Consider the following 144179-nt stretch of genomic DNA (forward strand, 5'->3'; position numbering starts at 1 on the left):
CAAGAACTCACTTGGATCCATGACTGCATTCAAAGTGAATCTTAAGATAAAGGCAGACAGCATGCCTAAGTGTTTGAAAGCACATACCGTACCCTATGCTATTCGGTCAAAAATGGAAAAATAACCAAAGAGGCTACTGAAGGCAGGGAACATTAAGGCTGTTACCACCAGTGATTCGGCAACCACAATCATCCCAGTCCCAAAGAAAGATGGTTGAATAAGAATAATGCGGGGATTTCAAAACGACTATCAACCCTGTATTATGTGCTGATCAGTACCATCAACCACTTATCGAAGATCTTTTGCAGGCCTATCAGGTGGCCAAAAGGTTAGCAAAGTTGTTTGACTCCAAGCCTATCTGCAAATGAACTTGTCTATCGAGTCTAGCCCATTATGACCATAGTAATGCAGAAGGGTCTGTTTCAGTATAGGAAGCTTCTGTTTGGGATAACATCAGCACTAGCTTTCTTCCAACGATCTATGGATCAGATCTAAATGAGGAAAGGATCCAGTTGGGCAATGATACCTGGATAACATTTTGATTACAGGTTGGAACGTTGTAGAGCATGTGAAGAACCTAGAAGTTACTCTTGCAAGGCTGTGACTACATAATCTCAGGGTCAAGAAAGAAGTGCGATTTTTAAAAAAATCTTCTATTCACTATCTTGGAAACATCGTCGACGGTCTTCACAAAATACCTAAGAAGATGGTGGATACGCTCCATGACCACAGAGCGTGGCTCAGTTCAGATAATTTCTAAGATTGTTAAATTACTATAGAATGTTCGTACCACACTGAGCAACAAGGCTGAAGCCTTTACGCACAGTACTTTGTAACAAGCTTGGCTCTTGATAAATGATTATGAAAATGCTCACCAAAATGTCAAACTTAATTACAGGAATTGGAGATATTGGTCCATTATAATCCAAAACTGAAGCTGCAGCTTGTTTGCGATGCATCGTCATGTGGGATTGGAGCAGTTGTCACGCGTATAATGCCTTCAGGCGAAGAGTGAACAATAGCAGTTGCTTCCAGGACTTTGATTAGTGCGCAACTATGCTCAACTTGAGAAAGAAGCTCTCAGCATTATTTTTGTTATTTGAAGGTTCCATCATTATTTATTTGGCCATCAATTTATTCCATTGACCGACCATCGTCCCTGAACAACAATTTTTGGGCCGCATAAGGGGATCTCTTCGCTCTCTGCTAGTCAGTTGCAACATTGAGCATTAATCTTGTCACCACGTGATTATGTCATTGAATATCATAAGACTAAACAGCAGTGAACATGGACTCTTTGTCTAGACTACCGCTGCAAGATCAACAAGACTAAAAAGATAAGCGCCAATCTGATGAATACTTCAACGACAGATTCTATCTGCTTCATGTGGAAAATGTTCCGGTAACGTCTTCTTGGGTGCGGAAATTTACCCGAACAGATCCAGTGATGGGGAAGGTGTTGGACACAATTTTAAAAAGCACTCTAACACAAGTGCACAGAAAGAATCCAGACCTTAAGCCATATTTTATCAGGCATCTTGAATCAACAGTACAAAATGGAGTATTCTTGTGGGCATTAGAGTAATCATACTGCCGGGTCCACAAAGTAGAATTTTGGAACAGCTGCATGGGGGTGGGAACCAGAGCATTAGCTTAGAAAGTGTCATAAATGAAGGGGAAATAGAGAACAAAAATAATAGAACATCACCCTTAGGCAGAGCAAAAAAGGTGACAAGTGGGAGAAGGAGGTGGTCAATGCAGGATTGAGGGTGTTGTACCTTAATGCGCGCAGTACACGGAACAAGGTAAATTAGCTTGTTGCGCACATTGAAATTGGCCAGTACGATGTTGTGGGCATCACAGGGACGTGGCTGCAAGGGGATCAGGGCTGGGATCCAAATATACAAGTATGTGTCCTATCGAAAGGCAGATGGGCAAAGGGGTCGGGATTGCATTCTTAGTAAGGAATGAAGTTAAATCGATAGCAAGGAGCGATGTAGAATCAGAAGGCATAGAATCTCTGTGGGTAGAGTTGAGGAATCGCAAAGATACAAAGACCCTGATGGGAGCTATGTACAGGCCCCCTAGCAGTAGTCAGGATGTGGGGCAGAAAATATTCAGGAGATAGAGAAAGCATGTAGAAAAGGCAATATTACAATCATGGGCGACTTCAATATGCACGTGGACTGGGAATCAGGTTGGTAGTGGATCCCAAGAAAAGGAATTTGTGAAATGTTTAAGAGATGTTTCTTTGGAGCAGCTTGTGGTAGGGCCCACTAGGGAACAGGCAATTCTGGATTTGGTGATGTGTAATGAGGCAGACTTGATTAGGAAGGAACTTAACTTAATAAGATGAAGGAACCCTTAGGGAGCAGTGGCCACAATATGATCGAATTTACCCTGCAGTTTGAGAGGGAGAAGCTGCAATTAGATGTAACGGTATTACAATTAAATAAGGGTAACTACAAAGACATGAAGGAGGAGCTGGCCAGAGTTGATTGGAAAAGGAGCCTAGCAGCGAAGACAGTGGAACAGCAATGGCAGGGTTTTTTAGGGATGATTCGGGAGGCACAGCAGAAATTCATCCCAAGGAGGGGGTAACATGTTAAAGGCAGGACAAGGCATCCATGGTTTACAAGGGAAGTCAAGGACAGCATAAAAGCAAAAGAAAAAGCATACCAAGTGGCAAGGATTAGTGGGAAGCCAGAGGATTGGGAATCATCTAAAAGCGAGCAGAAGACAACTAAAAAAGCAATAAGGGGAGAGAAGATGAAATATGAGTGCAAGTTAGCTAGTAATATAAAAGAAGATAGGAAGATTTCCTTGCAATATATAAAAGGTAAGAGAGAGGCAAAAATAGACATTGGACCAACTGGGAAACGTGGCTGGAGAAGTAATAATAGGAAACAAAGAAATGGCAGACAAACTGAAATAGTTACTTTGCATCAGCCTTCACGATGGAAGACACAAGTGGGATGCCAGAACTACAGGAGAAACAGGGGGCAGAAGTGAGTGCAGTGGCCATCACTAAGGAGAAGGTTCTGGGAAATTGAAAGGTCTGAAGATGGATAAGTTACCTGGACTACAACCCAGCGTCCTAAAAGGGATAGCTGAGGAAATTGTGGAGGCATTGGTGATGATCTTTCAGGAATCACTGGAGGCAGGAAGGGTCCCAGAGGACTGGAAAGTTGCTAATGTAACACCATTGTTTAAGAAGGGAGGGAGGCAGAACATGGGAAAGTATAGGCCGGTTAGCCTGACTTCGGTCATTGGTAAGATTTTATAGTCTGTTATTAAAGATGAGATCACAAAGTACTTAGAAGTGCATGGTAAAAAAGGACTGATAAAATAGGACTGAGTCAGCACTGTTTTGTCAAAGGGAGGTCATGTCTGACAAATCTGTTAGAGTTCTTTGAGGAGGTAACAAGGAGGTTAGACAAAGGAGAACCAGTGGACGTGACTCATAGACTCATAGAATTTACAGTGCAGAAGGAGGCCATTCGGCCCATCGAGTCTGCACCGGCTCTTGGAAAGAGAACCCTACCCAAGGACAACGCCTCCACCCTATCCCCATAACACAGTAACCCCACCCAACACTATGGGCAATTTGGGACACTAAGGGCAATTTATCATGGCCAATCCACCTAACCTGCACATCTTTGGATTGTGGGAGGAAACCGGAGCACCCGGAGGAAACCCACGCACACACGGGGAGGATGTGCAGACTCCGCACATACAGTGACCCAAGCCAGAATCGAACCTGGGACCCTGGAGCTGTGAAGCAATTGTGCTATCCACAATGCTACCGTGCTGCCCCAATTTATTTAGATTTCCAGAAGGCCTTTGACAAAGTGCCGCATAGGAGACTGTTAAATAAGTTAAGAGCCCATGGTGTTAAGGGTAAGATCCTGGCATAGATAGAGGATTGGCTGACTGGCAGAAGGCAGAGAGTGAGGATAAAGGGGTCTTTTTCAGGATGGCAGCCGGTGACAAGTGGTGTGCCTCAGGGGTCTGTGCTGGGACCACAGTTTTTCACAATATACATTAATGATCTGGAAGAAGGAACTGAAGGCACTGTTGCTAAGTTTGCAGATGATACAAAGATCTGTCGAGGGACAGGTAATATTGAGGAAGCAAGGGAGCTGCAGAAGGATTTGGACAAGCTACGAGAGTGGGCAGTGAAGTGGCAAACGAAATACAAAGTGGAAAAGTGTGAGGTTAAGCACTTTGGAAGGAGGAATTTAGGCATAGACTATTTTCTAAATGGGGAAATGCTGAGGAAAACAGAATCAGAAAGGGACTTTGGAGCCCTTGTTCACGATTCTCTTAAGATTAACATGCAGGTTCAGTCAGCAGTTAAGAAGACAAATGTAATGTTAGCATTCATGTCAAGAGGGCTAGAATATAAGACCAGGGAGGTACTTCTGAGGCTGTATAAGGCTCTGGTCAGACCCCATTTGGAGTATTGTGAGCAGTTTTGGGCCCCATACCTAAGGAAGAATGTGCTGGCCTTGGAAAGGGTCCAGAGGATGTTCACAAGAATGATCCCTGGAATGAGAAACGTTTGAGGACTCTGGGTCTGTGCTCGTTGGAGTTTAGAAGGATGAGAGGGGAGCTTATTGAAACTTACAAGATAGTGCGAGGCCTGGATAGAGTGGACGTGGAGAGGATGTTTCCACTTGTAGGAAAAACTAGAACCAGAGGACACCATCTCAGACTAAAGGGATGATCCGTTAAAACAGGAGGAGGAATTTCTTCAGCCAGAGGGTGGTGAATCTGTGGAACTCTTTGCCGCAGAAAGCTGTGGATGCCAATTCACTGAGTGTCTTTAAGACAGAGATAGATAGGTTCTTGATTAATATGGGGATCAGGGGTTATGGGGAGAAGGCAGGAGAATGGGGATGAGAAAATATCAGCCATGATTGAATGGCGGAGCAGACTCGATGGGCCAAGTGGCCTAATTCTGCTCCTATATCTTATGGTCTTATGGTCTTATAAAGAGGACCATGGCGGAAATCCCCAACATCAACAATCGGTGAACTTATCATGGCGGGGTCTTTATCTGTGTACAGGACCCACGGGCGGACAGATTGAATCCCAACACTGGGAAGACCTCCAACATGGTGAAAGGACACGGCAGATTCGTGGAGCAGATGGGGGCTGTGGACCAATGGTGGTTCACCCACCCAGGGGATAAAATGTTCTCCTTCTCCCAGGTACACAACGTGTAAACACACATTGACTTCTTTGTGGGGAAATCGGTGCATCCAGGGCTCGTAAGAGCAGAATATTCTGTGATCATAATCTCTGACGACGTTCCACACTATATGGATGTGAGGTTGTAGACAAGCCATGTCCAACGCCCCCCCATGGGGCCTAATTCTGCTCCCATGTCTTATAGAACATAGAACATTGCAGTGCAGTACAGACCCTTCGGCCCTCGATGTTGCGCCGACCTGTGAAACCACTCTAAAGCCCATCTACACTATTCCCTTATTGTCCATATGTCTATCCAATGACCATTTGAATGTCCTTAGTGTTGGCGAGTCCACTACTGTTGCAGGCAGGGCATTCCACGCCCTTACTACTCTCTGAGTAAAGAACCTGTCTCTGACATCTGTCTTATATCTATCTCCCCTCAATTTAAAGGTATGTCCCCTCATGCTAGACATCACCATCCGAAGGAAAAAGCTCTCACTGTTCACCCTATCCAATCCTCTGATCATCTTGTATGCCTCAATTAAGTCACCTCTTATCCTTCTTGTCTCTAACGAAAATAGCCTCAAGTCCCTCAGCCTTTCCTCATAAGATCTTCCCTCCATACCAGGCAACATTCTGGTAAATCTCCTCTGCACCCTTTCCAATGCTTCCACATCCTTCCTATAATGCGGCGACCAGAACTGCACGCAATACTCCAAATGCGGCCGCACCAGAGTTTTGTATAGCTGCAACATGACCTCATGGCTCCGAAACTCAATCCCTCTACCAATAAAAGCTAACACACCGTACGCCTTCTTAACAACCCTCTCAACCTGGGTGGCAACTTTCAGGGATCTATGTACATGGACACCGAGATCTCTCTGCTCATCCACACTGCCAAGAATCTTACCATTAGCCCAGTACTCAGTCTTCCTGTTATTCCTTCCAAAATGAATCACCTCACACTTTTCTGCATTAAACTCCATTTGCCACCTCTCAGCTCAGCGCTGCAGCTTATCTATGTCCCTCTGTAACTTGTAACATCCTTCCGCACTGTCCACAACTCCACCGACTTTAATGTAATCTGCAAATTTACTCACCCATCCTTCTACCCCCTCCTCCAGGTCATTTATAAAAATGACAAACAGCAGTGGCCCCAAAACAGATCCTTGTGGTACACCACTAGTAACTGGACTCCAGTCTGAACATTTCCCATCAACCACCACCCTTTGTCTTCTTCCAGCTAGCCAATTTCTGATCCAAACTGCTAAATCACCCTGAATCCCATGCCTCCATATTTTCTGCAGTAGCCTACCACGGGGAACCTTATCAAATGCTTTACTGAAATCCATATACACCACATTGACTGCTTTACCCTCATCCACCTGTTTGGTCACCTTCTCAAAGAACTCTATAAGGTTTGTGAGGCACGATCTACCCTTCACAAAACGGTGTTGACTATCTCTAATCAAATTATTCCTTTCCAGATGATTATACATCCTATCTCTTATAAACCTTTCCAAGTTTTTGCCCACAACAGAAGTAAGGCTCACTGGTCTATAGTTACCGGGGTTATCTCTACTCCCCTTCTTGAACAAGGGGACAACATTTGCTATCCTCCAGTCTTCTGGCACTATTCCTATAGACAAAGATGACTTAAAGATCAAGGCCAAAGGCTCAGGAATCTCCTCCCTAGCTTCCCAGAGAATCCTAGGATAAATCCCATCTGGCCCAGGTGACTTATCTATTTTCACACTTTCCAGAATTGCTAACACCTCCTCCTTATGAACCTCAAGCCCTTCTCGTCTAGTAGCCTGAATCTCAGTATTCTCCTCGACAACATTGTCTTTTTCCTGTGTGAATACTGACGAAAAATATTCATTTAGCTCCTCTCCTATCTCCTCGGACTCCAAGCACAACTTCCCACTACTGTCCTTGACTGGCCCTATTCTTACCCTAGTCATTCTTTTATTCCTGACATATCTGTAGAAAGCTTTAGGGTTATCCTTGATCCTACCTGCCAAAGACTTCTCATGTCCCCACCTGGCTCTTCTTAGCTCTCTCTTTAGGTCCTTCCTAGCGAACTTGTGACTCTCGAGCGCCCTAACTGAACCTTCATGTCTCATCTTTACATAAGTCTCCTTCTTCCTCTTGACAAGTGTTTCGACTGCTTTAGTAAACCACGGTTCCCTCACTCGACCACTTCCTCCCTGCCTGACAGGTACATACTTATCAAGGACACACAGTAGCTGTTCCTTGAACAAGCTCCACATTTCCATTGTGCCCATCCCCTGCAGTTTTCCTCTCCATCCGATGTATCCTAAGTCTTGTCTCATCGCATCATAATTGCCTTTCCCCCAGATATGACTCTTGCCCTGCGGTATATACCTATCCCTTTCCATCACTAAAGTAAACATAATCGAATTGTGGTCACTATCACCAAAGTGCTCACCTACCTCCAAATCTAACACCTGTCCTGGTTCATTACCCAGTACCAAATCCAATATGGCCTCGCCTCTCGTTGGCCTATCTACATACTGTGTCAGGAAACCCTCCTGCACACATTGGACAAAAACGGACCCATCTAATGTACTCAAACTATAGCGTTTCCAGTCAATATTTGGAAAGTTATAGTCCCCCATAACAACTACCCTGTTTCTTTCGCTCCTATCCAGAATCATCTTTGCAAACCTCTCCTCTACATCTCTGGAACTTTTCGGAGGCCTATAGAAAACCCCTAACAGGGTGACCCTCTCCTTTCCTGTTTCTAACCTCAGCCCATACTACCTCAGTAGACGGGTCCTCATCAAACGTCCTTTCTGCCACCGTAATACTGTCCTTGACTAACAATGCCACCCCTCCCCCTCTTTTACCACCTTCCCTGAGCTTACTGAAATATCTAAATCCTGGCACCTGCAACAACCATTCCTGCCCCTGCTCTATCCATGTCTCCGAAATGGCCACAATATCAAAGTCCCAGGTACCAACCCATGCCGCAAGTTCACCCACCTTATTCCGGATGCTCCTGGCATTGAAGAAGACACACTTTAAACTACCTTCCTGCCTGCCGGTACACTCCTGCAACTTTGAAACCCTACTCATGACCTCACTACTCTCAACCTCCTGTATACTGGAGCTACAATTCAGGTTCCCAAGCCCCTGCTGAACTAGTTTAAACCCTCTCGAAGAGCATTAGCAAATTTCCCCCCCAGAATATTGGTACCCCTCTGGTCCAGGTGCAGACCATTCCGTTTGTAGAGGTCCCACCGACCCCAGAATGAGCCCCAATTATCCAGAAATCTGAAACCCTCCCTCCTGCACCATCCCTGTAGCCACGTGTTCAACTCCTCTCTCTCCCTATTCCTCGTCTCGCTATCACGTGGCACAGGTAACAACCCAGAGATAATAACTCTGTTTGTCCTAGATCTAAGTTTCCACCCTAGCTCCCTGAATTCCTGCCTTACATCCCCATCCCTTTTCCTACCTATGTCATTGGTACCTATGTGGACCACGACTTGGGGCTGCTCCCCCTCCCCCTTAAGGATCCCGAAAACACGATCCGAGACATCACGCACCTTGGCACCTGGGAGGCAACACACCAACTGTGAGTCTCTCTCGTTCCCACAGAATCTCCTATCTATCCCCCTAGCTATGGAGTCTCCAATGACTAATGCTCTACTCCTCTCCCCCCTTCCCTTCTGAGCAACAGGGACAGACTCTGTGCCAGAGACCTGTACCCCATGGCTTAACCCTGGTAAGTCGTCCCCCCCAACAGTATCCAAAGCGGTATATTTGTTCCTAAGGGGAACGACCACAGGGGATCCCTTTACTGACTGCTTCCTCCCAGCCCCTCTCACCGTCACCCATCTATCTTTATTCTTCGGAGCAACTACATCCCTGAAGCTTCTTTCTATGACCACCTCTGCCTCCCGAATGCTCCGAAGTTCATCCAACTCCAGCTCCAGTTCCCTAACACGGTTTCTGAGGAGCTGGAGATGGGTGCACCTCCCACAGATGAAATCAGCAGGGACACTTATGGTCTTATGGTTCATCCCAGCGTAGTTAGAATGAAGGAGTTGGCGAGAAGCTACTTCTGGTGACCCGAGTTAAATGCCCTAACGCAGGAGAAGGTGGGCTTATGCCACTCCTGTACTGCGTTGAGCAACGTACCTCTACTATACGACTTGCATCCATGGGAATGTCCTACCAGGCCAGGGCAAAGAATCTATGTCAAATAGGCGGGAGCAGTCAAACGACAGGTTCTTAGTCATGGCTGACGCGCATTCGAAATGGCTGGATGTTGCCATCCTGAAATTGACAACTACCGAACAGAGCATAGAAAGGCTTGACAAGGTATTAATCAAGATTCACCCGACCTGAACAACACGTGAGCAATAACAGTACTCAGTTCATATCAGCCAAATTCGAGGATTGCCTCAGGGGGTGGCATCTGCCATATCAAATCTGTCCCACTAACATCCAGCTAGAAATGGCTTGGCTGAATGTTTCATCCAATCGCTCAAGCATGCAGTGAAGTTTTTGAGAGATAAAGGCTCTCTACTTAAACGTATCAATAGCTTTCTAATGACATACAGAAACACTGCACATTCAGTAACACAAAGCTCACCGGCTACACTGATGTTCAAAAGAAAACGAGGCATACATGTCAACCTTCTGACTCCCCCCTTCAACCACCGAGATAGTCAGGCAACAACATCAGATGTAAGTGGTCAGAAGGGAACAACATTCCGAAAGCAGAATCTTAGATCGTGGAGAACATTGTCTTGCGAGAAAGCACATCACAGGCGAAAAAATATAGTCCTGCAATTGGATTTGCCAAAACGGGTCCAATTTCACAGGCTGTACAATCTGACGATGACTGAATTTGGTGTTGGCACGCTGACCAATTATTGGCTGCACATTGTGGGAGTTCCAAATCTGTACCAGATGTTTTCACCACAGAGACAATGACATGCACGACTTGAGGACTACAACTGCCATAACTACAGCATCTGTTACAACAGAATTATCCACACAATCAGGGATAGTTCCTGAGTTGGTTCCGTCAGATGTAACACTGACCAGTGTACAGGAAGACACTCCTAGTACCCCTGAGAGCCAAGTGCCTGAACATCGTGTTCTGCCAAAATGAGGCAGACATCCAGCCAAGAGACTGTCTTACTAATGTACATATGGATCCGTAACATAACAATGTTAGTTATGGCATAAGCTGTTGGATCTGTGTTCAGGTGTTTAATTAAGTACAAATATCAAGGACACTAAAGGAGTAAAGAGGGAGGGGTGTTGTGTGTCAGAGTAACACCATTGGCTGGTGTAATGTCATGTGTTACGCAATTACATCATTGGAGCGTATCACAGGTTTTTGTGGAGTTCACCGTTGTACCCTATTTGAGCAGCGCCTTGTAAATAAACCCCTTGCACTATGTTATACAAGCTTGACATGTTCACATCTGATTCTTTCTCTTTGCGGCTACAACAAAGAATGTAACATTAGGCAAGAGAATCAAAGGTTATCGGGGGTAGATGGGGATGTGGAACTCAACACAAACAGATCAGCCATGATTTTATCAAGTAGTGGAGCTGGCTCGAGGGGCTGAATGGCCTGCTTGTCCTATTTTGAATGCTCGCATATCTGCTGAGAGAAGAGGAACATGGGCAGAATTTACCAGCTGTTCATGCCAGCAGGATATTCCGGTCCCACCGACAGCGGCGGATTTCCTGGCGACAAGGGGGTGCAGATAACGGAAAATCTGGTTGACAATGGCGGGACCAGAAAATCCCGCTGGAGGGCCGCCTCCGCCACCAAAGAATGAGCGGCGGATTGGTTGGTAAATCTTGCCCGTAACTTCACAAAGGTTATTGACATATGCAGAAGCTTTGAAATGCTTCATGAAAGTGTATTGATAGGAGAACTGCTGAGGCTTTGCACTCTGCTCAGAGGCAGTTCAGGCCTTCCAAGCACGAGAAAGTGGATAAAGGAACAACTATTTACAGAACAGCCAGCAGAAAGATTGCGGCCATAATACGGGATGTAAATATTGCAGAGGGCTTGGTACAAAAGATAAGGAAGCATGTCCAGTGCAGGGAAAGCTGTGCTCTAATTGCAAGAAGCTGAATCACTTTGTTTTTCTGAAAGAAAAAAAACAAGTCTATGAAGATGGTTGCTAAGGAGATGTCTGACAAATATTCTGACAAATCATTCCACACCTTAGAACAGGTTGCTGCCATCAAGTCTCAAGGCAAAAAATAGTTTGTGGTTATTGGAATGATGACTACATAAGGAGACCATCGGGTTAATCAGAATTTAAGGAGCTGTGTAGAAAATGATCAAAGTGGACCTCCAATGTAATAATCTCTGAAGTACTCCCAGTGCCACGTGCAAGCGTCTACAGAAATAGGGGGATAAGGCAGATAAATGGGTTGCTGGAAAGATGGCGCAGGAGGAAGGGTTTTAGATTCCTGGGACGGGCTCGGGGGGACATGGCACCTTTACAGACCGGGTGGGTTGCACCTGAACAGAGCTGGTACTGAGTTCCTTCTGAGGCATTTTGCTAGAGCTGTTGGCAGGTCTTTAAATTGGCACAGCAGGAGGGTGAAACGAAGAGGAAATATTAGGGAGGAATACCAGGATGCAAAACGTGAGAGGGGCAGATAGCACTAGTACAGAGAATAGTCGGTTAATAGGTCAAATTGGAGTAAGTGAGAAAGTAACAATGGCTAAATCAATGTTACTGTGCACATATGTGAATTCACTGGGTATACTAAATAAGACGGGAGAGGTACATGCACAGATTGCTTTGTGAAAATATAATGTTGTGGTGATAACAGAACCCTGGCTCAAGGAAGGGCAGGACTGGGTGTGAAACATTCCTGGGTATAAAGTGTTGCAAAAAGGAAGGAATAGAGGAGGGGTGGCAGTATTGGTTAAGTGGAGCATTCCAGTGCTGGAGGAAGAGGATGTCTCAGGTGGTTCAAGGACAGAATCAATTTGGCTGGAGCTAAGGAACAAAAAAGGCACAATTACATTGCTCGGTGTAGTCTATAGACCATCAACTAGTGAGAAGAGTGCAGAAGAACAAATGTGCAGGGAAATTATAGAGTGATGCAAACATTATAGTGTGGTTATAATGGAGAACCTTAATCACCTGAATGTAGACTGGGACAGTGGTAGTGTAAAGGGCGTAGAGGGGCAAAATTTCCTAGATTATGTTCAGGATATGCACAGCAGTATCTGTCCAGTCCAACAAGAAAGGATGCACTATTGGAGCTGGTCCTTGGAAATGAGATGGGACAAGTAGATCAAGTGTCAGTGGGGGAAAAATTAGGGGACAGTGATCATTGTATTGTAAGCTTTAAGATGATGATACAAGGCAGCACGGTGGTGCAGTATTTAGCAATGCTGTCTCACGGAGCCGAGGTCCCAGGTTCGATCCCGGCTCTGGGTCACTGTCCGTGTGGATTTTGCACATTCTCCCCGTGTTTGCGTGGGTTTCACCCCCACAACCCAAAGATGTGCAGGGTAGGTGGATTGGCCACGCTAAATTGTCACTCTAAATTTATTTTTAAAAAGATGATGATACAAAAAGAAAATAGTCAATCCAGAGTAAAAATAACCAACTGAGAGAAAGCCAATTTTGATGGGGCAAGAACAGAGCTGGGCTGGTTGGACTGGAATGAATGGCTAGCGGGATAAACCACTCCAGAGCTTCCTGGATGAAAAAGGAGATATAAATTGAAATAAGGAAGAAAAAATGTGTTTTTGGCAGGTGTCATACAGTTGAGAAGGATTGCACGGCGGTCCAATGGTTAGCACTGCTGCCTACAGTGCTGAGGACCCGGGTTCGATCCCAGCCCCGGGTCACTGTCTCGTCTATGTGGAGTTTGCACATTCTCCCCATGTCTGCATGGATTTCACCCCCACAACCCAAAGATGTGCAGGTTAGGTGCATTGGCCACGCTAAATCGCCCCTTAATTGGAAACAAATATTTGGGTACTCTAAATTTTTAAATAAAGAAAATAGAGTTGAGAACCAAGTGGAATACCGAAGAATAAGAGAGGGGGTGCAAAAGCATAATTAGAGAAGCAAAGAGGGATTATGAGAAAAGACTGGGGGGCTACATAAAAGGGAATCCTAAAGTCTGTAGGCATATAAATAGTATAAGTGTGGTAAAAGGAGTAGGGCTGATTAGGGACGTGAAGGGGGATTGACACAAGGAGGCAGGGCACATGGTTGAGGTACTCAATGAATACTTTACATTGGTCTTTACCAAGGAGGTAGATGCTACATAGGCCATGGCGACAGGCGAGGAAACTCTGTCCCTCAAAGTGTTCAAAATTGATGAGAAGGAAATGTTGAATAGACTGTGGGTATTTTAAGTTGACAAGGCACTGGAACCGGATGAGATGCCTCCAAGAATAGACTTAGGAGAGATGCCAAGGAGTTGGAGCATTGCAAATGCTATGCCCTTGTTCAGAAAAAGGTTGTAAGGATTGCCCCAGCAGTGCGTTGTGTAACTCAGTGTCACACAACAGACTTGTGTGCAAAGCATTGGCTCATGGAATAAAAGTTACAGTAGCAATATAGATACAAAATTAGCTGAATAATAGGAGAGTAATGCTCGATGGATAATAATAAGTATTAGGACCCTTGCTTTTCCTGATATGTATTAATGATCAAGATCTTGGTGTACAATTTCTAAGTTTGCGGATGATACAAAACTTGGCAGTACTGTAAACTTTCAAGAGGACAGTGTAGAACTTCAAAAGGTCACAGACAGGTTGGTGGAATGGGCAGATAGGTGGCAGATGATGTTCAATGTGGAGAAGTGTGAAGTGATACATTTTGGGAGGAAGAATGTGGAGAGAATATAAAATAAAGGATAAAATTCTTCAGGGGGTTCAGGAGCAGGAGGACCTAGATATATATGTGCATCAATCATTGAAGATGTTAGAGCAGGTGGGGGGAGCTGTTAAAAAAACATATAGTATTCTGGGGTTTATTAATAGGGGCACAGAGTACAAGAACAAGGAGGTTGTGCTGAACTTGTACAAGACACTAGTTGGACCCCAGCTGGAATATTGTGTACAATTCTGGGCACCATACTATAGGAAGGATGAGAACATATTGGAGCGAGTGCAGAAGAAGTTTACAAGAATAGTTCCAGAGATGAGAAACTTCAGTAATAAGGATAGCTTGAGGAGGGTGGGACTGTTCTCCTTGAAGAGAAGGCGGCTAAGAGAAGAATTGATAGAGGTGTTCAAAATCTCGAGGGAGCTGGACAGAGTAGATAGGGAGAAATTGTTCCCATTCATAAAAGGATCAAGAACGAGAGGGCACAGATTGAAAGTCATTTGCAAAAGAAGCAAGTGTGATGTGAGAAAAAAACTTTTTCACACAGTGAGTGGCCTGGGTCTGGAATGCACTGCCTAGAAGTGTGGTCAGGGCAGGTTTAATCGAGTCATTCATGAGGGCAGTAGAGATTATTTGAATAAAAATAATGCACAGGGGTATGGGGGAAAGGCGGGAGAATGGCACTCAGTCATAATGCACATTTGGAGAGCCGGTACAGACACAATGGGCCGAATGGCCTGCTTCTGTACCATAGAAATACTGTTATATTAATGTGAAGTGTCACATCGACACTGGTGCTCTGTTCAACATCACACACTTTGCAGGCCTGCGTGAAATGGCTCAAAGTGGTGACCAGAAGGTGAATCCATTGAAGGTAAAGTTCAGGCTCTGTGATGGAACAATAGCTCACCCCAAGAGACAAACACCAAGGGCAGCACAGTAGCATTGTGGATAGCCCAGGTTCGATTTCGGCTTGGGTCACTGGCTGTGCGGAGTCTGCACATCCTCCCCGCGTGTGCGTGGATTTTCTCCGGGTGCTCCGGTTTCCTCCCACAGTCCAAAGATGTGCAGGTTAGGTGGATTGGCCATGATAAATTGCCCTTAGCGTCCAAAATTGCCCTTAGTATTGGGTGGGGTTACTGGGTTATGGGGTTTGGGTGGAGGTGTGGACTTGGGTAGGGTGCTCTTTCCAAGAGCCGGTGCAGACTCGATGGGCTGAATGGCCTCCTTCTGCACTGTAAATTCTATGATAAGCTAAGAGCCCAATGCAATGGGAAAAAAGCTCCAAACTAATCAGAATCCCCTCATCTTAGCTGAAACTAGTCATAAGCTTGGATTGGTAGCCCTCCATGTACCAGAAGAGATTTTCAGTGTTTCAGATGACACCAAACCATTCACTGCCGAGCAGATCCTGACAAGTTACAAAGGTGTTTTCGCAGGTCTTGAATGTATTCCTGGGAGTGTGAGATCAACTCAGCATCTTCTGAGGAGAGTTTCCAACTGGTCTAAAATCCAGTCTGAGAGACGAGATTGAGAAACTTGAAACCGGTGGGTGTATTTAAGAAAAAGTGAAAACTGCTACACACTAGATTAGCATCATGGTGGCAGTGAAAAAAGCTGAAAGTGCAAACATTCAATGCATCGAGCCCGTGGCGAATAGCAAGCCGTGTAAAGGACTTGTCACCTCGATCATACACAGTGAAAGTGAACGACCAAGTATTGTTGCAACAAGAGACAAGTCCGTGCAAGTGGAGAAGTTGCTCCTTTACAGCCCACAGCCGATATGCAAGAGTTTATTTTGTCAATTGAACAAAGAACGAAACAACCACCAGTAAGAGAGGTGAACTGCACCCCAACAAATGCAGCGGATCACCAGCAACACTCGCTACAGAAATAATATTCCCCGGAGCCACCCCAGGAATCAGCAGTCACTCGATGAATAACCAATCACAACCCACACACACTAGAAGACCTGAATACTTTCAAGATTGTAGAGATAGATGGAGATGAGACAGACTATAATTGACAGTTTTTTGTTTGCACGATAACTTTCTTTGTAGGCTGTGGGCGCAATTCTCTAGAAATATTTCTAAGTGTGGTAGCGAGCGGAAATTGCCGCAAGCTTCCCAGCCCTCGGCCCAGCGAAGCCGGCAACGCTGTTCAATGTTAATTGGTCCACTTAACGAGGCCTCACGGGCTTCTCGCCGGAAATGAAGGCTCAGCAGCTGATTCACCGAGACCACGCTCGCCAGCCCCCGCTAACAAGGTGGGGCAACACTTAAGCTGCACTTGGTCACCCAATCCCAGCCAGAACGCAACGATGGCGCTGGGGAGACCAGCCCCAAGATTCGGGGATGTTCACCTGGGGAAGCTCCTAGAGGCTGTGGAGGCCAGGAGGGATGTCCTATTCCTTCGAGGGTGCTGCAGGATGAGCCACAGGGCAGCCAGTGCTGCCTGGGATGAGGTGGGGCAGCTGGGAGCTTGGGGAGGGTGACCGGGAGGACTGGCCTTCAGTGCCGAAAAAAGGTCAATGACCTACACTGGGCAGCACATGTGAGTAGACACCAATGCACCCCCCCCCCTCCGCCCCCCACGGGAGCATTGATCCCACAACTCTACAATCGACCCTCTACCCCCTTCCTACGATTGTGAACCAAGCGTGTGGCTAATGGTGCCCCCTCTATGTCCGCTCAGGAAAAACTCTCCCATAATCGACAGGAGATGGCCAAGACTGGTGGAGGGGTTATGGACCTAAGAATCCTCACCTTCTTCGAGGGGTGTGCCCTGGAGGTGACTGGGGTGGCGGAGGACACTTCGGTCACCCATCAGGAGGCTGGCGGATGTCACAAAGGTGGGGAACCACCAGGCCCCACCTGGAGAACCTGTCAAACATGAGTTGTTATTGCCTTCCTGACTGATCCATCCCTCCCACTGACCACATGTCCATTTCCCCACAGGTCCTTCATCCAACAGTGCCGGCCCATTGCGGGTGGCTCCTTCTCCTGCTTCCCAGGAGACCACCTCGGAGGAGAGCTCTGAGGATGGCACCGAAATAGTCACGTCACAGCTGTCATCCGCACCCTCCCTCAGGATGATGGACACACCTCGGTGGGACATGTTAGGGACAGGCTTCGGGGGCACAATCTGGTGAGCACTACACTGCTGCTGACGTAAATAAGGTGGAGGCAGGAACCCCCAGGCAAGACAGCAGTCAGAGGGCTGCTGGATCCCAAGACCCAGCTGTGTCCCAGCCTGATGCTGAGCCCGTGGAACAGAGATGATAGGGAGCAGCCGGAACATTCCGGGGGAATGTCAGTGTTGCAGGGAAAAAGTCAGCCTGAGTCAGAAGTTTGAATCGCAAGACAGGGTTTATTGTCTGAAGCTCCAGGGAGAACAGTGGGCTGGGGTTAAAAGGCAGCACAGTGCACACTGAACTCAAAATACATACAGAAAGGCTTTATCTTATATAGTACAGATTTCTTACAAGTTTTGGCGGGTTTTCTGGATCTTACGTCAATACCATGCATTTTAATAGGATTTATTTAGGTTCACAATAGAGCTCCCTTTAACTAGATTAAATTATTTAGGTTCACAATAGAGCTCCCTTTAACTAGATTAAATGGCGATGCCTTTGGGGTGGCGGTTGAGATATGGGGCGAAATTCTCCGTAAGCGGCGCGATATCCGCCGACCGGCGCAAATCAGTCCGGCATCGCGCCGCCCCAAAGGTGCGGAATCCTCCGCATTTTGAGCGGCCGAGCCCTAACCCTGAGGGTCTAGGCCTGCGCCGGACTGCTTTCCGCCCCGCCAGCTGGCGGGAAAGGCCTTTGGTGCCCCACCAGCTGGCGCGGAAATGACATTGCCGGGCGGCGCATGCGCGGGAGCGTTAGTGGCCGCTCACGGCATCCCCGCGCATGCGCAGTGGAGGGGGTCTCTTCCACCTCCGCCATAGTGGAGACCATGGTGAAGGCGGAAGGAAAAGAGTGCCCCCACAGCACAGGCCCGCCCGTGGTTCGGTGGCCCCGATCGCGGGCCAGGCCACCGTGGGGGCACCCCCCCGGGGCCAGATCGCCCCGCGCCCCCCCCAGGACCCCGGAGCCCGCCAGCGTCGCCTTGTCCCGCCGGTAAGAGAGGTGGTTTAATCCACGCCGGCGGGACAGGCATTCCAGCAGCGGGACTTCAGCCCATCCGGGCCGGAGAATCGCCGGGGGTGCCCGCCAACCGGCGCGCCGCGATTCCCGCCCCCGCCGAATCTCCGGTGCCAGAGAATTCGGCAACCGGCAGGGGCGGGATTCACGCCAGCCCCCGGCGATTCTCCGGCCCGGCGGGGGGTCGGAGAATCTCGCCCATGTTCCGGGTTTCATAATGAGGTGTTAAATGCAGGCTTTGTATTGATTGGGAATACTTTATCTGTGCCTGTGCTTTTTAAGTGTGGTCTTTCTGTGCTACCCATCTGATTTAACCCTTTGCCTGCCTGTTTCTGATACAGTGTCAGCCATGATTTATGGTCTTGATCCATTGTCCCGAATTTTCCCCTTGCAACTTCCCATGTATATGGGTGTGGGTTTTATAAAACAAGTTCTCCCCTATAAGTGACATTTTTACATTGGTAGGACATAGATATTGGAAAATATATATAGTTATAAGAATGGATTTGTCTAGCCCCATGTTGTGGGCCTCAATACAGTTATATACAGTACAGAAATATAACCAATATTAAATAGGGTGTTGTCTTGCTGGTCGATCTTTTGATGAATTGAGTTTGTCCTGTAGTCCAAAAAGAGAAAATTCAGTATTTAGATTTGGTTATCTGTACATGGTTTCAATTGGGTCCAGTGTTTCCAAATCCCTTCTCCTATGATATCTACACATGCACAGGTGTCTCCACTAATAATAATTTCATATGGTCCACACCACTTTGGGGCAAATCCCGGTTTTGCGGGCAGCATTTTTACAAAGACGCGGTCTCCAGCTTCTGGGACCTCAGGGAATATCTCTAGGTCCCTCTGTGCGTCGGCTTGTGTCTGATTAGTAATTGTGGATCGGCGCATCCCTTTCAGTTGGGTGCTAAGATCCTGGATGTATCGCCAAATTTTGTCTTTTATTGGACCCACATCGGTCCCACCTGTGATGATATTTTCGGGCAGTTGCATGGCTCGCCCGGTCATTAACTCGTACGGGGTTAAACCCGTGGTCCGGTTTGTGGTTGCCCTAAGTCTCATTAAAATTGACGGCAGGACCTCTGTCCACCCTCTTCCCGATGTTTGTATAGCTTTAGCTAGGGCAACGTTTAAAGTTCGATTCATTCGCTCTACCATCCCTGAGCTTTGAGGGTGGTATGGTATGTGGAATTTCTGTTTTATATCTAATAATTGGCAAATGGTTTTCATGACCTTACCTGTGAAATGTGTTCCTTGGTCCGAATCGATTTGTACTGGCATTCCCCATCGGGGAAGTATCTCCTTTGCTAAAATTCTGGCCACAGTGGTGGCAGTACAATTTGTTGTTGGGAATCCACCCACCTGGTAAATTGGTCGATAATAACTAGGCAGTATGTTTTCCCATGAGATGGTGGCAACGGTCCTATGAAGTCCATTTGTATCTGTTCCCAGGGCCCCCTTGGTCTCGGCTGGTGTCCCATTCTAACTTTTATGGGTCTCCCGGGATTGTGCTGTGCGCACACGGTGCAGTTGTGACAATATGTTGCTACATTTCTCCCCAATCCCTTCCACCACCATTCTCTCTCCAGACTGCTTATCATTGCATCTCTGCCTGTATGGGAGAGTCCGTGGTGTAGTTCCAATAAGGTGGTCTGAATACATTCTGGTGCCATTACCCTATTGTCCTTCCTCCAAATTCCATCAGCCCCCTCGGCTGCCCCTAATTCTCTCCATCCATCTCGCTCCGGTTGTGGAATGTCCTCATGTAATTTCTGGATATTGATTTCCTCCCTTTCTATCCCTAGTACTGCAACGGGTTGTTACTCTATAGCACTGTCTTCCAGTGCTCGTTGTGCTGCTCTGTCTGCGGCTTGATTTCCTTTATAATGGATCCACCCCGGGGTACCTTTCCCTGGCTCCTTTTGGTGGGCTTTTATTTTTATTACTGCGGCCTCTTTAGGCCCTTCGCTAGCTTCTAGCAGTGCTGTTATTCGCTGCTGGTGTTTAATGGGGGTACCACCAGTTGTAAGGAATCCCCTTTTGCCCCATGCGGTCATGTAATCATGGATCACACTGAACGCATATTGGCTGTCCGTGTAGATGTTTACAGTTCCTCCTTTGGCTTGCCGTAATGCTTGTGTGAGGGCTACCAATTCTGCTACCTGGGCGGAGTGACCCCCATCAATCCTTCCTGATTTTATGGTTTCTAACTCCTGATTTACCACGGCCCACCCCGTTCTGGGTGATCCGTTTATATACTTGCGGGACCCATCTACATAGAGGGTCTCTTCTGCTTTTGGAAGGGGTACGTCCCTAATTTTTCCGTCACTCTCATCTCTGTCCACGTCCCCACAGATGTGCTCCTCCCCAGTACCTAGAATTCCCTCTGTGGGGTTCTCTCCCGTGTCGCTAACTATAGTAACAGAATTACTGGGTGGCAAGAGGACTGCTCCCCACCTTGCCCTTCTGATATTGGAAACCGTTTTTAGCTTCCCAGTGTTTAGCTTGGCTGTCTTCGGTGGGAGTGGTTGTGTGAATCCTTTTCCCTTCCCTATTCTCCTGAATGGGGGCCTGTGATTGTCACCCCTGCGGACTCCGGGAATGTTGTGGCTCCGCAGTGGGCCTAGGTTGGCCCTGGGGTCTACCATACTTCTCCCAGCATGTCGCCTCCCTGTGCCCTGTCCTGTGACAGTAACTACAGCGGGGCCCGTCGTTCCTCTGCCTATCTCCTGCTTGTGGGTTCCTGCAATTTCTAGCTATGTGTCCCGGTCTGTCACACTTGTAGCAGCTGGGCCCACGCCTTCCTTCGCCTCCTTGGTAAGAGGCTCCTATCCTGTCTGGTCTTGGTTTTGCTTGGGGCATTTTCCCTTCCTGTACTCCGCTAGCCCACTCGACTAGCTCATCATAATCTTGGGAGGCTATCACTCCCATTCTCAGGATTCCCTGATGCGTTTCGGATAACCCGTCCTTAAAGGCTTGGACAAAGGCTCTGTCCCCCCCTCTCGGAGTTATCCTGCCCTGAGCATTCTTTATAGATTTTAAACAATCGTTCCCCAAATTCGGATGCTCCCTCTCCCTTCTGCTGTTTTGTGTTAGTAATCTTGCTCCAATTAGTGGGAGAGTTCCCAAATATCCGCTGTATTTCAATTTTAAATTGCGCAAAGGGAATCAGCTGCGCTTCTATTTCTGCCGTTAAGGGAACGGCATGGGTCCATCTTCCCCCATTATAATCCTGGGCAGCTGGAGCGGTGGGTCCACCCGCTACCAGTCTCCACTTATCCGCTGGGCAGGCTGGTGACTGGTGCCAAATTGTAATTCCTCGTGTCCCACTCCTGTTGCGGAGCGGTAGCCCCAAGTTGCCCCTCATATGGAGGTGAGGGGTCTGTTCTCCTTTCCCTCTGCTTTACCCTCAACATGTAATTCTCTTGTTCTAACTCCCTAATCTTCTCCTCCAGCTCACTGATTTATTTGGTTTCTTTCTCCTTTTCATCCGAGGAGGCATTTACTTCCTCAATCAGTCCCGCTAATTGAGTTACTAACATGATGCCCATCTTCTTTACTTTATCCCGTTTTATCCGATTTATCCATTCTCTTTGATGTTCTAAAGGTTGTGTTGCATCCCACCCTTCCTTTCTCATCTTGGCTACTATCGCTTCTCTGGCTGATAAATACTTAGACATGAGGGAACCTGCAGACACTCCCTTCAAAACAACACGGTCTGACATTTTCTGGACAGACTCACAACCCCCGCGTGTTTGACTATAGTAGAGTGCCCGACTGTGGGTCTCCTTGCCCCTGTACCCCCCACTATTCCTGGCACCTCATGCTTGGCTTATCGCTGTCCTAGTAGGGTATACGCCCGGGGATCACCCCGAGTCAGACACCTTCCAGCACCTCCCGCTTGGCCACCGCCTGCACCTAACAAGGCTGATCCGTTGGCCCCCTGGCCACCTGCTATTCAGACGGTGTTCCACATAGACGAACAGAGTTGTGACACAAAATTTGCGGGTCCCCGTAAGGATTGCCGCATAAAAACGTGGACTTTTGGTCAGAGGGGATCGATCTCCTATTCCTCACCACAACACTATACTTATCGGCAAAGCCCCTGTAAGTTAGTAACCCTTTTTCGACCCTGCGTTGTTCGCCACTACAGGGTCTTTTTGGTTACGCGATTTCCACCACCCGTGTCCATCACTCCAAGTGCCCTTGTGTCTCAATTCCTACTTCAAACCCTGACCTTCGCGTGGGAGATTTCTCCTCTTAACAGCCAGTCCAAGGCAAGGTTTTGAGACAGACACTGTCCTTTGCTTAGGGACACAGGTAGTGCTTTCTATACACAATACATGGGTTAGTTACAACAGTTATCAGCATGCGGTTTATCTTACTTTGAATCTACACCCTGTGATCACTTACTTCTTACCCTGTCAATTTCACTTATACTGGATTTTACTTTTAGCTCTGTTCCTTATTTTATGGAAAAAAAAATGTTTTTAAATATTTTATTGAAAATTTTTGGCCAATCATCACAGTACATTGTGTATCCTTTACACAGTAATATAACAATATAAATAACAATGGCCAGTTTTATAAACAAGAAATAAATAATATATAAACAAAAACAAAACTAAATGGCAACTGCCTTGTCCCAGATAAATATTCTCCAAAAATATGTTTTAACAGTCCAATATACAATTATCTATAACAACAACCTATACATATTATACATATATATTAACATCCCTGAGAATCCCTCTGGTTCCTCCCCCCCCCCCCCCTCCACCCCCCCCTCCCCCCCCCCCCTCCCCCCCCCCCCCTCCACCCCCCCCCCCTCCACCCCCCCCCCCCTCCACCCCCCCCCCCCCCGGGTTGCTGCTGCTGTCTTCTTCTTTTCCATTCCCTCTATCTTTCTGTGAGGTATTCGACGAACGGTTGCCACCGCCTGGTGAACCCTTGAGCCGATCCCCTTAGGACGAACTTAATCCGTTCCAGCTTTATAAACCCTGCCATGTCATTTATCCAGGTCTCCACGCCCGGGGGCTTGGCTTCCTTCCACATCAACAGTATCCTGCGCCGGGCTACTAGGGACGCAAAGGCCAAAACATCAGCCTCTCTCGCCTCCTGCACTCCCGGCTCTTCTGCAACCCCAAATATAGCCAACCCCCAGCTTGGTTCGACCTGGACCCCCACTACCTTCGAAAGCACCTTTGTCACCCCCACCCAAAACCCCTGTAGTGCCGGACATGACCAGAACATGTGGGTGTGATTCGCTGGGCTTTTCGAGCATCTCGCACACCTATCCTCTACTCCAAAAAATTTGCAAAGCCGTGTTCCAGTCATATGCGCCCTGTGTAACACCTTAAATTGTATCAGGCTTAGCCTGGCACACGAGGACGATGAGTTTACCCTACTTAGGGCATCAGCCCACAGCCCCTCCTCAATCTCCTCCCCCAGCTCTTCTTCCCATTTCCCTTTCAGCTCATCTACCATAATCTCCCCCTCGTCTCTCATCTCCCTATATATGGCTGACACCTTACCGTCCCCCACCCATGTCTTTGAGATCACTCTGTCCTGCACCTCCTGCGTCGGGAGCTGCGGGAATTCCCTCACCTGTTGCCTCGTAAAAGCCCTCAGTTGCATATACCGGAATGCATTCCCTTGGGGCAACCCATATTTTTCGGTCAACGCTCCCAGACTTGCAAACGTCCCATCTACAAACAGATCTCTCAATTGTGTTACTCCTGCTCTTTGCCATATTCCAAATCCCCCATCCATTCTCCCCGGAGCAAACCTATGATTATTTCTTATCGGGGACCACACCGAGGCTCCCGTCTTTCCCCTATGCCGTCTCCATTGCCCCCAAATTTTCAGAGTAGCCACCACCACCGGGCTTGTGGTGTATTTCTTCGGTGAGAACGGCAACGGCGCCGTCATCATGGCTTGTAGGCAAGTCCCCCTACAGGACGCCATCTCCAATCTCTTCCACGCCGCTCCCTCCTCTTCTCCCATCCACTTACATACCATTGAGATGTTGGCGGCCCAGTAGTACTCACTCAGGCTCGGTAGCGCCAGCCCCCCCCTATCTCTACTACGCTGCAAAAATCCCTTCCTCACTCTCGGGGTCTTCCCGGCCCACACAAAACTCATGATACTCTTCTCAATCCTTTTGAAAAAAGCCTTCGTGATCACCACCGGGAGGCACTGAAACACAAAGAGGAATCTTGGGAGGACTACCATTTTAACCGCTTGTACCCTCCCTGCCAGTGACAGGGATACCATGTCCCATCTCTTGAAGTCCTCCTCCATCTGTTCCACCAACCGCGTTAAGTTTAACCTATGCAATGTACCCCAATTCTTGGCTATCTGGATCCCCAAGTAGCGAAAGTCCCTTGTTACCTTCCTCAGCGGTAAGTCCTCTATTTCTCTGCTCTGCTCCCCTGGATGAACCACAAACAGCTCACTTTTCCCCATGTTCAGCTTATATCCTGAAAATTCTCCAAACTCCCCAAGTATCCGCATTATCTCTGGCATCCCCTCCGCCGGGTCCGCCACATACACCAATAAATCGTCCGCGTAAAGAGACACCCGGTGTTCCTCTCCTCCCCTGAGTACTCCCCTCCACTTCCTGGAACCCCTCAATGCTATTGCCAGGGGCTCAATCGCCAGTGCAAACAATAATGGGGACAGAGGACATCCCTGCCTCGTCCCTCAATGGAGCCGAAAATACGCAGACCCCCGTCCATTCGTGACCACGCTCGCCATCGGGGCCCTATACAGCAGCTGTACCCATCTAATATACTCATCTCCAAAGCCAAATCTCCTCAACACCTCCCACAAATAATCCCACTCCACTCTATCAAATGCTTTCTCGGCATCCATCGCCACCACTATCTCCGCTTCCCCCTCCTGTGGGGGCATCATCATTACCCCTAGCAGCCTCCGTATATTCGTATTCAGCTGTCTCCCCTTCACAAACCCAGTTTGGTCCTCATGGACTACCCCCGGGACACAATCCTCTATCCTCATTGCCATTACCTTGGCCAGAATCTTAGCGTCTACATTTAGGAGGGAAATAGGTCTATAGGACCCGCATTGCAGCGGGTCTTTTTCCTTCTTTAGGAGAAGCGATATCGTTGCCTCAGACATAGTCGGGGGCAGCTGTCCCCTTTCCTTCGCCTCATTAAAGGTTCTCATCAGTAGCGGGGCAAGCAAGTCCACATATTTCCTATAAAATTCGACTGGAAATCCATCCGGTCCCGGAGCCTTCCCCGCCTGCATACTCCTAATTCCTGTCACTACTTCCTCTATCTCGATCTGTGCTCCCAGTCCCACCCTCTCCTGCTCCTCCACCCTAGGAAATTCCAGCCGGTCCAGGAAGCACATCATTCTCTCCTTCCCATCCGGGGGCTGGGCTTCGTATAATCTTTTATAGAATGCCTTGAACACTCCATTCACTCTCTCCGCTCCCCGCTCTATCTCTCCTTCCTCATCCCTCACTCCCCCTATTTCCCTCGCTGCTCCCCTTTTCCTCAATTGATGGGCCAGCAACCTGCTCGCCTTCTCCCCATACTCATACTGTACACCCTGTGCTTTCCTCCACTGTGCTTCTGCAGTACCCGTTGTCAGCAAGTCAAATTCTACGTGTAACCTTTGCCTTTCCCTGTACAGTCCCTCCTCCGGTGCCTCCGCATATTGCCTGTCCACCCTCAGAAGTTCTTGCAGCAACCGCTCCCGTTCCCTACTCTCCTACTTTCCTTTATGTGCCCTTATTGATATCAGCTCCCCTCTAACCACTGCCTTCAGCGCTTCCCAGACCACTCCCACCTGGACCTCCCCGTTATCATTGAGTTCCAAGTATTTTTCAATGCACCCCCTCACCCTTAGACACACCCCTTCATCTGCCATTAGTCCCATGTCCATTCTCCAGGGTGGACGCCCTTCTGTTTCCTCCCCTATAGCCGTATACTCCGTCCCCCTCACCTTCGGGATCAACGCCCTTCCCAAAACAAAAAAGTCTATTCGCGAATAAACTTTGTGGACATAGGAGAAAAACGAAAACTCCTTACTCCTAGGTCTACTCAATCTCCACGGATCTACTCCTCCCATCTGCTCCATAAAATCTTTAAGCACCTTGGCTGCAGCCGGCCTCCTTCCAGTCCTGGACCTCGACCTGTCCAGCCCTGGCTCCAGCACCGTATTAAAATCTCCCCCCATTACCAGCTTTCCCACCTCTAGGTCCGGGATGCGTCCTAGCATGCGCCTCATAAAATTGGCATCATCCCAGTTCGGGGCATATATGTTTACCAAGACCACCGCCTCCCCCTGTAATTTGCCACTCACCATCACGTATCTGCCCCCGCTATCCGCCACTATGGTCTTTGCCTCAAACATAACCCGCTTCCCCACTAGTATAGCCACCCCCCTGTTTTTCGCATCTAGCCCCAAATGAAACACCTGCCCCACCCATCCTTTGCGTAGTCTAACCTGGTCTATAAGTTTCAAGTGCATCTCTTGTAACATAACCACGTCTGCCTTAAGTTTCTTAAGGTGTGCGAGAACTCGTGCCCTCTTTATCGGCCCGTTCAGCCCTCTCACATTCCACGTGATCAACCGGGTTGGGGGGCTTTTTACCCCCCCCCCCTTGTCGATTAGCCATCCCCTTTTTCCAGCTCCTCACCCGGTTCCCATGCAGCTGTGTGTCCCCCAGGTGGTGCCCCCCCGCCCACCCCACCCCATTCCGGCTCCCCCCTCTCCCCAGCAGCAGCAACCCAGTAACTCCCCCCTCCCACCCACCCCGCTAGATCCCCCACTAGCGTAGTTACACCCCCCATGTTGCTCCCAGAGGTCAGCAAACTCTGGCCGACCTCGGCTTCCCCCGTGACTTCGGCTCGCACCGTGCGACGCCCCCTCCTTCCTGCTTCCCTATTCCCGCCATGATTATCATAGCGCGGGAACAAAGCCCGCGCTTCCCTTTTGGCCCCGCCCCCCATGGCCAACGCCCCATCTCCTCCACCTCCCTTCCTCCCTCCACCACCACCTGTGGAAGAGAGAAAAGTTACCGCATTGCAGGATTAATAACATAAAACTCATCTTTCCCCCCCTCTTCGCCCCCCATACTCGCCCCACCACTTTGTTTCAAACGTTCTTTTTTAATAACCCGCTTATTCCAGTTTTTCTTCCACAATACAAGTCCACGCCTCATCCGCCGTCTCAAAGTAGCGGTGCCTCCCTTGATATGTGACCCACAGTCTTGCCGGTTGCAACATTCCAAATTTTATCTTCTTTTTGTGAAGCACCGCCTTGGCCCGATTAAAGCTCGCCCTCCTTCTCGCCACCTCCGCACTCCAGTCTTGATATACGTGGATCACCGCGTTCTCCCACCTACTGCTCCGAGTTTTCTTTGCCCATCTAAGGACCATCTCTCTGTCCTTAAAACAGAGGAATCTCACCACTATGGCTCTAGGAATTTCTCCTGCTCTCGGTCTTCGCGCCATCACTCGGTATGCTCCCTCCACCTCCAGCGGACCCGCCGGGGCCTCCGCTCCCATTAACGAGTGCAGCATCGTGCTCACATATGCCCCGACGTCTGCTCCTTCTGCACCTTCAGGAAGACCAAGAATCCTTAAATTATTCCTCCTCGCGTTATTCTCCAGCACCTCCAGTCTTTCCACACATCGTTTATGGTGTGCCTCATGCATTTCCGTCTTCACCACCAGGCCCTGTATATCGTCCTCGTTCTCGGCAGCCTTTGCCTTCACGACCCGAAGCTCCCGCTCCTGGGTCTTTTGCTCATCCTTTAGCCCTTCGATCGCCTGTAATATCGGGGCCAACAGCTCCTTCTTCATTTCCTTTTTAAGTTCTTCCACGCAACATTTCAAAAACTCTTGTTGTTCAGGGCCCCATGTTAAACTGCCACCTTCCGTCGCCATCTTGGTTCTTGCTTGCCTTCCTTGCCGCTGCTCCAAAGGATCCACTGCAATCTGGCCACTTCCCTCTCCTTTTTCCATCCGTTTCCAGGGGGGATTCCCTTCTGGTTTACCGCACAGTGCTTCTAGCCGTTAAAATTGCCGTTGGGGCTCTTATTAAGAGCCCAAAAGTCCGTTCCACCGGGAGCTGCCGAAACGTGCAACTTAGCTGGTCATCGCTGCACCCGGAAGTCTTTATGGAAAACTTTTAAACAATAATTACTTACCTGTTTTCTGAGGTTGCTCCAACCTTTACCTCTGGGTTCCTTGACCCTTCACCTTGAGTAAAACTCACTTTCTCCGGAATTAAAAGTTTCTGTAAGTTAACTTATATTTTAAACAGTTACCATACTTAGTCAGGAATCCCGTTCCCCCAAATGTAAGAACCCCAAATTTAGAATCCCGTTCCCCAAATTTAAATGTAAGAACCCCAAATTTCCCCAAAGGTACCTTTTGTTTAAACCGTGTCTTGTATCCGTTCTGACTGTTTTTCCAGATTCATTGGAAATCTGACCCCGACCTCCGTGCCGTGACCACCGGCCAGAAAGTCAGAAATCAGACCCGTGTTCGCAGCGCCATTTATTGCAGGGGAAAAGTCAGCCTGAGTCAGAAGTTTGAATCGCAAGACAGGGTTTATTGTCTGAAGCTCCAGGGAGAACAGTGGGCTGGCGTTAAAAGACAGCACGGTCCACACTGAACTCAAAATACATACAGAAAGGCTTTATCTTATATAGTACAGATTTCTTACAAGTTTTGGCCGGCTTTCTGGTTCTGACTTCAATACCATGCGTTTTAATAGGATTTATTTAGGTTCACAATAGAGCTCCCTTTAACTAGATTAAATGGTGATGGCTTTTGGGTGGCGGTTGAGATATGTTCTGGGTTTCATAACGAGGTGTTAAATGCAGGCTTTGTATTGATTGGGAATATTTTATTGTCCTGATAGGATCTGGGTCTGTGCTTTTTAAGTGTGGTCTTTCTGTGCTACCCATCTGATTTAACCCTTTGCCTGCCTGTTTCTGGTACAGTGTCAGCCATGATTTATGGTCTTGATCCATTGTCCCGAATTTTCCCCTTACATCAGCATCACTCCAGCAGATCCATAGCCACTTGGAGGAGTCCCAGAGGCTACGGGCACGGACATGTCGCTGGCGATGCGTGACGCCGAGGCCAACACTGCTAGAGTGACGACCGCAGTGGAAAGCCTGGTGCACGACGTTGGGGCCATGAGTGAAGGTGTCCAAGGCATCGCGTAGTCGGTGACCGCCATGTCTGAGAGTCTCGACAGAATGTCCAACTTGCTGGGGGATGTTACCCAGTACCTGGCTGACCTTGATGAGATTCTGCGGCACATGTCCCGCTCTCAGATGGGCATGGCCGAGGCTCTGAGGAGCTTGACCCAGTCACAGGTGGGCATTGCCGAGGCACTGCAGAGCATGTGTCAGTCACTGAGGAGCATCACCGAGGGCGTCAACACAATGGTGAGGACCATGTGGAAGTGCCAGGGCTAGCAGTCAGATGATGCAGGGGCAGCCAGGGCTCGAACCAGCTGCCCCTCTGTGCAAGGTGAACCTCAAGACCTTATGAGCACAGAGTGGGAGGAGGGGATGCTGAGTGCCAACCCAGACCTGTCCAATGGAGTGGTGACGGTGGTCACCAGCTCCCCCGAGTTCCACACCTCTGATGAGGCTGCATCGCGAAGTCAGCACACGGGACAGGGAGGCACGGCTGTGCATGTGCCACCGACAAGTGAGCCATGGCCCTCCGGCCTCAGAGTCCCCAGAGGACACCCACGTGGGGCATCGAAGGCCACGGGACAAGGTAAGCAGCTGGCTGCCTCCATCTCTAAAATGCATCCTGGGGAGACACCCATACACAGCGGTAGATCTAGGAGGGCCAAGCACCTTGAGGATTACTGGGGTGGGAGGCAGCACCATCGGGAGAGTGGGGACTTGTATGATACATTAGCCACCCTTGTGCACGAGTATGATGCCTCGATCACTTTCTTCCGCAATGCGGGCCGACCTCCAAACCCTTTGCCCATCTCTCCAGGCATCTCCCCCTCCTCATGGTACCCACCCACCCTCCGGCTGTGGTCTCTCCAGGCATCTCCCCGTCCTCATGGTACCAACGCACCCTCCGGCTGTGGACATGTCCCTTGAGCTGTGTCCCATCTCCTGGATGCTCGGATGTTGGCTGCTGCGTGTGTGATGTTGCCGCCCGCAGTGTCCAGGCATCAAGGTGTGAGTGGGAATGACTCCCAATGTCCCACCCACACACGGAAATCCACGTGGATTGTGTGCAGTGTTCACTTAACCATGATTGCCAAATCCCTATTAGCGATAGCATTCAGCCACACGGCCAGAGGCCTTAGCAGTCAGTCGGGGTTACGGGTGGTCGGTGAGCCAGACAGGTAGGGATATCATTTGCCCCAGGAACGGTTACACATGATCCAGAGGATGGCACAGTGGTGCCGCGAGCGCATGCCCCCTGTTTTCCCCCTCAGTACCTCCCCCCACCCTCCTATGGTGGCCCACCCCTGCTGAGGGTCCCTCAACCCCAGCCGAGAACAGGGACGGCAATCCCAGCACCCCCGAGCTCTTTGTCTGTGAGCGAAGGTGGCTACTCACCTCCTTGACTCCCCACAGAAGCCCATCCACCAGCTTCACGTTTTTCAAAAGGAGTACTAATCGGCGCCAGCGTGAGCACTTGCTGTTGGATATGGGTGACTCTCATTAATTGTATGGAAATAGGGCTTAAATGGTGATAATTGGTTTCTCGGCACGCTACAGCAAGGTCCCGATTTTGCTTACAGGAGGGGGCCGGTTGCATCGCAAACTGTTTGGCGCCTGGCACAGATCTCGTTTTTGCCCTCTCCAAATATTCACCGGCCTCGTTTCACTTGAGCGAGAACGTAACAAGGCCGGACAATCAAGTCCTGTGTCTGTGGGTAACTTACAACCGTAAATGATAATGCAAGCAATGTGTTTCTTTTATAAAAAGGAGATGCTTAAAGAAATGCCTCAGTGTACAGTTGCCTGTACTGTGGTTTGTCAGTCATATGGGGCGACATTCTCCGACCCCCCGCCGGGTCGGAGAATCGCCGGGGGCTGGCGTGAATCCCGCCCCCGCCGGTTGTTGAAGTCTCCGGCACCGGAGATTCGGCGGGGGCGGGAATCGCGCCGCGCCGGTTGGCGGGCCCCGCCCCCGCTCGATTCTCCGGCCTGGATGGGCCGAGGTCCCGCTGATAAATTGCTTGTCCCGCCGGCGTAAATGAGACCACCTACCTTACCGGCGGGACAATGCGGCGTGGGTGGGCTCCGGGGTCCTGGGGGGGGGGGGGGGGGGGGGGGGGGGGGGGGGGGGCGCGGGCCGATCTGGCCCCGGGGGGTGCCCCCACTGTGCCCTGGCCCGCGATCGGGGCCCACCGATCCGCGGGCGGGCCTGTGCCGTGGGGGCACTCTTTCCCTTCCGCCTCCGCCACGGTCTCCACCATGGCGGAGGCGGAAGAGACTCCCTCCACTGCGCATGCGTGGGAAACTGTCAGCGGCCGCTGACGCTCCCGCACATGCGCCGCCCGGAGATGTCATTTCCGCTCCAGCTGGCGGGGCACCAAAGGCCTTTTCCACCAGCTGGCGGGGCGGAAATTCCTCCGGCGTCAGCCTAGCCCCTCAATGTTGGGGCTCGGCCCCCAAAGATGCGCGATGCTCGTCTGATTTGCGCTGTTTTGGGCGCCAGTCCGCGGACATCGTGCCGTTTCCGGAGAATTTGGCCCCTGGTCTCTGATATTGCTTTGTGAGTAAAGGATTGGGTCAAAAGCCATTTTACCTACCAAATGGAACACAATTCACACTAGGATTGGTTTGGCAAAGTCCTCTGCCACCTACTGTGCTAGGATTGCCAACATTGGTTCAACATGACCTTCAAATGAACAACATCAAATCACATATTTGATCATGTGGGCAGCACGATAGCACAGTGGTCAGCACAGTTCTTCACAGCTCCAGGGTCCCAGGTTCAATTCCCGTCTTGGGTCACTCTATGCACAGAGTCTGCACGTTCTTCCCGTGTCTGCGTGGGTTTCCTCCGGGTGCTCCGGTTTCCTCCTACAGTCCAAAGATGTGCAGGTTAGGTGGATTGGCCATGATAAATTGCCCTTAAGAGTCAAAAAAAAAGGTTAGGTTGGGTTACTGGGTTACGGGGATAGGGTTGAGGTGTGGGCTTAAGTAGGGTGCTCTTTTCAAGGGCCGGTGTGGATGCGATGGGCCGAATGACCTCCTTCTGCACTGTAAATTCTAGTATTCTATGATGTGACATTTGTCCACTATTTGCAAATGATTTTGCACTTCCCTCAGTTGAGTGTGTCAGCACTCCATAGCATTCCAAAGAAGATTATGTCATAATGTGCCCAAAATATTTTAAACTCAATGCACAATTGGACAAAAATATTTTGGAATCATATTATATTGACATGTATGATGTTTTGCAGGATTAGACGACAGTAAATCAATTGTTACCCACCCATGCACATTTGCAGATTTGCATAGATTAGTGAGAGCTACTTTTTTGTAATTAGCTGCTGTTACTTATTGGCTGAACAAAAGAAAGTGAGTTTTAGAATATAGACGCATAAGCTAAATGGTATTTCTCCATATAAGCTCTTCTACTTTAATCCAAGTTCAGCAAATGAATCAATGCAGGCTGATTCATTTGCCCCATTTGCAATGTTCTCTCTATTCCAACCCCATGGAAGCAACCTTTCTTTGCCTTTGCAAAGGAGCATATAGATTAGCAACAAACATAATGTTTTGACTTAGATTTAACAATGTACTCACTAGTAACAGTATAATTATTTCTAATTTTTTTTCTCTAATCAGGGGTGAACTACTGAAAACATTTTGTCCATATCCAAGTATCTAAACCCTTGCCTTGTGGAACGACCGACCTGTTTCTGTGTTGTAAATACTATGTAATACAATGTAATACTGCACTATCACAGCAGTGGAAGAAGGGTATAAGGATTTGGTAGCAGTGGGATTCGGTTCCTAGAGTTTGGCAGCAACTCTAGTTCTATATTCTGCTTTCTTGTGTTCTCCATCCCATACACTTTGGACCTGAACTCTGCTCAGTCCAGCTCTGGATCCTGAACTTTCGCCACTCTTTTTTTCTCCCTAGGAAACATACTGTAGAATCCGTGCAGAGTGAATACACATGGAACGGTAGGCTGGATGCAACAATACTGGTTTATTCTCTGTACACAATGACTCTCCACTCCCCAAAGGATCTCCCTCCTCGGCCTGCACCCAGGTATGGGGTTTTTATATTATGAGGGCTGCCCTCGTTAAAGGAGAAGCCCGTTACCGGGGTAGTTCGTAATCCGTGGAGTCATGGGGAACCCGATGGTCCATACCCCATGACCTCCGTGGGGGTTGTAACACATACGTTTTGAACAAAATTTATTTTAGAACTTGATTTCAAACACCACAACTTGAGAACATGATAAAATTCCAGATAATTGTCATTCTTATGTACAGAACCAATAATGAATGATTCTAATGTCAAAATTACTGAAAACCTAGAACTTGTTCTCTACAGAAGACATGAAGTAAGTAGTGTCAATGTTGTCACTTGTCAAGCAATTTAAATTTACACTTCTTCTAATATTTGGTGATTTTGGTAACAAATCTATTGTTTGGACTATTTAAATGCCCCAGAATGACACAGCAAATTTGAAAGGTGGCACAGGGTTAGCACTGCTGCCTCAATGTGCCAGGTACCCGGGTTCAATTATGACCTTGGGTGACTGTGGACTTTGCACATGTCAGCTTGGGTTTCCTCCGGGTGCTCCAGTTTCCTCCCACAGTCCAAAGATGTGCAGGTTAGGTGAATTGGTCATGCTAATATTGCCCAAAGGTTAGGTGGGGTTAAGGGGAAGAGGGGATGGGGGTGGGGAGGGGGGAGGGAGATTGGGCCTAGGTAGGGCACTCTACCGGAGCAGGGGCCAATGCAGACTTGATGGGCTGAATGGCCACCTTCTACTCTGTAGGGATTCTATGATTTCGGTGAAATTCAGTTTTTTGAACAAATATAGATAGCTGTTTGATGGCCGGCACAGACATAATGGACCAAAGGGCCTCTTTCAGTTCTGTAAAACTCTATGACTCGATAAATTATTCTAATTCTGATTTAGGCATAATTTATAACTTTACATAAATGATCTCTCATGCACAATTTACAGATTTCTGCAGTTTTCTCTCAACTTGTTTTTAAATATCTTATCAGTTGTTAACGTACATTTCATGTGATTACACTAAGTTGGTAATTGGTTTTTGAAATAATGAATTTGTGTTCATGTGGCACTTTTTCAGGATATCCTGAAGCAGTATTAGGAAATTAAGGCACTTATGGATGGGCACGAACAGCTGGCCTTGCCAGCAACATCCACATCCCATGAAAGATTCTTTTGTAAATTGGATAATTTTACAAGTACAAGTGCTGCAGATTTTTGAAGAGGTAACAGAGAGGTAATGCTGTTCATGTGGTGTACATGGGCTTCCAAAAGACATTTGATACAATGCCACAGAGCAGTCTTGTGTCAAAGTCATAGTTCATGGAATAAAAGGGACAGTAGCAACATGGATGGAAAATTGGCTGAGTAATAGGAAACCAAGAGTAATGTCAATAGATATTTTTCAGGCTGGAGCAAGTGTTCAATAACATACTGCTCATAAAGTAGAGTAATAAAATAAGAACCCATGGTGTTGAAGGTAGTCTATAAGCATGGATAGAGGATTGGCTAACTGATAGAATAGAGAGTTGAATAGAGAGGCATTTTTAGGATAGCAATCTGTAACTAGTGGAGTGTTACAGGGATCTGTGCTGGGGCCACATTTATTTCACAATAGATATCAATGACTTGGACGAGGGAAGTGAATGTACTTTTGCCAAGGTTGCGGATGCCACAGAAATAGGTGGGGAGACAAGCGGTAAGGACGACATTGATACAGAGGGATAAGGGCAGGTCAGGTGAGTGGGCAAAACCTTGGCAGATGGAATATAATGTAGGAAAATGTGTAGTTATGCACTTTGGTAGGAAGAATAAAGGAGCTGAATGTTATTTAAATGGAGAAAGACTGCAGAAAGCTGCAACAAAGAGGGATTTGCAGATCCTGATGCATAAATCACAAAAAGCTAGCTTGCGAACTTTTTGTCTGATTATGCTCCTGAAAAGCACTTTGTGCAATTTTACTACGTTAAAGGTGGTCTATAAATGCAAATTGATGCCTTGTTTTATGTTGTCAGGATCACGCTTTAGTCCCATTCCCAACTCCTAATGAGGCAGTAATGGTTTCTTATTGTTAAGACTCCTGTATCTGCTTTTCTAGAGGAAGACGAATAGGAGGAATGAAGGTAAGAGAACTTGTTCAGAAGCCATGGGTAGCGTATGGCACCCACTTTCTGGAATTTACGCACCAGTTTAGAGAAATCAATGTGCTGTTAAATTCAGTTCACACAGGAACATCCTTGTGGAAGCTATCAGTGAGTTATACCGCATGCTGCAACCTAACCTCCAAGTCATCTCCATAGGCAGTGCATGCATAACAGCTGTGAAGGTCAACAGTTTGTACTCAACAATGCGCCTCTGGGGTAATCAGCAATATTAGTCAGGATCAGTTGTGCACTGATACATCAAACACATCACAGTTTCCTACAATGCCACAATGGCTACATTTCATTGGCTGTGAAGCCTGTAGTCATGAAAAATATTATACAAATACAAGCCTTTCTTTCACGATGATTGGACTGGCTGCTCCCACGGGGCTTCAGGATTCAGCCAACAGGATTAAATGGGGGTCAGAAGCTTTCACTGTGGGAAAACACTCAATGTGATTTTCCCCAAATGGGTCCATTAATAGTCAGTTAGCGGGATTAGCATCCAGTTAAGGAGGTTGAGCAGGTTCTGGGATTAGCGTCCAGTTAAGGAGGTTGAGTAGGTTCTCGAGGCTGGAGGGCCAATATGAGGCGACTTCCAGGTAACTGAAAGAAAGCACCCCAAAATGGAGATGCCCTCTCTCCAACATGTTTGAATGTAAAATAGAAAACAGATCAAGCAGCCTAGGCCACCATTGAGTGGGCCTGGACATCTTATCCACAGTGGAGCCTGCAACTGCAGCTAGACTCAGGCAGGCAGGGAGGGACAGTCTGGCTGCACCACTAGATCCTCCATATGCTGCTGGGAGGCTGCATCTCCAGGCAACTCATCTGTGAAGAGTTCAAGGTTGACTATAAAATCCCTGTCAGTCTAAGACACTCAGCCATAATAAGACCATAAGATATAGAAGCAGAAGTGGGACACTCAACGTGAGTCTGCTCACCATTCAATGAGACCATAGCTGATTTGATATAATTCTCAACTCCACTTTCTCCCTTATCCCTCGCTTCCCTCGCGATTCCCTCGCTGATTAAAAATCTGTCTATCTGAACCTTGAACATGTTTGATGACCCAATCTCTACTGCTCTCTGCGGTAAAGAATTCCTCAGATTAATTGCACCCTGAGCGAAGAAATTCCTCCTCATCTTTGTCTTAAATAGGTGACCTCTTAATCTGGGATTATGCCCTCTGGTCCAAAACTCTCCCTCAAGAGGAAACATCCTCTCAGCATCTACCTGAAGAATTCCGCCTCTCGTTCTTCGAAACGCCAATGAGCTCAGGCCCAACCTACTTAACCTCCCCTCATAAGAAAATCCCTCCATATCTGGGATCAATCTAGTTGAATTTTCTCTGGATTGCCTCTGATGCCAGTATATCTTTCCTTACGTAAGGGGACCAAAACTGTTCACAGTATTCCAGATGTATCCAACTAGTGCCTTGTATAGTTTTAGTAGGACTTCCCTATTTTCATACTCCATTTCCTTTGAAATAAAGGCCAACATTCCATTTGCCTTCCCAATTACCTGCTGAACTTGCATGCTAGCTTTTTGTGATTTACGCAGGAGGACCCCAAATCCCTCTGAGCTGCAATTTTCCTCCATTTAAACAATATTCATCACCTTTATTTTTCCTACGTAAGTGCATAACTTCACATTTTCCTACATTATATTCCATCTGCCAAGTTTTTCCCACTCATCTAACCTGACTATATCCCTCTGTTGACTCTGTGTCATCTTCACCACTTGCCTTCGCAACTATTTTTTGTGTCGGCCACAAACTTGGCAATAGTATGTTCACTTCCCTCGTCCAAGTCATTAATATATATTATTAGGGTAGCACGGTGGCGCAGTGGATAGCACTGCTGCCTCACGGCGCCGAGATCCCAGGTACGATCCCAGCTCTGGGTCACTGTCAGTGTGGAGTTTGCACATTCTTCCCGTGTTTGCGTGAATTTCGCCTCCACAACCCAAAGATTTGCAGGGTAGGTGGATTGGCCACGCTAAATTGTCCCTTAATTGGAAAAAATTAATTGGGTACTCCAAAATGTTATTTTTTTTAATTAACAAAAAAATTAATATATTATTAATAATCGTAGCCCCAGCATGGATACCTGTGGCCTTCCACTAGTTACATAAAGGTTGCCATCCTGAAAATGCTCCTCCTCTCCCATCCTTGATCTCATGTCCATGATGTGTCCATTAATGAAGTGAATTGGCTATCTGCTTCCTGCATGCGAATAATCCAACTGCCACCCCAAGGGAACTGGCAGCCTCAGTTCCAATCCTCAACAGGGGCTAAAGATCCAACCCATTATTTGCTGGACAAAACGAGTTCACATTACCCTGGGCTACTGGTGCTAGCACAATACAGGACACTGCAATATTACTGTGACTCGATTCCCCGAAGTACAAGTAGTTAGTTATATATTCCACCCTTGTGCTCCCAATTCATCAGTCCCATCGCCTACAGAATAGTGTCATAATATACACCAGTATATCATGGTGCAGATACACACACACTGATGGACACACAGCAAGACCAATCAACACAAACACTGCAGCCAATCACCAGTTAGAGCACACTCACTATAAAGACAGCGGGCATCAGAGTTCCCGCTCATTTGGGATACAGCCTCCTACAAGGACAGAGCTTACAGCTTACATAGAACATTGCAGCGCAGTACAGGCCCTTCGGCCCTCGATGTTGCGCCGACCTGTGAAACCACTCTAAAGCCCATCTACACTATTCCCTTATCATCCATATGTCTATCCAATGGCCATTTGAATGCCCTTAGTGTTGGCGAGTCCACTACTGTTGCAGGCAGGGCATTCCACGCCCTTACTACTCTCTGAGTAAAGAACCTACCTCTGACATCTGTCCTATATCTATCTCCCCTCAATTTAAAGCTATGTCCCCTCATGCTAGACATCACCATCCAAGGAAAAAAGCTCTCACAGTCCACCCTGTCCAATCCTCTGATCATCTTGTATGCCTCAATTAAGTCACCTCTTGACCTTCTTCTCTCTAACGAAAACAGCCTCAAGTCCCTCAGCCTTTCCTCATAAGATCTTCCCTCCATACCAGGCAACATTCTGGTAAATCTCCTCTGCACCCTTTCCAATGCTTCCACATTCTTCCTATAATGCGGCGACCAGAATTGCACGCAATACTCCAAATGCGGCCGCACCAGAGCTTTGTACAGCTGCAACATGACCTCATGGCTCCGAAACTCAATCCCTCTACCAATAAAAGCTAACACACCATACGCCTTCTTAACAACCCTCTCAACCTGGGTGGCAACTTTCAGGGATCTATGTACATGGACACCGAGATCTCTCTGCTCATCCACACTTCCTAGAATCTTACCATTAGCCCAGTACTCTGTCTTCTTGTTATTCCTTCCAAAATGAATCACCTCATACTTTTCTGCATTAAACTTCATTTGCCACCTCTCAGCCCAGCGCTGCAGCTTATCTATGTCCCTCTGTAACTTGTAACATCCTTCCGCACTGTCCGCAACTCCACCGACTTTAGTGTCATCTGCAAATTTACTCACTCATCCTTCTACGCCCTCCTCCAGGTCATTTATAAAAATGACAAACAGCAGTGGCCCAAAACAGATCCTTGTGGTACACCACTAGTAACTGGACTCCAGTCTGAACATTTCCCATCAACCACCACCCTTTGTCTTCTTCCAGCTAGCCAATTTCTGACCGAAACTGCTAAATCACCCTGAATCCCATGCCTCCATATTTTCTGCAGTAGCCTACCATGGGGAACCTTATCAAACGCTTTACTGAAATCCATATACACCACATCAACTGCTTTACCCTCATCCACCTGTTTGGTCACCGTCTCAAAGAACTCAATAAGGTTTGTGAGGCACGACCTACCCTTCACAAAACGGTGTTGACTATCTCTAATCAAATTATTCCTTTCCAGATGATTATACATCCTATCTCTTATAAACCTTTCCAAGATTTGGCCCACAACAGAAGTAAGGCTCACTGGTCTATAGTTACCGGGGTTGTCTCTACTTCCCTTCTTAAGACCATAAGACATAGGAGTGGAAGTAAGGCCATTCGGCCCATCGAGTCCACTCCACCATTCAATCATGGCTGATTTCAACTCCATTTACCCGCTCTCTCTCCATAGCCCTTAATTCCTTGAGAAATCAAGAATTTATCAACTTCTGTCTTAAAGACACTCAACGTCCCGGCCTCCACAGCCCTGTGGCAATGACTTCCACAGACCCACCATTCTCTGGCTGAAGAAATTTCTCCTCATCTCTGTTCTAAAGTGACTCCCTTTTATTCTAAGGCTGTGCCCCGGGTCCTAGTCTCTCCTGCTAACGGAAACAACTTCCCTACATCCACCCTATCTAAGCCATTCATTATCTTGTAAGTTTCTATTAGATCTCCCCTCAACCTCCTAAACTCCAATGAATATAATCCCAGGATCCTCAGACGTTCATCGTATGTTAGGCCTACCATTCCTGGGATCATCCGTGTGAATCTCCGCTGGACCCGCTCCAGTGCCAGTATGTCGTTCCTGAGGTGTGGGGCCCAAAATTGCTCACAGTATTCTAAATGGGGCCTAACTAATGCTTTATAAAGCTTCAGAAGTACATCCCTGCTTTTATATTCCAAGCCTCTTGAGATGAATGACAACATTGCATTTGCTTTCTTAATTACGGACTCAACCTGCAAGTTTACCTTTAGAGTATCCTGGACTAGGACTCCCAAGTCCCTTTGCACTTCAGCATTATGAATTTTGTCACCGTTTAGAAAATAGTCCATGCCTCTATTCTTTTTTCCAAAGTGCAAGACCTCGCACTTGCCCACGTTGAATTTCATCAGCCATTTCTTGGACCACTCTCCTAAACTGTCTAAATCTTTCTGCAGCCTCCCCACCTCCTCCATACTACCTGCCCCTCCACCTATCTTTGTATCATCGGCAAACTTAGCCAGAATGCCCCCAGTCCCGTCATCTAGATCGTTAATATATAAAGAGAACAGCTGTGGCCCCAACACTGAACCCTGCGGGACACCACTCGTCACCGGTTGCCATTCCGAAAAAGAACATTTTATCCCAACTCTCTGCCTTCTGCCTGACAGCCAATCGTCAATCCATGTTAGTACCTTGCCTCGAATACCATGGGCCCTTATTTTACTCAGCAGTCTCCCGTGAGGCACCTTATCAAAGGCCTTTTGGAAGTCAAGATAGATAACATCCATTGGCTCTCCTTGGTCTAACCTGTTTGTTATCTCTTCAAAGAACTCTAACAGGTTTGTCAAGCACAACCTCCCCTTACTAAATCCATGCTGATTTGTCCTAATCCGACCCTGCACTTCCAAGAATTTAGAAATCTCATCCTTAACAATGGATTCTAGAACCTTGACAACAACCGAGGTTAGGCTAATTGGCCTATTATTTTCCATCTTTTTCCTTGTTCCCTTCTTGAACAGGGGGGTTACAACAGCGATTTTCCAATCCTCTGGGACTTCCCTGACTCCAGTGACTTTTGAAAGATCATAACTAACGCCTCCACTATTTCTTCAGCTATCTCCTTTAGAACTCTAGGATGTAGCCCATCTGGGCCCGGGGATTTCTTGAACAAGGGGACATTTGCTATCCTCCAGTCTTCTGGCACTGTTCCTGTAGACAAAGATGACTTAAAGATCAAAGGCTCAGCAATCTCCTCCCTAGCTTCCCAGAGAATCCTAGGATAAATCCCATCCGGCCCAGGGGACTTACCTATTTTCACACTTTTCAGAATTGCTAACACCTCCTCCTTATGAACCTCAAGCCCTTCTAGTCTAGTAGCCTGAATCTCTGTATTCTCGTTGACAACACTATCTTTTTCCTGTGTGAATACTGACGAAAAATATTCATTTAGCCCCTCTCCCATCTTACAGCACAGATCCTCACCATGTGCTGAGTGCATAGGCTGGTTCGGACAGGCATAGGTCTTTAGTTTAATCTAACATCGTGTTAACCCACAGTGAAAGTATGTTCAACAGTTTCTAACTTAATAAAATAGTGTTGCACTATTTTAAGTGTTGGTGGCCTGTATGTTTTCCACGGATCCAGAGCACCCAACACAACATACAGGAGAGAACTAAAAAAATATTAAGGTTAAGACTACAGGGATACTAAATTGGGGCCTGTTAGCTAGAGGTTAGTATGTGGCTGAGATTAATGTCAATGGAATGGGGTTCAAATCATGTCCTAGTTAAGATAGAGGAACAACGCCGGCCTTATCACCCAACAGCGGTAAAATATCGTGGCACTTTACTGCGGCTTGGCAAACAATCAGGCAGAGAACTGAAGAAGAAAGACGTGGGGAATATTTTATCTGGATTTCTTATTTTCATGTCCATATAATAGTTAACAGACAAACCCTTGGCCTTCTCGCCAGCATGTACGTACAGGAAACTGGAACTGGTTAGCTCAAGGCTTTAGACCACTGAAGGCACAGACAGCCACCATTGAGGAAATGGTCAGCAATAATTTTTTTAAAGGAGTGTACAAGATTTTTAAAAATGCAATTTTAACTCTTTACTTCCGAGCAACACTGGGGTCTAGTTTTGCATGGTTAATGCCCAGTGTGAATCGTAAAGATGGAAAATGGCAAAATGGTGCATAATTTGCGGTCAAAATGAATGTCAGGACGATCAGGCCCTGGCTTGAACAGGGCGTCAAGGGGGCAGCGAATGTCCAGTGACTGCGGAAATCAGGAAGCTGCTGCCCATAATCTCAGCATTGAATCACATGCGAGGTCGCTGGGCCCACACTGCACAGGTTAGAAAAGGGAAATCATTTCCACACGTCTGCTTTATTTATTTTTTTCAAATCACGCGTTCGATGAGAAAGTGGAACAAAACAGGGGATGTATTTTCCAGGGCGAGGGGCTGGCATTGCCAATGGAACGTATTTCACAAGAGGAGTGCGCGTTTCATCAACACTCCCTCCCTCTACTTCGGGCTATTCTTCCACTCTTTCCCTCAAAAGTCCAGTCCTTCTCATATGATGCACCGCAGATTTAAGACCGACACCAAAACATCTCCATGGAAACTAATCTGAGGGCTGCTGTGGTAGACGTCAGGCGCCGCGCCCTGATTCTTATCTGAGCAGTGAGGAAGTGGTGGTGGTGGTAGACGCAAATACACAGAGGCTCTGCACCAGCACTAACCAGAGGCGGGCTCGCTGTCATACACAGCGTATAAAGTACCTGGCCTGCTAACGACGGACTGTCTAGTGAGAGTGACTGTCCAAACGCGGCAGCTTTATTCCACACACCTGAGAGCAATCTAGCCAAGGGCGAGGTCGCATTCCTCTGGCGCGTCTGCTGACTCGCCTCCGGAACGCAAAACACGGAGAGAGGGAGAGGAGAAAGAAAATCCACCTCGTAGTCGGAGATTATCCCCAGCTCAAGAAGCAACCTAAAAGAGGAGGGAAAAAAAAAGCCTCCCCGACGTCTACAAACTCGACCCGTTCCTCAGCATCAAAATGGTGCACGGCGGCATGAAGTGCGTTAAATACCTACTGTTTGGCTTCAATTTCTTGTTCTGGGTAAGCATTTTTGGCTCTCTCTCTTTCCCTCCCCTCCCTCTCGCGTCAGACCCTGACTGCTCGAAACAAAATGTTTGCCTGCCTTGGATTTTTCTCTTGAGTGTTTTCAGTGAGGTGCACAAAGCTGGCGTGAGCCACTCCACTGCTTTGCTTCCCCTCGCCCACCCACCCCAGAGCCGAGGTTTAAAATGGGGGAGTTTTTGAATTCTAAAACCAATCTTCATTTTTTCATGTAAAGAAAAAACTTAATTTTCGACCTGCCCGCCAGATGTGGAATTTTGAATAACTCGGGGTGAATTCTTGACTGATTTACGTATTCCCACTTTACCGAAGTTCCCGAAAGTTTTCCTCAGTTTGGCATGCACGGCTATCTACTTGAAATCTCTGTAGGCGAAGGAGTGTTTCAGACAAACATGGCTGTTGCAATAACAAGGAGCATGTTTTTACTAGTTACAGGGGAGAGTGTGGAAATGGTTCTGGATGGATGGGCCTGATTGGCTGAAAAAGAGGAAGTTTAGCAACATTTCTCATTGGACTTCGAAGCCCTTGACTCCATTAAGTAAACAAAATTATTTAAACGAATCATATTGTTAAAAACAGAAAATGTTGGCAATTATTATATTTCGAATTGATTTGGTGTGGTTGATTTTGGGGACTATGGTGTAGTGGTATTGTCACTGGAATGGCAATCCAGAGACCCAGGGTAATAATGATCTGGGGTGCTGGGCTTTAATCCCACCATGGAAGATGGTGAAATTTGAATTCAATCTGTATGACCATGAAACCATTGCCGATTGTTGTAAAAAAATTTTTTTTTAAAATATCTGGTTCATTAATGTCCTTCAAGGAAGGAAATGTGCTGTCTTAAGCTGGTCTGGCCTACATGTGACTCCAGACACACACACAGCGATGTGGTTGACTCTTAACTGCTTTTTACTGAAGGGCAATTAGGGGTGGGAACAAATGCTGTCCCAGCCAGTGACGCCCACATCCCAAGAACAAATAAAACAAGCCTACAGAGGAGGGCATTACTGTAAAATAATGACTCCTGTAGTTTGGCTAATAACAATCACTTAACAGCATTCAAGTTATTTTCTAGCCCTTAAGTCATGTTCGTAGATCATAGAAGTTACAGTGCAGAAAGAGGCCATTCGGCCTGTCATGTCTTCACTGGCGCTTGGAAAGAGCACCCCACCCTATCCCAGTAACCCCACCTAATCTTTTTTGGACACTAAAGGCAATTTAGCATAGCAAATCCACCTAACCTGCACATCTTTGGACTGTGGGAGGAAACTGGAGCACCAGGAGGAAATCCACGTAGACGCAGGGAGAATGTGGAGACGCACCGACAGTGACCCAAGCCAGGAATCTAGCCTGGAGCTGTGAAGCAACTGTGATACCGGAAAGATGTGGGGTAAATTCCAGGTGTTTGCTGACGACCTGCAGCCTAACCCCAACACTGCCTTTGTACTGGCCAATTGTGGATGTGTCACCATTTTCCCCATCTCTGCCCCTGCCTCAGTTCACTTGCTGAAACCTTCAGGGAAGTGGATTTGAAACCAGTGAACCCTGCTTACATTGAATGACAGAGGAGGCTTGAGTGATTGTACGGTCTACTCCTATTTCTCATATATTCATATATTCACATGCCCCTGACTTTCTGGATACTTACAAGACTTGAGAGCTCTGTACTCCTCTAGCTCTGGTTTCTGGTACATTCCCGTTGTTTCATTGGCAACCATGCCTTCACCAAATAAGCTCTGATTTAACTCCTTTTTTGAGCAGTTCCAATCAATCATGCTTTTAGTCCTTCTCTTCCCCTTTGGCTCCGTACCAATCTTGCCTGTTAGTATTTGTCACAACCACATAAAGGATGTTTTCTACAAAGTGATCAGTGAGCTAAGAATTTGTATGTTTGCGCATGTAGCCAGCTCTCTTTCCCCCCTCCCTCCTGCTTTTGAGTGATTCATTTTTAAAAAAAGGACGCAGCAGTCAAGCTTTATTCTTAAATGAAATAAAATGTTAGCTTATTACAAAACTGCTGCTTAAAGTTAAAATACCAATAAAGATTAACATGTAATAAAGTAAAAAGATTGTTGTAGACCCGTTACTTCCTTCTTTTCGAAGCAAAGGGGTGGAAATTTAAGGTTCAGTTGAGCAGTGCAAAGGCTTTTGGAGTCGAACAGTCCGTTTTTGTAACCAAAGGAGAAAATGCTGGAAAATCTCAGCAGGCCTGGCAGCATCTGTAAGGAGAGAAAAGAGCTAATGTTTTCAGTCCAGATCAAAGGCTCCTTTCCTTACTAGAAACTGTGGGTACTGACACTTTTAAAATTGCCTGGTTTCTTCTCGGCAGACCAGGGATGACTTTTGGCCAAATTTCTCTGTTACGCCTGGCAGCAGGGAGCCCCAGCACACTCATGTGGTTCATGGCTAGTTCAGCTGATTGCTGTGTGCTGGTATTGTCTCTCTTACTGTAATACACAATGGCTTCTTCCAAGGTTCCTTTTATACCATTCAAAAACATGCAATTGGCTGCTATCCCAAACTTTTGAATCATGCTTCCATATTATATATTGGGTTAGCCCAGATCTAGAGGCGTGGTCCCATCTGTATTTTAGCAGAAATAATTAACTGTTGTCTCCGCCAATAACTTGAATGAATTCCACTCTTCCAGTTTTGGTGAGATAGGAAAGAGCTATTCACATCTCCAGGGTAGCCATTGTCAATTAGTTTTGGTTTACTTTTGTGGACATGTGAACTTAATTTCTTCGCATGTCTGGATAAGTCTACTTGCAGTCCACTTGCAATCTTCTAGAAGATGGACAAACATTGCAGTTGTAAAACCTCAGGTGATTGTTGACAGTCATTTTTAAGGATGCAAACAGTCCATTTGGAAAGATTAGCTTTTTAAAACAAAATATATGGCATTACAACTATATGTTTGTGACATACTATTAAAAATTCTATATAAATGCAGTTATTCTTTGGAGGTGTGAGCATTTATGTTTGAGAAATATCTTTTAAATCCACGTTAAGCACGAGGGTCAAAAATCTGCTATTTCCTCAAGCATCACCGTTCTACATTTTCTTTTGATTGGGAGGTTTTCTTTAACCTAAATAGGGTGCAGTCTTTGGCAAAGTATTTGTTTCTTTAGAAGTGCGCAATGCAGATCGTAGAGTCCATTGGATGATATTCTGGTCATTCAAACCTTTTTGGGGGGTTTTCCAATTTGAACAAGCTTGTTAAACTTGCATCTTCCCAAGGTACTTAGAAATAGTCACAAAATATCTTACTAAAGTTGATCTTTTTCATATTGGTGCAGGATTTTGTCCATTATTTCAAAAGGTGCTGTTCATTAAATTGTAGACTGTGATGTTCCAGGCTAATTAAATATTTCTGTGTGAATATCCCAATGCTAGGGTAACAGTGTACAATAATGAGTTCCTCCATAAAGAAATTGTAATTCTTCTTATGCTGGATAGAGCTCTATTTTCTTTCTCAAACATCAACATTTCATAATTAAGTCCAATGCTGTGAATTATCATTGTCCATTTTTGCACATTCTCAACCTGAAAATGGCAGACCATGGCATGGTTTTTAATGCAGAAGCAGACATATAGTAATTCCAGTCTCTTTACGTTGAGAAGCACAATATTGATCTATTTTCAACATTTTACTTTTTGTTGGAGCTTTCGAGATTAGATTTTTGTTTGACCCTGCAGATGTGAAAACCCCTTCCATAGGTGCCCTAATTTGTATATGCTCCTCTTCTTCCAGCACATTACTAGCTGCTCTGAGGAAAGTGAAACTGAAAACGTTCACCCTTTTTTTTTTTAGTGAAACTGATTTCATATAATCACAAATGAATAGACAATTATTTCCATAAAGGGGTCATTTGAAAAATATGTATATTTATTTTCGGTATATATTTTTTCTAGGAACAAATTAAGGTTGGAACAAAACTTTAAATTTAAAATAGTTTGTCTTTTCTCTATATTCTCTCAGTATTGGATGACTTGGTGATTATATCTAACAATGTCTGGTATGAAGCATTGGATGTCATCTGAACCACATGTCAAACTAAAGACAGTACAGTGGTTAGCACTGCTACCTCACAGCACCAGGGACCCAGTTTCAATTCTGGCTTTGGGGGAGACTACGTTTGGAGTTTGCACATTCTCCCCGTGTATGCGTTGGGTTTCCTCTAGGTGCTCCGGTTTCCTCCCACAGTCCAAAGGTTAGGAGGTTTGGCCATGCTAAATTGCCCCTTGGTATGCAAAGATGTGCAGATTAGGTGTGGTTGCGGGGAAAGGGCAGAGAAGTTGGCAGAGATGGGGGGTGGAATACCCCCCCCCCCCCCCCCAAAAATGCCGGGTGGGAGAGTTGCCGGGGCAATGCGTGAGTCCCGCCACGCTGCCCTGGCACCCGCGCACGATTCTTCCACCCCCCCCCCCCCAAACAGGCGTGGCGAGAATAACGCCTGGCCGCTGGGAGAATCGGCGCTCGCCGTTTGTAACGGGCGAGCGGCGATTCTCCGGCCCGGATGGGCCGAGCGGCCTGCCCAACACGGCGGCTTCCCGCTGGCGCTGTCCACACCTGGTCGCTGCCTGCGGGAACGCTGGGGGGGGGTGGCCTGAGGGGGGGTTCCTGCACCGGGGGCAGCCTCAAAAAGGGTCTGGCCCGCGGTCGGTGCCCACCGATCGGCGGGCCGGCCTCTCTGAAGGAGGACCTCCTTTCCTCCGCCTCCCCGCAAGATCCATCCGACAGATGGCAACCGAGCATGCGCGGGTGATGTCATTTATGCGGTACCGGCCGTGTTATTTATGCGGCGCCACTTTTACGTGGCGCCAAGGCCTGGCGCGTGTAAATGACGCAACGCCGCTCCTAGCCCCCCCCCGGGGACGGGAGAATAGGGGGCTGGGAGCGGCCTCCGAGGCCGGAGTGAAACACCCCGGTTTTCACTCCGGCGCCGGGACTTAGTCTCCCAATGGGAGAATTGCACCCAGGGTACTCTTTTGGCGGTACAGACCCAATGGGCCAAATGGGATTCTATGGCAAACAGGCCACAATGAGTTTTCAGACCGGACTGTAATGAATGTACCAATGGACTGATATCTCAAAGGTTGGGGATCTGAATTCGACAAATCTGTATACTGACACCAGAACAATGATAAAAGTTGCCAGATTATCATAATCCAACTGGTGAATTAATAAATACCTTGCGGGGATGTCCGGTTCTTGAGGAGGAACATGTCACCCCTACCTGTTTGGGCCAACCTAGTGTTAACCTAGTGTGTGTTTTAAATGGCATAACCTGCGACCTAGTTGTTAGAAGGCTCACTGCCTATTCAGCCAGGAGTGGGCAATATTTACAACTTTTCCAGTATTGCCCACATCCCAAAGATATTTTATTTTAAATGAAACCTGCTGGAAAATGGCTATTTAAGTGTTGCATTAGTCTTGTATGACTGTCCCCTATTTTATTTTTAACTAAATTTGGCTGGTATACTGGTTATTTCTTACCTTGAGTTGATGAAATCATCTTGTGGACATCCCACCTGATCTCCAGTGAATTATTTACATGAATTCTTCTGGGTTTATTTTTGAATCCAAAATATGCTACCTGGAGATGTGGGAAAATTGTAGTCTTGGGTTCATAATTCGCTTAGTTTGCTTATAGAAGCTGCAAGGTACCCTCAATGAGACTTCCGGCTGCAGTGATGCGGAGCTAAGCCGCACATTTCGGCAGCTCCCGCTAGAACGGGCTTTTAGGCTCTCCGGAGGAGCCCCAACGGAAATGTTTTGACTGATTCCCGTGTGGGAAGGTGAGAGCAAGGTCCCCCTTCCATCGTGTATGGAGGGGACTAGAAGTGGAGCGGCGGAAAAAGAGGCTTTGGAGCAGCGGCAGAAACGAGGGAGAAAAAACAAGAGGGCGGAGATCGAGCAGATAGGGGGCCGGACCAGCGGGCGTTTCTCAGGCGCTGCGTGGAGGAGCTTATAAAGGAGGGGCTGGCGCCTATGCTGATGGCGATCAAGGGGCTGAAGGAGACCCAGGAGGTAGAGCTCCGAGAGGTGAGGGACAAAACAAACGAGAACGAGATCTTGGGCCTGGCGGTGAAGATGGAGGCGCTGCACAAGAGGTGAGCCGAGAGATTCGAGGTCCTGGAGAACAGGTCGAGGAGGAAGAATCTCCGGATCCTGGGTCTCCCTGAAGGAGTGGAGGGGGCCGATGCTGGGGCGTATGTGAGCACGATGCTCCATTCGCTGATGGGTGCGGAGGTCTCTCCGAGCCCCCTGGAGCTAGAAGGGGCTCACCGGGTCCTGGCGAGCCGCCAGGGGCAATAGTGGCGAGGTTCCATCGTTTCGCGGACAGAGAGAATGTCCTGAGATGGGCCAAGAAGGAGCGGAGCAGTAGATGGGAGAATGCGGTGATCCGAGTCTACCAGGACTGGAGTGCGGAGGTGGCAAAGTGGAGAGCTGGCTTCAACCAGGCCAAGGCGGTGCTGCATAAGAAAAGGGTGAGATTCGGAATGCTGCAGCCAGCGCGATTGTGGGTAACGTATCAGGATCAACACCACTATTTTGAAATGCTAGAAGAGGCTTGGACCTTTATCCAAACAGAAAAATTGGACTCTAACTGAGGGTCTGTGATTGTGGGGGAGATGTTGACTGTATACAGGGTTGTAAATATGGGTAAAGAATGTTTCACGGGTGGGACGATGGATGGGTATGGGGGAAGAGTTTTGATGGGGAGACCGTGAGGAATGTGGGCGTCAGTGCTGGAGGGTGGTGAGACCCGGGGATGGGGGAATTGGGACGCAACAGGAGCTGCGCCACAGGGGGTGGGGCTGGCTCAGGAAAGCGCAGGCTTTTTCCCGCGTTGGGGAGGGGGGGGTGGAGGAGCGCAAGGAGGAGGAGGGATTTCCACACCGGGGGGGCGGGGGGGGGGGGGGTCAACGGGAAGGCGGGGGAAGCCGGGGTCCACAGGAGTCAGCTGACTTACGGAAGTAATTATGGGGGGAGCAAAAGAGCTAGATTTGGGGGGGGGGGGGGGGAAATAGGGTTGCTGCTGCATTGGCCGAGGGGGAACTGAAAACTGAAGAGGTGGTCTGGGTGGGGGTTCCCCGACTGGAGGGTGCGGGAGGCGCGGGCATGGGACTGGCCTAAAATAGGAGATGGCGCCCCCTCCCCAAAAATCCGGTTGATCACTTGGAATGTGAGAGGCCTAAATGGGCAGGTTAAGAGGGCCCGAGTGTTCACGCATTTAAAGGGACTGAAGGCAGACGTGGTCATGCTTCAGGAGACACATCTGAAGGTGGCAGATCCAGTCGGGTTACGGAAGGGATGGGTAGGACAGGTATTCCATTCGGGGCTGGATGCGAAGAATAGAGGGGTGGCAATACTGGTGGGAAAGTGGGTGTCGTTTGAGGCCAAGAACATAGTAGCGGACAATGAAGGTCGATACGTGATGGTGAGCGGTAGGTTGCAGGGTGGTATTGGTAAATGTATACGCCCCGAATTGGGACGATGCTGCATTCATGAAACGTATGTTGGGGTGTATTCCGGACTTGGAGGTAGGAAGCTTGATAATGGGTGGGGATTTCAACACAAGTGTTGGACCCAGCACTGGATCGCTCCAGATCTAGGACCGGAAAGAGGCCGGCTGCGGCCAAGGTACTTAGGGGGTTTATGGACCAGATGGGAGGAGTAGATCTGTGGAGATTTGCCAGGCCTTTGGCCAGAGAATTTTCTTTTCTCCCATGTACACAAGGCCTCCTCCCGGATAGATTTTTTTTGTTCTGGGCAGGGCATTGATCCCGAAAGTGGAGGGAACGGAGTATTCGGCCATAGCCATTTCAGACCACGCCCCGCACTGGTTAGAACTAGAGCTGGGGGAGGAGAGGGACCAACGCCCGCTGTGGCGGTTGGATGTGGGACTGCTGGCAGATGAGGAAGGGTGCGGGGGTGCATTGAAAGGTATCTGGAGGCCAACGACAACGGGGCGGTGCAGGTAGGAGTAGTATGGGAGGCGGTGGTCAGGGGAGAGTTAATCTCCATCAGGGCTCATAGGGAGAAGGGAAAGGGAGAGGTTAGTGGGGGAGATTTTGAGAGTGGACAGGAGATATGCAGAGGCCCCTGATGAGGGACTACTCTGGGAGAGGCGAAGTCTCCAGACGGAGTTCGACCTGTTGACAACAGGGAAGGCAGAGGCACCGTGGAGGAAGGCACAGGGGGCGATGTACGAATATGGGGAGAAGGCGAGCCGGATGCTGGCACATCAGCTCCGTAAGAGGATGGCAGCAAGGGAGATGGGTGGAGTCAAGGATGGAAAGGGAACTACGGTGCGGAGTGCGGTGAAAGTAAATGAGGCATTCAATGCCTTCTATGAGGAGCTGTTCAGGTCCCAGCCCCCAGTGGGAAAAGAGGGGAAGCGACGATTCTTAGACCAACTGAGGTTCCCGAGGGTGGAGGAGCAGGAGGTGGCTGGTTTGGGGGCGCCAATTGGGTTGGAGTAGCTGATTAGAGGACTGGGGAGCATGCAGGCAGGGAAGGCCCCGGGACCGGATGGGTTCCCGGTGGAGTTCTATAGGAAGTATGTAGACCTGTTAGCCCCGTTGCTGGTGAGGACCTTCAATGAGGCAAGGGAGGGGGGGGGACCCTGCCCCCGACAATGTCGGAGGCGTCGATCTCTTTGATCCTGAAGTGGGATAAGGACCCACTCCAATGTGGGTCGTACAGGCCGATCTCGCTCCTTAACGTAGATGCTAAGTTGCTGGCAAAAGTGCTGGCTACGAGGATCGAGGACTGTGTCCCGGGGGTGATTCACGAGGACCAGACAGGATTTGTAAAGGGTAGGCAGTTAAACACCAATGTGCGGAGGCTCCTAAATATGATTATGATGCCATCGGTGGAGGGAGAGGCGGAGATAGTGGCAGCTATGGACGCGGAGAAGGCCTTTGACCGAGTAGAGTGGGAGTATCTCTGGGAAGTGTTGCGGAGGTTTGGGTTCGGGGGAGGGTTTATTAGCTGGGTTAAGCTCCTATGTAGAGCCCCGGTGGCGAGTGTGGTTACGAATCGGCGGAGGTCGGAGTACTTCCGGCTGTATCGAGGGACGAGGCAGGGGTGCCCCCTGTCCCCCCGTTGTTTGCATTAGCAATTGAACCTTTGGCCATGGCATTAAGGGAATCCAGGAACTGGAGGGGGGGTGGTCCAAGGGGGAGAGGAGCATCGAGTGTCGCTATATGCAGACGACCTGTTGCTGTATGTGGCGGATCCAGTGGAGGGGATGGTGGCGGTCATGCAGATCCTAAGGGAGTTTGGGGACTTCTCGGGCTACAAGCTCAATGTAGGGAAGAGTGAGCTCTTTGTGGTGCACCCGGGGGATCAGGGAAGAGGGATAGACGACCTACCGTTGAGGAGGGCGGAAAGGAGCTTTTGATACTTGGGGATCCAGGTAGCTAGGAGCTGGGGGGCCCTGCACAAACTTAATTTGACGTGGCTGGTGGAGCAGATGGAGGAGGACTTCAAACGATGGGACATGTTGTCACTCTCGCTAGCGGGCAGGGTGCAGTCAATTAAAATGGTGGTCCTCCCGAGGTTTCTTTTTGTACTCCAGTGCCTTCCAATTGTGATCACCAAGGCCTTTTTTAAAAGGGTAGGCAGGAGCATTATGGGTTTTGTGTGGGCGAGCAAGACCCCGAGGGTAACAAGGGGGTTCCTGGAGCGTAGTAGAGATAGAGGAGGGCTGGCGTTGCCGAATCTGGGTGGCTACTACTGGGCAGCCAACGTGGCGATGATCCGTAAGTGGGTGATGGAGGGAGAGGGGGTGGCATGGAAGAGGTTGGAGATGGCGTCCTGCAAAGGAACAAGCCTGGGGGTGCTGGTGACGGCACCGCTGCCGCTCTCGCCGACAACGTACACCATGAGTCCGGTGGTGGTGGTAACGCTAAAGATCTGGGGTCAGTGGAGATGACACAAGGGTGTGATGGGAGCCTCGGTGTGGTCCCCGATCAGAGATAACCATCGGTTTGTCCCAGGAAGGATGGACGGGGGGTTTCAGAGCTGGCATCGGGCAGGGATTAGAAGAATGGGGGACCTGTTCATTGATGGGACGTTTGCGAGCCTAGGGGCACTGTTTGGGCTACCCCCGGGATATGCTTTCAGGTACATGCAATTGAGGGCGTTTGTGAGGCGACAGGTGAGGAAATTCCCGTTGCTCCCGGCACAGGAGATTCAAGATGGGGTGATTTTGGGTGTATGGGTTGGAGAGGGCAAGGTGTCGGCGATATACCAGGAGATGAAAGAAGAGTGGGAGGCTTTGGTAGAGGAGCTGAAGGGCAAATGGGCGGAGGAGTTGGGGGAGGAGATTGAAGAGGGTCTGTGGGCTGATGCCCTAAGTAGGGTTAATTCCTCTTCCTCGTGTGCCAGGCTTAGCCTGATACAATTTAAGGTTATTCACAGAGCGCACCTGACTGGGACGAGGCTGAGTAGGTTCTTTGGAGTGGAGGACAGATGTGGGAGGTGCTCAGGAAGCCCGGCGAACCATGCCCATATGTTCTGGTCGTGCCTGGCACTGGAGTTGCGAGAACTATAAGGTAGTGAAAGTCCAGGTCAAGCCAAGTTGGGGGCTAGCACTATTTGGAGTGGCGGACGAGCCGGGAGTGCAGGAGGTGAAAGAGGCCGGCATTCTGGCCTTTGCGTCCCTGGTAGCCCGGCGAAGGATCTTGTTTAGTGTGGAAAGATGCGAAGCCCCCCAGTGTGGAAGCCTGGATGAATGACATGGCAGGGTTTATCAAGTTGGAGAGGATAAAGTTTGCCTTGAGAGGGTCAGTGCAGGGGTTCTCCAGGCAGTGGCAACCGTTCCTAGACTATCTTGCGGAGCGTTGGATGCAGTTCGGTCGACAGCAGCAGCAACCCAGGGATGGGGGGGGGGAGAAGGGGGGACGGGGAAGGTTTTTTTTTCTGGGGGGCACTTGGAGCACGAAAATACATAAATTATCCGGAAAGTTGATATGTACGGGAGGAATCCAATGTACAAAGTTCTGTATTATATTGATTTGCCATGTTTATGTCTTGCTATGCGAGTTTTCTTTTCTTTTTGTTACGGGGGGGGTTGTATGGTTGAAAATTTTGTTGAAAAATTCTTAATAAACATTTTTTTTAAAAAGGTACCCTTGATGACAAAAGCAGAGAGAAGAGGAGCTTGAACTGTCGCTGCACTTTTTTTTTTTTTTTTTTTTGTTCGGCCATATTTTGAAAGGATTGAGTGAGGATTCTTTGAACTTTCTATCATTAAATACTTGCTTCTCCCAACCATTTTTCAGTGGAAGGTTAAATTTTATTTTTGTCACGTGTCAAGGACATCAGAAACCCAACACAATAAAGCTGCACTTATATTGGTCTCACATCAGTGCCTCTGGATTAGTCTCCAGTCTGGTTATATTCTTGAGGGAGTGCTCAGAACTCAATCATAACACTTTTTAAAAAAAATGACAGTTAATTGTTGAATGAGAACAAACTTGTCTGGTTAGATAACTAAATATCATCCTGTGTTACTATTCTTCAGCATTAATGAGTTAATTGACAATGCAAATGATTAACATGTTCATTGGCAATGAGGATGGAATCAAATTAATCGTTTATGACCATACGATCGATCTGCCTTGTCAGTGAAGCTCTCGCAGATGACCTTGTCCTGAAAGTGGATATGGTAGAAAAACAATATTGGAGGGATGGATCTGATGCCGTTGAACATATTTACACTTCTATCAGGTCAGATTTAAATACAGAATATGGTGTAATGTGAATTTGGACTTTGCCAAACAAATTACAGGATAGTGCAAAGATTTCTTGATAATTTTGGTCTGTACATTTTGCCATAGAGATGCTAATTCAAGAATCATTATGGAGAGCCTCCAGTTTCTTTATTGCTTTGGCTTGGGTGCTAAACATTTTTTTAAATCGCTGTTACTTCAGTTAATATTAAAATAGAATTCCTACAGTGCAGGAAGAGTCCCTTCGGCCCATCAAGTCTGCACCGACCCTCTGAAAGAGCACCCTATCTAGGTCCACCGCTCTTCCCTATCCACGTAATCCCACTGAACCTAATCTTTGAACACTAAGGAACAATTTAGCGTGGCCCATCCACCTAACTTTTGCATCTTTGGATTGTGGGCGAAAGCCAGAGCATCCAGAAGAAACCACGCAGACAGTGGGAGAACGTAAGCTCCACACAGACTCACGGTCAGATTCAAACCCAGGTCATTGGTGCTGTGAGGCAGCAGAGCTAGCCACTGTGCTGCCCACTTATTGCTTAATAAAGATGGTAGTTTACAGATGAGGTTGACACGTAAAGTCTTTCAACTAAATGTCCGAAGTGAATGCAAAGCAGATGGTATTGTTTACAATGAGTTTATCCACAACATAAGAGGTTTATTGTTCATTCATGCAAAGGCATCCTGCATTCAGATTACAGCAATTGTGGGCATGTCTGTCTGCTGGTCTTTTTACTGAGAATAAGGAGGAGTATCTGAAATGATAGCATTCCCTTTCATACAGCTCTAAATCGGAATTATACCCTTGGGTGCACTGGGCTTCACTATTTAATTTTCATAGCCAGAACATGCTCGTTCAACATTAAACAAAATAATTGTTTTTACCGTGGGGACGAAGTGAACCTTTTGAATATGTTTACTCCAGGTTTGACTAAATATGTCAAACCCAAATGGTGGGGAAATTACTCACTGCTGTGCTCTTCATTCAGAACTGCTGCTATATTTTGACTGTAGAAGTCCGTTTACAGCAAGCCAGTACAAAAGCAAGATACTGTGGATGCAGGAAATCTGATGTTGAAATACTTTCATCGGTCAGGGAGCTACTTGCATCGGTCAGCAGGCATCTGTGGAGAGAGAGCAATATAATTTGTTTCGGGGCAATGATATTTTGCCAATTTAATCCAGCATTTTCTCCTCAAACTAAATTACTCGCCACCAGTAAAGTGAGTAGTCTGGGTAAACAATCCCTGTGGTTTAGATTAAAGTTTGGTCCTTGTGGCCAATTTCTGTTATGATCAACATGGATACCACCTGACCTCGTTCTAGTATTATAGGTTGTCGAATAGTAAACGGGGCCTTCGCACTTTTCTCCTTTATTCGCAAGCTGGCTAACTTGGCATAGAATGGGAATTGAATTTGGAATTCTTCTGGTCTCTGGTACAAGCTATTGCATTTACCAGGTAAAACATTAATGGTGGAAAAGCAGCATTCTTTTTATGACTGGCTATGGACTCTCAAGAAAAAGGGATATTTTGCATGTTTATTGCAATAACTCCTATTCATATTCTCTTTTGAAATTGCCACATAGGTTTAAATAAGGAAGGCTTATGGCTGGCCCCTCTACCAGTAAGCACAACTTAATTGGCAATTGAAACCCTACCGTTCGGAACGATGAGCTGTGGTACAGCCATTATTAGGCATTCCTTCCTCTCACTCTGTATAACTCGGCATTTGATGTGATACTTTTCTAACACATTTGTACAAAATGGACAATTCCCAATCAACCAAAGAAGCTTCTTTTATTTTCTCTCAACGCCAAATGAAACCTGTTATACACCTGGAATGATGGTGTGTGTTGCTAATTCACTTAGTTGAATTCTATATTCCAAGCAGTGGTAAATGTTCCTCATTGTTACTTTTTAAATATTTCAAACGTGCATTATTCTTCACCTGAAGTTCAAGAGAGCAGACTGCTGAGGGGATGAACTGTACTGGCAAGTGTTTCATGTGATGAGAAAGTTGGAATTTATAAGTGACAGCTGTCCAATTTTATGGCTTTTAAAACTTCACTGATCATTTAGGTTTGACTATTAAATTCCAAGAACAAGGGGGGAGTGTTTGTGCTAATAGTTGATGTCTGTGATGTGAGCTATGCAGTGCTGAGAAATGGGCATGCGAAGAACCTGGTATTGGGAACTAGCGGAGTGGTGAACAGGATCTGGAAGGTTTGCAAAAAGGGTGAATGTGGTCAAATGGATGATGTGAACATGGGAAATTGTGGAGTATCAGGAAGTGAGAAGTGAGTGTCGATGTACGACCATAAATAAACATTTGAGTCTGAAAGGAAGAAGAATAATAGAATACATGAAGATGTGGCCAACAGGAGTTTGAGGGGGCACAAAAATTTGATTGGGCAGAAAGCTAGGAGCTAGCCTGGAAAGCTGAGATAGGGCCAGAAATGTGTTTAGAATCAGTAGATCAAAGATGAGTACAGATTTTCCTTCAATAGAAAAACTGTTGGATAAATAAAATATGACCATAGGCATGAGAGAAGTGTTGCCAGAAATAGGTGTGATTAAGTTTGTTGGATCGTTTGTTCTATTGCATGAAAAGTTATAGGATGTGGTGTTAATAAGCCTAAAGGTTGTTTTGATAAAGTGGTGGGTTAAATTGAATCATAGAATAAATTGTGTTGTTGTGGAAATAATGAACCAATTAAGTTAATGGATAATTAGATGTGTATGAAAAGCTTAAAACTATACAAGGTTTAGTCATAAAGGGAGTTTTGGATAAAAGCTGATGTGAATTGTCGATTGAAACATGCAGTATGTAAATGTTACTATTTAATTTGTGATGTCCTGGGCAGCACGGTGGCGCAGTGGTTAGCATTGCTGCCTCACAGCACCGAAGTCCCAGATTCGTTCCTGGCTCTGGTCACTGTCCGTGTGGAGTTTGCACGTTCTCCCCATGTTTGCATGGGTTTCACCCCCACAACCCAAAGATGTGCAGGGTAGGTGGATTGGCCATGCTAAATTTCCCCTTAATTGGAAAAAATGAATTGGGTACTCTAAATTTATATATTTTTTAAAATTGTGATGTGGAGATGCCGGCATTGGACTGGGATGGGCACAGTAAGAAATCTTCCAACAGATTAAGGTCCAACAGGTTTATTTGGAATCGCAAGCTTTCGGAGCGTAGCTCCTTCAATACACAGCTGATGAAGGAGCTATGCTCTGAAAGCTTGTGATTCCAAATAAACCTGTTGCTGTTTAATTTGTAGATCCACATCCCGAGCATTATAGGTTCCATGTGGCAGGTGATATGCCACTGGATGGCTTTCAACTCTGTTAAAATAGAGTGGCAAATGTGTTCACACACATGCAATATTGGCCATGTCAGGAGAAGACTGACATGGCATTTTTTTGCAATTCAGAACACATCTGCCAGTTGCATGTAATTTTGCCTTTGGGATGACTTCAGTGGAGAAGTAGAGGCTGCTTTTTGTACACTTCTGTGTGTGGGGGTGAAAGCGAAATTTGTTCTTGATGTAGATGAGAGAATGAGAGTGCTGCGGCTTTAGTTTTCGAGCCCTATAATTGACTCGTGATATTCCAACTGTCCACCAATGCTGGGCTACAATCTATTCTTTCTGACGGGACTGGACTTCCTCATGTTAAACTGTACTACTGAATTGTAAATTCAGATTCCAGTAGATAGGAGGAATATTTGATTATTTAAAATAGATTTTTCTTTAAAGGAATAAAATGGGAAGACTTCACCGACTTAAAATTTAAAGAATAAAACCCATTTCAGAGTTGAGAGATGGGTTCATCAATGCTTTGTAAATTCAATGAGTAGAGTTCTTGCTTTTATTGCCTTCAGTGAATGATTCTGGTGCTGCGACTTAAAATTGTGCCTAATTTTTTTATTTTCGCCTCTTGAGTTTACACTCCAAACTTGTTCACCAAACACCATTTACCGTGAATCAGCACAGTTTAAAATTAAAATAAAATACTTCTCTTGTTTTGAGTGGTAACGTTTGATCACTAGAGCTGAAAATGAGTTTAGCTCGAGAAAAGCATTTCAAATCTCTGCCAACCCAGCACCTGTGAGTAACCTGATTTTAACTTCATAAAGTATTATACAAAACTTAAAATCATTCAAAACCTTGCAAAATTCACAACTTGGTGTCCTTGCAGTCAAAAGCTCCAGCTTAATTTTTGGAGCCTCCTTGAATACCTGCAACTGGCTGCAGTTAACAGGAATGCCCCATGTTGATTCATTTTGGGGCCTGTTTTCATGGACGGGGTTTGCTTCCAGCACAATGCTTTTAAAATTGGCAAAGGGTAGCACGGTGGCAGAGTGGTTAGCACTGCTGCCTCACAGCGCCGGGGACCCGGGTTCAATTCCAAACTTGGGTGACTTGTTTGTGTCGAGTTTGCATATTCTCCTCCGGGAGCTCAAGTTTCCTCCCACAGTCCAAAGATGTGAAGGTTAGGTGGCTTGGCCACTCTAAATTGTCCTTTCGTATCCAAGATTAGGTGAGGCTATGGGGTTACAGAGATAAGGTAGGGGAGTGGGCCTAGGTAGGGTGCTTGATGGGCCGAATGGCCTTCTGCTCTGTAGCGAATCTATGATTGCAAAATTTTAAGTTCACAAACCTCCATTTGCGCTTAATTTTTTGATCTTCTGTGCCATTTCTGCTGATACCAGAAATGCCAATAAAACCTGTGCAATTGAGAGGAGACCTTTTTAGGCCTGTAATTCTTCTCGTAATCCGGTAACACTTTGACGGAACGCTGCGTTGTCTGAGGTGCCTCCTTTCAGATGTGATGTTTTAAAAAAAATAAATTTAGAGTACCCAATTCATCCAAGGGGCAATTTAGCATGGCCAATCCACCTACCCTGCATATCTTTGGGTTGTGGATGTGATACCCATGCGAATATGGGGAGAATGTGCAAACTCCACACGGACAGTGACCCAGACCCGGGATCGAACCTGGGACCCTGGTGCCATGAGGCAGCAGTGCTAACCACTGTGCCATCATGCTGCCCATTCAGATGTGATGCTAAGCCAAGATTCCACCTCTGCCCTCAAGTAAATATGCCACTATTTAGAGTTGGATTTATTGTCACGTGTACGGCAGTACAGTGAGAAATATTGTTCTGCTTACAGTTCAGGCCGATCGCTCCATACATGAAAACACAGAACATAAATAATAATATAATCTTTATTATCACAAGTAGGCTTACATTAACATTGCAATGAAATTTCTGTGGAAAAGCCCCTCGTCGCCACATTCCGACATCTGTTCTAGTACACGGAGGGGGATTTCAAAACGTCCAAATTACCTAACAGCACGTCTTTCAGATCTTGTGGGAGGAAACCAGAGCACCCGGAGGAAACCCACACAGGCACAAGGAGAACGTGTAGACTCAGCACAGACAGTGCCCCAAGCCAGGAATCGAACCTGGGGTAGTGCTAATCACTGTGCTACCGTGCTGCCCGTCAACGATAAAGACACTGGAGGATATATAATGAAAATACATGAACATCGAAAGTGAATGATGGCTACATTTATATACTGCTACAACTGTAGAGAAGATGCGTAGGAAAGGTAGTTCAGACCCTAAGAGGGTCATTCAGGAGTCTGGTAACAACAGGCAAGAAGCTGTTTTTGAATCTGTTGGTGTGTATTCTCAAACTTTTGTATCTTCTGCCCGATGGAAGAGGTGTGAAGAACAGGAGAATTCTGGTGCCCAGGCTTTTGCATGGGGGGGGGGGGGGGGGGGGGCGGCGTTGAGGTGGAGGAATGCCCAGGCTTTTTTGAGTTTGGGGGGGGGGGGGGCGCGGGAGGAGTAGTGGGCATGTTTGATGGGTAGAGGATTACGATGTGTGGTGATCTTTTGGTGGAAAGAGTTTGGAGTTACATTGGGATCTTGTTACAGGAGTATGAAGTTGAATGTATACGAGTGGATGAGGAGTATGATGTTGCATGTATACGAGTGGATGGGGTCGGTTGCGGACTGGAATGCTATAAAAGATGTAGTTGATGCATAAAGAGGAACGAGGCTGCTGCTGAAAATTGTGCTGGCTACAAAGAAGAAAAAGTTGAGAAAATGGGTATGAAATGAAGTTGGAAAAAAAAAAATAAGAGGGCATCTAGATTTGAGAGAATGGAAAGGTCGGGGAGAGGTGTTCAGGATCTGAAATTATTTGGGAGGGAATTTTTTTAGATTGGATAAGGCCTTTCTGGATTGTGGCAGTTGGCGGGGTGGTCTTGGGTTCTGGAAGCACTAGGCGTAGCAGAGGTAATGCATGTAAATTTGGAATATTAGGGAAGGGTTTCCCGAACTTGTGGAGGATGATTGGAGTTCTGTGTGGAATGTGGTACTGCGTGAGGGAGTACTGGATCTATTTTTTGATGCAAGGCCAGATTTATTATTCATTGCCAATTGCCCTGACAATAGGCCAGTTTGTTTCATGGTGATTGATTTACAGCAATATAGTTTAGAGTTAACTTTATAAAATGTTAATAATCAACTACATTGTTTGCAACTGGAGCTATTTGTTGGCTTGACTTTGTAGGATTGGTAAATTTATTTTCCTGAAGGAGATTAGGGCAGTGGTGAACAAAAAAAACCAAAGTTTGCCATTGCAGACCTGAGGTACCTAATCTCTGGCTTGTTAACCCAAATCGCTATAGTCTTATCTAGGATGAATTGGTGCAAGGGTCTTTGAATCTGAGTGTGAATGGCAGTTCAGATGTGGTAGCATTTGAGTGGTGAAGTGGCATGGGCTGGGTGACCTCCACCTAAACCCTTTTGACCCTCTGCTTTAATGTTGTTGCTGTTGCTGAATCCTGGCATTGGAATTGGTTTACGTTGAAGGGTGTACTCCATGGAGTACGTAATCTATAATTCGGGGTACTGAAGCAAATAGCAAGGAACATTTCCTAACCATATGAAGTAAATATTGAATTAACCTTTCATGTTGCTCCAGTAGACTTGCTACTGTTTCAAGGCAAAAGCTTGGGTGTGCACCCAGGGGTGTTGAAACGTTGGAAATGTCAGGAATTCACACAATTCTTGCCCGAAGTGAGATTCAAGCATGAAATGCTCTGCTAGTGTTTGCTGACCCTATACAGCAACCACTTTAACGTCAACTGCAAGCTCCTCTGAGCAAACAAGAATTAAATCTTAATTGTGTACGTAAGTGTGGGAAGGGAAAGAGGGGAGTGGAGCGTTCAGCAGTGATGTATTGTTAATAGAACTAAAATGTTTACTGTACCACACGCCATTTTAGGGATTCGTCACAACTTGCATTCTATTTTATGCTTTTGTGATGTATTTAAAATCATTTTAAAACGCAACCTCTGGTTTCTAAATTACCTGAGTTGTCATTACTGAACTGGGTCATTAGTGACACAATGTTACTTGAATTTGAAGTGCTGTACACAAGCCAGGGTCCCAGGTTCGATTCCCGGCTAGGGTCACTGTCTGTGCAGAGTCTGCACGTTCTCCCCATGTGCATGGGTTTCCTCCGGGTGCTCTGGTTTCCTCCCTCAAGTCCCAAAAGACGTGCTGTTAGGTGAATTGTGTACCCGAACAGGCGCTGGAATGTGGCCACTAGGGGCTTTTCACTAACTTTATTGCACTGTTAATGTAAGCCTACTAGCGACAATAACGATTATTATCACTAAGAGGGGCTGAATTCAAATGCTATTTTTGTTTTATCTCCAATTCTACATTTTTGGTGGCAGCTGGGGGTGTCCTGTTTTGCCTAGCTTTTCTCGTGCTTTTTGATAATTAAAATGGAATGTGAGTTTTTAAACTGGGAAATTCAAGAATACTTTAATGATCCTTACTTTTTTTCCCCCCCGGATTTTCTGTGTTGCACCCTCTGGTTTGGCCCATTGTTCGAAGCAAACATCAAGAACAACTCGAGGCTCCAGACTATCTGTGAGCAATGTTGCAACCGATAGATAATCTTGTGTAATTAAAACATGTAATCATGCATTTTCATCTCCCCATTCGCCACCTCAACCACCCTGCACCCAAACAATTACATCAGCATAAATATTGGTCCTCGGTTGCCTTATTCACCAGGAGCTACTTTACCATAAGTGATGAGTGATGTTCTTGAATTTGTCTTTTAAAAATGGTGCTGCTGTATTAGATTTATAGCTTCTGGGATTCTACAATTGAGCAGATTCAGTTTGCAAGGGTTGGGTACAAGTTCCTCTTTGGCAATTTTATAATTAAAATCAGTCTGAGTTTGAGTCGCCTTCAAATTATGGAAATTATTGTTGTGCCCACATGATACAATAATAGAGAGGTCAGCAGAGCAGCAGTTTATTTTTTACAGCAGTCTTCCTCCAGGTTCCCAAAAGGGTTTTGCCAGAATTCCAGGGCAGTAAAATAAAAATGTTTTGGGAGAGGCAGAGGACAGAACTCGATAGGAAACGTCTGGCACTTGCACTGGAAAATGTGCTGCTAAATGATTCCGAATGCAAGCTTTGTCAGTCTTGCTCTTTGTGGAAAAACTTTTTTTTAAACAGTGAAACATTCTGAATCTGGGTCTGAATATACATGCTCCCTTTCATAGAATTCCAACAGTACAGAAGGAGGCCATTCGACCCATCAGATTGGATTGGATTGGATTTGTTTATTGTCACGTGTACCGAGGTACAGTGAAAAGTATTTTTCTGCGAGCAGCTCAACAGATCATTAAGTACATGAGAAGAAAAGAGAATAAAAGAAAATACATAATAGGGCAACACAAGGTATACAATGTAACTACATAAGCACTGTCATCGGATGAAGCATACAGGGTGTAGTGTTAATGAAATCAGTCCATAAGAGGGTCATTTAGGAGTCTGGTGACAGTGGGGAAGAAGCTGTTTTTGAGTCTGTTCGTGCGTGTTCTCAGACTTCTGTATCTCCTGCCCGATGGAAGAAGTTGGAAGAGTGAGTAAGCCGGGTGGGAGGGATCTTTGATTATACTGCCCGCTTTCCCCAGGCAGCGGGAGGTGTAGATGGAGTCAATGGATGGGAGGCAGGTTCGTGTGATGGACTGGGCAGTGTTCACGACTCTCTGAAGTTTCTTGTGGTCCTGGGCCGAGCAGTTGCCATACCAGGCTGTGATGCAGCCTGATAGGATGCTTTCTATGGTGCATCTGTAAAAGTTGGTAAGAGTCAATGTGGACATGCAAATTTCCTTAGTTTCCTGAGGAAGTATAGGCGCTGTTGTGCTTTCTTGGTGGTAGCGTCGACGTGGGTGGACCAGGACAGTTTTTTGGAGATGTGCACCCCTAGGAATTTGAAACTGCTAACCATCTCCACCTCGGCCCCGTTGATGCTGACAGGGGTGTGTACAGTACTTTGCTTCCTGAAGTCAATTACCAGCTCTTTAGTTTTGCTGGCATTGAGGGAGAGATTGTTGTCGCTACACCACTCCACTAGGTTTTCTATCTCCCTCCTGTATTCGGACTCATCGTTATTTGAGAACCGGCCCACAATGGTCGTATCGTCAGCAAACTTGTAGATGGAGTTGGAACCAAGTTTTGCCACGCAGTCGTGTGTGTACAGGGAGTAGAGTAGGGGGCTAAGTACGCAGCCTAGCAGGGCGCCGGTGTTGAGGACTTGTGGAGGAGGTGTTGTTGTTCATTCTTACTGATTGTGGTCTGTTGGTCAGAAAATCGAGGATCCAGTTGCAGAGTGGAGAGCCAAGTCCTAGGTTTTGGAGCTTTGATATGAGCTTGGCTGGGATTATGGTGTTGAAGGCGGAGCTGTAGTCAATAAATAGGAGTCTAATGTAGGAGTCCTTGTTTTCGAGATGCTCTAGGCATGAGTGTAGGGCCAGGGAAATGGTGTCTGATGTGGACCGGTTGCAGCGGTATGCGAATTGCAGTGGATCAAGGCGTTCTGGGAGTATGGAGGTGATGCGCTTCATGATCAACCTCTCGAAGCACTTCATTACGACTGAAGTCAGGGCCATTGGTCGGTCGTCATTGAGGCAGGTTGCCTGGTTCTTCTTTGGTACTGGTATGATGGTGGTCTTCTTGAAGCAGGTGGGGACCTCTGAGTGGAGTAGGGACAGGTTAAAGATGTCCGTGAATACCTCTGCCAGCTGGTCCACACAGGCTCTGAGTGCACAACCAGGGATCCCGTCTGGGCCCGTCGCCTTCTGAGGGTTCACTTTCAGGAAGGCCAATCTGACTTCGGAAGCTGTGATGGTGGGTATGGGTGAATTATGGACTGCTGGGGCACTCGCCAGCGGATTGTTGGTTACCTGCTTGAACCAAGCATAGAATGCATTGAGTTCATCGGGGAGGGGTGCGCTGCTGCCAGAGATACCGTTCGGCTTCGCTTTGTAGCCCGTTGTGTTGTTTAGTCCTTGCCACAACCGCCGAGAGTCTGTCTGTGACTCTAGCTTGGTTTGATATTCTCTCTTGGCATTCCGGATGGCTTTGCGGAGGTCGTACCTGGATTTCCTGTATAGGTCAGGGTCGTCTGCCTTGAATGCCTCAGATCTGTCCTTCAGTAGGGAGTCAATCTCGCGATTGGGCCATGGTTTCCGGTTGGGGAACGCACGTACTGCTTTCTTTGGCACGCAGTCGTCCACACATTTGCTGATGAAGTCTGTGACGGTGGTGGCATACTCATTTAAGTTGGTCGCTGAATTCTTAAATATGGACCAGTTCACTGTCTCTAAGCAGTCACGTAAGAGCTCTTCTGTCTCCTCGGACCAGCACTGCACAACCTTCTTGGCTGGATTCTCCCGCTTGAGTTTCTGCTTGTATGCCGGGAGAAGGAGCACCGTCTTGTGGTCTGATTTCCCAAAGTGCGGTCGGGGGATGGAACGGTAGGCGCCCTTGATTTTTGAGTAGCAGTGGTCAAGAGTGTTGTCGCCCCTGGTGGGACAGGAGATGTGCTGGTGGAATTTTGGCAGTACACTCTTGATGTTGGCCTTGTTGAAGTCTCCGGGCATGATGAACAAGGCCTCCGGGTGTTCTGTTTCGTAGTTGTTTATTACTGTGTATAGTTCGTCCAGCGCCTTCCTCACTACTGCCTGGGGTGGGATGTAGACCGCTGTGATAATGGCTGAAGTGAACTCACGTGGAAGATAATATGGGCGGCACTTCACGGTCAGGTATTCCAGGTCTGGGAGCAGTAGGTCGCCAGAGTCGCCACATCCAAGCACCAGGAGGAGTTGATGAAGAGGTAAACCCTTCGCTTTGCCTGATGATGCCGTGCGGTCCGCCTGGTGAATTGAGAAGCCTTCAGGTTGTATGGCACAGTCCGGTGAGGCAGGGGTGAGCCATGTCTCTGTCAAACAGAGCACACAGCAGTCTCTTACTTCCCTCTGCGAGGTAAGTCTGGCGTTAAGTTCATCCAGCTTGTTTTCGATTGCTTGGACGTTTGCCAGGAGTATGCTGGGGAGAGGGGTCTTGAAAGCCGGGTTGCTTCAGTTGACGAATGTGATATAAAATAGTTACTTTAGAGATACTAGTTAATGTAATGTAGAAATAAGCCACTTTGATTCTGGCAGTTAGGGACAAAGGGGTTTGAGACCGCATGGAAAAAGCAGGAAGAGGTGTGTCTATGAGAGTGATGCTGCATTGATAGGGGCCAGAGAAAGGGATTGGAAGTGAGCCAATCCGAATAGATCGAACAGGTCAGGAGGGACATAGGCTGACCTATGTCCGTCGAGTATGTGAAACTTGATACCATTTGAATTGATTTGCAGAGATCCCTTTGTTTCTTTGTTCATTCGCTTTCTGGGATATAGGAAACTGGATGTCTCTTATATTTCTATGAAATGAATCAAGCTTGCAAGCTAAATAAATAACTTCTTTTTACGTGCGAATCCATCTCAACTTTTATTGAGGCCAGACTGACAGAGAAAGAAATTTGGGGATCAACATTTGGTGCCGAAACCCGGGATTTCTCAGGGCGATCCTGATCCAACTGCGAAATCAGAATTAGACTGATTATGAACAGGAGGATGGGGAATAAAGGGCCCTCAATGTAGAACTGGAAAACGACCGCGCATTGATTGTTCCCCTCTTCTTATCGCCTGATTAGTCTGGTCACTCGCGGTTGGCACAGAAAGACCGCCTCGACGAAATCACAGGTCAGTCTGGGGATTAGCACTTTAATTGATGGGATTTCATATTGTTGTTTCGGCTTGGGTTAGGGTTTTGGGCTGATGGGACTTCATTAATGAAGGTTCAGTCTATTATAAGGGTTCAGAGGCTGATGTGACTTCGTTGATGAAGGTTCAGTCTATTATAAGGGTTCAGAGGCTGATGTGACTTCATTAATGAAGGTTCAGTCTATTATATGGGTTCAGGGGCTGATGGGACTTCAATAGATGGAGGTTCAGTCCAGTATAACTGTTTTTAAATCTGAAGATGGTTCAACTCTATGTGTGAGTGTTTTAAATATATAGTTGATTAAGCTAAAATTGTCTCCTTGGACTGTAAAGTTCCGAGGTCTAGTTGAGATTGTGAGGAATGCTGCATATTGGTTGAAGCAGAAGTCTCTCAAAGGGCTAACAGCAGCAGGCGGAGTTGAAAACAGACAGTGCTTCTCACGCAGGCTTTGAGATAACAGCAGCAGCCATAGTGTAATCGGATACCTTTCCTTTGAGTCAGTGAACACCAGCAAAGTTACGTTTTGAATTAATTAAAGGAAACCAGTGGGTTTCTCCACCTCTTTGATAAAAGTTATTATTTTCGAAAGCAATTGATTGAAATTGCCAGAATCTTAAATTTTACTTACTTGAAATAAGGTTTATCTCATTTTATCTGGAGGTTAATAGAAACTTAAAGAAGATCATGGACACCATTTTAAAAAGTGTCAATCTGGAGATGATAGTTGATTTTGCTAATACTTATGTGTATGTAAAAGAAAAAAAAAACTTGTTAAAAGAAAAATTGTTAAGATAAAGAAATAATTAAGTTGTAAATGTTATACAAGTTTGTGTTAAGCAAATTGTAAATTTAGTTCTGAGTTGAGATCAGAGCTAAGCTTGCAAGTTGCAGTAATTCAATTTGAATTTTCAAACATTTTTAAGTTTTTAAAAAAAGAGAGCAAATAGAGAAAAGAAGGACACAGATCTTGAATGTGTTGAATAGCACATTTCAAAGGCCCATAAATCTTTCTGTTATCTTAGACCTAAAACCTAGGAAGATTGAAGAGCCAGAGGAATGTCTGGAGCGTTTTAATGAAATCCACCGGGGGCAGTCAGGCGATTTGCTGTATCAAAATGGTCAGAATTCCCCTCAATACTGTGCTATGTTAATGCATTGCCTACCACCTTCTGTGGTTACTGCTGTGAAATGTAATAACATGAATTGGACAGAGAACGACCCTTCCCAGATGGCAAGGGCAGTCAGATTTTACTGGAAGGAGGGTGTAGGCCAAGAAGGAGGCTCAGTTACAAAGGTTAAGACTGAGTATGTAATGAAAAAGGATGATCTGCGACCCCCAACAAGCGGCAGAAATGGTAGTTTACCAGCAGGAGCCCCAATATAGTGACTTTGGGTGGGTGGATCAGCGAAGAGGAGGATGAGACAACAGTGCTATATTTCTATCACCCCCCAGTGGTGGGCGTTAGACGTTGAACAGTCACTGCATCACGTTACCCTGGCCTATGACAGAACTGGACGAAACAGGGAGTTGGAGGACAAATACCAAATGGCCAGTCAAGGTTACGTCACGGGAAAAGAAGTGCTATTTTACAGGTGTGGAGCATGATGGAGTGGCTACGCATCGTCTGTCTGATATTTGGCCTCACTTCGCTTGGCGTGTTATTGGCGATGGACATGGAAAAGGGGAATATTATGTATCTGTGTAGCCCCAACCAATCTACAAGGATACATCACCTATGCAAAGGTGATGTTCTTCGCTGCCCCCATATACGAGGACATGGTATCGACTCATGGAAGGTCATCAAAGTTAAGGAGAATGCAGGAGTCATGAAGCAGCTGCACCGGTCCCGGCGATGGGAAGGGAACATTATATGGACATTGCCTTGTTTTTGGAATACATGTAAATTTGATTTTGGATGTGTTAAGAGTGGTACAATAAAGGTAAAATCAGGCTGTCAGAAGAGTGTAGGAAGAGACCATGAGAAAGAGAAAGGGACTAGAGAGAGGACGGGGCGTATGAGAAGGGAAGTACAGCTAGAACGTAGGTTACCGGGAGATACACTTAAGTTAGTTAAAGGCCAAACTGAGGAAAACCCGGGTAGTAAACCTTGGGAGCCCTCTGGGCAATAACCAAGGAGTTGTCTCAGCTACGGTTGTTTGCAATGCAGAACCGGTATCTATCTTCTGGCCCGTGAGGGTGGGGTATGCGCCATAGTGCAGGGCAAGTGTATCATGGGTGTTCAGGACTTGACCGCTAACATTACTAAATTTATGGATCGCATACGGGATCACTTGGACGGGATGCAGGATCCTGACTCTTGGGGTAACTGGGGATTTGGAGGATGGAAGGACTGGTTGATAAATATGGCCATATATCTAGTGGTAGCTATCGGCTGCATCTTTGTGGGCCTGGCCATCCTTAAATGTGTGATGGGTAGAATGTGGGGTGCACTAGATCAGATCACCGCCCCAATCACTGGAAAAAAAATTTAACTGTTAAAATCCATGAGGGTGAGGCAGATGAAGGGGGGGCTAAGACAGGAATTGGAAATGCAGCGACAGATCTTTTTAGATGAGGAACCGTAGCTATGGATTGGATAGTTCGGTTATCATGGAATGATAAAAGGAGGGAATAACTTCTTTTTACGTGCGAATCCATCTCAACTTTTATTGAGGCCAGACTGACGGAGAAAGAAATTTGGGGATCAACACAGTCTAACCTGCAGACCGCCGCGTTTCCCTCACTTCCTCGGTCGGCGGCTGCTGCTGGATGATCCGATGGCCGACATCAGCTCTTGTGGAAGGTAGGCGGTTGCATCTGGCGGGGTCCAGGGCGCTGGCGGGGACCAGGACACTGTCTACGTATCTGGGGTCGCGTCTGGCAGGGTCCCGGGTGCTGGTTGAGGGAGAGGCGTTGCTAGGGGGGGCATGTTTGCGATCTGGATGGGTCCCGGCGTTCTGCGGGCGCGGGAGTACCTTGCAGCGCGTTCGGGTCCTCGTGCGCGGTCTCTGCCGTTTCGTGGGTCGTGGGCAGGGGCTTCCTGAGGCAGGTTGGGCTGGGTCCCGTGGTCTGTTCCCTCCCTGGGCGCTCCTGGGTTCGGATCTTGAAGTAGGCCCGGTCGAGCCTCCACGTGGATTTTTCTTTCTTCCATCACCAGGTAGGTCGGGTCGCTGGACGGGCCTCTGGGGATTGCGTTGGGCCGGGTCTTGCTGTCGGGGGTCGGGTCGGGAGCTCCGGGGACTGGGCAAGGCGATCCGGGGGCTGGCGTCGGTAGTTAGGCTGGGTTTGGTGCTCTGGTCCGGGTCGGCTCCAAATCGAGGTTGGGGCTTCACTTCCGGTTTGGGCCCGATCTTCCAGGTCGCGGAGGTCGGGTCGTGTCAAAAGGTCTCCAAGGGCCTCGGAGGATGTTCAAGCCTACAAGAGATGATAAAGAGAGAGGTTAGTAATAATGTTAGGTTTGGAATTAATTTTTAAAAGATTAGAACGAGTATAAGTTAAGTAAAAAGTTGATCTGCACTGACCCTCCGAAAGAGCATTCTACCAAGGTCCACCTAACGTGCAAATCTTTGGACAAAGGGGCAAATTTGCATGGCCGATCCACTTGTCTGGATGAGTGCAGCTTTGTGGGAGGAAACCAGAGCACCTAGAATAAACACACTCATCCGGAGGAGAACGTACAAACTCTCCACACAGTCACCCAGGGCTGGAATTGAACCTGGGTCCCTGATGCTGTGAGGCAGCATTGCTAACCACTGCTGTATTTCTAATTTTTTTTTTGTGGAAAATTTTGCTCTTTTTCCAATTCTTAAGAAAATTCATTTTTACGGGCTGTGGGTTTGGATTTGGGTTTTGTTTATTGTCCCATGTACAGAGGTACAGTGAAAAGTATTTTCTGTGAGTAGCTCAACAGATCATTAAGTACATGAAAAGAATAGGAAATAAAAGACTACATAATAGGGCAACACAAGGTACACAATGTAACTACATAAACTACATAAATGGGCAGCACGGTAGCACAAGTGATTAGCACTGTGGCTTCACAGCGCCAGGGTCCCAGGTTCGATTCCCCGCTGGGTCACTGTCTGTGCGGAGTTTGCACGTTCTCCCCGTGTCCGCGTGGGTTTCCTCCGGGTGCTCCGGTTTCCTCCCACAGTCCAAAGACGTGCAGGTTAGGTGGATTGGCCATGCTAAATTACCCGTAGTGTCCATAAGGGTTGGGAGGGGTTATTGGGTTGCGGGGATAAGGTGGAAGTGAGGGATTAATGTGGGTCGGTGCAGACTCGATGGGCCGAATGGCCTCCTTCTGCACTGTATGTTCTATGTAATAAACACCGGCATCAGGTGAAGCATACAGGGGTGTAGTGCTAATCAGGTCAGTCCATAAGAGGGTTGTTTAGGAGTCTGGTAACAGCGGGGAAGAAGCTGTTTTTGAGTCTGGGTAGGCTAGCATTTGTTTCCCATCCTTAATTGCCCTGGAGAAAGGGGGTGGTGAGCTGCCTTGAACCGCTGCAGTACCCAAGGTATAGGTACACTCGCTGTGCTATTAGAGAGGATTTTGACCCAGTGACAGTAAAGGAATGGCAATATAACAAGTGAGAATAGTAAGTAACTTGGAGGGGAACCTCCAGATGATGGTGGTGATCCCATGTACCTGCTGCCCTTGTGCTTCTAAATGGTAGTGGTAATGGGCAGCATCTGTGGAGAGAGAAACAGTGGAGTCCACAACCTTTCTACAGATCTTTCAATGTCTCATCTGAAAATCGCCGCACTGGCAGTGAGCACTTCCTAAATATTGCACACAAATGTCAACATGGATTAACAATCAAACCTCTGGGGTGCTGAACTTGAGCATTGCCAAGTGATCCATGGGTGATGATACTGTCCATAGTTAAAACACTAATGGTTCTCTTTCTCTTGGGTAACAAATTTGTTTTGTGACCTCTGCTTTTTCAATGACTGGTTAGACAGGGGTTCAAAATATTGTGGGGTGACGGGCAAATTCTTTCTCAAATTCACAAATAGTCGCTCCTGCAGAAACAGGGTTTGGGAGGGATGGCAGGGTGGAAAGGAGGGAACAAGTGATTGCAGGAGCTCAAGCAGTTGGCCTCCAGTTTGACTGTGAAACTTCAAAGTTGTCCAGGAGACTTGAGAGAGGACAGCGGCGGTGACCAGAAACCCAGTATCAAGGCCGGAAGCTACCCACACCAAGAATCTCAAATGGCCAAAGCCAGCCAAGAGGAGGCCCATGGGGAGAATGGGATCAAAGGCTATGGGGAGAAAGTAGGATTCGGCTATTGAGCTGGATGATCAGCCATGATCGTGATCAATGATGGAGCAAGGGCCAAAAGGCTTCTGCCTGCTCCTATCTTCTATGTATCCCATTTTAATTTTCCTGCGCCTTGTAATCTTATAGAGATAATGATGGTTGGGGAGGCATGGCGAAGAGAAATGATTAACTAACTTAACCTAAACCATTTCATGGGCGGGATTCTCTGAAATGGAGGCAGAGTGTTTGCGCCGTCGAGGTTCACGACGGCTCGAAACGGCCCCTATCTTGACCGATTCAGGGCCCGATAATGGGCTAGGAGCGGCGCCGCGTCATTTGCGCACGCCAGGCCTTGGCGCCGCGTAAAGACGGTGCCGCATACATGACGCGGCCGGCGCCGCATAACTGGCATCACCCGCGCATGCGCGGTTGCCGTCCTCTCCGAGTCCGCCCCGCAAGAAGATGTTTGACAGATCTTGCAGGGCTGCGGAAGAAAGGAGGTCCTCCTTCAGAGAGGCCGGCCCGACGATCGGTGGGCACCGATCACGGGCCAGACCCCATTTGAGAGCGTTCCCGCGCTGTTCCCACCAGCAGCAACCAGGTGTGGATGGTGCCGGGGGGAACCCGCTGTTTTGGGCAGGCCACTCTGCCCATCCGGCACTGAGAATCGCAGGGGTACCGGTGAATCGCCATTTTGGCTGTCTCGTGCGATTCACTGGACCGAGCCGCGCAAAACGCGACTGTGCCAATCTGGCCGCTTCCGTGAATCGCGGGAGGGCGTCGGACCGGTGTGGCAGGAAAATTTGGCGACCCAGGCGATTCTCCAAACCGGCGCGGGAGGCACATCCGGGAGGGGGAGACTTACCCGGACACTGTTTCAGGAGGCAGTCACACCTGTCAGAGTAAGTAGTTTAAATCCTGCCAGTGGCCAGGGACAGCAGGGTGTGACTGCAAGCCAGACCGGTAAAGGGAACCAGCAGTCAGGAACTCGGGAGCCTCAGCCCTTGACCCTGTCCAACAGGTATGAGGCACTTGCTCCCTGTGTGGATGGCGAACAGGGCTGCAGGAAGGATGAGTCAGCTGACCAAGGCACCATGGTTCAGCAGGCCATTCAAGGGGAGGGAGTAAATAGGCAAGTTGTAGTTGTAGGGGATTCTATTATCAGGGGGATAGATAGTATCCTTTTGTGAGCAGGATAAAGAGTCCCACATGGTATGTTGCCTGCCCGGTGCTAGGGTGCGGGACATCTCTGACCGGCTTGAAAGGATACTGGAGAGGGAGGATCCAGTTGTTGTGGTCCATGTTGGTACCAACAACATAGGCAAGTCTTGGAAAGAGGACCTGCTTAGAGATTATAAAGATCTAGGATTCAAATTTTTAAAAAACAGGTCCTCAAGGGTCATAATCTCCGGATTACTGTCCGAGCCACGTGCAAATTGGCATAGGGAGGCAAGAATAAGGGAAGTTAACACGTGGCTGAAAGAGTGGTGTGGGAAAGAGGGGTTCCTTTTCATGGGACACTGGCATCAGTTTTGGGACAGGGGGGACCTATACCGTTGGGATGGTCTCCACCTGAACCAAGCTGGGACCAGTGTTCTGGCGAAAAGAGTAAATAGGGTGGTCAATGGGGCTTTAAACTAAAGATTTGGGGGGGAAGGGAAAGTCAGGGAACCAAGAGGTGAAGTAATCAGTGGGGAGCGTAGCTGCTTAGGAATACAAAAAAGCATGAAAAGACAAAACTCAGGAGAGGTTACGATAGTCCCCATCCCACAAAATATGACAGTGTATGGAAAGGCTCAGTAAACCAAGGTCCAGCACACTAAGAAAACAAAAAGGGACGGTCAATAGAGAATTAAAGGTGCTATATTTAAATGCGCACAGTGTACGGAACAAGGTAGATGAGCTTGTGGCCCAGATTGTGACTGGCAGGTATGATGTGGTAGGCATCACAGATGTGGTTACAGGGGGTTCAGGACTGGCATTTAAACATCCAGGGATTCCCAACCTATTGAAAAGACAGAGAGGTGGGCAGAGGGGGCGGGGTTGCCTTGTTAATTAGGAATGAAATTAAATCAATAGCACTAAACGACATAGGGTCAGATGATGTGGAGTCTGTGTGGGTAGAGTTGAGGAACCACAAAGGCAAAAAAACCATAATGGGAGTTATGTATAGGCCTCCTAACCGTGGTCAGGACCGGGGGCACAAAATGCACCACGAAATAGAAAGTGCATGTCAGAAAGGCAAGGTCACAGTGATCATGGGGGACTTCAATATGCAGGTGAACTGGGTAAATAATGCTGCCAGTGGACCCAAGGAAAGGGAATTCATTGAATGTTTACAGGAGGGCTTTTTGGGACAGCTTGTGATGGAGCCCACGAAGGAACAGGCCATTCTGGACTTAGTGTTATGTAATGAGCCAGACTTGATTCAAGATCTTAAAGTAAGGGAGCACTTAGGAGGCAGTGATCATAATATGGTCGAATTCAATCTCCAATTTGAAAGAAAGAAGGTAGAATCAGATGTAAAGGTGTTACAGTTAAATAAAAGTAACTACAGGGGCATGAGGGAGGAACTGACGAAAATCGACTGGGAGCAGAGCCTAGTGGGAAAGACCGTAGAATAGCAATGGCAGGAGTTTCTGGGAGTAATTGAGGACACAGTACAGAGGTTCATCCCAAAGAAAAGAAAGGTTATCAGAGGGGGGATCAGGCAGCCATGGCTGACAAACGAAGTTAGGGAATGCATCAAAGCAAAAGAGAAAGCCTATAATGTGGCAAAGAGTAGTGGGAAGTCAGACGATTGGGAATGCTACAAAAACAGGATAACAAAGAGAGAAATAAGGAAAGAGAGGATCAAATATGAAGGTAGGCTAGCCAGTAACATTAGGAATGATAGTAAAAGTTTCTTTCAATACATTAAAAACAAACTGGAGGCAAAAGTTGACATTGGGCCACTCCAAAATGACGCTGGTAATCTAGTGATGGGAGACGAGGAAATAGCTGAGGAACTAAATAAGTACTTTGCGTCAGTCTTCACAGTAGAAGACATGAGTAATATCCCAACAATTCAGGAGAGTCAGGGGGCAGAGTTGAATATGGTAGCCATCACAAAGGAGAAAGTGCTAGAGAAACTAAGAGGTCTAAAAATTGATAAATCTCCGGGCCCAGATGGGCTACATCCTAGAGTTCTAAAGGAGATAGCTGAAGAAATAGTGGAGGCATTAGTTATGATCTTTCAAAAGTCACTGGAGTCAGGGAAAGTCCCAGAGGATTGGAAAATCGCTGTTGTAACCCCCCTGTTCAAGAAGGGAACAAGGAAAAAGATGGAAAATAATAGGCCAATTAGCCTAACCTCGGTTGTTGGCAAGATTCTAGAATCCATTGTTAAGGATGAGATTTCTAAATTCTTGGAAGTGCAGAGTCAGATTAGGACAAGTCCGCATGGATTTAGTAAGGGGAGGTCGTGCCTGACAAACCTGTTAGAGTTCTTTTGAAGAGATAACAAATAGGTTAGACCAAGGAGAGCCAATGGATGTTATCTATCTTGACATCCAAAAGGCCTTTGATAAGGTGCCTCACGGGAGACTGCTGAGTAAAATAAGGGTCCATGGTATTCGAGGCAAGGTACTAACATGGATTGACGATTGGCTGTCAGGCAGAGAGTTGGGATAAAAGGTTCTTTTTCGGAATGGCAACCAGTCACGAGTGGTGTCCCGCAGGGTTCAGTGTTGGGGCCACAGCTGTTCTCTTTATATATTAACGATCTAGTTGACGGGACTGGGGCATTCTGGCTAGGTTTGCCGATGATACAAAGATAGGTGGAGGAGTAGGTAGTATGGAGGAGGTGGGGAGGCTGCAGAAAGATTTAGACAGTTTAGGAGAGTGGTCCAAGAAATGGCTGATGAAATTCAACATGGGCAAGTGCGAGGTCTTGCACTTTGGAAAAAAGAATAGAGGCATGGACTATTTTCTAAACGGTGACAAAATTCATAATGCTGAAGTGCAAAGGGACTTGGGAGTCCTAGTCCAGGATTCTCTAAAGGTAAACTTGTAGGTTGAGTCCGTAATTAAGAAAGCAAATGCAATGTTGTCATTCATCTCAAGAGGCTTGGAATATAAAAGCAGAGATGTACTTCTGAAGCTTTATAAAGCATTAGTTGGGCCCCATTTAGAATACTGTGAGCAATTTTGGGCCCCACACCTCAGGAAGGACATACTGGCACTGGAGCGGGTCCAGCGGAGATTCACACGGATGATCCCAGGAATGGTAGGCCTAACATACGACGAACGTCTGAGGATCCTGGGATTATATTCATTGGAGTTTAGGAGGTTGAGGGGAGATCTAATAGAAACTTACAAGACAATGAATGGCTTAGATAGGGTGGACGTAGGGAAGTTGTTTCCATTAGGGGAGACTAGGACCCGGGGGCACAGCCTTAGAATAAAAGGGAGTCACTTTAGAACAGAGATGAGGAGAAATTTCTTCAGCCAGAGAGTGGTGAGTCTGTGGAATTCATTGCCACAGAGGGCGGTGGAGGCCGGGACGTTGAGTGTCTTTAAGACAGAAGTTGATAAATTCTTGATTTCTCGAGGAATTAAGGGCTATGGAGAGAGAGTGGGTAAATGGAGTTGAAATCAGCCATGATTGAATGGTGGAGTGGACTCGATGGGCCGAATGGCCTTACTTCCGCTCCTCTGTCTTATGGGAGCGGAAAATCGCACCCCATGTGTCTGATTTCTGTCTCATTGCATCCAGTAGTTATAATTTTGAGATGATGTAGAGATGCTGGCGTTGGACTGGGGTAGGCACCGTAAGAAGTCTTACAACACCAGGTTAAAGTCCAACAGGTTTGTTTCGAATCACACCTTTTGGAGCACAGCTCCATAGGTGAATGTAATTTGAGGTAATTGATTTTAGAAATTGAGAATTCTCTTTAGGTGATGAGCAGAAACTTTTCAGATGGCAGCTAGCCTTCACTTCTTGATGGTGACACTTTGTTCCTTTTTGCAGAAGCCTCCCTTACTATGGTGTATGTCAAGGAACATGTTGTTAATATGGACTTCATCCTGTAGTATGTGTGCCAACTGCATAAAAAGCTGAAATGCTGCGACCACACTGGTGATTTTTGAACAGACTTACTGATCTACAGTCTTGGTGGTAATTAAGGGAAATCAAAGGGGAAGTGTTAACTTTAAATTACAGCATGTTTGATTGGTAGTGTAACGACACCTTGAGCCAGTGCGCAGTCAATTCCAGACCCACTTTACTTGGAGTCGCAACACGGTTGAACTTAACTTTAACTTTTCACGCACACGTGCAGTGGTTTTCACTGTAGACTCACCAAAATAGCAGGCGGCCTGCATTTGAGAGAGAGAGCGCTTCTTTCAGGGTCTAGAAGCTTTTGCCTTGAAACAGGAGGTAGCAGAGAGAGAGAGCTTTTCTACCTTGAGGGTCTAGTGGCTTCACTCCGGAAAAGAAACCCACCTGGCAGGATCCAGTCGCTGTCGGTTGCCAGGCAGACTATTGTCACTGGTCAAACCATTGGCCACCAGCCAACCAATTGAAACAACCCCCCCCCCCCCCCCCCCCCAAATCTCTTGGGTGCCATAAAGTCTAGTTTTCCTGCCAAAAATACAAAACTTTATAACACTGTGTACTATTTCGACACTTGAGTTCCTTACCCAATGTCTCCCTTCATGATCCATGGACCAAAAAACGGTAAAGACAAAATAAAAGAAACAGTTTGGCAATCAACAGGAAGGGCTCTTATAGTATGGAATACTTCTGATTGCAACTGACTACAGAAAAGAGCCTGCGAGTTCATCTTCTGAAACAAAGACAGTTAATCGTGTACCATCTTTTACCAAGAAGAATCTGATTCCAGTGAAAGCTTAATGTTTGGAAGCTGGACCGGATTGGGATGCAGTGAACCAGTGATGGGAGGCTGCAGATGCACTGAGACCTGATGTGGTGCAACATGCTCTGAATCAAAGAGCTCCTGGTGAGCAATCAGCTCTGACTTTGTCATCTCTGGCACAATCAACATAAGGAAATATTTAGCATTATGACAGTCCGAGCCTAAGTCACGCAGATGCTTATAATGCATGGAAAAATAAAACCATTCTGAAGGAGTTGTAGGCATTGTGAAAATGATTGAACAAACGTATGGGAAGATGTCAAAGCTATTTGGCATCTGGCAAAACATAGCACGCATCTCCGAGATGAGATCTTCGCAGAACTGGCTGCTGAGGTGCCGTGGCTGATTGGAACCCATTGTGTGGTGCCTAGATTACTTGCTGCCAACGATACTACTTCATCAGGTAGATTGATTTGTAAGAGGTCAAGAAGTCATTAATCTACAGAAAGTCGTAAAAGCACCTTTGGGAGCTTGGGGAAATGTCTGATTAGCTAGGGAAACCTTTCTCCAACCAATAATAATCGCTTGTTGTCACAAGTAGGCTTCAATGAAGTTACTGTGACAAGCCCCTAGTCGCCACATTCCAGCACCTGTTCAGGGAGGCCGATATGAGAATTGAACCCACGCTGCTGGTCTTGTTCTGCATTACAAGCCAGCTGTTTAGCCCACTGTGCTAAACCGGCCCGATATGAGTGGAGGGCACTCGCTGGATTAATTGCAGGAGAGAAATACTGGTGATGTTGAATGAGAAACCCTCTGCTGTGTTGCTTTTCTAAATGGCATAGGCAGTGGGCTGAGATCAAGAAATGAGATACTTCTATAATGTGCTTGGTGAAACCTCTAATTTCCTTCTCCTTATGGCTGTGTTTTGGAGGAGTTACTCTGAATCCCTTCTTGAGAGATTATATAAATGTACCTTGGGCTATGGTAACACTTGTCAGCTAAGTCTTGTGTGACACGACACAGTGGTGGTCCCAAGCTGCAATCCATCAGAGTGCAATAAGGGGTTTAAGGTTAGGGTTGGGGGACCTACAGAGTTATTGAATTGAAATAGGTTGCAGAAGGTGAAACTGGCTTTTCCCAGTCATGCAGAAACCACATTAAGCCACAGCTTACAAAGGCTGTTTGGCTCATTGTCAACCAACAAGGTATTTGGAGTTGATAAAACTTGATTGGAAAATCTGGCCAAAGGAGCTGAAAGATTATATATAGTGAATGGTAGAACCCTCAAGAGTATTGACAGTCCGAGAGATCTAGGTGTACAGGTCACTGAAAGTGGCAACACAGGTGGGGAAGGTAGTCCAGAAGGCATATGGCATGCTTGCCTTCATTGGTCGGGGCATTGTTGCAGTTGTATAGAACCTTAGGCCATATTTGGAGTATGGTGTTCAATTATGGTCGCCACACTACCAGATAGGGTGAAGAAGAGATTTACCAGGATGTTGCCTGGTATGGAGGGCATACGAGGAGTAGTTTAATAAACTCTGTTTGTTCTCACTGGAACGACGGAGGTTGAGGGGTGACCTGATAGAGGTCTACAAAATTTTGAAGGGCATAGACAGAGTGGATAGTCAGACACTTTTCCCCAGAGTAGAGGGGTCAATTACTAGGGGGCATAGGTTTAAGGTGCGAGGAGCAGGTTGAGGAGATGTACAAGGCAAGTAAGAGGGTAGTGGGTGCCTGGAACCTGATGCTGGAGGAGGTGGTGGAAGCAGGGACGAGAGTGACATTTAAGGGGCATCTTGACAAATTGATGAATAGGATGGGAATTGAGGGATATGAACCCAGGAAGTGTAGAAGTTTTTAGTTTAGATGGGCAGCATGGTCGGCACAGGCTCGGAGGGCCGAAGGGCCTGTTCCTGTGCTGTACTGTTCTTTGTTAGTTGCCAATTCAAAAGATCCTTCCATCCCAGGTTGCAAATTTGATGGAGCTATAGCCAAGCAGCTCAAACCAAAGTAGATAGTCCAAATATACTACAGTGGCACACTTTCATGCTGTAGGCTATTCAAAGAGAGGCTTTTATCTATTGGAGATCATGCAAGTCATAGCATTTGCCACAGCCAAAGCTGAGAGGGCCTTTTCCCTCATGAACTGAATTAAAAGTGATTGCTGAGGTAAATCATCAACAACATCATGATCTCCCTTAAGGGCCCTTCTGGGGATGACTTCAATGTAAAATCATCTGTAACCAGCTGGTACAAAGCGGGTAAACAAGAGTAGACCACGTTCAGCTGTATGATGGTCATCAACAATCATCAGCTGCCTTGTCTGATGAAGAATCAGGACAAGGTGTTTTTGAAGAAGGTTTGGAAGTTTGTAAGAGATGCCATGGCTTAAGATGGTGAACGATGGATACAAATGTCAGCAAACCATATTTTTAAAATCTGACTTGGCACAAATAACGTGCACAACTTGAAATTTTCAGGAGGAGAAGGTTTAATTGTTACAGGCAGGAGAGGGATTAATTTAAACAGCACTAATTGCTCCTCACCCCCCCCCCCCCCCCCCCCTCCAATCTCTGAACAGAAAGGTGTTTTGGTTTGTTTCCTCCTTTAGTGTTATTTCCCAATCCCTCAATTTTGACGTGATCTAATTTTCTATTCACTCCACAGCAATATAGTTAGTTTATTTGCAAACATCAAAAGCGTGAAAAAGGGTTCGCGATGTCCCCCTCGCATTTGGATAGTTAAGAGAGGGAGAAAGAAAGAAGGACAGTGCAGAGATTGCAGAAAATAGATATTGTTTCACAAACATTCCAGTGTCCAGAATCGTTAGTGGCTCTCCGGAGATGACGATGTGTGAGTTTCCTGATATTGCCAGGCAACTCCTTTGTTCAGAGGTCACTGATGTAGATTCAGAAGCATCTTTGTTTAGTTTATGGACGGGATCACATTTTAGCAAATCTGCATATTAGAGCGAGACAGCTAGTCTCACTTTAATGTGTAGTTTCCCGAGGTAACCAAGGCATTGGGATCTATCCCTTTCGCCTCGGGTGACAGGAGATCTCGGGGGAGTGCTGTTCAGTACTGGTCTCCACAAACTGGGACTCAACGGAACGGCACTCGTGGGGGTCTCCCAGGGGATTGGAGGCCCTATGCACATGCCCTTTGGGCAGGGTGGTACCCTGACACTGCTGGTGCCAGCCTGGCACACTGGCAGTGCACCTGTCTGTCAGCCTGGCACTGCCAAGGAGCCCAGGTGGTGCCAGGTTGGCACTACCAATGTGCCAAGCCAGCATTTTTTGTGTGCTGGTGATCAGGCCGGGGGAGTGCCTGTGCAGATGTTGGATATAAATTTATGTATATTGATACTATGGCTAGCGTGATATTTTGGTCTGATTAATTCTTCCAAGCCAGCATTTTTTGTGTGCTGGTTATCAGGCCAGGGGAGTGCCTGTGCAGATGTTGGATATAAATTTATGTATATTGATACTATGGCTAGCGTGATATTTTGATCTGATTAATTCCTATCGAGAGATTGCATGAGCTGCTGTATATTCTTTCCATTTGGCATCCGTGCTATCTTCTCTAGCTAAAGAAGGAACCCTTTACCTTCCAAATTTGTGTTGAATTTTTTATGCTTACTCCATGACTGAATCACCTAATAAAGGAGCCCCAGAAAATCAAAAATAGCCCTACAAAACAAATTTAACCCTGGGTCAATTAAATGTCACCCTCCAGTGCTGCACAGTTACCTGACTCCAGCTGATTCTGCAAAGTAAATGTGTATTGTTCCCCTGTATCTCTCGACCACTTCTGGCATTCGTTAACTGGTGGATGGATGAGTTTGTGAAACCGGTACAATATGTGAGATCTCAATTGAATATTTGTACAAGTAATTGTACAGACACATGCATTTTTATACACAAGCCTTTCAAATCTACTGCCTACAGATTTGGCTAAGTGGTTAAAATATTGGAATTGTTCTTGGATGTGTGACTAGTCTTATTCATGATCTGTTTCTCTTCTATCTTAGCTTGCAGGTACTGCAGTCCTGGCAATTGGATTATGGCTCCGTTTTGATCCACAAACGAAGGATATATTTGAAATTGAAAACCATCCTTCTACATTCTATATAGGTAAGATATCAGATCTTTAAGATAGTGGGTTACTGGAAGGGAATTAAAGAAAGGGAGGGGTCATCTATATTTATTCTACACAAGACCCAAAAACTTGGCTCTTCCAGCAAGTGCTAGGTTAGTGTCAGCATTAATGAATTAGACTATTGGACTAGTGCAAAAAAAAGTTGTGTACTCTGTTTTCCCTACATTATCCCCCATAATAAATATGAAAATTCTGCTTTTATTTTCTATAGTTGTGTGTAGATTGCGAGGTGCAAGGAGGTTTGAGTTTACAGCTCCTGGGAGTTGTGTATGAACTCTCATCAGAAAGTTCACTTTGACAAAAGATTTCTTTGAAAGGCAGCGATACCTGTTTTCCATTGGCTTTGACACAAAAACAAGGCTTGTAAGTTCTAGGTACTATGAACTTCCAATTCCAGTTGTGTTCATTTGGGAATTTAACCATATGGGTAACAGGAAATTTGAAATAATTTGTAGATCAATTCTTATCAAAAACAGGGCAGGACTGGACTCTCATTCTCCGGCTCTTGCTTTCCCACTCTGTCTGAGATTCAGGTTGACACTCTGGCTTCCGTTCTCTCCTCATAACTTTTTTCTGTAGACAGCAGGCTGTATGCACTTCAGTTTCAAACTTGTTACGTCTTTCTCATTGAAAGCTACTGCTTGGGAGCTACTGCTTATTAATGCTTTCCAAGCCAAACCCACAGCATGATCAATGGCGTGTTTTCATTCTGATTGTCACAAATGAGGTGAGACTAATTCTTAATTGGTTTAAGGGGCACATCAATCCATGATTGGTCTGTGGTGTATGATCTATTTCTAATTGGTTTCTTGAGGGTGATGGTCATCTGTTAATTTCATTTCCAACTAGCGTTCTTAATGTGTCAATTACACAGGACGAATCACCTCATTAAAATTTGGTTCGGATACTTTACTTTTAAGCAAGGGATTTAGTGGTAAAGTTGTGGATAACATCAAAAACTAATAAAGATTACAAAGTGGGTAGTACTTGCAAGTTATGGAGTATGTATAGGATGTAATGAGTGGTTTTGATGTCTGCTTTTTTGGATAAGATGGCATGTGGATTCATCAGTCAAGATGTTTATAGCCTGTAGGACATCATTAAAATGGAGCATTGTTTTTATTGAGAACTGCTTTGCTATGGTATGTTTATGCTTGTTGGTGTTTGGTGCAAATCAATTAAAAATACAGAATAGCTTTACAGAACATACAAAATTACAGAAATTAGCACCAGTCCGTCGTATATGATATGTATAAAATCTGTGCTGGAAAGTGATTGGTTTGCTGAACATAAACAGTTAGCTCACTTAGCTAGGCAGCTGGTTTGTGATGCAGAGCAAGGCCAGCAGAGCGGGTTCAATTGCTTGGATTTAATTCCCGTACCAGCTGAGGTTATTCACAAAAGTCCGCCTTCTCAACCTTGCCCCTCGTCTGAGATGTAGTTGTCCTCTGATTAAATCGCCATCAGTCAGCTGTTTTAAACATCACTGCGGCTGAATGTTCTAACCCCTGTTTTTGCTGCACAATATGTCTTTGAATTTAGAGAATGAAACTGATCAATGTTAATGCTAGAGAGGTGAATGGTTCCACACAGTAATTATTCAACCTGGGCTGGATTCTCTGCCGTCGGGATGTTCCGTTTTGCCGACATGAAAGATTTTGATATGAGTAAATCAGAAAGAAACACCAGTGACTAGACGGTTCAGAGGTGGTAATGGGAAGGGGGGGAAAGAGGGAGGTGGGTAGAGAGAGAGAGAGAGAGAGAGAGGCAAAATGAGAGCACTGTAATTTGGGATCCATTTTGAAAAATTAATACATGCAGATTCCAAAATCTTTTGAAAACGCAAATGGTGTAAGAGCTTAAATAGGAAACATTCACAGAACTATGGGAGTAAGCAAAGGTGTGCTCCTCTGAGTAGGCATGGTCTCAATGGATAATTACCTGCTGTACTGTCATTAATCATTATCTTCTGTATGAAAGCGTTTAATGCCTGAAAATGGAACCTAGCTGTCAAAAGTATTCAAGGTCTCCAACATGTTTTTGTCGGTTCTCCCTGATCTGAGCCTGCTAGCTGGGAAGTTGGTGAGTGATGCTGCTTATTGTCAGCTGATAGTCTGCTCCGTAGCACTGGGCTCTAGCTTTGTTTATTGCAGAGGAATAGAGAGGATGATGAGGATCTTTCAGATCTATGTCACAGAATTGTGCTTCAGTATTAGATACTAGGCACTTGGTGAAAGAAATTGCTAGATATCCTGTTTGCGTAATTCTTACAAATTCCCTTATCAAGGTGCGCTCTGCCTGGAACTCAGTAAGACGGACTTATTGTAGTAGAATGTGGGTTGAGTTCCTCCTGGGTGTGTAATACTTATTTGCCCTTCAGTTAACAAAAAAATTGCAGAATATTTCAAATCCTGCAGCAGCATATGAACGAGGAGCAGGCCATTCAGCCATCGAGCCTGCTTCACCATTTAAGAAGACATGATTGATCTGACACTAGATTCAAATCTGCATCCTCATCCTATGTTTTCCATGCCACACGGGACGTCCAATGACCAGCCTTCTTGATGATGTTGCAAGCTTGTTAACTCTTTAAATGAGGTTGAGATAGAGGCGGGAACAACAGTCCCAGAGCTGTGATAATCTCTCAATGCCCAATTCCTGGTTAGAGACCTGACCTGTCACCATTATGTTCATTCATTGCTTTCATTTCGCAAGGTGGCTTGGCATCATTGTTTGGCATAGCACTATGCCAAACAAACATGCCAAGCCACCTTGCTAAATCAGTAGAGCACAAACCTAAAATGTTGGGGCTTTATAAAACTGCACTGATATTTCACGGAGTGCTGTGTTTAGTGACTGTGGCACATAAGAACATGGAAGTGGGAAAGGAAAATTCACATGGCAGAGAGTATTTTTTCAATTGAGGGGGAATTTAATGTGGCAAATCCACCTAACCTGCACATCTTTGGGTTATGGGGGTGAAACCCTGCAGGCACTGGGAGAGTGAAGATTTTTTTAATTCAAGAAGACTGCGGAAGATGGGTGCATACAGGCAAAAGACATATCTAGGAATAATGGGAAACACTTCATAAAGAGTGAGTTTGGGAATAAGTTTCTAGGTAGAGGGAAAAGATTAGAATGAAATGCTGTAATAGGAAACATGGTAGGTTTTTATGAAAACCTGAACAAAATGGCCTCTTGCATGTGTTCGTGTTGGAAAGAGACCTGTCAGACTAAGTAAATATAATTTTTTTTAAAAAAGGTCGTTGCTGCACAAAACCAGCTAGAAACCAAATAGTGTGCAAAACTGTTGGCGTCTTTGGGAAAACCCCCACATTCAGTATAGGGTTCCAAAAAGTTGCAATTTTTAACTTTGCTACCCGATATGCAAGTTTGGCTGAAAGCAAGAGGATACTGAATATTTGCACGGCAGCTGAAGCATGAAACCAGCACTTAAAATGTGCACAAATAGACCTTGACATTCCATCTATTTAAATAAATTGAATGGATAGAAAATCCTGAGTTTCCTATTAGAGATGTTTTCCCTGAGTGCAGATTCGCGGAATCGCTCCCCCTGTCATGTTCTCCTTTCAGTCCTCTAAAGCACTGTCTTCAGTGTGAAAAATATTGTTTTTCAATTGAAGGATTACGTGGATGTGATCTAACCCTGATGATTTGGATGACTTGTAGTTTATTTTTTAATGGTAACTGCTGGAACATTTGCAACTGCTAAAGATAAAGATCTTGTATATTATCTTTCCTGCTCCTTGTTGTGAAGAAAAGCTTTGTAGAAAATGTTCATGTTTGCAGTAAGTGTGCTGAATTATGCTTCAGATAGAGTTGTATGTTATGCAAGAAGTATAGTTCTGTTTTTCTGGAACACCTGAATATGTTAAATTGTTTTAATTTGGGGATTTATTTTCATGCTTTTGGAGTGAGATTCTTGAGTGCAAAAGAATTGATCAAATAAAACGTCTCTTTGGCATGTACACCTCTGTTTGATAGAAATAGATTCTAGTTGTAAATATACTGTGCACATATGCGCAGTCTGCTGAATCCCAACTTTACACAATCACAGGTTGCACAGAGAACAGCCTCATCAAATCTGGAAGCAGCTGCTCTGATGCGTGCACAAAATGTCACTCCCCGAGTTGTTAATTCTTGTCGGAAGGAAGCGGACTCTGCTGTTCGAGTTGTCCAATGGGGCGGGCAGCACGGTGGCCTAGTGGTTAGCACAGCTGCCTCGCGGCACTGAGGTCCCAGGTTCGATCCCGGCTCTCGGTCACTGTCCGTGTGGAGTTTGCATTCTCCCCGTGTCTGCGTGGGTTTCGCCCCCAAATGTGCAGAGTAGGTGGATTGACCATGCTAAATTGCCACTTAATTGGAAAAAATAATTGGGTATTCTAAATTTATATATATTTTTTAAAATTTTCAAATGGGCTGCCTGGACACTCCGAAATGTTGCTTGGTACCCTGGCCGGAGTTGTACGGAGTATGATGTAGTCTCGCAGTACTTTAGTGAACTTTATAAAAATAAATCCTAGGATTTGGATTTCACCAGCACGGCCAACATTTAATTCACATCCCTAGATATCCTCTAAGTTGGTGTGAGTCTCGAACTGCTGTGATGAAGGTAGCCTATCTAGTGCTGTGTGTTGGTTAGTTTAAGTATATTAATCCAGTGATCATGAATGTGATAAATTTCCAAGTTGGGATAGTGTGTGACATGGTGGGAACTTGGAAATGTGGGTGTTCCATTCACTTGCACATACATATTCATGATTTATGCATTTCCTTACAGGTGTCTATATCCTGATTGCAGCTGGTGCACTGATGATGATTGTTGGCTTCCTAGGATGTTGTGGCGCAATTCAGGAATCTACATGCATGCTTGGATGTGTAAGTTGAAATACATGGCAAAAATAATCTGTGATGTTGGCCTTTGAGTAGACGCATTCTCGTAGACTAGATCTGTTTTGCACAGAAAGTGCACATTAAATGGCAGAAGTTAACAATACCTTTGCCATTTTAAACTTTTAAAAATGCTGATTAATCTCAAAACAAAGTTACTGTCAAATCCATGTGTTGCATTTCTGTTTGCCTAATACTGAGCATACAGTTTCCTGATAACTGGCATCCCACGTACAGGGATCTTTGGTATAGCTTGACAGGACCTTACAAAATGTAAGTCTCCAGTCCTTCTGAAGTTTAAACAAATAAAACCGTTCTCTACCGGCACATCCACTGTTTGTTCAGCTAAATCGGTTAAGGAATTGACCTATTGGGCTATCTGCAGTCTTTTGGGAATGAATCCCATTCCATAGGTCTACTCTTCTGTGTTCCAATAGGAGGTAAGTTAGCTAGCCGTTTATCCAACATTTTCCCTGGGATACGTGGACCTGTTAGTTCAGGTATTAAATCACCCAGTTTTGGAAGAGAGTTGACATAGATAACAGCTTGCACTACCAAATGTGTCATCTTAGAGCTACTTCATCCCCAAAGGCTCACTGCTGCCAAGGGGGATAATCATTAGATGTTAAGGAGGATAATCATTAGATACAAGGCAACTTGTATTCAAACTCTTGAGTGGACGCAGATACTGAAAACATCTTGCAAGGAGCACCTCTTTGAGACCCAAGTACATTGCAAGCATGGACACAGTTAATGCTATACCTATTAAATTGAGGTGAAGTTATTTGCCATCTCTCTCTGTAACCTGTAATCAATATCTATCTGGCCCTGAGAAAGACTTGTGTGCTAATATCCAGGCTTCAGTAAATATCTTCCAGTGCTATTTGTCCCTAGTCTGTTTGCCATCAGTGACACCAAAACAATGTGTTGCAAGAGCCTCCGTTGTAAAGTCGCCATGATCACCGATAACTGTAGGCTGCTTTCCCCCTTTTGAGGGGGAGAGCTGACTGGTGGTGATTTAACCTGAGGATCACCACACCTCGGACGAGGGCAAGGTTGAGAAGATGGGCATTCATGAATAACCTACTACATTGCAGCTCATGAATTGCCAGCCACTATGATGTACTATCAAATTTTCATTAACTGCGTAATTAAAACCTTCATGGACTGTGTTTAGAGGTGACAGGCTAGAGGAGGGAGAAAATGTCAGTCCCTCAATGCCCATCTATCTGATTCTGCGATGTACCCAACAGGGGGAGGCCATTTGGCCCTTCCAGCCTGCTCCACCATTCATTATGATCATGACTGATCATCCAGTTCAATATCCTGTTCCCACCATTCCCCCCCAAATCCCTTGATCCCTTTAGCCCCAAGAGCTTTATCTAATTCCTTGAAATTACACTACATTTTGGCCACAACTATTTTCTGTAGTTAATTCTGCAGATTCACCACACTCTGGGTGAAGACATTTCTCCTCACCTCCCTCCTAAAAGGTTTACCTCTTATTGTCAAACTGACCCCCTAGTTCTGGTTCCTATCAACTTGTCTAGGCCAATAAAAGCTATTCTGAAGTGCCTGCAGAAATCTTAAAGTTACTGTAAGAAATTGTTTAGTAAACTTTGAAGACTTGAGTCCCTTCTGGGGCTTTTAACGAAATATCCAAGATGAGAAATATCGGGAGGGGGTGGAACGATATTTCGACTTGGTGCAAAACGTTTTTAAATTGGACTTCCATACTTGTTTAGTTTGAAGTCAACAGAATTTCTTCTTCAGTAAAATGAAATTGCTGTGATTTGCTGAGGTTTCTGGCTACTACATACTATTTAGATGGTCAAAACCAAGAATAATGATGTACTCTCACTAAGTCAGTGCAACTTGGTTTCAGCTTCACTGTTACACTAAATTTATGGAGTATAAATTTATTGGGCAGCACGGTAGCACAGGTAGATAGCACTGTGGCTTCACAGCACCAAGGTCCCAGGTTCAATTCCCTACTGGGTCACTGTCTGTGCGGAGTCTGCACGTTCTCCCCGTGTCTGCATGGGTTTCCTCTGGGTGCTCCAGTTTCCTCCCACAGTCCAAAGACGTGCAGGTTAGGTGGATTGGCCATGCTAAATTACCCCTTGGTGTCCAAAAGGATAGGAGTGGTTATTGGGTTACGGGGATAGGGTGGAAGTGAGGGCTTAAGTGGACCGGTGCAGACTTGACGGGCCGAATGGCCTCCTTCTGCACTTATGTTCTATGTACGTTGGCTGACTGGGTCTGAATTATGAAGTGAGGCTGAAAGAGTGAACCACCTTCAGAGTCTCATTCCATTGCTACCTGGTCAGGACCTGACTCTGGATGAATAGCCATTTACACTCTTCACTTTTCTGTGATGCTGCATTTGTGCCCCTTGAGATGCTAGTTAGAATTAAAATATATTCTTGCAAATCCAGCGTTAAGGTATTTGTCCTTCTGCAAGTCTCGAATTTGTACAGCACTAATCTTTAAATAATTTGTATGTAATTAACACTCTCTTTTTCAGTTCTTCTTGTTTCTCCTGGTCATATTTGCAGTTGAGATAGCAGCTGGAATATGGGGCTTTTTGAATAAGGACAAGGTATGTATCAGTTTCTGCTTCTGATAGCTTAGTTGTGTTGATCAACGTATTAGATGTTGGTGTTGTGGAATAAAACACTAAACTATTTCAGCCATCCATTGTCACCAACGACTCCCAGATTAGCTGTAGTAAAACTCTACCCCAACAATATTTGCTGTACCTATGGGGCCATGTTTCTATTTCATAAGAATAGGAATAGGCCATTCAGCCCCTCAAAACTGCTCCACCATTCAATGAGATCGCGGCTGATCTGTGCTAACGCCATATGCTTGCCTTTGGCCATATCCCTTAATACCGTTGCTTAACAAAAATGTATCTATCTCTGATTTAAAATTAACAACTGATGTAGCATCAATTGCTGTTTGTGGAAGAGAGTTCCAAACCTCTACCACACCAATCATAACTCCCTCTAAATTAGATTGCTAAATTGCTGTGGTTGGGCTAGTTGACCCATAATTAGGAATTGAAGTGAGATTTTCTAACTTTCATTCTTCGGGACAACGCAGAGAGAAGAGACTTTCACACATATATCTGCATTGAATTTGGAACCAAATATGGGAGATCCATGGATAACATATCCATGAGGTTCCCCCTTAATAGTTTTGTCCCAATGTCTTTCTGTCCCTGTGCCTCTCTCCAGACCCATCAAATAAAAACCTATCTGAATTTTCCCTGTTCATATCATTTTCTAAGTCTTCCTCTGCTGAATTCTAATATCCTCCCAAGTCCTCAGGCTTACTGCTACTCTTGACAACATTGTAAATTCTTTCTTTGACTTCATAATCTAATCTTTAATTGTTAGCCATTGTTGGACCATATTTTCTGTGGATTTTCTTTTTGCCTTTAAAAGAGTATATATTTGTTTCAATGCTAGCTATAGGTTGTCTGCTGTCACGTATTTTAATCTTCCCAATTACCTTGGGCAATTTGTCCAGATCAAAGTAGGTTGATTTGTTTAAATGTAGGCCCTTGGCTTCAGACTCAACAAATCACTTTCAAATTCTGTATAAAAGTCGATCCTGTTGTGGTCACATTTCCTTGGAGGCCCCTTTACTACAAGATTATTAATTAATGCTTCCTCATTGCACAATAATAGATCTACAGTAGCCTTATTCCCTCTTGGTTCCTCAACATACTAATCGAGGGAACTATCGTGTTTACATTTTAAGATCTTTTGTTCTCTACGATTATTACAAATTTGGTTTAACCAGTCGATATAGATTTAAGTCCCCCATGATTACTGCAATATCCCTGTTACATGCACCTCTAATTTCCTGATTTATACTCTTCCCTAAACTATAACTACTGTTAGGGAACCCATCAGCAACTCGCAAATGTGTTCTACCACTTGCTGGTGTACTGTTTCTTGATTTTTATGGGGAGCTAAAATCCTTTCTATTGTGTTTATACCAGTCTTTTCTTTAATTAGTGTTTTGTCACTCCTCCATAAATTTTAAGTATCCTGGAATATTTCGTTCCCAGTTTTGGTCACTTTACAATTACATATCCATAATGGGTATTAAATCAAACCTATTCATTTCTACCTGTGCTATTGATTTTTGACAATTTTAGGGCTTCCTACTTGTGGCTGCAGAGAATCTATTCCACTTAATATGCTGTCCCCTGTCACTGCCAATCCCACCACTGCTTCCTGCACCATTATACTATGATCAGTTTGTCCATCTAGCTGCCGGTACTTGCTGTCATTCACAGAGGTGCCTTTGTACCTGTTAGTCAAGTCCAGGATCATGATCGCTGCATCCCCGTACATGCCTGATTCCCTGTCGCACCCTCCTGCCCTTGGCAATCAACCACCTCTTAAAATACTGCTAGTGCAGCACGGTGGTGCAGTGGTTGGCACTGCTGCCTCACGGCACCGAGGTCCCAGGTTTGATCCCGGCTCTGGGTTACTGTACATGTGGCGTTTGCACATTCTCTCTGTGTTTGCATGGGTTTCGCCCCCACAACCCAAAGATATGCGGGATAGGACCATGCTAAATTACCCCTTAATTGGAAAAAATAAATTGGGCACTCTAAATTTATTTTTAAAATATTGCTTAACCTGAAAGATGTGACTGCCTCATGGACTGTACTCCTCCCTGGTATACTGCAAGATGAACATGTGGGTATACACTGGGGATGGTGGAAGACCTAGGGAAATTCTAAGTCTCCTTCATACATTTTTCTTTTCAATTTTAAGTTCAGGCAGTGATCTGGAATTAGCTTAAGCAATTTCATGTCAGCACCAAGTGAGATAGAGATACTTAATTTATCAATTTTACTGGGATTATGAAAATTGAGAGGCTATCAAACATAGATATGCACCCACACACACAAATCTTTGGCATTCCCAATCACTGCCGTAGCGAGCAGTACCTATTCCCCCAACTATATTGTCCCAAGTTTTAAATGATCAGTTACAGAACTAAAACATGAGTATTACTGTTTTTCATTGGTGTGAAATAATGCACAGATAATCTCAAAAGAAACCAGTAAAGTAATTTGAACTAGTCTTATGCCAGGTTATTAAGAGAGAGCTTGCACTACCACTTACTTCCTCAACACTTCATTACCCCAGACTGTGCCAGGAGACAAGTAATAAGTTGAGGACTGCAGAGGAATCTTTTCCTTATCATGCTGTTTTGTCTGTTAGCTCATAAGGAAAATATCATTTAACTTGATTTAAAAAGTATAAAAATTGCGAATGACGGAAACCTGACTGCCAAAAAAACAGAATTTTGGGATCAGGCAGCATGTGACGAGATGATATCACAGATGCTGAACTCTTCCTCAATTTTCTGTTTTTGGCTCCGATTAAATTATCTTAAGTTTGTAATGCAGCAAGATTTTTTTTTTTTTTTTGTTATAACTACCGTACAATAATACAGGAGGTAACTTAGCTTGGTTGCATCTTTTAACCTCTTTAGTTTTATTTTGAATAAATCGCCTCTTGTTTTAATTGTATCCTGCAGGTCACTAAAGAGGTGAACGAGTTCTATAAATCTGTATATACTGAATACGTGGCTCATCAAAAGGATGAGAGCAAGAAGGCAGCTCTTATAGCAATACAGAAAGGGGTAAGTTATTAATTTCTTGATCTGGTTTTGATAATCTTTTTCGTTCTTTAATGAAATATGTTTGATGTTATAACTTTCACCAAATTGATGTGCATCCGCAAGTTAATTTTCTGTCTATGGTAGCTTTGCCTTCATACCGGTTGCCAACTTGTGTGGCTTGCATCAGTGTTGCAGCCCAACTAGCTTTGAAATAAAGTGCAGTGAAACTCCCACCTTTTTGAATCCTGAATTCAAGCTGTAATTTGTGTGGGGGGAAATATTTTACGTCAATGCTAATGAAGTGTAAATGCTCCACAATTTTAAAAAAATGATATCTTTAATATCTATTCTGATGACTTGGCAATCCCCATCATTCCAATGCTAATATTAGAAAATGTATTCATTTGTATGAAAATCAGACCTTCTCTGTAACCCCAACTACGTTTTGAAAATTACATATTTTTTACCATCATATTTGGAAAATATGTACATCATAAAATGCTAATAAAACCTGAAGTTGCTGAAGTGGGGGGGGTTACTGTTGACCAAACACTGAACTGGACTAGTCGTATGAATACTATAGCTACAAGAACAGGGAAGAGGCTCGGCTACTGCGGTGAGTGATTCCCCCAAAGCCTGTCCACCATATACAAGGCCAAGTAAGGAGTGCATTGGAATACTCTCCACTTGCCTGGATGAGTGCAACTCCAACAGCACTCGAGACGCTCAACACCATCCAGGATGAAGAAAACTGCTCGATTGGCACCCCCACAAACATTCACTCCATCCACCATTGATGCACAGTAGCACCGCTATCTACAGGAATGCACACAAGTCGCACATCATACTGGTTTGGACGTATACTGCAGTTCTTTCACTGTTGCTGGGTAGAAATTGTCGAACACCCTCCCCAACCACGCTGAGTGGGTCACAAGTGGTCAACAGTACAAAAGGCCCATCACGTCTGTGCCAGTCAGAAACAACCACCTGACTATTCTAATCACTACTTGAACACAAGTGTTCCATCAAGGTGTTTCATAAAGGTGGCTCACCAGTGCCTTATCAAGGGCCATTGAGGATGGCTAAGAAATGCTGGCGGGGTGCCGCTTTGGTTTTCTTAAATCGTATCTAAAACTATTCATTGTTTTCCAAAAATGAGAACTTGTTGCAGTTGGAAATGTTTAATTTGATGTGTTGGCTCTCTTTGCTATTTATGTAAACTGAAGCTGATTTCTATAATCTTACAAGGCAGTATCTTATTTTAGCTGAATTGCTGTGGATTGGGAGGAACATTGGAATTATTCATTCGTGAGACCTGCCCAGATGCAAGTTTGGTAGAACTGTTGTCTAGAAAGGTATTACAAGTTATTTTCTCACTTTGATTTGGTTTATGTGATACAGTAGGTTTAAAATTGTATAGTGCCACTCCCGATGTATAACCTATTTTTCTGGAGGGGACATTCTCGCTACTAAAAAAAAAAAAAAAATGATCAAAATATGCCTGTGTGGGTCACAGGCCTACAGCACAAAAGGCCCATCGCACCAGTCAAAAACAACCACCTGACTATTCTAATCCCATTTTCTAGTTCTTGGCCCATAACCTTGCATGTCTTGGCTTTGCAAGTGCACGTCTAAATACTACTTCAAAGTTATGAGGGTGTCTGCCTCCACCACCCTTTCAGGCAGTGAGTTCCAGACTCCCTCCACCCTCTGGGTGAAAACGATTTTCCTCACCACCCCATCTAAACCTCCAGCCCCTTACCTTAAATTTATGCCTCCGGTACTTGATTCCCCCACAAGGGTGCTAATTGGGGGCTTTTCACAGTAACCTCATTGCAGTGTTAATGTAAAACTACTTGTGACAATAATAAAAATAGATTTTTATTTAAAAAGCGTTCTCTCTATCTACTCTATCAATGCCCCTCATAATTTTATAACGCAGCAATCATGGAGCAGAGGAAAATTTAGGGCGCCACAGTAACACCGTGATTAGCACAGTTGCTTCACAGCTCCATAGTCCCGAGTTCGATTCCCGGCTTGAGTCACTGTTTGTGCGGAGTCTGCACGTTCTCCCCATGTGTGCGTGGGTTTCCTCCGGGTGCTCCAGTTTCCTCTCTCAGTCCAAGGATGTGCAGGTTTGGTGGATTGGCCATACTAAATTGCCCTTGGTGTCCAAAAAAGGTTGGTAGGGTTACTGGGTTACAAGGATGTGGTGGAGGTGTGGGCTTAAGTTTGTGCTCTTTCCAAGAGCTGGTGCAGATTGATGGGCCGAATGGCCTCCTTCTGCACTGTAAATTCTATGAACCCCAGTCTATCCTGCCTCTCGTTATAGCTAAAACTCTCCAGGCCCAGGCAACATCCTGCACCAGTGCTATCACATCTCTCCTATAATATGAATTCTAGAACTGCACACAATACTCTAGCTGTGGTTTAACCAATGTTTTATACAGTTCCAGCATAGCCTTGTCTAATTAAGGCAAGTATACTATATGCTTTCTTAATCACTATCTACCTTCCCTGCTACCTCAAAAGGACCAGTATACATGCACACCCAAGGTCCCTCCGATCCTTGATGCTTCCCAGGGTTCTACCATTCCTTGTTTGTCCTGCCCAAGTGTTTGTATCACCTCAATTATCCAGATTGAATTCCATATGCCACTGATCAGCCCATCTATATCCTCCTGTACTCTTAAGGCTATCCTTGATACAATTTGCCAACCCACCAATTTTCTTATCATCCGCAAACTTACTGATCGAACCCCGCTACATTCATATCTATGTCACTTATACAGTCTACAAACAGCAAGGACCCAAACACTTATCCCTGTGGGACCCCACTGAACACGGGTATCTAGTCAGAAAAACACCTCTGGGCTCTTCTATCAGTCTCCCATCTGGGACCTTATCAAAAGCCTTGCTGAAGTCAAAGTAGACTACGTCAAATGCATTGCCCTCATCTACATACCTGTTCATCTTTTTTTGAAAAATTCAATCAAGTTAGAACATAGAACATTACAGCGCAGTACAGGCCCTTCGGCCCTCGATGTTGCGCCAACCTGTGAAACCACTCGAAAGCCCATCTACACTATTCCCTTATCGCCCATATGTCTATCCAATGACCATTTGAATGCCCTTAGTGTTGGCGAATCCACTACTGTTGCAGGCAGGGCATTCCACGCCCTTACTACTCTCTGAGTAAAGAACCTACCTCTGACATCTGTCATATCTATCTCCCCTCAATTTAAAGCTATGTCCCCTCGTGCTGGACATCACCATCTGAGGAAAAAGGCTCTCACTGTTCACCCTATCCAATCCTCTGATCATCTTGTATGCCTCAATTAACTCACCTCTTAACCTTCTTCTCTCTAACAAAAACAGCCTCAAGTCCCTCAGCCTTTCCTCATAAGATCTTCCCTCCATACCAGGCAACATTCTGGTAAATCTCCTCTGCACCCTTTCCAATGCTTCCACATCCATCTTATAATGCGGCGACCAGAATTGCACGCAATACTCCAAATGCGGCCGCACCAGAGTTTTGTACAGCTGCAACATGACCTCATGGCTCCGAAACTCAATCCCTCTACCAATAAAAGCTAACACACCGTACGCCTTCTTAACAACCCTCTCAACCTGGGTGGCAACTTTCAGGGATCTATGTACATGGACACCGAGATCTCTCTGCTTATCCACACTGCCAAGAATCTTACCATTAGCCCAGTACTCTGTCTTCCTGTTATTCCTTCCAAAATGAATCACCTCACGCTTTTCTGCATTAAACTCCATTTGCCACCTCTCAGCCCAGCGCTGCAGCTTATCTATGTCCCTCTGTAACGTGTAACATCCTTCCGCACTGTCCACAACTCCACCGACTTTAGTGTCATCTGCAAATTTACTCACCCATCCTTCTACACTCTCCTCCAGGTCATTTATTAAAATGACAAACAGAAGTGGCCCCAAAGCAGATCCTTGTGGTACACCACTAGTAACTTGACTCCAGTCTGAACATTTCCCATCAACCACCACCCTTTGTCGTCTTCCAGCTAGCCAATTTCTGATCCAAACTGCTAAATCACCCTGAATCCCATGCCTCCGTATTTTCTGCAGTAGCCTACCGTGGGGAACCTTATCAAATGCTTTACTGAAATCCATATACACCACATCAACTGCTTTACCCTGAGACATGGTTGAGAGGGGATAAAATTGGCAGCTCAATATTCCAAGATACAGGATCTTCAGGCGAAATGGGCAAGGAGGGGTGGTGCGATTTTGAACAGGAACCTTCTAAGATGTCATCTCTCCCTCTGCTGTAGGACATGACCCCTCCCCCAAAAAATAAACAATTAATCAATGCCTCTCCAAATGCAGATTAATTCTGTGTCTCAGATTTGCTCCCCCCCCCCCCCCCCCCCATTGAGGTTAGACTGACTGGCCTGTATTTCCAGGTTTATCCTTTCTTCCTTTCTTGAATAATGCTACCACATTAACTCCTGGTACTACACCAGCTATCCTCCAGTCCTCCATCACCTCTCCTGTGGCCAGAGAGGTATTGGAAATTATTGCCAGTGTCCCTGCTATTTCCTTCCTTGCCTCGCTCAATAGCCTGGGATACATTTCATCTGAGCCTGGAGATTGGTGTACTTTTAGTATGGCATACCAGTCAGAACCTCCTCTCTATGTTACATTAATTTAATTTTATCACAGTCATTCTGCCTTATTTCTATACACCAATTGGCTCTTTCAGGAATGAACAGTATTCATTTAGAACCCTGCCTGCATCCTTTGGCTCCACACACAAATTATCACTGTGATCCTTAATGGGCCCTACTCTTTCCCTTTTACCTATTAATGTACTTGTAAAACAACTAGTGCCCTTTGATGTCCCCTTTTTTGCTCTCCTAATTTCCTGAGTTCTGTCTTGCACATTGTGTACGTCTCTCGGGCTTCTGCTGTTTGAGCCCTTGATTTCTGCATAAGCCTCACTTTTTTTTTTTTCTCCTTGCCCAATGCAGTATATTCCTCTATATCCAGGGTTCACGGAGTTTGTTGGTCCCACACTTTTTCTTGATTGGAACAGGTTGGCCCTGTACACTCCCACTGTTCTGTCACAGATTTATCTACAAGTGTCTGCTCCTAGTCCATTCTAGCCAAATCATAGCTTATTAAAATCGTTTAGAATTTTGATGTCAGGCCCATTTTTGTCCTTTTCCATAACGACCTTAAATCTAATGGAGTTATGATGGCGAAATGCTTCAACCACTTGCCTAGCTTTGTTATCTAAAATTAAATCCAGGACTGCCCTCTCTTCTCGGACCTTCCACTTACTAGCTTAAAAGGTTCTCCTGGATGCATTTTTAAAATTCCGTTCTCTCAAAACATTTCACACTGAGTACCCCAGTTAATGTTGGGCAAGTTGAAATCCCCCACTATTATGAACCTATTATTTTTACGCTTCTCTGAAATTTGCCTGCATATCTGCTCTTCTATTTCTCTCTGACTGTTAGGGGACTTATGCAATTCTCCGAGCAATGTGATCGTTCCTTTTTGGTTTTTAAGATTTATCTATATGGCTTAATTTGAAGAACCTTCTAAGATGTCATCACTCCCTCTGCTGTAGCAGAGGGAGAGATGACATCTTAGAAGGTTCCTGTTCAAAATTGCAACACCCCTCGTCCATTTCGCCTGAAGATCCTGTATCTTGGGATATTGAGCTGCCAATTCTATCCCCTCTCAACCATGTCTCGGTGACAAGAATGACATCATACACCATGTTTTAATTTGTTTCCTCAATTCATCTGCCTTGTTTGTCGGACTCCTTGTATAAAATAAGTGCCATCCAATCTTGCCAAACTCCTTTCTGACTTAATTGGTCTAGAAATTCTATGCCTTCCTGACTCATTTGAGATCTCTTTTAATTTTGGTTCTGCATCTCTCCATGCTGAACCTTTTCTCAGGATCCCAGCCCCCTGCCAAGTTAGTTTAAATCCTCCCAAACAGCACAAGCAAACCTCCCTTCAAGGACGCTGGTCCGAATTTGGTCTGGTGCAACACATCCACCTTGTACAGGTCCCACGACCCCCAAAATGGATCCAATGTCACAGAACTCTAAAGCCTCCCTCCTGGTGCAGATGGTGCATCTCTCCAGCCACGCATTGATCTGGACTAACTCATTTCTATAGCACGTGGCACCGGAAGTAATCCAGAGATTACTACCTTCTGGGTACTGTTTTTTAATCTACTGCCTAACTCCCTAAATTCTACTTTCATGACCGCATCCCTTTTTCTGCATGTATCGTTGATACCAATGTGCACCACTATTTCTATCTGTTTGCCCTACCCCCTTCAGTATGACCGTCCCGTGACATCTCTGACCCTAGCTCCAAGGTGGCAACATACCATCCTGGCGTCTCTTTGCGGCTGCAGAAACTCCTGTCTGTTCCCCTTTACTATTGAATCCCCTGCTACTATAGCCCTGACGTTTTCTCTTGTGCAGCAGATCCACCCATGGCACAATTAAGTTGGCTGCCACTGCTTTCCCCAACACAGTCATCTCCCCCAACAGTATCCAAAACTGTATATCTGTTAGAAAGGGGGATGGCTACAGGGGACCCCTACACTAGGACTTGCTCAGCCCCACAGATGCTCCACAATAAATCCACTCTCTGCTCCAGCTCTGAGCTGCAAGTGGACATGCTTCCTGCATACATGGTCACCAGTTGAGTTCCATAATTTGCCACAAAGCAGAGAAGGAGCATATCACAAATGCAAGCTCTCCTGTCATGGCTACCTGTAAAGCCCCTTATTTATTCCCTCTTTTAACAAAAAATTATGATTATATAAGAATACTATTAACTTGCTTCCCTAGTGCTAACTTACCCTACTTTCTTTATATTTTTTATCATGACATGACTTTCACTTATAGTGACCCTTCACTTCTGCGATGTTTACCTAAAACTAACTGGTTAACCAGAATTATTGAACTGTAAATTAGGTATGTCTGGTTATTTAACTTGCTCTTCTGAAACAGGAAATATTTCCGCATCAATTTTATCCAAACCCACCTTTTGAGGAAACTAACTGGATTGTGTGCAATCTTCGTTTTACAATTAGCCCAGCTTTACTCGCCATTGAACTCCATGGATAATACAATAGGGCAGATGTGTAAACCAAAGTTCCATTTAATGCTACAGGTTTCCCATCTGGTGATTTAGGTTAAAATAACCCCTCAAATTTTTCCAAATAATTGACAGTCCACTTGGTTAACAAAGCAGCCAAACTTGACTATTATCTATTGATAAAGCAGAGAAGGTGATAAAGCAGAAAAGGTATCAAAGACAAACCTGGACACCTATCGAGTTAGCTGATCCCACAGTCTGCTATAGACAAATAAAGACAATTTGTTGAGCTGTATGGGTTTTTCTCTTTTAAAGCAACCTGACACTAATGCTCCAGCATTTCTCCCTTTCTAAATAATGTCCCAGATATGGATTAGGGACTTTGCCTTGATTCAATTTTTAAATCAAACTCTTGGTCATTTGACATTTAAAATATTCTATCTATTATTATGACCTTATAGAATCCCAATACTCCATAGGTGCTGATGATGTATCCTGTCGCTTAACTTTAAGGAATTCACATTTTAAAATGATGGGTCGTAGTAAAGCTACAATTGCCCCTCTGCCAGTTGCAGTTAGAAAAGTGATACCTAACCTCCCTTGGTTTTGGAAACAGCGACCTGAGTTTACCTTGGTCTTCAGTTCTGCTTTCAGGAGACAACATTATTTTTTTTAATGTCCTGAAACTTGCTATTGTACTTGTTCAGAACAAATTGTCATAGCAATGAGCATGTGTGGTACCCCGACTCAGCTCAACAAATGTTCATGTCTTGTTGTGTGTCACTTAGGAGCTCACTGACCATTATTTCCAAAACACATGAAATGGCTTAAACCTAGAGTTCTCCAAAATGTAGCTAAGTATATTTGAGGTGCATATGTAAAATTTTTCATTAACACCTGGAATATTAAAGATTGCCATAGCAGGAAGATGTGAATAATAAATTATGTTTTACAAACTACTTAAAATCAATTGGTAATTTTTATTTTGGTACGACCTAATGCTCAAAACATTTAAAATAGTGAGTGATTGAGCAATGTTGGTATTCCTGAGAACCTGCATAACTGTACAAAGTACAGCAAGCAATTAGGAAAGCTAAATGATGCATTAGCCTTTATTGCAAAGGAATTGGAGTATGAGTGAAGAGATGAGACACCACACCTGGAGTACTCTGTATAGTTCTTATCTAAGGAAGAATATACTACCTTGATGTGAATGTAATGAAGATTCACTAGTTTTCCTTTGTTCTTTTAAGGCAGAATTCTTTGGGGGGGGCATCATGTTCGGCACTGGCTTGGAGGGCTGAAGGGCCTGTTACTGTACTGTACTTTCCCTTGTACTCTTTGTTCCTGTTGGAATGAGGGGGTTGTCATCTGGGTAGAGATAGAATAGACTAGGTTTAGAAATTCCCTGCTGTTATTGCTTCTCAGCCTTTTGGCTAAGATGAGCGTGGGATCAGGTGTAATGCCTGGATGTGTTATGTCTCTTGTGGCGATCATTAATTGGATTCAATTTGAATTGTTTTTTGGAGCAGGCAAGGAGCTGGATTTGGGGTTTGCCCCTGTTCACACTCTGAGCTCTGGCTTTGTAACTCTGATAAAGTAATAATTTTAAAAAAGAAATTCCCTGCTGTTACAGGAATGAGGGGTGACCTTATTGAAACATGTAAAATTCTTAAATAGCTCGCTAGGGTGATGTTTCCCAAATCTGGAAATTGGAGTCACATTCTAGAGTGTGGCATTGACCATTTTAAAGATCCGAATTTTTTGTGCTCAAAGGATTTTGTATTTTGGGATTTTATTCTCCAGAGGACTGTGAATACTTTATTTAATATATCCGATACAGAACTTGGTAGTTTTTTTTGGATACTAAGGGAATTGAAGGTTATGGGTCTGTGTGGTAAGGTCAGTTGAGGGAGAAGATCAGCCAGGATCTTAATGAATGGCAGAGAAGGGAGAAGATTAGCCAGGATCTTAATGAATGGCAGAGAAGGGTTTAAGGGCCAATTGGCATTCTCATGCCATTATTTCATATGTTATGACTTTCTTGTGTTCAATGAATGCATGGCAGCCTCTTCAACTTAATATTTACAATTTTGATCTTGTGCACAGTCATGCCCCTCAGTCATTGATGAAGTATTCAACGACAAGCTTTACATCATTGGGTCAATTGGAATTGGCATTGGAGTCATAATGGTAAGTAAAAGGGGCTCAACTCTAGGTTGTGAAAAGGTAAAACTTCACCATTGAGCTAACTATACATGCTGTATAACAAAAATAATAACACTTAGTTCTTTTTTGCAGATTTTTGGCATGATTTTCAGCATGGTGCTGTGCTGTGCCATCCGCAACAGCAAAGAGATGATCTAAGATTGGCTAAGAATAATCGTGCCATTTATCAATGGAATACATTTTTGCCTAATATTTGCTTCTTGTTAACAGCTTAACTTTAGCACTTAATTTTTTCACTGTTTTGTATTCAGTTTAAAATCTGAGTAACTTTTAAAAAGAAAAAAACACTTCCATCAATTTAATGTATCCATGTTTTGTTTAATTTTTTTGTATGCAGTTGAGAAATGAGACGGAGACGGTACACTTAGGAAATCTTGCGTTTTCCTTAAAGTTCCTATAAATTTAAAAATATATATTTGTTTTATCTGTTTAAATTGGAAATATTTCATGCTCCAGAAAGGGTGCAGACCCTTTTATTCTGAATTTAAGATGCTGAACTAGTTAAGCTAGTTATACCATAGCTAGCTATTACAAATATTAAATGTTTAGTCAAAATGTGTGACTCAAATAAAAACCTGCTTCTGTGGAATCTTGGCCTTACCAATAAATCCTTTAAAGTATTTTGATTGTTTAAATAAGTTACAAATTGTAGATACCTGATTTGCCTCTCCTATTTGAGAAAATAAAGTTTAAATTTGAACCTCCAGAAAATGGTCTGTCTCTTTGAATGCACAGAAGGGAAACTGGTATTGAGCAAAGATACTATTTGACAATTCTTCCTTGTCTTCTCTTCCCTATATATTAAATTACATAAAAGGGAAAGTCGTCTCCATAAATATTCATGAAACCCCAAAGCTAATTGAGCAAAATTCCAGGGTGTTTGTTTACACATTCAGCTTCTGGCCATGGACTTATTTAAGGCACAGAAGAGGCCATTTGGTCCATCAAATCTATGCCAGCTCTCCAAAGAGCAGTCCCATTTCCCCCACTCTATCCCTGTAGTTCTCTCAAGTTTACTTCCCTCAAATGAGATCATTGATTGTTTCTTGTAGACAGCGAGTTCCAGGTGATTACCACGAAGTACATAAGAAAGCTAGCTATTCCTTGCACCTGCCTCTCCATTCCCACATCTCCTGCTTAAATCTTGTGTTCCCTGCTCCTTGTGCCATCAGCTATTTGAAACTTTTTTTTGTTTGTCTAATCCAAATCTGTCATCATCTTGATAAATATACTCTTATGCCAGCAAAGTGTTTTATTTGGCTGTGACCTTTGGAGGCTGACTGTTTGGACTTGCATCAGGAGAGGCCAGGAATAACCGCACTTTCAGCCAACTGAGAAAAGGGACCCAGAGCAAACAAGGAGCCAGCGAATCCTGTACCTCCTCCGTTGATTCTTTCCATCTGCAGCAAATGTGGCAATCTGCAGCAAATGTGGCAGAGAGTACCATGCCAGAGTAGGGCTCCTGGAGCCACATGATGACATCAAGGTACAAACCATCATTGTCTCCAGATGGAAGGATGATAAAGTCAGATTTTCCCTCCATCCCCAGGCTCCTGCAATTTAATCTTTTGGATAAATTCCCTCATAGCCTGAAAACATTCTGGTACATCTCCCTACTAAAGTGCGGTGACGAGAACTGCATATGATATTCTAACCAGAGTTTTCTATAGGTCCAGCATAACCTCTCTGCATTTGTACTTTCTTTTATGAAGCCCTCAATCCCATATGTTTTGCTAACCACTCATGTCCTGCCACCTTCAGAAATCCATGTGCATGCAACCCGGGTCCCTCTGTCCTTGCATACAGTTTAGAACTGCCATTAAATCTATATTTCCCAGTTGCCAAAATACAACCACGCTCATTTCTCCGAATTGAATTCTATTCGCCACTTGTCTGCTCATCCTACCTGTGCATTGTTGCAGTTGATTGCTATCATCCTCACTGCCATAGATCTCTGCATATAAGTTGACAATTAAGTCTCCAAATGTCCTTCCAAAAATGGAGGTTGACTTGTGAGTTTAAAATGTGAGCCAATGTGATCACCATTTTGAAATGCGAAAATACCCACCAGTAATCCATATTAAATTAATGTGACCTTGGTTTATCAACTTGCTTAGTTGCAGAAAGGACATACGAAGGTCCTTGCGAGGATGTAGGAGTGATGTAGCAGAATGTTTTCAAGTGTTGAAGAGTTTGCCGACAAGAATGCCGAGTTAATCAAATTTATTCAGGCATTTTCGGCATTAGTATCATCCTGAGGATCCCACTCTATCATTGAATTGCAGTGCAGAAGGAGGCCATTCAGCCCATCGTGTCTGCACTGGCCCATGGAAAAAGCCCCCTAATGAAGTCCTGCTTCCACGTAACCTGACCCAAACTTTTGGACACTTAAAGGGGCAATTTATCGCAGCCATTCTACCTAACCTACACATCTTTGGACTGGGAGGAAACAGGAGCACCTGGAGGGAACCCACACAGACATTGAGAGCGAGTACAAACTACACACAAACATACAATGTCATTTCTAGCTCTTTCTAGCAACATATTACCAACTGGTAATGAATATACCCATTAGGAGTGCAAGAACATTTAATTGGGAATGTATGAAACCACTTAAACCAACAGAAGATTGCAACAAATGGTTGCTGCTTTTTAAAGTAATTACTCCAACTGACTCTCTTATTCTTACATCTTTCAGTTTGATATTAGAAATGTTGATAGTAACATAATAAATGTGTATATATACACACACAATAGTGTCAAGTGTACTTGCTCCTGAGCCTTGGAATTTATTTAACTCAAAAATCGGCAAGTTATCTTTGAATAGCGAGATGATTCTCAGTACTGCAGTCACCAAGAAACACTCCACAAAATGCACCCGAAAGCGGACTTAAACTTCTGCACTGTAAATTCTATGATCTATGAATTGTGCCCATTAGCTCTATTTCTCTTCACGGATGCTGCCTGCACAACTGAATATTTCCAACATGTTTATTTTTAATTTCAGATTTCTGACATCCCAATGTATTTTGCTTTTGTTCACAATTCTATCTTTTATACTTTAGAAGATAACTGCTGCTCTGGTTTTTCTAATCTAGATAATAAGGGCATCACTTGCTGCCCCACCTCCCACAGCCAGAACACCCCTCAGACCCAATCCGCAGCGCAGGCACAATCTGCGCCTGGCACCCTGGTGGCACTCAAGCTGGCAGTGCTGAGGTGTGCAGGTGGCATCAGCAGTGCCAGAGTGTAACCCTGCCCGGAGGCCAAACACCCGGGTGCCTCTGATCCCATGGGAGAGCCCTCCCAAGTAGCACGGTAGCATAGTGGTTAGCACAAATGCTTCACAGCTCCAGGGTCCCAGGTTCGATTCCCGGCTTGGGTCACTGTCTGTGCGGAGTCTGCATGTTCTCCCCATGTGTGCGTGGGTTTCCTCCGGGTGCTCTGGTTTCCTCCCACAGTCCAAAGATGTGCAGGTTAGGTGGATTGGCCATGCTAAATTGCCCTTAGTGTCCAAATTGCCCTTAGTGTTAGGTGGGGTTACTGGGTTATGGGGATAGGGTGGCGGTGTGAGCTTGGGTGGGGTGCTCTTTCCAAGAGCCAGTGCAGGATCGATGGGCTGAATGGCCTCCTTCTGCACTGTAAATTCTATGAATTCTAAGTGCTGTTATGACTGGTCTCCATTTGTGGGGATCAGTACTGCAGTGCTCAACTAAGGAGTGTCATGATATTTAGATCAGCATATCATGGTGCAATCAAACACACACTGATGGACATGCAGTAGGACCAACCAACGCACACACAACATCACAGCCAATCACCAGTGAGCGCACACGCACTATAAAAATGGGACACTACAGTTCCCGCTCATTCCAGCAGCAGTCAGCTCAGAGCACCGAGCTCAGAGCCTGCTACTCAGACATTCACCATGTGCTGAGTGCCTCACCCAGATAGTAATAGGACAGGGTCCACAGATTAGCTGGTAATGCACGTACCCAAGTTAGCAGTGTGCTGTTACAGTTCAGTAGTTAATAAAATTGAGTTACACCATCTCCAGCCGTGTTGGATCGTTTGTACATCAGAACACCCAACATGCAATGATACCAGAAGTGGACGCAAACCAACGCCTGTGAGACTTACCTGCAACGTATCAGCAATCTGCCGTCCTGCACCATGGAGAACATCAACCCGCCGCCGCCGCTCTGAATCGCTGGCAATCTCGGGGTCAATTGGAAACTGTTCAAGCAGCGCTTCCAACTCTTTCTCGAGGCCACACAGGGAGAATGTACTGGACACCAGGAAGATTGCCCTTCTCTCCACGGCGGGGCAACATGCCATCCACATCTTCAACTCCCTTACATTTGTGGACGGCGAGGACAAAACCAAATACAAGACGGTGCTCCTGAAGTTCGACGAACACTTCAGCATTGAAGTAAACAAGAGCTTTGCGAGGTACCAGTTCCAGCAGAGCCTGCCGGGTAAGGACGAACCTTTCCAGTCTTACTTAACACACCTCCGCATCCTCGTGCAGTCCTGCAGCTATGGGACCACCTCTGACTCCATGATACACAACCAGATAGTTTTTGGAGTCATGTCGCATACCCTGCGCCAGCAGCTCCTTTGGGTTAAGCAACTCGCCCTGGCAACTGATGTCGAGACCTGCATCCTGCATGAGAATGCCACCAGCCGGTACTCGCACATCCAGGCGGCCGAAAAGGCGCAGCACGGGCCCCAGGAGGCGGAGCGGGTCCAGACGATCGGGTACCTCCCGGGCTGCGGCCTGGAGGAAGCCGGCCATTCCGCGCGTTTTCCGAGGCCTCCTGCACTTGTACGCGGCAAAAGAGGGGACGCTGACGCAGAGGAACGCGATGCGCAGGCGCGCACTACGCAAGACCGCACCGCACATGTGTGGTGGCGCAACGTACACACTGACTCCACAACGTGTGGCAACTGTGGCTCCGCCCATTTAAAGTGGCAATGTCCTGCCAAAGCTCGACAATGCCTACGCTGTGGCAGGTTGGGCCACTATGCTACCTGCTGTCGAGCAGCTACCCTGCCAACTCGTACCCGTTCAACCAGCCTCGCAGAAACGTTCGGGCAATTCAACCCACGTTCACAGATCCGATCATGATGTCACACAGACCAGTGACACTGAGGTCAGGGAGCCCTTGCGCGTTGCTGTCATCAACAAGAACAAGCTGTCCCCGAGTTGAATGCACCAGCCGCTGTCAGTGCACAGCATTGATCTGGACGACGAGTGGTGTGCCATCCTGACGGTCAACCGATCCCAGATCAGATTCCGCCTGGACACTGGTGCCTCTGCCAACCTCCTCGCATGGTCAGCATTCCAGACCCTGAAGGTTAAACCACCTATTCTGCCATTCAACTGTAAACCCGTTGACTATAATGGCAACGTCATCCCCGCCACGGGGTCGTGCCAGCTCGAAGTGACACACAACTCACTTAAAGCCACACTACCATTCGAAATCGTGGGCTCCTCCAAGGACTCTCTGCTAGGATCACAGGCGTGCAAAATCCTCCACCTCGTTCGGCATGTACACTCTCTCGCTCCAGAAGGCACGTCTGATTTCCCAGATGCAGACTTTAGGGCGAAGCTCAACTCAATCCTCACGCACAACCAGGATGTTTTCAAGGGCATGGGCACACTGCCCTACACGTACAAAATCCAGCTTAAACAGGATGCCACCCCGGTAGTTCACGCGCCTCACAGACTCCCAGCACCCCTCAAGGACCGCCTCAAGTAGCAGCTGCAGGACCTTCGACCAAGGAGTGCTGTCCCGCGTAACGGAGCCGACTCCATGGGTCAGCTCCATGGTGTGCGTCAAGGAGCCTTCCGACGAGCTCCGGATCTGTATAGATCTGAAAGACTTAATCGCAACATAATGAGGGAACACTACCCCATACCCAAACGTGAGGAGATCACATGCGAGATGGCTCGGGCAAAAATATTCACCAAGCTTGATGCCTCAGAGGGCTTCTGGCAGATTCAATTGGATCAGTCCAGCAGGAAGCTGTGCACTTTCAACATTCCATTTGGCAGATACTGCTGCAATAGGATGCCATTTGGCATCATATCGGCCTCTGAAGTGTTCCATCGCATCATGGAACAGATGATGGAGGGAATCGAAGGGGTGCGCGTCTATGTAAACGACATCATTATTTGGTCCACCACACCGCAGGAGCACATCAGTCGCCTCCAGCGCGTCTTTAAACGGATACGGGACCAGGGCCTGCGTCTTAACCGAGCCAAATGCTCTTTTGGACAAACCGAGCTGAAGTTCCTGGGGGACCACATCTCCCAGTTGGGGTGCAGCTGGATGCCAACAAGGTGGCAGCCATCACGGCCATGCAGAAGCTGACAGACAAGAAGGCGGTGCTACGCTTTCTCGGACTGGTCAATTTCCTGGGGAAGTTCATCCCCAACCTTGCTTCCCACACTACAGCTCTCCGGCACCTTGTCAGGAAGACAACTGAATTCCAGTGGCTTCCCACCCACCAGCGTGAATGGGAGGAGCTCAAGGTCAAGCTCACCACCGCCCCGGTACTGGCGTTTTTCGATCCTGCAAGGGAGATGGAAATCTCGACTGACGCCAGCCAGTCCGGCATTGGGGCGGTCCTCCTGCAACGGGATGACGCCTCATCATGGGCCCCAGTCGCCTATGCGTCACAGGCCATGACCCCCACAGATCAGCGCTATGCGCAGATTGAAAAGGAGTGCCTAGGCCTGTTGACTGGCATTGACAAGTTCCACGACTGTGTATGGCCTTCCCCAGTTCACTGTGGAGACTGACCATCGCCCGCTGGTTGGCATCATTCAAAAGGACCTCAGTGATATGACCCCTCTCCTCCAGCGCATTCTGCTCAAACTCCGGAGGTACGACTTTCAACTTGTCTACACCCCGGGTAAGGACCTCATCATAGCAGACGCTCTGTCCAGGGCAGTCAACACGCCTGGCCCACATTCAGCATGAGACTGCGGCCGACCCTCTTCTGCAACGTGTGATGCGCCACATGACGGACGAGTGGCTCAAGGTACAATGCCCACAGTTTTACAACGTTCGGGACGACTTGGCAGTCGTTGATGGTGTCCTCCTGAAGCTGGACCGCATCTCGGCGTTGTAAGTGCCGGCGGAGGGCCCGAGAGGCTGTGTACTGGCCGGGAATAAGTGAGGACATTGCTAACACTGTGCTCAATTGCCCCACCTGTCAGCGGTTTCAGCCGGCACAACCCCGTGAGACCCTTCAGCCCCATGAGTTGGTCATGTCCCCCTGGTCGAAGGTGGGTGTGGACCTGTTCCATGCGATCGGCAGGGACCACATCATCATCGTCGACTATTTTTCCAGCTATCCAGCAGAGGTCATACGTGTCGTGTTGGGTGTTCTGATGTACAAATGATCCAACACGGCTGGAGATGGTGTAACTCAATTTTATTAACTACTCAACTGTGACAGCACACTGCTAACTTGGGTACGTGCATTACCAGCTAATCTGTGGATCCTGTCCTATTACTATCTGGGTGAGGGACTCAGCACATGGTGAATATCTGAGTGGCAGGATCTGAGCTCAGTGCTCTGAGCTGGCTGCTGCTGGAATGAGCAGAAACTGTAGTGTCCCCTGTTTTTATAGTGCGTATGCTCTCACTGGTGATTGGCTGCGATGTGTGTGTGTTGGTTGGTCCTACTGCATGTCCATCAGTGTGTGTTTGATTGCACCATGATATGCTGATCTAAATATGACAATACGCCTGCACGACACCACGTCATCGGCTTTCATCCGGGCCTGCAAAGAGACCTTTGTTCGCCACGGCATTCCATTCACCGTGATGTCAGACAATGGCCCCTGCTTTGCGAGTCAGAAATGGTCTTCCTTCGCCAGCTCATTCAACTTCACGCAGATGACGTCCAGTCCTCTGCATCCTCAGTCGAATGGCAAAGCAGAAAACGGCGTCCATATCGTTAAAAGGCTCTTCTGCAAGGCTGCTGATGCAGGATCTGACTTCTGCCTCGCCTTGCTGGCCTATCGCTCGGCCCCACTGTCCACGGGCCTATCGGCGGCCCAGCTGCTTATGGGTCACACCCTCAGGACCACTGTGCCATCCATTCACGTCCCAGACCTCTGCCATGCTCCGGTACGTTGGCGGATGCAGCAACAGCGTGAGCAACAAAAGGCGACACATGATGCTCGTGTGACTGATCTTCCTGCCCTGGCGCCTGGAGATGCTGTCCGCATGTACCTTCCGGAGGGTGGCTGGTCGACAACCGCTGAGGTTCTCCGACAGATAGCTCCCCGCTCGTTCCTGGTTCGTCTGCCTGATGGCTCTATTCGCCGCCGCAATCGGCGTGCCCTTCGTCTGGTTCCGTGCTCGTTGCGTGATCCTGCACCGGTGCCACGCCCTCCTGTTGTCCCTGCAATGGACTTTGTTGACCTTCCGGACATCCTGCTCACTCGACCGTGGCCCGGCCCGTTCCTCAGCCGATGGATCCTGACCCACCCTTGAGGCGGTCAACCCGAATTCGTCGCCCACCTGAGAGACTTAATTTATGAACCTTTTCATATTGGACTCTCTGACTTGTTCTGACATACTGTTTCAGACTTTTTGCCATACTGTTTAAGATTTTGTCATTGTTTGTTAATAACATTGATTTCGTTCTTGGTGTAACATAGTTAGTTTCTGCACGTGGCACCTTCCTGTGTATACAGTATAGCCACATGTACATATTGTTGTAAATATTGCACACACATGATTAGATGCACTCACCACACACACTTCTTTATTTATTATCATGTAGGCACATATTCGTTGCGAAAGGGGTGATGTCATGATATTTAGATCAGCATATCATGGTGCAATCAAACACACACTGATGGACATGCAGTAGGGCCAACCAACACACACACAACATCGCAGCCAATCACCAGTGAGAGCACACGCACTATAAAAACCGGGGACACTACAGTTCCTGCTCATTCCAGCAGCAGCCAGCTCAGCACTGAGCTCAGACATTCACCATGTGCTGAGTGCCTCACCCAGATAGTAATAGGGCAGGGTCCACAGATCAGCTGGTAATGCACGTACCCAAGTTAGCAGTGTGCTGTCACAGTTCAGTAGTTAATAAAATTGAGTTACACCATCTCCAGCCATGTTGGATTGTTTGTACATCAGAACACCCAACACGACAAGGGGTTTAGATAATAATAACAATCTTTATTGTCACAAGTCGGCTTACATTAACACTAATGAAGTTACTGTGAATAGCCCCTTGTCGCCACGTGTCAGAGCCTGTTCGGGTACACGGAGAATTCAGAATGTCCAAATTATCTAACAGCATGTCTTGTGAGAGGAAACCGGAGCACCTGGAGGAAACTCCACACAGACAGTGGCCCAAGCGGGAATCGAATCTGCGACTCTGGCGCTGTGAAGTGACAGTGCTAACCACTGTACTAACTGCGCTGCCCCCAGCGCCTCGGATAGATCCGATGAGTGCTACTCCCTCCAATAGGCAGATATACCAATTGCTGATTCCGCCCACAATGGGCAGAATCCAGATTGTGACTTTGTGCGAGATTATCATTCAATCTCGCGAGGCATAGCGAGCCGGGTAAATCCCAGAAGAGGCCTCTCCTGGGATTACGTGCCATGCCGAAAGCAATAAAGTAAGGGTCAGTCAGTATGTATGTATCATCGTCCCCAAAGCACAGTGTGTATCAACGACCTTCAAAAGGATGGAAGAAAGTGACACATCTTCCACATCCTCCCGATTCAATTGAACAAACATTGCTATCCTTCTTGATGACAGACCCATAAGCTGTCATGTAAAACTTCTAAAAAATCCATTTGTGTGGACTGGGCACGGTGTCTGGATGACTGAAAACCACCTTCAACAAGGGCCTGTTCTCGCAACTTTCAAATGGCTAATGTTCCAGGAGCGAATGGAGAAAAAGACACTCTACCTCTGACAGCATTGACATTAATTACTGGGGAGAAGGTGCTACCAATCGGTCAGAATAGTGACAAATCGCCCATTAAGCTGAGTCCCAATGCGTTGCGTCTCAACGTCTTAAAGGTCACGCAGAGTGACAGCAGGGGAAGAGAATCCTGCGCTCCAGACCCCACTACATCATCGGAGACCCTGCTCCATGTGCCCAAAGATCTGCGTCGAGGGTTAGCATGTTCAGCCACATGAGGAACTGCGGCATAAACTTGCAACTCCGAGTAGATGCCCTCAAGTCAAAGTACAGTTGATAATGATGCATCTGGATGGACTGACCTCATAAGATGGAATGACCTCATAAAAGGCACTATGTCAATGCATATATTTTCTTTCGCAACTTTTAAACAATATGAATTAGACATAGCCACATTTGTTGAGGACACACCTTTTTTATTTGCTTCAGAAGTCTGTCATCATTTATTTCCTTTTAGGTACTGTCTGCAAACTATTTCAGTTAATTGGATAATAGTTATTGTATTTCAAACATTAATAGAGAAACTCCTGATTGACCTTAACTTTGTAGGGCAGCACAGTGGTTAGCACAGTTGCTTCACAGTTCCAGGGTCGATCCCCGGCTTGGATCACTGTCCGTGTGGAGTCTGCACGTTCTCCCCGTGTCTGTGTGGGTTTCCTCCCACAGTCCAAAGATGTGCAGGTTAGGTGGATTGGCCATGATAAATTGCCCTTAGTGTCCAAAAAAATGTTAGGTGTGATTACTGGGTTACAAGGATAGGGTGGAGGTGTGGGCTTATGTAGCGTGCTCTTTCCAAGAGCCGGTGTAGACTCTATGGCCTCCTTCAGCACTGTAAATTCTATGATTGTAATAGTTAGTTTCTGGATCACTGCATTCATTTAAAATCGAAAGAGATTGGAATTTCCGTGGATCTGCATTCACTCCAAAGTGTAATAATATGGCGAAATTTGTTGCTCTAGATTCCATAAAACATCAGTTTTGGACAGATTACTAAAGGCCACAGTTCCTTCCATTAATACTGGGAGTGGTGTCGACAGGAGAAAGGGGCTGGTTCCAGTGCATTAGCTACTGACTGAAGGAAAGACTAACAAGGAGAAATGATGGTGATGGAGGAGATGGGGATAAAAAGTAGAAGTGAAGGTGTCATGTGAGAGTACCTTTTAAGAAATGGATGTTTAAGCAATGTACCTTTAAGGAATGGAGTTGATCATATTAGTGAAGTGATGTCCCAGGGGGGGAGCTGAGCTCACTTCTGCTTTTGGTTTCAGTTTGAAAAAGCAGCTTGTGTGTGTCTGGGTGTTTCCAGAGAGCTGCAGGAAGAAAAGCAAGGTGCTGGAGCTGAAGGGAACCAAGCTGATATATCTCTGCCATCAAACAGAAAATATGTATATTCTGTGACTGGTGTGTTACTGTTTTGAAGGTTCGAAGCCTTTTCGATATTTGAAGGAACATTTTGAGGGATTATCTAGTGTTGTATTATTTTCGGGGTTATCTTTGAAGTAAGAGGTGTTAAGAGATCCAATGTTCATTTAATAGGTTAATTTGAGTTCATGGAATAAACATTGTTTTGTTTTAAAAACCACGTGTCCATAATTGTAATATCGTACCTGGGGAACAAGCCGTGTGCTTCAAAAGCAACAATCCATTAAAGGGAGAGGTTGGTTGAACTCCATGATACATTTTGGGGTTCTGAAAACCTCGCCCATAACAACGGGGAGAGGAGAATTCAACAGCAGTGAAAGGGAAGCGGGGTTGTGGGGGGGGGGGGGGGGGGGGGGGCAATCGATGGTGAGAGGAAAGGGAAGGAAGTGCATGGTGATGAATGGAAATCTAATCTTAACAAAAGAAAGATGGAAGCAGCAGAAGCTGGTGGTAGTGCGGGACAACAATAGGAAAAGCTTGTATTTGTGCTTTGAACAGGGAGGCAAGAAAGATTAATAGGGAGAAAGAGTGCCAACTAAAACGGGGACTGAGTAAGAGAGTCAACAGAGACACTGGAGGGAGAGCAGGATGCCAGTGTGAACTGGGAAAAGGGAGTTGTCAATAGCACAGCGCCATGAAACTGTGCATTGGGATCCACCAGGCAGCTCCCAAACCTGATTCCTCATCTGGTTAGTCCCCTTCTACTACTTGGCCTGTTCATGTCGCCAAGGCGATGTCTGCTCTTCAGACTAATCGATGGTAAGAAACTAAAACAATTTGCCTCAGGTGATGTGGGTATAAACAGCAGTGTAAAAACAAGTTCTACAGCTTGGCGAGGAACCATTTTACTGCAGAGGCTTTCTAAAATAACAACTGAAAGAAAAAAATCAGTCGACAACCCAAATCACTATTCCTGTCCCCAGCCTGTGGCAATGATCCATGACTCGAGGCAGCCAAAGCCTATTTCAAAGTGAGTGGTGGTTTTTAAAAAAAAAGTATTTGGAACAGCTGCTTTTTATCAAATTCCAATTGGATGCAATTTGATGTTGTTCTAGTGCAGCGTGTTACTGGCTGAAATACAGAGCACCAGAAACCCTTGCTCTTGCCCTTTGCCCTATTCCATACTGAAGCTTGTTTTTTTTTAAAACTAGACAATTTTTTTGCTGCACTCATAAGAACAAAGCATTACAGAGCTGCAATCTCCAGCATTTCCAGTAGCAGAGGAAGAGTGGAATGAGAAACCCGATCCGGCATATTTGTGTATTTAAACAGCAATTGCTGAAGTTTTCTTTAAAGTTGCCACACCCATATTTTTCCATGGATACATTGAAGTGGAATGATGTCTTCCACATTGAAAGGAAAACAGGGATGTGCTGCCTGTGGGAGTAATTTTCTGTACAGATTATGGTGAAAGTTGTTGGAACAAGCTATTTAAACGTTTAGGCTACTTAACATTGAAGCACACTATTATACAAAATCAGGAGCAACTGTCTCCATGTTAGCAGCAATCTGAATGCTGGTATGGAAAAGGCTTATTTTTTTTCTTCGCAAAATGCACAAAACCTTTGGCTTTCTAGCCAAAACAAGTTATGTGGGAGATCACGCGATATAGTTAGAGCGAGCACACTGCTTGTCTCAATGGGGTGATCAGCAAATGGCCAGACCCACTGAAAAAAAACCTGACAAGTTTTAAAGGCGCAATGCCTGCTGGTGTGCCTCTGTGCTGAGCCAGAACTGCGATGATTGAAGTAACTGTAACCATAACAACTCCGATTTCAGACTGCATTTCACCCAAATTAGCAACACTGATCTGGCTGGAAGTGAGATAATCTAGGAAACTTCAACAGCAATGTTCTCCATTTTTCACCGTCATTTCTGACATGGGCGCACACCTTTTTTGATCTGGCTTACATAGATGAGGTGGTCATGACCTCGCAATGACACCCACCATTTCCTATCATTTTCCGTCACACTTACGCCACTTCTGACTCATGCCAGTATGAAACTGACATCTAGACTTGCTAGGCATCACCCTGAAAACAAAGGTGACTCGAAAAGAGCAAAATGCTGCAGCTACTGGAATCTTCTCACTATGTTTTTTTTTCACTGTGTTCACCGACTTGGCCACCTGCATTATAACCTCCCTGCTCTTGAATTCTAAGCCTCGGCTAATAAAGGCAGGTTCGTGTGATGGACTGGGCGGTGTTCACGACTCTCTGAAGTTTCTTGTGGTCCTGGGCCGAGCAGTTGCCATACCAGGCTGTGATGCAGCCCGATAGGATGCTTTCTATGGTGCATCTGTAAAAGTTGGTATGGGTTAATGTGGACATGCCGAATTTCCTTAGTTTCCTGAGGAAGTATAGGTGCTGTTGTGCTTTCTTGGTGGTAGCGTCGACGTGGGTGGACCAGGACAGAATTTTGGAGATGTGCACCCCTAGGAATTTGAAACTGCTAACCATCTCCACCTCGGCCCCGTTGATGCTGACAGGGGTGTGTACAGTACTTTGCTTCCTGAAGTCAATTACCAGCTCTTTAGTTTTGCTGGCATTGAGGGAGAGATTGTTGTCGCTACACCACTCCACTAGATTCTCTATCTCCCTCCTGTATTCGGACTCGTCATTATTCGAGACTAAAGTCAGGGCCACTGGTCGGTCGTCAGTGAGGCAGGTTGCCTGGTTCTTCTTTGGTACCGTTATGATGTGGTCTTCTTGACACGCAATCGTCCACACATTTGCTGATGAAGTCTGTGACGGTGGTGGCATACTCATTTAAATTGGTCGCTGAGTTCTTAAATATGGAGCAGTCCACTGTCTCTAAGCAGTCACGTAAGAGCTCTTCTGTCTCCTCGGACCAGCACTGCACAACCTTCTTGGCTGGATTCTCCCGCTTGAGTTTCTGCTTGTATGCCGGGAGAAGGAGCACCGTCTTATAGTCTGATTTCCCAAAGTGCGGTCGGGGGATGGAACGGTAGGCGCCCTTGATTTTTGAGTAGCAGTGGTCAAGAGTGTTGTCGCCCCTGGTGGGACAGGAGATGTGCTGGTGGAATTGTGGCAGTACACTCTTGAGGTTGGCCTTGTTGAAGTCTCCGGCCACGATGAACAAGTCCTCTGGGTGTTCTGTTTCGTAGTTGTTTATTACTGTGTATAGTTCATCCAGCGCCTTCCTCACTTCTGCCTGGGGTGGGATGTAGACCGCTGTGATAATGGCTGAAGTGGAAGATAAAATGGGGGGCACTTCACGGTCAGGTATTCCAGGTCTGGGGAGCAGTAGGTCGCCAGAGTCGCCACATCCAAGCACCAGGAGGAGTTGATGGGGAGGCAAACCCCTCCACCCTTCGCTTTGCCTGATGATGCCGTGCGGTCTCTAACCACTTCCTTCTATTGTATTTGCTCATCCCCTTCTGGCCCCATTTCATAGAACACAGAAACCAAGGAACATTGCATCCGTCCTGTGGGACTCTTATTTTACCTTCTATTAAGAATCGGTAGGCCGGTTCGTGTGAGGTGTAAAAAATACAACTGTATTACTAATTACTCACTTTAATACGCTTGAATAAGAACTGAATAAAAACATAGAAACAAAATATCAAACAAAACATAAAAAGGTACAGCACATGGCAAAAAGCATAAGTACACAAAATAAATTACTTAAAACAAACAAACAGATGATTCTAGAATTCAGGAACAAAGATCTTTTTTTAAAAATATATTTTATTGAAGTTTTTTTCCAAACAACAATTTTTTCCCTCTTACAAAGCAAACGTAACAGTGAAGAAATGTTAACAATACACAAATTACTAAACCCCATATTCGTTTGACATAAACTAAACTACCCCCCCCCCCCCACCCCCTCCCCCTCCTCCCCCCTGGGTTGCTGCTGCTGGTCATCTGTCTTCCCTCTAACATTCCCCTAGGTAGTCGAGAAATGGCTGCCACCGCCTGGTGAACCCTTGAGCCGATCCTCTCAGGGCAAACTTTATCTGCTCCAGTTTAATGAACCCCGCCATATCGTTTACCCAGGCCTCCAGTCCGGGGGTTTCGCCTCCTTCCACATGAGCAGGATCCTACGCCGGGCTACTAGGGACGCAAAGGCCACAACGTCGGCCTCTTTCGCCTCCTGCACTCCCGGCTAGGAACAAAGATCTTAACCACTAGGTCCTACTTTTAAGGGAAATCTTATCTCTGGCTTAACCCCTCATTTACTTTCATTGGCTTCTAATTCTCAGCTGAGAAATCCTGGTTTGTTCAAATGAACGTATTTTACTTTGAGGATGATTTGTTAATCAAACATTGGACATTACTTAAGATTGACTGGTGCCTATCAAAACTAGATTAGCGTCTGCGAGAGGTAAATTACTGGATTTGTTTTCTCACACTTCGTTATGTTTCCCAGCTAGGCGGAGACCATAAGAATCAATTAGTTGATTAGACAGAGAACAATACATTCGCAGTGCTGAATACATTGCAATACAATGGTTGATTCATTATATGAGAAAATTACTGGACTCCCACAGCTAAGACACTTTTAATATCTTTGCCTCTTAGCGAGCACCTACATGAATAAAACAATGACTAAAGCTCTATCATTTCCCTTGAAAACACTATTCTCCAAGGTATACCTTTATGGATGTCTATTGAGATCAAGGATGTGATCTAATGGGAGAAGCACTAAGTGCAGTAGTGAGGGCTTCCCGATGGCTGACCCTGCAAGGCTGACATCTAACATCAATTAGGGCGGAAATGATCCCCCACGGGCCTCATAGCGGAAATGACTGTCCCGCTAGCTGATTCACCTGGACCGCCTCTGGCAGCTTTCCACTAACAGGGAGGCGCAGCACATAAACCGTTCCCTCTAAACGCACTCCAGACAGCACACAGCCATGCCACCACGGACACCTGCTCCACATTTCGGAGATGCCGACCTGGTCAGGCTGCTGGATGCCATGGAGCTGAGACAGGGCACCCTGTTTCCCCGAGGAGGTTGGAGGATCAGCCACAGGGCTGCCAGTACCACCTGGGAGGCAGTGGCAGTGGCCATCAGTTCAGGCAGCATCACGAGGAAGACTGCAGCCCAATGCAGGAAGAAGACCAACGACCTCCACCAGGCCACATGGCATTGGTCTCTGGCATCCGTCCCACCTGTCACCCCCTTACTTCCCCCCCAATCCCCGTCCCCACCCAATAAGTTGGCAGCTGGCCCAGCACCACACCCCCAGCCTCAGCAAAATGCCACGCTTATCCCTCAGCACACCACAGCACCCACCAGTATAACCCACCCATGCCCAGCAACGGTGCCCTCACAGATGTTAGCCCTCCCATAGAACATCTCCCTCCCCCATTGCATCAAGCGTGTGGCTCACAATGCCCTCTCTTTGTTCCCGCAGGAGAAGATGGCATATAACAGGTGGGAAAGGGCCCAGACAGGTGGCAAGGTGCCAGATATTAGAGTTCTCACCCCCTATGAGGAACTGGCTCTGGAGCTCGCGGGGATGATCAAGGACAGAATGGTCACTGACATTCTGAGGATCCACTGATGACCTGTCTCAAGTGCGTTGTTCATGTCAGACAAAATGATCCTTCCCTTTCACTGATCACATGTTATTTCTATTGTAGGATCTTCATTCGATGGTGACGGCCCACACCTTCCAAGAGAACACCTCAGAGGAGAGCTCCGAGGATGCCACCATCGATGCATCATGGCTGTCATCCCCACCTTTCACCACCACAGAGACACACCTCGGTGGGCAACAGTAGCAGACAGGATTCTGGGGCACAATCTGGTGAACACCACACAGTTGCTGATGCACATCAGGTGGAGCTAGGAATATCCAAGGGAGGGTTGCTGGATCCCAGGACCCAGCTGGGTCCCAGCCAGACGTTGAGCCTCTGGGTAAGGTTATCCGGAGTAGATCCAGATGCTAGGGTGTGGCCTTGAGATTCAGGAGGGGATGTCAGTGACTCTCCAATGAGTGCATGGCAATTGGAGGAGTCCCAAAGGCTACGGGCACAGGAGATGACGGAGGTAATACATGGTACCGAGGCCAACACTGCTAGGGTGGTGCCTGCAGTGGAAAGCTTGCAACACGACGTCTGTGACATGAGTGGTGTGCCCAAGGCGTGGCTAAGTCAGTGATGGCCAAGGCTGAGTGCCTCAACAGCATGTCCCAGTCGCTGGGGTTATGCCCTAGATGCAGGTGGACATTGTTGAGGCACTGCGGAGCATGTTGCAGTCGCTGGCGATGTTGACATCATGGTGCAGACAATGGGGAGGCCCCAGGACCAGCAGGACTGGATGACACAGGGGCCTCTGGAGCTCACCCCAGCTGCCCCTCCATCCCATGGAGACCCCCAGGGCTTTACGGACACCGCCCCGGAAGAGGGAGCGCCGGAGGCCAGCCCGGACCTCCCCTAGGGAAGCAACGGCAGTCTCCAGCTCTCCTGAGGTCCCCCTCCCCCTCCGTACCCTGGCCCATTTTGAGTCAATGGGCAGAACATGGTGGCACGGCAACACCGGTGTCACCGGTAAGGCGGTTGGGGTTCTCCAGCCTCAGGCCCTCCAGTGAACACCCTCCAGGGCATCAAAGGCCGCAGGATGTGAAAAGCAGCAGGCTGCCTCCACCTCTGATGTGTATCCTGGACACACCTGGACCGAGCCGCAGAGCATGGAAGCATAAGAAGAGTGAGGTTCACTGAGTGGACACTGGGGTGGGGGGGGGGTGGGGGGGGGGAATGAGGGGTCACCATTGGTAGCTAGGGATAGTTAGAATGTTCACAACTGAGATCCTGAGATATGTGAAGCCTCTTCACGTTAATCCACACTGTGGACCAGCCTGTAACCCGCACTCCCTGTTTCTCTCTTTTCCCCCCCAGTCCTTACCCCTACACCCCACCCTGGACACAGTGGTCCTTGATCAGGAGCTTCCTGATCTGGTTCTGCAGGGTTTGCTGTGGCCCCCTGCACATGGAATGCCGTCTCAAACCTGCATCGACGCTGCTGTCGCCACCCTCTCTGGTGACAGGCCGCTTGGACTGCCACCAGCACCGCAAGGGCAGCGCTGCAGGGTGAACAATACCATCTATATTGCTGTATCTATAAGGAATTGGCGAGCGTGAGAGACCGACAATCAGTTATGGCTTCCACCTCGGGACCCTCAAATCTCCCCAGACTCCCCCACCCTTACGTTCCCCACCCAGTCTCAGGGTGCCATCCAACGAATCAGTTGTGCTAAGGGACCTTGCCCTGTGCACTCACCCCCAGCCACAACAGGGACCCCGGACCCCAGACTCCTGCTGGGAACATTAGGGGGAATGTGCACAGGTACCCTTCCCAATCCACACACACTCTCCCACTGGTCGCGGGGACATCCCCAGTGCTGAATCCCAGCTCTTGGGTATTTGATTTTTTTTCTGCTGCCTCTGTGGTGTTCACACCTCCAGGGTTCAGTCAAAGTGTCCAGGCCTCATAGTTTGATTGGAATGCTAATCAATAACACTCACCTGCGACATGGGACGTGTACCCATACATTTTCACTCGAGAGCTGTGAAATGTTCATATGCTTAACAATGCCAATTCCTTATTAGCAATAGCCTTCAGCTGTGCACCACTGCTCTGCAGTTATTCACTTTTGAAAGCTCTTGTACCCAGCAAACCCTCTGCACCATCCCTGTTCTTTGATAGTGGCCCCATATCCACTCCCTCAAGTCCAAAGACTGCAGATTTGAGATTTCTGGGACACAATTTGATTATTGCTGGCCATCACTGATCTGGCTCGTCTATAGCTCTATGGGCCTCATTACTCTCTTCTGCTAAAATCCTTAACATTCAATGGCATTACCATTGCTGAATCCCACACTTAGCAACTTCCTGAACCAGAAACTGAACTGGATTAGCCAATTAAATACTGTGGTTACAAGAGCAAGTCAGAGGCTGGGAATGATGTGCTGAGTTACTCGCTGCCTACCTCTCCAAAGCCTGTCCACCACCTACAAGGTACCAGTCAGGAGTGTAATGGAATACTCTCCAAATGCCTGGATGAGTGCAGCTCCAACAGCACTCAAGAACCTCAACATCATTTAGGACAAAGCAGCCTGTGTATTCGCACTCCACCCACAAACATTCAGTCCCTTCACCACTGAAGCACAGTAGCAGCAGTGTGTACCATCTACAAGATGCATTGCCGGAACTCACAAGACTTCTTAGACAGCACTGTCCAAACTCACAAGCGCTACCAGAAGAACAACAGCAGCAGATACATGGGAACACCACCAGCTGCAAGTTGCCCTCCAAGTCACACACCATCCTGACTTGAAAATATATGACTGTTTGTTCATTGTCGGTGGGTCAAAAGCCTCTCCCTAATAGCACTGTGGATGTAACCACACCATGGGCGAAATTTTCCGTTATCGGCGGAAACTCCGCCGATCGGCGCAAAAAACGGCGCAAATCCCACTTGCGTCACGTCATAAAAATGGGCCGATAGTCTGCGGCCCGAAATGGGCTAGCAGCGACGTAACGGGATCCGTGCTTGCGCAGTGGTTCACGCCGTGCAGCGTCATACGCGCTGCACGGCGTGATGGCTCATAAGGCCGCGCTGCTCCCCCCCACCCGACCGGAACACCCGACCGCAACACCCGACTTGATGGCTGGCCGTCGCTCAGCCCCGAGGTTCGAGTCACGCGATGTGGAGGCGCTCCTGGACGCGGTGGAGCAGAGGAGGGACGCCCTGTATCCCGGGCACGGCCGCAGAGTTGCCCCACGCCACAGCCGGCGTCTGTGGAGGGAGGTGGCAGAGGCCGTCACCGCTGTGGCCCTAACACCACGGACAGGCACCCAGTGCCACAAGAAGGTGAACGACCTCGTCAGAGCAGGCAGGGTGAACCTCCCCCATATCCCCCCCTCCCCATATCCCCCATACCCCCCTCCCCCATATCCCCCATATCCCCCCTCCCCCATATCCCCCATATCCCCCCTCCCCCATATCCCCCCTCCCCCATATCCCCCCTCCCCCATATCCCCCCTCCCCATATCCCCCATATTCCCCCCTCCCCCATATCCCCCCTCCCCCATATCCCCCATCCCCCATATCCCCCATATCCCCCCTCCCCCATATCCCCCCTCCCCCATATCCCCCCTCCCCCATATCCCCCCTCCCCCATATCCCCCCCTCCCCCATATCCCCCCTCCCCCATATCCCCCCCTCTCCCATATCCCCCCTCCCCCATATCCCCCCTCCCCCATATCCCCCATATCCCCAAGTGAATCCAGCCCTAACCTTAACCTCTGCAATGCACGCGCAACCGATGGCGTGCATTCATATACCTGCCTAACACTGTTGCCTTTTACCCCTGCCACCACCCCCCCCCCCCCCACAGGAGAAGCGCGCACACAACAATAGGGAGCATGTGAGGACTGGAGGAGGGCCCGCTGATGAGAGGCCACTGACCGTACACGAGGAAAGGGCCCTGGAACTGGCTGGCGGACCTGAGGACCGGGAGGTTGCTGATGCAGAGGTCGGGGCCCCACGAGCAAGTGAGCCACCAACAGCCCGTCCTCATATCCCCCCTCCCCTATATCCCCCTCCCCCGTATCACCTGATCACTGCCTGATGTCTAACCATGCATGCTTCATTGTGTATCGCAGGACCAAACGTCCAGGCACCCATCCCCGCAGATGCAGACCGCCCGCAGGATGCCCCTCGGAGACCACAGGAGACGGAGAGACCCGCACCCTCCAGCATGCGACGCCCGCAGGATGCCCCTCGGAGACCACGGGAGACAGAGAGGCCCGCACCCTCCAGCATGCGACGCCCGCAGGATGCCCCTCGGAGACCACAGGAGACGGAGAGACCCGCACCCTCCAGCATGCGACGCCCGCAGGATGCCCCTCGGAGACCACGGGAGACGGAGAGACCCGCACCCTCCAGCATGCGACGCCCGCAGGATGCCCCTCGGAGACCACAGGAGACGGAGAGACCCGCACCCTCCAGCATGCGACGCCCGCAGGATGCCCCTCGCACACCACGGGAGACGGAGAGACCTGGAGCAACAGGGAGACGACACCCCCGTCACGTGCGGGAGCGACCACCCAGCGATGAGGGGGGCAGCCACAGGCCCCCGTCACATCCGAGCCAGGACACCACGACCCAGGACACCACTATCCAGGACACCCCTACCCGGGACACCACTACCCAGGACACCCCTACCCGGGACAGCACTACCCGGGACAGCACTACCCAGGACACCCCTACCCGGGAAGATGAAATACCGGACAGTGACTCAGAGTGGATGGGTGGAGACGAACCCCCACCCCAAAGTGCCATGGACTCAGAGTGGGACGAAGAGCACGACACAACGCCACTGCTGTCACCAACACCCTCCACCATCGCAGAAACACTCACCACGGTTGGGCACTTTAGTGATGAGGCGTCTGGTACACTCACTGGTGCGCACAACACAGCCGTCCCGGTACAGCAGGTGGAGGTAGGAGCAGCAGAGGGACCGGGCGGTCGGAGGGCAGCCCAGGCCAAGCGAACATCTGCCGCCCAGATGGATCCCGGGTTCCTGCAGTTACCACACCCACACATAGATCCGATGCAACCACCGACACGGAGACGAGCGAATAGGGTGACGGGTGGCTTGCGGCGGCTGCGGTCGCAGGTGGAGGAGTCCACCCGCGTCCAGGAGCTGGGAGTGGTCCCGGTCATGCGTGCCACCCAGGCTGACACCGCACGGGTGGCGTCCGCGGTGGAGGCAATGGGTGCGACGGTGTCAGACATGGGGAACGGTTTGCGAGGCCTGGGGCCTTCCGTGCAGGCGGCGTCTGTGGCCCAGGAAATGGCTGCCCTCTCACAGGAGGCCATGAGCCAGTGCCAGCGCCAGATGGCAGAGGCGCTCAACGCCATAGCCCAGTCTCAGCAGGCCATGGCCCAGTCTCAGCAGGCCATGGCCCAGTCTCAGCAGGCCATAGCCCAGTCTCTGCAGGCCATGACCCAGTCTCTGCAGGCCATGGCCCAGTCTCAGCAGGCCATCGCTGAGGGCATCGGCGCCAGTGGCCATGTGCGAGCTGGCGTCGCACTGTCGCAGACAGGGTTCGACAACCCCCTGGGCTCCATGGCTGCAAACCTGCAGACCCCTGTCGATACCAGCACGGGCCTCCAGGACTGGCAGCGCCAGATGTCGGGGGCGCGTCGGATGGCCAGTCCGTTCGCATCTCCCACCCATGTAGAGGCCTGGGGGCCATCGGGCACCCCGAGGGAGGAGGAGGTGGTGTGGTCCGTCCCGGCTCCCTCTGTAGGGGAGGTCCCGGTACACAGCGACACCTCGGACTCCCCCCCTTCCGTCCCAGGTGCATCAGGTGGGCAACGGGCAGGACAGGCTGGCAGCTCGCCATCCCAGTCGCCCGGGCCGCAGCCTGGCCCATCTAGGCCAGGACGCCTCAGGAAACGGCCGCCAAAGGGATCCGGTGTCAGAGGGCAGGAATCACAGGAGTCCACCTCCAGTTCTGCTGTACCGTCTGGGGAACCACGTAGACGTAGTCAAAGGGCCCGTAAGGCCAAACAATTAGACACTGAGTAAGTTGGCACGGGTGCAGGGCACAGATGAGTTTTAGGGGCTAGGGCACGTGCATGAACTCCTTTGGTTATTAAAGTCAATGTTACACCTACCGAAGCTGCCTTTGTGCTCTGTCCAAAGTGTGCGGGCGTGTCATGTACGTTGAGCGCAAGTGTGTGTGTGACGGGTGGTCTTACCTCAGCCCCAGGTGAGTCTGCCCCCTTCCCCCTGGGCCGCCATCAACATCCCCCGGGCAGAGGACGGGACCGTGCGCTGCAGTGTCACAGCCGCATGCAGGGATGGTCCGGGTGGATGGTGGTACTGTGGCCATGGGTCAGACATAGTCCAACGATGTAGAGCCAGGAGCTCATCGGAGGCGGGTTGTCATCAGCCTCCATGGCCTGCGATAGACACGCGTCCACCCGCAACTGGGTGAGCCCGGCCCGTTGTGCCGCCGGTGGATCGGCAATTGGGGGTGGGGGGGGTGGTGTGCATGCGGGTGGGGTGTGTGGGGTTGGGGAGGGGGGTGAGGGTGCTGGGTGGGTGGATGGGTGGGGGGTGTGGGTGGTCGGCTGTTGTCATGGTGTGCGGTCTGTGGCCATACTACCCGATTCCCACGCCCATCTAGTCAGTGAAGCGGGCGTCTATCAGTCTGTCCCGTGCCCGCCGGTAACGGTGGACAGCCACCCACCCGCCTGTGTCTACCCCGTCTGCCCTGACCATTGCCCCCATCCCCCTCATCTGGGGAGGACTGGGCCTCTTCCTGCTGCTCCTCCACTCCGCCCTCCTCTGCCTGCGGCACATCGCCCCTCTGCTGGGCTATGTTGTGCAGGACGCAGCACACCACAATGATGCGGCCGACCCTATCTGACCGATACTGGAGGGCGCCCCCAGAGAGGTCCAGGCACCTGAAACGCATCTTCAGCACGCCAAAGCACCTCTCGATCACTCCCCTTGTCGCTACATGGGCATCATTGTAGCGGTTCTCCGCCTCATTGCGTGGCCTCCGTATAGGCGTCATCAGCCACGATCGCAATGGGTAGCCCCTGTCGCCCAGCAACCAGCCCCTCAGCCGGGGATGGCGTCCCTCGTACATGCCGGGGATGGATGACCGCGACAACACGAATGAGTCGTGTACACTGCCTGGGTGACGGGCGCAGACGTGCAGGATCATCATGCAGTGGTCGCAGACCACCTGTACGTTCATTGAATAGGTCCCCTTCCTATTAGTGAACACGGCCCTGTTCTCTGCAGGTGGCCGCACGGCGACGTGCATCCCATCGATCGCGCCCTGGACCATGGGGAACCCGGCAACGGCAGAGAAGCCCACGGCCCGGGTATCTTGGCTGGCCCGGTCCACGGGGAAGCGGATGTAGCGGTGCGCCATGGCATAAAGGGCATCTGTCACTGCCCGGATGCACCGATGCACCGATGTCTGCGATATGCCGGACAGGTCCCCACTCGGTGCCTGGAATGACCCCGTTGCATAAAAGTTCAGGGCCACCGTAACCTTGACGGACACGGGGAGAGGGTGTCCCCCGCCAGTGCCACGCGGTGACAGGTGTGCCAGCAGGTGGCAGATGTGTGCCACGGTTTCCCGGCTCATCCGGAGTCTCCTCCTGCATTCCCGGTCCGTGAGGTCCTGGTATGACTGCCGGGGCCGGTACACACGGGGCGCCCTCGGGTGCCTCCGTTGCCGTGGGGCTACGACGTCCTCCTCCCCCTCCTCGTCCTGTCGGTCAGGTGTCCCTCCAGCCTGGGCGGCTGCCGCCTGCCCCTCTGCGGCAGCCTGCGCCGCCTCTCTGGCACGCTCCTCCTCCTCCTCCTCCTCCTCCTCATCCAGGGCAACATAGACATGAGCGGCTGCCACCACGGCGGCCAACACCGCTGGATGGTCTGAAAACATGATGGGGGGAGGGGAACGACGACATGTCATCATTGCCCATATCCCCTCCTCCCCCCAGCCAGGTGGCATGGACCGCATGGGTCCAACTGTTGGAGGCTGGCACCTGGCCAGGTGGACCAACTCATTTGCCCTCCCATCACCCACCCCGGCACGGACCCCCTCCCCAACCCCCAACCTCCACCCCAGCACGGACCCCCCCCCCCCAACCTCCAACCCGGCACGGACCCCCTCCCAAACCCCCAACCTCCACCCCAGCATGGACCCCCCCCCCAACCTCCACCCCGGCACGGACCCCCTCCCCAACCTCCACCCCGGCACGGACCCCCTCCCCAACCTCCACCCCAGCACGGACCCCCTCCCCCAACCTTCACCCCGGCACGGACCCCCTCCCCAACCCCCAACCTCCACCCCAGCACGGACCCCCCCCCAACCTCCACCCCGGCACGGACCCCCTCCCCAACCCCCAACCTCCACCCCAGCACGGACCCCCCCCCCAACCTCCACCCCGGCACGGACCCCCTCCCCAACCCCCAACCTCCACCACAGCACGGACCCCCCCCCAACCTCCACCCCGGCACGGACCCCCTCCCCAACCTCCACCCCATCACGGACCCCCCCCCCAACCTCCACCCCGGCACGGACCACCTCCCCAACCCCCAACCTCCACCCCAGCACGGACCCCCCCCAACCTCCACCCCGGCACGGAGCCCCTCCCCAACCCCCGACCTCCACCCCAGCACGGACCCCCCCCCAACCTCCACCCCAGCACGGACCCCCCCCCAACCTCCACCCCGGCACGGACCACCTCCCCAACCCCCAACCTCCACCCCAGCACGGACCCCCCCCAACCTCCACCCCGGCACGGACCCCCTCCCCAACCCCCAACCTCCACCCCAGCACGGACCCCCCCCCCCCAACCTCCACCCCGGCACGGACCCCCTCCCCAACCTCCACCCCAGCACGGACCCCCCCCCCAACCTCCACCCCGGCACGGACCCCCTCCCCAACCCCCAACCTCCACCCCAGCACGGACCCCCCCCCAACCTCCACCCCGGCACGGACCCCCTCCCCAATCTCCACCCCAGCACGGACACCCCCCAACCTCCACCCCGGCACGGACCCCCCCCCCCAACCTCCACCCCGGCACGGACCCCCTCCCCAACCCCCAACCTCCACCCCAGCACGGACCCCCCCCCAACCTCCACCCCGGCACGGACCCCCTCCCCAACCTCCACCCCGGCACGGACCCCCTCCCCAACCTCCACCCCAGCACGGACCCCCCCCCAACCTCCACCCCGACACGGACCCCCTCCCCAACCTCCACCCCGGCACGGACCCCCTCCCCAACCCCCAACCTCCACCCCAGCACGGACCCCCCCCCAACCTCCACCCCGGCACGGACCCCCTCCACAACCCCCAACCTCCACCCCGGCACGGACCCCCTCCCGGCACTCCCCCGGAGCCCAGCCTACTCTAACCACCCCCCCCCGCCGCACACACACACAAGCCGAGACACACCTCTCCTCACGCAATCAGTCTGCGGCCACGCCATTTCCTGCCCAGAGCCAACCCCCCAGGCCGTCACTCACCTCCTCGCTGGTCGGCGTGAGCCTGGAGCACCGGGTCCCGCCGATGAAAAGGAGGTTTGATTGACGTCGACGTGAACGGTCATCACGTCGACGGGACTTCGGCCCATCCGGAAGGGAGAATATCGGCAGGCCAAAAATCGGCTGCCTTGCGCAGACCCGTGACATTCTCCGCGGCAGCGGCGCCATTAATGCCCCGCCGACTTTTCTACCTTCGATGACTTCGGCGGGGGCGGGGGCGGGATTCACGGCGGCCAACGGCCATTCTCCGACCCGGCGGGGGGTCGGAGAATGACGCCCCATATGTACTGCAGTGGTTCAAGGAGTCCACCTTCTCAAGGACAATTAGGGGTGGGCCATAAATGCCAACCTATCCAGTGATACCCACATCCCATGGACAAATATAAAGAAAAAATATCCAGTGCTACAGGACTGTTCCTGAATGCACTAGCATGCTTCCTTTCTACTCTACCAACATTTTCCTTAGACCCTTCTTCCCTGTCCCCTCTACTTTATATCTAACAGCAAATGCAAAGCTCACAGCATGCTTTGTCACATAGTGTCCATTCATTCAGCTATCTCTGCTGCTTCTCCTTGCCCACCATGTCAAAAGTCCCACCAGTCTTCTATCTTAACGTCGAATTATATTTCCTCTACTTAAGACAAGAGTGGAACCAAGCAAAGAAAGTCACATTGAGCTGGACAGATTTCTATTTCTCACACTGGTTGTGCTGTGCCTTCTAATTATCTACTGGCCATCAATTGGTATTAAATTAGAGTTAACTTTAGGCTCGAGGTTAATGTCCACTGAGAAAGATAAGTTGAGACGACACAAACTCATTTTACATCGCACAATGCCCTTGCAGCCAGCGGAAGCCAACATTTGAGCTCCTGGATGTGACTCAATGTCAAATCACCTGTACCCCCCCCCCCCCAATGGACTAGATTAAAACAGGGCAGCATGGTGGCACAGTGGTTAGCACTGCTGCCTCACAGCTCCAGGGACCTGGGTTCAATTCCAGCCTTGGCTGACTGTCTGTGTGAAGTTTGCACTTTCTCCCAGTAGCTGTGTGGGTTTCCTCTGGATGCTGTGGTCTCCTGCCACAGTCCAAAGATGTGCAGGTTAGTTGGATTGACAATGTTAAATTGCCCCTTAGTGTAAAGGAACGATGAAGGCTACAGACTGAGTTTGGGGTGTTGTCCACAGGTAAGGCTGTGGAGCAGCTTAGGAAGGCGAGGGGTGCGATTTATGAGCACGGGAAAAAGCCAATAGAAGCTGACACAGCAACTGAGGAAGAGGGAGGCGGCCAGGGAAATAGGGAAGGCAATCGCCGGTGGGGGTTGGGGGGTTGGGGGGGGCCTGATTAGGACCAAAGAAATATTGGGTGTTTGAGGGCCATGCAATCGGGTAAAGCCCCGGGGCCGGATGGGTATCCGGTGGAATTTTACAAAAAGTTCTCTGAGATAGTGGGGCCGGTGCTGGTTAGGGTCTTTAATGAGGCAAGAGACAGAGGGGTTTTACCCCCTCCGACGATGTCACAGGCCACCATCTCCCAGATATTGAAACGGGACAAAGACCCGTAGGCATGTGGGTCCTATAGGCCGATCTCTCTGTTCAATGTAGATGCTAAAATACTGGCCAAGCTCTTGGCTGCTGGGATTGAGGACTGTGTGCCGGACGTTATTATGGAAGATCAAACCGGATTCGTCAAGGGCAGGCAGTTGTTGGCCAACCTGAGAAGGCTGCTGAATGTGATCATGGTGCCCCCGGAGAGTAGGGAGGCAGAGGTAGCTGTGGCAATGGATGCAGAGAAGGCTTTCGATCAGGTTGAGTGGGACTATTTATGGGAGGTGCTGGGACGATTTGGGTTCGGGGAGGGCTTTATCGACTGGGTCAGACTGTTGTACCAGGCTTCGGAGGCTAGTGTAAGGACAAATAGGATGACATCTGACTATTTTAGACTGCACCGGGGGACAAGTCAGTGGTGTCCCCTCTCCCCACTGCTGTTTGCGCTAGCAATAGAGCCGCTGGCAATTGCCCTGAGAGCTTCTAGGGGTTGGAAGGGGCTGGTACGGGGGGGATGGAACACAGAGCTTCATTGTACACCGACAACCTGCTCTTATACATCACGGATCCTGTGGCTGGGATGGATGAAATAATGGGAATCCTCAGGGAATTCGGCCGGTTCTCGGGGTATAAACTGAACATGGCAAAAAGTGAGTTGTTTGTAGTCCAGGTGAGGGGCCAGGAGGGTCGGCTGAGGGGGCTGCCGTTTAAGTAGGGGACAGTTTTAGATATTTAGGGATACAGGTGGCACGAGACTGGGGTCGGCTGCACAAGTTGAACTTATCTCGGTTGGTGGAGCAAATGAGGGTTGAGTTCCGGAGGTGGGAGGTGCTCCCACTGACACTAGTGGGGAGAGTGCAGACGGTTAAAATGACGATCCTCCTGAGATTACTGTTCGTATTCCAGTGTCTCCCCATTTTCATTCCGCGGTCTTTTTTCAAGAAGGTCAATAAAATGATTATGGGATTTGTGTGGGCGGGGAAGTCCCCGTGGGTGAGGAGATTGATGCTCAAGAGGAACCGAGGGGAAGGAGGCCTGGTGCTCCCAAACGTTAGTAATTACTACTGGACGGCCAACATAACAATGATAAGGAAATGGATGGTGGGTGCGGGGTCGGTTTGGGGGCGGATGGAGGCCGCTTCGTGCAGGGGCACCAGTTTGGCAGCTCTGGTTACGGTGCCCGTGCTGCTCCCGCCGGCACGGTACTCCACCAGCCCTATAGTGGTGGCGACTTTGCGGATCTGGGGCCAATGGAGAAGGCATGTGGTGGAAGCGAGAGCATCAGTTTGGTCCCCAATTGCCCCGGGGAATATGGACAGTGGGTTCCGAACATGGCAGAGGGCTGGGATTGAGAGGATGGGGGATCTGTTCTTGGAAGGGATCTTAGAACATAGAACATAGAAAATACAGCACAGAACAGGCCCTTCGGCCCACAATGTTGTGCCGAACCTTTGTCCTAGATTAATCATAGATTATCATTGAATTTACAGTGCAGAAGGAGGCCATTCGGCCCCCTGAGTCTGCACCGGCTCTTGGAAAGAGCACCCTACCCAAACTCAACACCTCCACCCAACACCAAGGGCAATTTTGGACACTAAGGGCAATTTATCATGGCCAATCCACCTACCCTGCACACCTTTGGACTGTGGGAGGAAACCGGAGCACCCAGAGGAAACCCACGCAGACACGGGGAGGACGTGCAGACTCCGCACAGACAGTGACCCAAGCCGGAATCGAACCTGGGACCATGGAGCTGTGAAGCAATTGTGCTATCCACAATGCTACCGTGCTGCCCTTAAGAACAAATAAGTCTACACTATATCATTTTACCGTAATCCATGTACCTATCCAATAGCTGCTTGAAGGTCCCTAATGTTTCCGACTCAACTACTTCCACAGGCAGTGCATTCCATGCCCCCACTACTCTCTGGGTAAAGAACCTACCTCTGATATCCCTCCTATATCTTCCACCTTTCACCTTAAATTTATGTCCCCTTGTAATGGTTTGTTCCACCCGGGGAAAAAGCCTCTGACTGTCTACTCTATCTATTCCCCTGATCATCTTATAAACCTCTATCAAGTCGCCCCTCATCCTTCTCCGTTCTAATGAGAAAAGGCCTAGCACCCTCAACCTTTCCTCATAAGACCTACTCTCCATTCCAGGTAACATCCTGGTAAATCTTCTTTGCACCTTTACCAAAGCTTCCACATCCTTCCTAAATTGAGGTGACCAGAACTGTACACAGTACTCCAAATGTGGCCTGACCAAAGTTTTGTACAGCTGCATCATCACCTCACGGCTCTTAAATTCAATCCCTCTGTTAATGAACGCGAGCACATCATAGGCCTTCTTCACAGCTTTATCCACTTGAGTGGCAACTTTCAAAGATGTATGAACATAGACCCCAAGATCTCTCTGCTCCTCCACATTGCCAAGAACTCTACCGTTAACCCTGTATTCCGCATTCATATTTGTCCTTCCAAAATGGACAACCTCACACTTTTCAGGGTTAAACTCCATCTGCCACTTCTCAGCCCAGCTCTGCATCCTATCTATGTCTCTTTGCAGCCGACAACAGCCCTCCTTACTATCCACAACTCCACCAATCTTCGTATCGTCTGCAAATTTACTGACCCACCCTTCAACTCCCTCATCCAAGTCATTGATGAAAATCACAAACAGCAGAGGACCCAGAACTGATCCCTGCGGTAGGCCACTGGTAACTGGGATCCAGGCTGAATATTTGCCATCCACCACCACTCTCTGACTTCTATCGGTTAGCCAGTTCGTTATCCAACTGGCCAAATTTCCCACTATCCCATACCTCCTTACTTTCTGCAGAAGCCTACCATGGGGAACCTTATCAAATGCCTTACTAAAATCCATGTACACTACATCCACTGCTTTACCTTCATCCACATGCTTGGTCACCTCCTCAAAGAATTCAATAAGATTTGTAAGGCAAGACCTACCCCTCACAAATCCGTGCTGACTATCCCTAATCGAGCAGTGTCTTTCCAGATGCTCAGAAATCCTATCCTTCTGTACCCTTTCCATTACTTTGCCTACCACCGAAGTAAGACTAACTGGCCTGTAATTCCCAGGGTTATCCCTAGTCCATTTTTTGAACAGGGGCACAACATTCGCCACTCTCCAATCCCCTGGTACCACCCCTGTTGACAGTGAGGATGAAAAGATCATTGCCAATGGCTCTGCAATTTCATCTCTTGCTTCCCATAGAATCCTTGGATATATCCCGTCAGGCCCGGGGGACTTGTCTATCCTCAAGTTTTTCAAAATGCCCAACACATCTTCCTTCCTAACAAGTATTTCCTCGAGCTTACCAGTCTGTTTCAAACTGTCCTCTCCAACAATATCGCCCCTCTCATTTGTAAATACAGAAGAACATCTTCCTGAGCATCAGGGTGCTAGAGGAGAAAATTGGGCTGGCGAGAGGGAATGATTTCAGGTACTTGCAGGTGCGGGACTTTCTACGCAGACAGATTCCATCCTTTCCACGCCTGCCTCTTAGGGGGATCCAGGACAGGGTAGTGTCCAGTGGATGGGTGGGGGAGGGGAAGGTCTCGGATATATACAAAGAACTTATGCGGGCAGAGGAGTCGCAAACCAAGGAGCTGAACCTTAAGTGGGAAGAGGAGCTCGGAGGTGAGATAGAAGAGGGCTTATGGGTGGAGGCGTGAGCAGGGTAAACGTGACCGCAACATGCTCCAGGCTCAGCCTGATTCAATTCAAGGTCGTCCACCGGCCCCACATGACAGTGGCCCAGATGAGTAAATTCTTTGGATTGGAGGGCAGGTGTGCCAGATGTTCGGGAGGCCCAGCGACCCATGTCCACATGATTTGGGCATGTCCAAAACTCAGGGGGTACTGGCAGGGTGCGCGGATGTTATGTCCCGGGTACTGAAAACAGGGGTGGTGATGAGTCCAGAGGTGGAAATTTTGGAGTTTTGGAGGACCCGGGAGTCCAGGAGGAGAGAGGCTGACGTTTTGGCCTTTGCTTCCCTGGTAGCCCGGCGACAAATTTTGCTAGCATGGAGGGACTCAAAGCCCCTGAAGTCGGAGGCCTGGCTATCGGATATGGCGAGCTTTCTCGGTCTGGAGAAAATTAAGTTCACTCTGAGAGGGTCACTGTCAGGGTTCGCCCGGAGGTGGCAACCATTTATCGACTTCTTCGCGGAAAATTAATCATCAGCAGGGGGGGTTAGGGCAACGTCGATTAGGGGGTAGTTAGGCGGGTCCTTGTGGGAGGGGTGCTGGTTTTTGCACTGTTGATTGTTCTTTGCACACTGTTTTGTATTGTTGTTGTTTACTATGCCAAAATGCCTCAATAAAATTGTTTATCAAAAAAAAAATTGCCCTTAGTGTCCAGGGATGTGCAGGCTAGGTGGGGTTACAGGGACAGGGCAGGGAATGGGCCTCTTTAGGGTGCTCTTACAGAGAGTCAGTGCAGGCTCAATGGGCCAAATAGCCTCCTTCTGCACTGTAGGTGCTCTGTGAGTTTATTCTATGGTTCTGGATTGAGAGTCACTGCTCAGGCATTTTTCAACTAAGGCTTACAATGAATTTTGAGAAAAAGATTTTGATGAATCACTGTATTTGATTTGCACCCAGGTCCAGGGCAGAAGGTACCTAATTGTAATCTGTAGAACTTGCGATATGCTAAAGAATCATGTAGTCAGTCTACTACTACCTTGCTAGTCAGGTATTCTAGGTATTTTGGCATTGAAAAATATGCAAAAACCTTCACAATCAAAGAATCATAGAAACCCTACAGTGCAGAAGGAGGCCATTCAGCCCATCGGGTCTGCACCGACCGTCTGAAAGAGCACTCCACCCAAGCCCACTTCCCCATCCTATCTCAATAACCCCTCAACCTAATCTACACATCCGTGGACACTAAGGGGCAAATTAGTATGGTCAATCCAACTTACCTGCACATCTTTGGCCTGTGGGAGGAAACCAGAGCACCCGAAGGGAAACCCACGCAGACACGGGGAGAACGTGCAAATTCCACACAGACAGGCACCCAAGGTTGGAATTGAAGCCCGGTCTCTGGTGCTGTGAGGGAGCAGTTTTAACCACTGTGCCACTGTGCCACCCTTGGAACAACCTGTGGTTCTATGGTGCACTCCTTCTCATTGGCCGACTAGGTCAATATCCGACCAGGAAGGAAATGCACTAAAGTTATAATGAGGAAAATATTTGTTATTCAAAAGATGGGGACACATAACCTGGGAGAATACAAAATATACCGTTGCCCTGTTCGTATGAAAGGTTAGAGTGACAAATCCCATGTACACTGAAATAGAATTGGTATGACAATGCTATCACCAATTAATATGTGTATGCACTGTGTAGCATCAAATAAGCATTCACTTTACAGCTCAACATATTTCTAACTGCAGATTTAAATTGCAATCAGGCTAAGACAGTAAGTTCTTGATTCAATCGTGTGATGTCACAGTCACATGAAAGTTGAAACAAGCACCGCCCTCTGAGACCAGTGCTTGCAACTCAATACATTTCAAACCACGGATTTTGACTGTAACCTAATGAATTAACAGGGATTGTGAACAGACAGCCTTCAGAAAGAGACTTTAATTGTTGTGAGGGCTGTATCATATCACAACACGTCCATTATAGCAATTCCGGTGGAGCTATAGCCAGACAAATGCAGGCTTTTTTTTTAGGGAAGCGTGCCAGCTGTTTCTGGTGAGATTTCCTTCGTCCATTTTCTTGACGGCCTAGGTGTAGAATATTGGTTAGAACATGTGGCTAATCATTAGTGAATGTTCCACATAGAATCAGCAAGATGCAAATCCACCGGCTTGAAAATGTCGGTTGTCTTGACCTGAAATAATTGTTAAATATATTGACGAAAATTATGTACCATAACTCTTTATTTGCTGATTCGCTGCTGTTTTTGTTTAATTTGGATATTAGAGTAAAATGGCATTTGCCGATCATCCTGACTTTATGGGAGTGAAAACGGCAGCTGGACATGCTGTCTCGCCCACTCCATTCGCCAGATTAAATTTAAAATCATCAGGGGCTCACTTCAGAAGCTGACTTTTGTGAAGGTCCTGATTCTGGGTTGCTCTGAGGAAGCCCAAATTGTAGCAAAATCATGGATTGAGCTGTTAAATCAGGGCACAATCTTTAATGGACAATATTGACATCAAAAAACAATAGTTGCATTCAATGTTGTGTCATCCTGCAGATGTTATCCATTTTGGACCAAAAAGATAGAGGTGGGTACTTTCTAAGTGGAAAGGGGTTAGGTACAGTGGGTGTTCAAAGTGTCTCGAGGGTTCAGGTGCATAGGCCCTTAAAATGCCAGGAACAAGTACAAAAAATAATCAAAAAGGCTAATGGAATGCAAGTTTCTAGAGGATTGGAATATAAAGAAACAAGCATTATGCTGCAGCTATTCAAAACCTTAGTTAGACCCCACTTGGAGTACAGGGCACCACATCTTAGGAAGGATATTTTGGCCTTGGAGGGGGTGCAACATAGGTTTACAAAAATGATATCTGGATTACAGGGGTTGATTTATGAGGAGAGATTACACAAATTAGATGTGTTTTCGCTAGAATTTAGAAGGTTAAGGGGTGATCTAATCGAAGTATCCTCGACATTAACAGGGAAAGACAGGGTAGCTAACGATAAACTATTTCCACTGATTATCATAGAATCATAGAATGTACAGTGCAGAAGCAGGCCATTCGAGTCTGCACCAGCCCTTGGAAAGAGTACCCTTCCCAAGCCCACACCTCCATCCATCCCTGTAACCCCACTTAACCTTTTTGGACACTAGGGGAAATTTAGCATGGCCAATCCACCTAACCTGCACGTCTTTGGACTGTGGGAGGAAACTGGAGCATCCGGAGGAAACCCACGCAGACACGGGGAGAACATGCAGACTCCGCAGTCAGTGACCCAAGGGGGAATCGAACCCAGGGCCCTGGAGCTGTGAAGCAACTGTGCTAACCACTGAGCTACCGTGCCGCCTTGGACATTCTAAAACTAGGGGGCATAGTATAAAAATTAAGGCTAGACCATTCAGGAGAGATGTTAGGAAGAACTTCTTCACTCAAAGGGTAGTAGATATATGGAACTCTCTCATTTACCTTATAACCTTCTCTATCGGCGGGGTCTTTTCTTTATATAATCTCTTTTTAAATCAATCTTCTAATTTTATCTTTTATTCTTCCCTCTATTTTTCTAACGTTTGTTTTGTTTTAAAAAAGGTAAATATTCACTTTGTGTATTTTAGCAGAAGAGGCATGATTTGATGATGCTGGCTTGTTACAAACAAATTGAACATGTTCCCAGAGTTCATGGGTCCGGGAGTCAAAGGCGTTATTGGGGCATCTGGTGGGCTAACAGTTCGGAAAAGGCTTCTTTGAAAACTGAAATAGAGATACAGAACATAGAGTCTGGAGATCAACAGCATGGTGATATAAAACTCAATAGTGTCTGATATCTGGTAAAGTGGAAATGCTGGTGCATTTTGCATCATCCCCAGTCGTGTCTCATGGAGGAACCAATGACCAAATTCAATGTTGCACATGGTACTTGTAAGAGCTGGAGCAGAAGCAGGAGAAAATGGAACCTTAAGAAATCTATACCAATAACTATTGTACCCAACAGTAACATGTGTCAGAAAGGTGGCCTGTCACGAAATGCTACATGCCTGCTAATCTATACTTACAGATAGCCTAAACCAAACCCCTATAAAAGCCTTGCAGCTAATTTCAGAGCACCTATTGTATACCAGTACTTCATCAATTTAAAATGTAATCATTGACACACTGAAATCTTCCAACAGCTTCATGTGTCGAAAAGGCACTTCTCCTGAAAAATGACTAAAGTGACATTTTGGGCGCGTTTGGAAGGATGCTTCATGCCAACTGTGTTGGTAAGATCATGAGCTGTATTCACCCACACTTAGTGCAAAAAACAAGCCCCCATATGAATCTTGCCAAGACTGACTCCCTCATCATTTGATTCGCCCAACTCGCATCTCACCTGCTCACCGCTAACAAGAGGAGGCTGTTTTAAAAGCTCCCTCAGCATTCACTCCCAGTCAAGATATGAGGATGACAGTGTGGAGACCTGGGGCAAAATTCTCCCAAAACGGCGCGATGTCCATCGACTGGCGCCCAGAACGGCGCCAATCAGACGGGCATCGCACCGCCCCAAAGGTGCGGAATGCTCCGCATCTTTGGGGGCCGAGCCCCAACATTGAGGGGCTAGGCCGACGCCGGAGGAATTTCCGCCCCGCCAGCTGGCGGAAACGGCCTTTGTTGCCCCGCGGAAATGACATCCCCGGGCGGCGCATGCGCGGGAGCGTCAGCGGCCGCTGACAGTTTCCCGCGCATGCGCAGTGGAGGGAGTCTCTTCCGCCTCCGCCATGGTGGAGACCGTGGCGGAGGCGGAAGGGAAAGAGTGCCCCCACGGCACAGGCCCGCCTGCGGATCGGTGGGCCCCGATCGCGGGCCAGGCCACCGTGGGGGCACCCCCCGGGGTCAGATCGCCCCACGCCCCACCCCCCAGGACCCCGGAGCCCACCCACGCCGCCTTGTCCCGCTGTTCAAAAGGTGGTTTAATCCACGCCGGCAGGACAGGCAATTTATCGGCGGGTCTTCGGCCCATCCGGGCCGGAGAATCCAGCGGGGGGGGCCCGCCAACCGGCGCGGCCTGATTCCCGCCCCCGCCGAATATCCGGTGCCGGAGACTTCGGCAACCGGCGGGGGCGGGATTCACGGCGGCCAACGGCCATTCTCCGACCCGCTGGGCGGTCGGAGAATGACACCCCTGGACCTTGCTTTGTGGATGCCAGCTTGACCAGGCTTCTGGACAACGTGGATGAGAGGCAGAGCACCCTGTACCTCCCAGAGGGTCGGAGAACCAGCAGCAGAGTGAGCAATGCCAGCTGGGAGGCAGTGGCAGCTGCAGTCAGTGGAGGCAGCATGACCAGGAGGACCACCGTCCAATGTCGGAAGAAGAAGAACGACTTCTAAGAGGTGCGAGGGTAAATTACCACCTCTCTCCTGACATCAATCCCATCTGCCACACATCTGCCATCTTCCCAACATCCAATTTCCAAACTTCTTCCTCAGAACCCCCGGCACTCACCATCACAACCATTTAGCCTAGGTGCGTTGCCCACACATTCCACCTGCTATAAACCCTCCTAACCCATCAGGCATGTGGCTCACAATGCTCTCTCTTTGTCCTCTTAGGAGAAGATAGCCCATAATAAGAGGGAAAGGGTGGGTGCCAGGATGTCAGAGATCCGAGTCCTCACCCCCTATGAGGAATGGGCCCTGGTGATTGCGGGGTTGCCCAACGAGAGAGCAGTGATCAACAGTGGGATTGACCTGTGCCAGAGAGGTGAGGATCCACTGCCGCTTCATCTAGATGACCTGTCTCAAGTGCGTTGTTGATAGCCCACAAAATTATCCTTCCCCCTCACTGTCCACATGACCATTGTGTTGCAAGATCACCATCTGATGCGGCCGGGCCATCCGGAATCATACCGCCAACCTCCACCACCACCACCACCACCCGAGAGAACACCTTAGAGGAGAGCTCCGAGGAGAACACAGACAATGTGTCACAGTTATCACCCGTACCTTCAGCCAGCGCAGAGACACACACCTTGGTGGGCAACATTAGTGGACAGGCTTCGGTGGCAACCACAGTAGAAAACCTGGAGCACGACATCCACGCCTTCAGAGGTGGTGTCCAAGATATTGATCAGTATGTGACAACCATGGCTGAGGGCCTCAACATCATGTCCCAGTCACTGAGGGACATGTTCCAATTGCAGGTGGACATTATCAAGGCACTCCAGAGCATAGCTCAGTTACTGAGGAGCATCGCTGAGGGCGTCAACACGATAGTGAAGACTCTGGGGAGCCTCCAGGACTGGCAGAGTCAGATGACTCAGAAGATTCTGCAGATCACTCCAGGTGCCCCTCCATCCCATGGAGTCACCCAAGGCCCTACGGCACCCTCAGGGAGGAGGAAGCACTGGAAGCCATCCCGGATCCTTCCACCAAGGTGACTATGGCAGTCTCCAGCTCTTCCGAATCCCCCCTCCTGACACCGGCGCATCTCAACGGCTGTGGACAGAACAGGTTGGCATTGCGACACCAGTAACACCGGTACGGCAGCGGGGCACTCCGGTTCCAGGCGCTCCAGAAGACATCCGTCAAGGGCATCAAAAGCCACAGGGTGCGGAAAGTAGCAGGCTGCCTCCACCTCCGATGTGCATCCTGGCGACATAACAGTGGACCATGGATGATTAAGTAGAGTGAGGAGCACTGAGTGGGCACTGGTCAGGTCACTGTCTACAGCTATGGGGAATGGAAATCCTTAATGGTTCGCCTTTAAACCATTTCACACCTGATGTATATGAAACCTCTGTCACTCTAGTCTTCACAGCGAGCCTGCCAACCCACCCAACCCTGCTTCCCCCATTCCCCCTGTCCCCCATCATCCTGGAGTGACGTCACATAGACCCATGGAGGGGGAAACAGGGTGGTCAGGGAAGGGGGCGTGTGATGAGGGGTGAAAGGGGGAGTGTAGAGCTGACAGACGCAGCCTCGTCTCACAAGAATCTCGAGTTGATGAGGGCCCCCTTTCTGCCTGTCCTCCATCCTCAGGCTCCTCCTCGGGCTTATCCTCCAGCCTCTCCTGGCCCTCCTCCTCAGACGAGGCCGTATGACCCGCCATCTCCTCTTCCTCATCCAGCATGTTGCTCCGCTGCTGTACCAAGTTGTGAACGGCACAACAGACCACCACAAACCCTCTGTGAGTGGTCCACCAGAGCGGTCCAGGCAGTGGAACTGTATTTTGAGCAGCCTGATGCACTGCTCAAAGACAGCATGAGTGGGAATGTGAGCCTCATTGTAACGGTTCTCCACTTCGGTCTCAGGCTTCTGCACTGGCATCATCAGCCATAACCCCAGTCTCTTGTCACCCACACGCTAATCCATCATCCTGGGTGGACCTCAAAGACACCAGGAATCTCCAAACACCCAGGATGTAGCTGGCATGCACCCTCCCAGGGCAGCGGGCACACACATGCATGATCCTCAGGTGGTGGTTGCACACGATCTGAAAGTTCAGGGAATGCATCACCTTAATGTTCATTTGGGAATCCCTGATGCCCTGTACTCACAGGGCGACATGCATGCCCTCGATGGCCCCCTATACTTGTGGCATCTCAGCAATGGTCGTGAATCCTGCAGCTCGGGCATCTTGGTGGGCCTGGTCCAGGTTGAAGGTGATATAGTCAAATGCCTGGGCATACAGAGCATCTATCAACTCCCAGATGCATCTGTGGGCTGATGACTGTGAAATACTACATAGGTCCCTCACTCGAGCCCTGGAATGACCCAATAGCGTGGAAATGTAGCGCTGTAGTGACCTTCACGGCCACTGGGAATGGGTGTCCTCCTTCTTCGCCAAGGGGTGACATGTCCACGAGGTGTCTTCTGCGGCATATACTGTCTGTCAGCTCTTTGAAGGACCAACGATACCTGTACACGCTGGCACGTCGCTGGTCCCCCCCGTTTGGCCACCTCCTCAGCCTGATGGAGCCTGAGTCTTGAGGGTGTGTGGTGGCCCCCTGCACATGTGGTGCCGTCTCCGGCTTGCATTGGTCTTGCAGTCTTCTTCAGCATCTGCCCACCTCGGTGACAAGAATAGTGGGGGTAACCTCCGCGGGATCGACTCCAGAAATCATATTTGGATCTGGAAGGAATTGGAGAAGAAGAGACACCAGCAATCAATTAGGTGTTCCATCCCAAGACCCTCACATCTCCCAAACTTCTCCCGCCCTTACCATGACTGTCCCGCCTTCTCTCAGAGTGCCATTCAACGAGCCAGTTGTGCTGGCAAACCTGACTCTGCACACTCACTCCCAGCTAGATCAGGAACTCCTATACCCCAGACCTCTGCCAGTAGCATTTATAGAATAGAATAGAATAGAATTTACAGTGCAGAAGGAGGCCATTCGGCCCATCGGGTCTGCACCGGCTCTTGGAAAGAGCACCCCACACAAGGTCAACACCTCCGCCCCATCCCCATAACCCAGTAACCCCACCCAACACTAAGGGCAATTTTGGACACTAAGGGCAATTTAGCATGGCCAATCCACCTAACCCGCACATCTTTGGACTGTGGGAGGAAACCGGGGCACCCGGAGGAAACCCACGCACACACGGAGAGGATGTGCAGACTCCGCACAGACAGTGACCCAAGCCAGAATCGAACCTGGGACCCTGGAGCTGTGAAGCAATTGTGCTATCCACAAGGCTACCGTGCTGCCCCCAGAGGCCATTTGAGAGGCCATGCTCAGCTGTCCTCAGCTCATCCAGACACTTACCGTTTAGCCACAAGAGGATTGTCAGTGGTGAAGCCCTGCTCTTTGCTGTTTGATTGTTGGCTGCTGCCTCTATGGTGTTGATGCTTCCAGACATGATGTGGAGATGCCGGCGTTGGACCGGGGTGAGCACAGTAAGAAGTCTTACAACACCAGGTTAAAGTCCAACAGGTTTGTTTCAAATCACTAGCTTTCGGAGCGCTGCTCCTTCCTCAGGTGACTGAGGAAGAAGCAGTGCTCCGAAAGCTAGTGATTTGAAACAAACCTGTTGGACTTTAACCTGGTGTTGTAAGATTTCTTACGATGCTTCTAGAGTTCAAGTACACTGTTCAGGCATCAAATGTTACAGATATCCAGTCCACTAGTCATCCTCTCAGACAGGGCACTGTTCCTTCGAGGAGGCACTTGAGAGTTCAGGAGCATGAAATATAGTCGAACAAGGCTAATCCTTCCTTTGAAATAGCCTCCAGCTGTGAAGCTAGAGTCACAGTCAAAAGGAAGTGAAATTGACTTTAAGAGAGGAGCTGCAGCAGGGCTCAGTCCTGGAAGAGTTCGGTAGGACAGACAGGCTGCAGCTGTGATTGCTCCTATTATGGGTTTCCACAATATTTAAAGATGGCTTGAAGGCCTCACAGACGCAAACCCCCCTCCCCCAAGCAAAAGGCAGCCCCCGACTTGGACCACTTCCGGCTCTCCGAGCATCCTCAACACCCCCCCACTCCCAAGCACTGGGACAGCAGCTCCGGTGCCCTTGAGCTGCATGCCAAGTTCCAATTTTATAGAGGAGTACTAAACGACACCCTCCTGACTTCTCGCTGGAGAGTCGGGTGACTCCTGGGTGGCCTGTGCATTCAACTTCAAACTTGCTAATGCGATGGAAATGCATGCAATTTATGCTTAATGGGCTTCTTGCCATTCTTGGGCAAGATCCAGATGTCGCCGTCGGGAGCGGGCCTGGTGAATTGCAAAATGGTTCGCATCGGCTCGTATCTCGATTTGGGCCTCTCCCATGATGCACCAGATTGGCGCTAGGTGCAACGCATGGGGAAGTCACACCCCAAATCTTTGCAATACAACCTACGCGATGCATAATCACCTTTTGGCTTACAGCATGCACAGGTTGGGCAAAGTTCTGCCACTGTGTACATGCCCTTAAACTCTTTGTTTGCACAGCCGGGTCACACCTAGTTCAAGGGAACAGACCTGAATTGGAGAAGTGTTCAGAAGTCACAAGCTTTTAATTCCCTGAGACAAAACTACCTCAGACATTCTTGCATAAAGAAGGATTAGGGCAAAACCAATCAGCAGATTTCCCCTAATTTGTGGCAAGTCCTATGTCTTGATCCTTTCCTTATTCACTCCTGCACAAGGATACACAAAAACGTCATACAATTCCTTGGAAGA

The 144179-nt window shown here is 47.7% G+C and overlaps 1 protein-coding gene across 1 annotated transcript; it reads left to right on the plus strand.

Moving 5' to 3' along the window:
- Positions 1-42777: 42777 nt before the first annotated feature.
- cd9a (CD9 molecule a) lies at positions 42778-102744 on the plus strand. Its single transcript, XM_072471683.1, has 8 exons — positions 42778-43200; positions 82298-82400; positions 87227-87324; positions 89864-89938; positions 92911-93015; positions 94260-94349; positions 102216-102299; positions 102408-102744. Exons 1-8 carry the CDS (start codon positions 43138-43140, stop codon positions 102471-102473), a joined length of 684 nt encoding a protein of 227 aa, XP_072327784.1. The 5' UTR covers positions 42778-43137; the 3' UTR covers positions 102474-102744.
- Positions 102745-144179: the final 41435 nt, after the last annotated feature.

This window comes from Scyliorhinus torazame, chromosome 13 (genome assembly GCF_047496885.1).
Source record: "Scyliorhinus torazame isolate Kashiwa2021f chromosome 13, sScyTor2.1, whole genome shotgun sequence".
NCBI classification, from domain to species: domain Eukaryota; kingdom Metazoa; phylum Chordata; class Chondrichthyes; order Carcharhiniformes; family Scyliorhinidae; genus Scyliorhinus; species Scyliorhinus torazame.

Coding starts and splice junctions, on each gene's coding strand:
- cd9a (XM_072471683.1), top strand. CDS start 43,138: ATGGTGCACGGCGGCATGAAGTGCGTTAAATACCTACTGTTTGGCTTC. Junction 43,201..82,297: donor GCTTCAATTTCTTGTTCTGG/GTAAGCATTTTT, acceptor CTTCTATCTTAG/CTTGCAGGTACTGCAGTCCT. Junction 94,350..102,215: donor TAGAACTGTTGTCTAGAAAG/GTATTACAAGTT, acceptor TCTTGTGCACAG/TCATGCCCCTCAGTCATTGA.